The 121896-nt window shown below is 45.6% G+C and overlaps 5 protein-coding genes, 1 long non-coding RNA gene and 2 other non-coding genes across 14 annotated transcripts; 3 read left to right on the forward strand and 5 right to left on the reverse strand.

The window, feature by feature from the left end:
• Positions 1-4049: 4049 nt before the first annotated feature.
• On the reverse strand, positions 4050-18451 carry TMEM127 (transmembrane protein 127). 3 transcript variants are annotated; one of them, XM_045550121.1, is made up of 4 exons: positions 18301-18451; positions 17575-17892; positions 7584-7748; positions 4050-6509 (listed from the first exon to the last, which is right to left on the reverse strand). In XM_045550121.1, the coding sequence occupies exons 2-4, from the start codon at positions 17816-17818 to the stop codon at positions 6202-6204; spliced, it is 717 nt and encodes a 238-aa protein (XP_045406077.1). In that variant the 5' UTR covers positions 17819-17892; positions 18301-18451; the 3' UTR covers positions 4050-6201. The 3 variants fall into 3 exon arrangements, with proteins under 3 accessions (XP_045406077.1, XP_045406078.1, XP_045406076.1); XM_045550122.1 differs by having other exon boundaries at positions 17575-17989; XM_045550120.1 differs by having other exon boundaries at positions 17575-17995.
• Positions 18452-18555: 104 nt separating this feature from the next.
• Positions 18556-24454, forward strand: CIAO1 (cytosolic iron-sulfur assembly component 1). The gene is made up of 7 exons (XM_045550124.1): positions 18556-18926; positions 19505-19653; positions 19809-19920; positions 20017-20105; positions 20341-20542; positions 21479-21566; positions 22420-24454. The coding sequence occupies exons 1-7, from the start codon at positions 18788-18790 to the stop codon at positions 22658-22660; spliced, it is 1020 nt and encodes a 339-aa protein (XP_045406080.1). The 5' UTR covers positions 18556-18787; the 3' UTR covers positions 22661-24454.
• Positions 24455-25210: 756 nt separating this feature from the next.
• Positions 25211-52697, reverse strand: SNRNP200 (small nuclear ribonucleoprotein U5 subunit 200). Its single transcript, XM_045550123.1, has 45 exons — positions 52527-52697; positions 51834-51997; positions 50681-50852; positions 48633-48825; positions 48102-48157; positions 46891-46989; positions 46036-46188; positions 45825-45924; positions 45517-45653; positions 44913-44996; positions 44644-44817; positions 44221-44358; positions 43826-43981; positions 43086-43256; positions 41043-41236; positions 40388-40511; positions 38992-39141; positions 38652-38762; positions 37913-38044; positions 37569-37757; positions 37233-37430; positions 36655-36807; positions 36462-36542; positions 36105-36188; positions 35333-35439; positions 34872-34990; positions 34427-34581; positions 34152-34341; positions 33799-33972; positions 32672-32832; positions 32174-32401; positions 31643-31834; positions 31366-31544; positions 31018-31169; positions 30022-30130; positions 29074-29182; positions 28574-28763; positions 28313-28477; positions 27986-28107; positions 27581-27724; positions 27289-27465; positions 26823-26983; positions 26636-26717; positions 25752-25844; positions 25211-25649 (listed from the first exon to the last, which is right to left on the reverse strand). The coding sequence occupies exons 1-45, from the start codon at positions 52569-52571 to the stop codon at positions 25506-25508; spliced, it is 6411 nt and encodes a 2136-aa protein (XP_045406079.1). The 5' UTR covers positions 52572-52697; the 3' UTR covers positions 25211-25505.
• A 20286-nt stretch (positions 52698-72983) lies between these two features.
• On the forward strand, positions 72984-76003 carry ITPRIPL1 (ITPRIP like 1). Of its 4 annotated transcripts, none has more exons than XM_045550127.1 (3): positions 72984-73234; positions 73413-73504; positions 74292-76003. In XM_045550127.1, the coding sequence occupies exon 3, from the start codon at positions 74306-74308 to the stop codon at positions 75944-75946; it is 1641 nt and encodes a 546-aa protein (XP_045406083.1). In that variant the 5' UTR covers positions 72984-73234; positions 73413-73504; positions 74292-74305; the 3' UTR covers positions 75947-76003. The 4 variants fall into 4 exon arrangements, with proteins under 4 accessions (XP_045406083.1, XP_045406082.1, XP_045406084.1 ...); XM_045550126.1 differs by having other exon boundaries at positions 72988-73234; positions 73410-73504; XM_045550128.1 differs by lacking the exon at positions 73413-73504 and having other exon boundaries at positions 72988-73234.
• Positions 76004-76047: 44 nt separating this feature from the next.
• LOC123637208 lies at positions 76048-81588 on the reverse strand. The gene is made up of 3 exons (XR_006734769.1): positions 81308-81588; positions 79642-79721; positions 76048-76257 (listed from the first exon to the last, which is right to left on the reverse strand). It is a non-coding gene; the product is annotated as an uncharacterized LOC123637208 (long non-coding RNA).
• Positions 81589-81666: 78 nt separating this feature from the next.
• Positions 81667-117337, forward strand: NCAPH (non-SMC condensin I complex subunit H). 2 transcript variants are annotated; one of them, XM_045550131.1, is made up of 18 exons: positions 81667-81767; positions 87273-87492; positions 87656-87746; positions 88425-88517; positions 88824-88962; positions 89443-89567; positions 95733-95922; positions 97749-97840; positions 98637-98842; positions 103141-103289; positions 103911-104017; positions 104706-104828; positions 109072-109182; positions 110248-110430; positions 110908-111024; positions 112234-112325; positions 112729-112804; positions 116794-117337. In XM_045550131.1, exons 1-18 carry the CDS (start codon positions 81749-81751, stop codon positions 116851-116853), a joined length of 2193 nt encoding a protein of 730 aa, XP_045406087.1. In that variant the 5' UTR covers positions 81667-81748; the 3' UTR covers positions 116854-117337. The 2 variants fall into 2 exon arrangements, with proteins under 2 accessions (XP_045406087.1, XP_045406086.1); XM_045550130.1 differs by having other exon boundaries at positions 81744-81767; positions 87243-87492.
• LOC123637659 lies at positions 97275-97378 on the reverse strand. The gene has a single exon (XR_006735007.1). It is a non-coding gene; the product is annotated as a small nucleolar RNA U13 (small nucleolar RNA).
• A 3429-nt stretch (positions 117338-120766) lies between the features above and the next one.
• Positions 120767-120907, reverse strand: LOC123637525. The gene has a single exon (XR_006734898.1). It is a non-coding gene; the product is annotated as a U4 spliceosomal RNA (small nuclear RNA).
• Between the last annotated feature and the right edge of the window lie 989 nt (positions 120908-121896).

The following is a 121896-nucleotide window of genomic DNA, read 5'->3' on the forward strand; positions in this document are numbered from 1 at the left end:
CAACTTGACTGGGTCACAGAGTGCGCAGATATTTGGCCAAATATTCCGGGTATTTCTGTGAGGGTGTTTCTGGATGGGATTAACATTCAAATTGGTGGGCTGAGTTAAGCATATTTCCCTCCCTAACGTACGTGGGCCTCATCCAGCCAGTTAGAGGCTTGAGTAGAACAAAAAAGGCTGAGTAAGAGGCAACTCCTTCTGCATGACTGTCTTCAAGCTGTGACATCAGCTTTCTTCCTGCCTTTGGACTTGAACTGAAACATCAGCTCTTCTTGGTTCTCAAGCCTGCCAGCCTTCAGACTGGAAGTGTACCGTCGGCTCTCCTGGGTCTCCAACTTGCAGACTCTCCCTGCAGATCTTGGGTCTTGTCAGCCTCCCTAATTTCGTGAACCAATTCCTTATAATAAGTTTCTTTCTGTATATATATTTACATCCTATTGGTTCTGTTTCTCTGGAGAACCCTGAATAATACTGCATTATTTCAAAATCAGCAGAAAATTTAACAGTTCTGAGGAACTTCAAAAATGTACCCGAATAGTGGCCAGGGCATCAGCCCCATTGCCTTCTTGCCTTCTGTTGTCTGCTGCAGCCCGCTCGCTCCCCACCCATCAGGCTGACTTCGGGATGGAGATGTGTGGGTGGGACTGGGGTTGGGTGGGTGGTTACCCAGAACAGCCAGGATGAGTGCAAGCTGTGTCTTCAGGAGTGCCAAACACTACTCAAGCAAAGCGCTGAGCTCGGAGTGGAAAAGAAAAACAGTCGGGATGGTCATAAGCTGAGTAGGCACCCGAAGGGAGCAGGAAGAAAGGGGCAAGGGTAGGGGAGAAGAAAAAGAAACAATTCCTGAGGCAGGGCCAGTGGAATCGAGGCTGTTTGCCCGCTGTTTCAGAGTGGGCGAGCCTGACTTCAAAGCCCAGCTCTGTTCAAAGATAGGACACACGAAACAAGTTGTAGAGCTGGTCAGTGGGCTCATGTCTTATTGTCACAGTAAGAGGAGGGCTGAGGGAGAGGCGACGGGAGCCTTATGCCAGCAAGGACCTCTGACTGGAGCAGGCCTCACCCACGTGCTCACACTCCTAACTATCGTCAGTGGTGCCGGTGCCATCTCTGAATCCAAGATGCCACATGAACCATCCTCATCCTGGGCCATGGGATGAAGCTCCAGTCCTTGGCCACAGTTCAGGAAAGGGGTGTGACCTAATTATCTAGTTAAAGAGGTTAGTGTGAGCCTGGGACTGCCAGTGGCCATCTTCACTGCTTTTGGGGAGAGACTGCCTGCGCAAACAGAACAAAGAGAGAGAGAAACCATGTCTTCATGTCATTGTTTGAGCCCCTGGACCTGGCCAAGTCTCCTGGACTACCCTGAACTTTTCAGTTATGGGAACCAATAACTTCCATTTATTAATAATTAAGATAGTTTGAGCTCTGTGTCTTGAAGCTATTAACATAAGTGTTCTGGCAATAACTTTAGTCCCAGGCCCTTGTGGGCTGGATCCACCCACAGTTGCTTGCCAGTCCCCTCCAGTGGGGATCATCACTGCTCAGAATACCAACTCGGCGTTGCCCAAGGCTCCCTTCCCTTCCTGCTTTCACACCATTGATGACATGGTTCTCATGAAAGCTCACCCGTTCTTAAGGCCCACATTAAGTCTTTTCTTCAGGAAGTCTTGCTTAACTGTCTGGTTTCAGCCTTGTCAGAGTTCCTCTGTCCTGGCAGCTGGATTGGAAGGCCCTCGAGGGCAAGGATCACATGGGTTAGTATCTCTGTATCCTCCACAAAGCACATTGTGTTCAGTGTAGTTGGTGAATAAATGTTACATTAAAAAGCATGACCCCCTAGCCTAATGAACTTATAAGGCAAACAAGAAAGACATAGGCTGCCAACATTATAGAAATTGAGTGTGTGTTGTGTGTGTGTGTGCACAAATTGCCCACACCCCTCTGTTACAAGATGAGGAGGCAAACAAGTGGGAAAGAGTGAATAAGGGATACTCTCCCCCTTATTAAAACAAAACTCATGCACCATTCCAAGGTTATTCCAGAGGGAAAGCCTCCACCAATAGTGATAGCACCAGATATCTAGGTGAGAGACCCCCAGACCAAGGGGGGGCATGTGGGCTACATGGTCTGCCTCATCATGAAGGGAAGGTCCTTTACAGGGCTAGTTGCCACTTTCTATACAGACGAAAGTAAGGACAGGAACCTTCCAAACAGGGCTGCCTGCAGGCCCTGCACCCCTCAGGCCCCATCCTCAGAGATCCAGACAAGATAGCACCACAGTATTCTCTTTGAAGGTTCTTTATGACCAGACTCCTTAGACACATAGTTGGCTGAGGGGCTTCTACCTCTCCTAGAATATCTTATGAAGCCCCTCACCATCCATGTGTTGTGTCCGTCTCAGCTGAGTGGGCTGGCCAGTCCAACATAAATCCTTCAGCTCTGAGACCAGTAAAATCTTTCCTGAGGAAACTGTCCCCTTCCCCAGCAACAAAGCCAAGCATTCCACCCAAAGCTTATAGTGAGGAACTGATCTCTTATTTCTCAAACTCATGTCCCTAATAGTGTCTTCATTTCAGGTGGACTCACTCAAGTCATTTTCTCTCCTCCATGTACTTCCCAACCCACAAAGCACTACTGCCCCCAGTAATGCAAAGGAAGAACAAAGATTGTAGGCTATTTGAAATCAGGGGCCATTAAGTTTGTTAGTTTCTTTGTGTCTCTCCACAGAGCCTGTGTCCCATCAGTGTAATGGCTGAGAGCATGGACATCTGTGGGTGAGATGCCAGCAGAAGATTCTATAGTTATCTAGTGAAAACTGCCCTCTCCCAGATACATCACCTCTTCCCGTGCCCCAAGGTCCTCTCCTTGCCCTTCACGTCCCACAGCTGCTCGTGTGTGAGCCTAGCTGGCCCACGCGCTGACTCTACCTTCCAACAGCCGGGAGACAGGCGGGCAGACACTGTGGCTCCTGTCTTCCCTACCCCAGCAGCTGGCTGAGACACTGGGCCCTAGGGGCCAACTGTGACTGCTCTCTTCCCCTTCTGCCAGGCACCAGTCATTAAAAGAAAGCTGTCCCTCCCCTCCCTTCTCAAAATCCTTCTAGGGCTCTCCATGGCTTTTAGTGCCTTAGATGGGCTCCTCTCACCTTTCTAACCTCTGCTGTCACCACACCCTGGCCATCAATGTGCCTTTGCTCTTACCATATCCTCAGCAGGAATGCCTCGCTTCAATACCCTCCCACGGCAAGCCTGGCTCAAGCTGCCTCCTCCGGGAAGACTTTGTAATCATTCAGGTCAGAATCAGCCTCCCCTCTGGGCACAGCACTTTTCCCAGCTGACCACTCACTTCACCCTGCCTTTCTGTGAACGAGTCCATCTCCTGAATGAGAGAGGACTTGGAGAGAGCCCCAATCACTCACTGTATTTCTCTCATGGTGCCTAATAGTGCTTTGAGCACAACCCAAAAGGCCCTTCATAAATGTCTAAATGACATGAAATTGGAAAGATGTGTACTGCTCCCAGAAAAAAAAAGAACCCCTAAATGGGCTGCTCCCCAAAGGGAGCCCTAAGCTCTTTTACCATGACACACACTTGGGGCCTGGTGTGTGGGCTGAATGGAGAGAATGTGGGCAATCATCGAGGACTGGCATTGCCCCTGCGGAGCTTTTCTACGGGTCACACACCCAAACTGCCCTGTTCCCATGCCTCTCCCAGGGTCATTCCCTATGGTTTCAAAGAAAGTGCAGTTTCTTCAGCAAGCCACAATCCAAAGACATCTCTCTTCTGCAGCTAACCAGGTGATGCAACGAGAAGAACTCAGGGTTTGAAGTTGAGGACTTGAGCAGGAGTCATCTGTTGTTTCTAGCTATGGGACCTAGAAATTTCCTGCGTGGAAGTTGGCAGGATTAGGAGGCTCTGGAGGTGAAAATGCCATGCATGGAGCAGGCATGTGCCAAGTCCCTTCTAACTGTCTATTAATTACAGCTTCATCAATGTCTCCTGCTTTTCCAAGAGGAAGAGAACAAACCAAATTAGGCAAATTGCAACAAATGACAGGCATCCATTGGCATTTACATTCTTATTTGTGGTTTCTGGGTTTTTTGTTTTGTTTTGCTTTTTAATTTTTTTCCTAGAAAAAAAAAACACAACCAGGGGAATTTATATGACAAACTATCAGTGGCAGGATGGCAGGGGAAAAGAGAAAGGCCAGAGGCATTGGGAAGCTAATAAAAAGTGGGTTCCGAATCACATGGAACAGTCCACAGGGTCATGTCCAGGTCCGAATGAGATGACCGGCCACTTTGGCATGCGTGTTCAGTGTCCGGTCTTCTGGCCTGCCCACTCAGACGCCCACGGTCAGAGAGAGCTAGCCACACCTCAGAAATCTGCCAATGACAAACTCAGGACTTTACAGAAAGACAGACTTAATGCAGCTCCTTGGCTTTGTGCTCAGGTATCATACAGCAGGCAGCCTTTCTTGCCTAAGAGAAGAGTCTGGAAGAGTGGGAGAGTCGCCTTGGGACACGCTTTGGCATCACAGCAGTGAATTCCAAGCAGCTGCCCCAACTCATGTGCAGACATGGTCTTCACCACTCACACTGGCATCTATCCAGACATCCCCAGCCAATCTGGTTAAAGGACAGGGACATGACAGTCCCCTTCTAGCCACAGCTCAACAGTAGTGTCCATTCTCCAGTCTTCCTGGAACTGTCTATAGCCTTAAGGGTGGGAGGAGATTGGAATCCGTCTCCTTTTCAGCTCAGCACTGGACACTGATTCCAAAGAAGCTAGTAATTTAACGACGAGAGTGGCCATCTGGATCTGCACTGAAGATCTTTCAAGTTTTGCCCACTTTATGCCCCACATCTCAGGGCAGAAAATTCTGCAAGACCCAGAGCAAAAAGGGTAGTCAGGGTGTTGGCTGGGCAAGAAAGAGCCAGTAGCACACTGCAAGATCAGAGTACATTCAAGAAGGGGAGAGGGGCATGCAGCAAGCTGTAGCCCCAATTCACAGTCTAGGGGACATGCTGAGCCTGAAAGATACAGCCAGGCCTGCTAGTGTGGTCTGGCACCTCACACGATGGGGCCCCACTGGTTGTGGTTCCTATGCAATGAGTTCCTGCCCTGTTGTGGCCCCTGTTCCCGAACTGAGGCCAGGTTTCATCTCAGTGCCGCAGTCCTGAGGAGCACCACGCTGGCCGGCCAGCCAGGCCACAGTCCTCAGCGCCTCTGGGTTCCACAGGAAGGCCCCAGGAAGCCACCGTCACTGGGAGGGAAGAGCAAGGGAAGGGAGGCTGCATTCTGCGGGGAGAGACTCAGGGAGGAACTACTCATGGGCTTGGAAGGAGCTTTGGCCCAAAATATTGCAGTGCCAAAAGGAATAGGACATGTTTCTGAAAAACAACAGATTTGTCCCTATTTTAAAAAGAGAATATTGTTGCTGCTGCTTGGTTTTTTCTTTTTAAGACAACTCACATTTAAAAGGTGAAGGGAGTGGGGAGATCTAGTTCCCCTCTGATCCTTGACAGGCACCAGGAGACCAGCTTCTGCTCTCGTGGCCTGGGCTCCAGCCACACAAAGCAAGGGCAGGGCGGGGAGAGCAACTGCTTTGCTTCCCCCACACCGGGTCCTTCTCCCCACAAAACCAGAACACATGTGAAGAGAAGTCCAAAGGCTAAAGTGCAGAGAACTCCACGGAGTGGGCAGCCTGGTATTAGAGCACTCCGAGAAGGAATGAGGGCCGGGGGTGAGGGGCGGCCAGCCCAGAGCTACAGCTGTGGAATCATTGATCCCTGTGAAGTGAGCCCGCAGGGCACAGTCCCCTTCCCCTTGGGCCCTGTTGATACTTCCATCTGGGACTGTCCACTATCAGCAGCTCCCTAAGGAAAAGTCCCAATCCTAAAGATATGGTCCGTGAGGGGAGAAAACTTATATGACATCCCTGGTTGGTAATGACTAGTGAACGTGAAGGGAACAGAAGGTGGCAGGAGGGGAGACAGTGCATTATATAAAATCAATGAACCTCAGGTGTCGACAGCAGGGCTACATGGACAACCCTAAAGGCAGAGTCTCTCTTAGGAAGTTTTGGTGACAATGGTCAGGATCCTACCAGTGAGGCCTGCTGGGAAAAGGGGCTCCTCTGGGTATAAGAGGAGCTGCAGAGTCGGGGAGGACTGCCGAGGAAGAAAGCCCACGGTGGGCACTAGGGTGTGTAGGCTGGGGGCGGCTGGAATTGGTTGATGACCTCATACTCCGCTGGGTAGGGCTCATTCTCCTCCATCTCGGAGAGTAGCTCCAGCGCCTGCTCTTCTTCCTCTGTCGGGTAGTGGCGCAGGAGGTTGGCTGCTGTGGCCAGGATTGAGGCCCCACCGGCTCCTGCCACCAGATAGAAGCTAACGGCAAAGGTGACATAGACCTGGGAGCCATGGTACTTCTTATGTTGCTGCTGCTGGGCCAAGATGAGTTCAGAAGCCCAGTAAGAGAAGCCGATGACGGTGGCACACTGTAGGACTAGGGGACAGAGGACAGCACAGAAAGCAGATTAGCAGGCACCCTGCAGCGAGGATGCTTTAGGAACCAATCATAGCCTCTCTACCCAAAACCCCAGACCCTGCAAGGAGGAGCTCCCTTGGCCAGGGATTCTTGGCCTGGGACCCCATCTAGATCAGATTCTCTTGCAGCTGGGATACTAAAACCACTGGATGTTTTGGGTACTTAAAAGGAATAGATAAGGTCATGCAGTTTGGGAGCTGGAGTTGACACCACCACAAATCAAATCGACACACCAGCCTGGTCATGAGGGAGGCGTGCAGCCATGTACCAGCAGGGAAGGCTGGTCTGCAGGGAGGCAGGAAGGTGGCATGGAGAGAATTCCACCATGAACTATGGGAGACACGGGGAGACAGCCTGGTTCCTTCCTTGCTCATTCCAGGCACTGAGCTCGGCTAAGCTACAAATGCCACTTTTAGAGAGTCTTGAGATTTCTTGCGGAATTCTAAGAACATTCCTTCTCTACAGCTGGGCTCGGTGCGCTTGTGATCCTGGCAAGGGTACACGCAAATGACTGAAGCAAGCTACTAACACACCCTAATGCTCTGTGAAAGGCTAGAGCTTTTCTTTTTTTTTTTTTTTTTTGAGACAGAGTCTCGCTTTGTTGCCCGGGCTAGAGTGAGTGCCATGGCGTCAGCCTAGCTCACAGCAACCTCAGACTCCTGGGCTTAAGTGATCCCACTGCCTCAGCTTCCCGAGTAGCTGGGACTACAGGCATGCGCCACCACGCCTGGCTAATTTTTTCTATATATATTTTAGTTGGCCAGATAATTTCTTTCTATTTTTTTAGTAGAGACGGGGTCTCACTCTTGCTCAGGCTGGTCTCGAACTCCTGACCTTGAGCGATCCACCTGCCTCGGCCTCCCAGAGTGCTAGGATTACAGGCGTGAGCCACCACGCCCGGCCTAGAGCTTTTCACATGAGCACCTGGAACAGTGTCTGCTCATAGAAATCCGAGTCCCCATCTGCAACTCCAGATAGTGTGCACTGCCTGGTGGCAGTTCCTCTGCCACTATGAGCAGGCCCTGGGCTTACCGGTTAGTATGTGGGCAAAGGCGTAGCGACGGGTGATCTTCAGGGCTGGGTGCTTGGGCCCAAAGACATCCAGAAGGAACGCAGAGAGACTACACAGGATGCCGAGGAAGCAGAAGGCAGCGATGACCCGCAGGAGCAGCACTGTCTGGGGATTCATGCAGAAATCTGTGGAGGGAGAAGCAAACTTTCAGGGTCCCAAGTAACACCCTGGTGCACGAAGTCCCCACCCAGGAAGGAGCTCAATCCCCCTCCACCACAGTCCTGGGGAGCCAGGTGAGTACCGGAGGACCCTATCTTAGCTCTTACTCCTAGCTGGTCTGCAAAGGAGCTGGAACAACCTCCACATTAGGAGACAGGAACCCTGGATCAACTGCTCCCCTGTACTTCAAGTCCTTCTCTTTCCAACAAGACTAGTCTAAGTGCAGGATTCCACTTTGTTGTACTTGCCATGCTCTTCTATTTTTAAAGATCCTGACAATTAATCTGTCATGTTAACCCATTCTGCTAAAGGACGCTTTGGGCTGACAGGGAAAGCCTGACTTCTAAGCTGAGACAACCAGAAAGGCTAAGGCCAAAGATCAGTTAATGCTGATTCCCCATTTACTCATTCATTCCCTTTTTGTTCCAAAAAGTAGTTCAACTTGAAGAAGCTAAGCTAAGTGAAATAAGCCAAACACACAAAGACAAATATTGTATGATTACACTCATATAAGATGCCTAGAATAGTCAAATCCATACAGACAGAAAGTAGAGTAGTGGTTGCCAGGGGCTGGGAAGACAATTTTTCCAGGGATGGGGGCACAGAGCTCAGGTGGGGATACGCAGGCCAGTTCCTAACAGGCTGTGGCCCGGAGTTGGAGACCGCAGATTTTATGCGTACAGAGATTCAGTCTGGGATGACGAAAAAGTTCTGGAAATGGACAGCAGTGATGCTTGTACAACATGTGAACAAACTTAACGTCATTGAACAGTACACTTAAAAATGGTTAAAATGCTAATTTTTATGATTTTACCACAATAATAAAATTAAATAAAGAAAAGGGGAAAAAAGAAGTTGAGGCAATTCAGAAAAGTACATAACTACAAGAATGTGTTAAATAAATTAGGAAAGATGGAGCACTGGCACCGTCACATTTATTTTTGCTCCCTCCCTGAACCCTACCAGAACAAAAGAAAACAATTTTTTTAAAAGGCATAAACCCACATAAAAGAAAGGGAGGTGCAAAACAAAATTCTGAAAACTGGAAGGTAAAGAGATTTAGTGCTACCTACGATGACTGCGCAGACTCAACAGAGCTGAAGGTAAGCCAGCAGTGGGAAAAGCTAGGCAGCAACTAGCTGTACACCACAAAATCCCCAAAAGGCTAAGAAATTAACAGCATCAAAGGGTGCACACGCTACCAAAATAAGGGAGTAAATCAAGGAAAAGGAAGACACTGAAACAGGAGACACAACATTCAAGGAGTCCCTAGGGTCACGGTGAAGGGAGATCCCAGGATGACAACCACGCACCAGACACACAGAGCAACTTGTATTTCCTTCCAGTACTTTAATACTGATTTTAAAAAAATTTCAATTAGACAACACTGTCAATCTCCTTTGATAGCTATGCAAACTGCCATAGCTTCCAGAAGGATACAATAGAATAAAGGCTGATCCAGAAAGAAACCAGGCCATGAATAACTATTCCAAGTCTTTTTTTTTTTTTTTTTTTTTTTTTTTTTTGAGACAGAGTCTCACTTTGTTGCCCGGGCTAGAGTGAGTGCCATGGCATCAGCCTAGCTCACAGCAACCTCAAACTCCTGGGCTTAAGCGATCCTACTGCCTCAGCCTCCCGAGTAGCTGGGACTACAGGCATGCGCCACCATGCCTGCCTAATTTTTTCTATATATATTTTTAGTTGGCCAGATAATTTTTATTTCTATTTTTAGTAGAGACGAGGTCTCGCTCAGGCTGGTCTCGAACTCCTGACCTCGAGCGATCCACCCGCCTCGGCCTCCCAGAGTGCTAGGATTACAGGCGTGAGCCACTGCGCCTGGCCTATTCCAAGTCTTAATAAAAGTAGGAAATGGGCCTTAACTTCCTCATCCTCCCCTTTTCTTGCCATTGGCAAGCTCTTCTTTCATTTAGGCTGCGGGTTACCAAGTGATTTAGGAAAATTTGGAAAGGGCTCAGGCTATAGACTCCTTTCCTAAACTTGATCACAGGCTGTGTAAGGTGGTGATCACCAGCCTCTAGCGCACATCCACACCACTGGGGTGCTAGGTGAGAAAGCATGTTCTTAGGCCCCCAGAGAGTCTGAGAGTGCTGAATCCTAACCACTAGACCACCAGGAAGCATAATTTAATTTTTTTATTAGGTTACTAAGTATGAAATGTCCGATTTCCTTAAGTACTAAGTTTGATATCTCTTAACATTTCTCTTTGACACTTCTTGTTTTATTCTTATTGTGAAGGTACATCCTCAGTCTTGCAAATGCACATTTTGGCTTGTGATTATCTTTCAAATTTTTTTTAGAGCAATTTTTGTGAAACCATACATAAGTCAAAAATTCGTGTTATTTTCTTTCTTTTTTTTTTTTTATTATTTTAAGACAGAGTCTCACTTTGTTGCCCAGGCTAGAGTGCCATGGCGTCAGCCTAGCTCACAGCAACCTCAAACTCCTGGGCTTAAGCAATCCTTCTGCCTCAGCCTCCCAAGTAGCTGGAACTACAGGCATGCGCCACCATGTCTGGCTCATTTTTTCTATATATATTTTTAGTTGTCCAGCTAATTTCTTTCTATTTTTAATAGAGATGGGGTCTCACTCTTGCTCAGGCTGGCCTCGCGTGTTATTTTCTAATATGAGTTCCATCACAGAACCAATGCAGACAGCTCAAAATATCAGCAAAGTGTTTGGGAAAGATGTAGCTAATGAACGCACAATATATTGCTGGTTTGAGAAGTTCCATTCTGGTGATTTTAATCTTGAAAATGAGCCACGTGGGCGACCTGAGACCAAGGTGGATAATGATGAGCTGAAAGCTGTAGTGAAAGCGAATCCATCTCAACCTACACATGAATAAGCAGCAAGGTTTGATGTTACTATTCCAACAATATTGGACCATTTGAAACAAATGGACAAGGTAAAGAAGCTGGATGGATAGGTTCTGCGTGAATTAAACGAGTATCTGCAGAGAAATCATCTCGAAGCTTGCCTTTCTTTGTTGTCATGACATAAAGGTGAAACATTTCTATATCGTATTGTTATGTGTGATGAAAAATGGATCCTTTTTGACAATCAAAAGCATTTGGCACAATGGTTGGATAAAGAGGAAGTGCCAAAACTCAGTCCAAACCAAACATTCATCACAAAAAGCCCATGGTGTCTGTTTGGTGGTCCACCGCTGGTATTACCCACTACAGCTTCATGAAATCTAGTCACTCCATTACAGCAGATGTCTACTACAACCAGTTGGATGAAATGATGAGGATGCTTGTGATTAAGCAGCCGAGATTGGTCAATACAGACAGTCCAATCCTCTTGCAAGACCACATGTCACAAAAAACAATGCTGCTCAAACTACAGAAGCTGGACTTGGAAACTCTCTGTCATCCACCATATTCACCAGACCTTGCACCAACTGACTAACCACTTCTTGGAGGCTTTGGACCATTTCTTGCAAGGAAAAATATTCAATTCTCAACAAGCTATGGAAAATGCCTTTGGTGATTTCATTGCCACATGTTCTCTAGGCTTCTTTGCTGCTGGCATAAACTAGCTACTGTTAAGATGGCAAAACTGTGTCGACAGTTTAGGCACATACTTTGATTAATCATACTGCTTCTTGTTTGAGATACAGTAAACTATGCTTTTGATTTAAAATTGGACATTTCATATTTAATGACCTAATTTTTTTTTTCCTTTCTTTCTTTCTTTTTTTTTTTTTTTTAGTACAGATGAGATCTCACTGTGTTGCCCAGGCTAGTATGGAACTCCTGGCCTCAAGCGATCCTCCCGCCTCAGCCTCTCAAAACTCTGGGATTACAGGCAAGCTACCTCGCCTAGTGAGTCTGAGTTCTAGGTCTGGAGCAGAGCCTAGGAATCTTAATTTTTAAAAAACAGCCCAGGTAACCTCCATGCAGGTAGTCCAAGCCCTACACTTCAAGAAACACTGGTCCCAGACCTCAGAGGAAAGTGGACCGAGGAAGGAAAGTCCAAGAACCTGGGGAGGGGACCTAATCTCAACAAAGCTGACTCAAGCCAGCAGATGCTGGCATTATGGGGTCTTGGGCAGAGGGTGGCCCTGGGCCTTTGTGACTGAGCATGCATACCTGTGTCAAGTTCAGAATTCACCAAGCAGATGCTAGCTGGGCCCAGATGGAGGCTCATATGCCCCCGTCTGGGCTTTGGGTCACCCACCAAGCCACCCTCAGAGCTATCTGTCATGATCTCTTATCTGCTGACCATCTGTTTTGGTCCCAAGCATCCAGCCTGGGTAACTGCCTACTGCCAGGAAGCTTGCCTGTGTGTGAGCTCTGCCAGCAACCGGGACCAGCCTTCATTTAATCCAGCCCCGCACAGCCTTAGCCAGCGCACAGGGCCTCACTGAAAGAAAAGCTCTAGGAGAGAGGGGCTATCTCCTGGCTTTATTTTGAATATTGTTAAAAGCTCTCTGAGATAGTCCTTGGGGTCCACGTGGCATGTGGCAGTGATGGAGCAGGACGAAAGTGTTTTTCTAGTGCTTCCAAGAATAACCTGCCAGAGGTCACATGCCGCTCTGCAGCAGGCTGTGTCAGATTCCACTTGCATTACTTAATGCAGCCAGGCTCTCAAAGTGAAAACAGTAATACGTGGGGGCTTCAAAGAGACTATTTTCTTTCTTTGACTGGATGGTGAACACAAGGATGTTCATTTTATTAACCTTAAAAATGTAAATCCATTACATACATTACTATATGTCTTATGTTTCATAATACATTTAATAAGGAAGACATGCACATGATAAAAGGCTTCAGAGAGGATGTCCCTTCCCTTCCAGATGTCCATCTGCCCCTCCTCAGGGGCAAACATTGTTGGAGGTGACTTGTATACCCCTCCGGGAATGGCCTGTGCACACAGATGGGTCAAATGTTATCTCAGTTAATCCTCACTGCCACTGTGGGAGATTCATCACATAGCTCGGATGAGGAATCAGAGGCTCCAGGAGGTAAAGTGACTTCCTTCAGGCCACACAGTGCAGAGCTAGATTCCAAATCCGGGTCAGGCTCCCCTGCATTGTGCTACTTGGAATCACTAAGCACCAGAGTTAGCTACTTTATGTTTTCCTGGAGACAGTCAATCAAATCCTAAAGCCTTGTATGTGAATGAAGGGTTAAAAGCCAATATGAATGCCGTCAGAGCCATCCTTAGAGCCAGCAGCTGCTGAGCTCACTAAAAGAATAGCTCGAAGCACAAAATCTCACAAAAAAGCAAAAAAGGAAAGTCTAAGAACCTGGGGAGAGGTCTCGCTATGTCATTAAGTGATGAAAAGTGCTCATATAAAGAATTATTGAGCAAAACCTGCTTGGTAGGGTATCTAAGCTTCTATAGCATTATAGCCATCAGAGACCAGCTCTTGGAAGTGGTTGGGATACCAGAAAGGCTCTGGACCTAGTGCCAAATCCTAGGTATACTACAGACTATGTGTTACCTTGAGCAAGTCACTTGACTGCCCTAGACCTCTGCTCTCTCATCGATCAAATGAAAGCAGTAATGTCCACCCCTCCCACCACGGGTAGGCTGGGAGCTGACACCATACCTGTGAAAGAGCAGCCACCTATACTGTTACTGGCCCACTAACCAGGGGCCACAGTGGCATCACCCTGGCATGTCTATCTTTCTTATGAAACTTCCTCAACTACACACATCAGTCAATGTGGGCCAGAGAAGGAGCCTACTAAAGCCAGACTAAGGGTCTGCCCCACCGGAGTGACGATGTGGTACAGAGAAGTAGCTTTTGGCCCAAAACTCAAACAGGTTTTCTTTCATCGGAACTACCTTTCTCCACTCCAAAGCCATGAGCAAACCCTCAGGGTGAGTGGGGAAGCCAAATGTGAACTCCCTTTGGCTGATGCTAATGGATACCCTGGGAGCTGGCCCCATATCACAGGTGCCTTTTCATCAGAGGGTCTCAGATCACACAGGAGGAGCAGGTGTAGTTATCCCAGACACACTCAGAACCCAGTTCAGAGACTCTCCTGCGGGTCAGTATCTCAACACCTTTCTGTCCTCCGTTCCTAGACATCATACGGCAGGGAGGGCTACAAACATCTGCTCCCTAGAGGACCGTAGGAGAAACAAAATCCCAAAGGTTATGTGTGTATAATTTTATTTGTGGGAGAGAAAGGGCACATCAGGCAGGGTCCTAACTTTAAGTTCAAGCCAGTGATGCAGTCCATACACCCTGGCCAGACCCAGAACACAGCCTATCCTCCACTTGTGCCCTGGCCTGTTTATTTTGGTAAACATTGCTTGACCGTGCTCTCTAGTCATCAGGGAAGAAGGCAGCTGCTATGTAATAGGATCCCAAGGAACTGACTTTGCTCAAGGTCACTGGTGAGTCACTGGGCTGGATTTGTTTTGAAGGCCCCAGCTCTTCCTGTCTACCTGCCCATTGCTCTAACCTCTCCTGACCCAAACAGGCTGCAGGAAGGAAGGCTAAAGTGGCTTCTGACCAGCTCCCCTATTCTGTCTCATCTTCCTCCCTCCTCACTGGAGTTAGAAGCACTTCCCCAATCTCTCTCTGTATGCATCCATCCTACCTGCTCGGCCTCTCTGCACTATGACGTTTTTAGCTTCCAGATAGGCCCCGACAGGGCCCTCTAGTGCCTGGCCGGGTCATCTCACAGATACTAATGGTCCTAATAGAGCTGCCTCTGAGGAGGACGGGCCCCGCAGGACTTGGCAATGCCAGCTGCATCAGTCACCACCCCTCAGGTGCATGGGCCCTCCCTGGAAGGCCCGTGATCTTCCAGTGGCTGTTGTCAATTGTGATTCATTTTGCTTCTAATCCAAACTTCCTCTTTCTCCAAAGGCGCTTCTTGAGGCTGTTGCCAGTGCTGCCCTTTGCTGGTCACAGCTGGGAGGCAGAAAGGATCTGGGGCTCCCTCCCTGGAGCCACTAAAGGTCTGAGTACACTCTGGATACAAGCCCAGGTTGAACAGCTATGTGAGAAGCAGGCACCCCCTGGGGAGGCTGAGGGGAGAATCCAGAAGGGGATCTTTGGAGCCAGCTGGCATTGGCTAAAGCCTCTGAAGCTCTGTGAATGACAGTGGGAGGGTGAGTGGCTTTGCCTCAGGTTCATCAACTTGAGCCCCAACACCGAGGTGACAAGGTTATAGTAAAAAGCACAGCTTTGGCGGGGCTTGTGATAAAACTCAACTAGAATAGGGAAGTGACAAGCCTTGGGCAACTCAGATGGGAAAAAAAAGAAACTTGGTGTGCACTGAGGCGTTGTGGCAAGAGTATGGACTTTGGAGTTGATGCCACTCAGATTAGCTGTGTGCTCCTGAGCAAATTACCTGAACTCACTGACTGGCGACCTTTGTGAAGTGGGGCTGATGACAGCACCCACCGAATAAAGATGCTGTCTAGAAGAAACTAAAGGCAGGCATAGAGTGTGCTTAGCATAATGCCAACGTGTGGCACTCAGGCAGGGGTGAGACATGGTAAGGCTGCTCTGAGCCTGGGGCCTGCCCACTCCCCTCACCTGCAGAGAACTGGCAAGGGCTGTTCTCCCTCTGGAAGTATCTATGTGCACCATATCTGTGTGCGATTGCTCTGCTCCCTCCTGAAATGGGGAATAAATACTCTATGCTTCCAGGGCCTCTGTGAGGCCCTGAGGATCAGCACAATCACACAAGATACCATGTGTCTGAGGCCCACTGGATACCAAAAAAGCAGCAGGTACAGGGAGAAGGGAGAGGAGACATAGTTAGTGACCTTCTGATTCCTCACCTTGTTCTGTGGTAGCTCATGTGTCCTCAATTCTCCCACTGACAGGCACAAAATATTCCTAGCTTGCAACGGCCAAGGAGATGGCCACAGGCGAGCAGGCAGAAACCATACATGGGTTAAGATCTCTAAACATGCAAACAAATGTACCAATAAAGGTTAAGGAAACACTCTTTGCCAAAGACAAAATTTGGTCTGAATAATTTCTTAGAAAGGGCACATACATATGTGAACAAAGGAAAACCTGCACCAAAAATTTATTTTTATTTTTAACATGCCTTTGACAAGGATGTACACCATGTGGAATGATCATGAGATCGTTCCTTATGACAGCTGAAGTAAAACAAAGGATAAAAACCATAAACGAGACAGCACCATTTTATACTGGCACCAACAGATGTAAGGTACTCTCAGCTATGCCACCCCCAACTGGGTAGCCTTGAGGAGATCATTTCACTTTTCTGGGCCACAGCTTCCTAGACCTCTGAAATAAGAATGTGGGATCACTTAATGGAGAGAGAGACTGCGTCTTCCTCCGTCATGTGAATGTTATGAGCCCCCTTCCCCACTGCCAGGGATGGTCTGCAAAGGTGAGCATTGGGAACTCATGCCTAGTTTGTGAGTAATAGTGAATTCCTGAAACACTGAAACACCACTGAATTCCTGAAACACTGAAACACCACGGGATCAAATGCAAAAGCCTGCACGAAGCGGAGGGAACATGGCAGCTATGCTTCAAAGAAGGCAAGTCTAGGGCGATGCGCTGAGGGGAAAATCATCCTGACTCACTCAAACTTCATGCCCACTGCGCCATCAGTTACATGTTTGAGAAAAGGCTGCATATCACAAGGCCTCCATCATGTGTGTAACTTTGGTTTTAATGAGCCATTCCAGCAAAGGATATCATCACTGTGTAGCCTAGAAACAAACCAGAAGCCCCCAACCTGTTCCCTACAAAATCACTCTAAAGCCTCTAACAGGCAAGAGAGATGCAATACAGTAAGAGAACACAGTAAGAGAAAGAAAGACATTAGGCCACAAGGATGAGGCTTTTCAGCCTAGACCTGCAGAAGCAATATATGATCCAATACACAGGGGGGAACTTGGCTCTTTTCACCAAATCCAGTGTGCACATATCTAACAGGAAGTGTTCTGATATGTGGGCAGTAAACATCTGGAATGTGTCACAGCCAGCAAATAGCAAAGGGAGGAAATAAGAAGACCTTCAAGATGGTTCAAAAGACCTTGGGGGTGATGAACAGTGTTGTTGCTAAGGACTGTTTGGGGCCCACTGACCTTTTTTAGGGTAAAAACCAGGTGGTGCAGTCCTGCCCTCATATCACACAGCCTTTACCTCACTTCTGGAGACAAAACTGGTCAGGATCAACTATGGGACTCCCTGGAACCCTCCTACAGGCTTTAGCTGTCTACCTGGCTGGGAAGCATGACAATGAACAAAGCAACCTTACCTCAGTCAGGCACACTTGTAATGGTTCCAAAAACCAAATTCCAACTGTTTTACTGAGAGTGGCAATGGAACTGATTTCTGATTACCTAAAATGCCACAGACCCCCTTTTTCTCTAAAAAAATACAGTTACCATAGAACATTAAACTATCTTTTAAAACCTAGTAATATTAAAAGTTCCTATTCCTCCACTAACCAGTCTGCAGCAAAGAAACTTTCCCGTATCCCACAGCTTCCTTAGAAGGGGAAAGCTAATTGTGACACCTAGCACCTTTATCTCTTCTCAATGTACAGCGCCCTTCCTCCGGCAGAATCCTAAAATAGCAGCAGTCTGGATTAGCAGGGCTGTGAGGAGTAGGTACTTAGCTGAATAACATCGGAATTAATGAGCGGCCGGACCCCAAACAGAGCCACCTGGTGGGCATGAACACCAGACAGGAATAGGGATGTTTCCTTCAACCAAGTGCCTGCCCCTAGCTATCTTAGCTTCAGCCCACACCACCTTCTGGCCCTCACCGAGACCTGGAGGGGCGGCGCGCAGTGCCCTCACCTTTCAGCAGGTCCGGGTGCACGTACCCCAGCACGTCTGAGACCCCCAGCTCCTGGCGGGAACAGGTGCCTCCGTGGATGTGCAACCAGGCAGGCTCGGCGAGGGCAGTGCACAGCGCCGTGATGGACAGGGCCCCAGGCAGGGCCGAGGCCAGGCTACGCTCCGGCTGCTTGGGCAGAGCGCTGCCTCCCGGGCTCCTCCGCCGGCGCCCGCCGGGCAGCCCTGCGCCTCCGGGGGCGTACATGCCCGGGGCCGCCCGCCGTCGCTCTGCGGTCGCTGCTGGTCGCCGCCGACCTCTGCGGGGCTCGCAGAGCCTGTCTGTCCCGGGGAAAAGAGCGATGCTCTGGGTTCGCGGCAGGTGAGGCAGGCGCGCGGCTGTCAGGCCCGACACCGGAGAACGGGGGGGCGGGGGGACCTAGGACTGAGAGGAGACGGGAGGGCTGCGGCGATTGGGGGGCGGGGGTGGGGGACTTTGGAATGGGGCTGCAGGACGAAAACCCGAAGAGGGCCGCGGGCCAGATGGACAGATCCGGGTGGGGGGCGGAGGTACTGGAGATCGGCTGCTGGTGGCGAAGATACCCGCTCCGGGGTCTCGGCCAGAGGGTGCTGAGGGGCGGAGGACCGGGCTGGGCCGCGGGGACCGGGGACGGGTAATCTGGGACCGGCGCTTTGGGGTGCGACCTGTGAGGAGAAAGGGCTCTCCCCACGTCGCCCACCGTTCCTCACCGGTCAGCAGTCCTCAGGGCTGGGATGGCGCCGCTCTGCCCTGTCACGGGCTTCTCAGCTGCCGGGGGCCGAGCGATTCCAGGCCCCAATCCCGCAACGCCCGGACCGACCCGGACCCTATGCACTTCCGGCTTCCTCCTGCTCTGCCTCCGCCTCCGCCTCCCCGGGTCCCCGCCTCCTCCCCGTCGCGTCACAGCCTGGGCGGTGCCGCCGGCTCTGCGCAGGGCCTCACGGGACTGATAGTTCAAGGCGGTGCCGCTATACTTTCTGCTGGGGGTGGTGAGGGGAGCGACTACAACTCCCAGGGGGCCGCGCGGCTGTAGCCGCGGGCACTTTAGTTCCCAGGACAACCCGGGCCCTCGGGCGGAAGCGGGAGCCTCAGGCGGCCGCGGAGCCCGGAGTGGGCGTCGCGGAGACTTGCGCGGTGAGACCCTCTGTTGGCGCGACTGATCCTGCCCATCTCCTCTTCATCCTGCGCCGGGCCACCATGAAAGACTCGCTGGTGCTTCTGGGCCGTGTCCCGGCGCACCCGGACTCTCGCTGCTGGTTCCTGGCCTGGAACCCCGCGGGGACCCTGCTGGCTTCCTGCGGTGGCGACCGGACAATCCGCATCTGGGGCACCGAGGGTAAGGCCCGGCCTGGCTGCGCGAGCCCCGGCGCTGAGGCCTCCGCCTGCGCATAGTGTGAGTGCGCAGCCTGCCGGGGAGGTCGACTTCGAACAGGGTTACCGGCCAAGGGAGGAGAGGCGACCTTCTAGTCACGTTAGACACTCTGAGAAGGAATTTTCAGGCAAAGAAGTTGGCAAGTACTGGAAGGGAAGCAAAAATGTCAACAGACAGGCTGGAACTGTTGAAATTGTGATGGTTGCTGAGGCAGGAAAATGGGGAGACAAATGTGGTGGGAAAGTAGGCTGCAGAGTAACTTGCAACTGGACTGCCAGGTTCAAATTTTATCCCGATGACATTTTGGGAGTCATTGGTAGTTTAGAAGGATGCCTCCAGAAGTAGAGTTAGTTACATCTTTGTTGTTTAAAAAATATGTGAAATACACCGATTGAGTTTTGGCCCCCAGCTTCGCTCCAATACTACCACCCACCCCCGCCCCAGCCCCAGCCCCAGCCCCACCCCGTTATTGAACGGCTCGTTGGTGCTTTGCACCTTCTTGCACACCCAGCTCCAGAGCTTGGCCTGTCCTCTGCTTTTAGGTGTTAGCTGGATCTGCAAGTCTGTCCTTTCTGAAGGCCACCAGCGCACTGTACGGAAGGTGGCCTGGTCTCCCTGCGGTAATTACCTGGCTTCTGCTAGCTTTGATGCTACCACTTGCATTTGGAAGAAGAACCAGGATGACTTTGAGGTAACCAGGCTGGATGGGACGAGGATTGTTGCCTGTTTGCTTCCCTGGGCTGGTTCAGCAACCTGAGCCATCCGGGGCCAGTTGGGCTATACCCACGAGAAGGACCCCAGGGGTCTTAGCTACCATTAATTCTCATCCCTCTTCCCTTTTCACAGTGTGTAACTACTCTTGAGGGCCATGAAAATGAGGTCAAGTCAGTGGCTTGGGCCCCATCTGGCAACCTCCTGGCCACCTGCAGCCGAGATAAGAGTGTGTGGGTCTGGGAAGGTGAGTCCAGGTGGAATTGGGAACTCCTGACTGACATCCCCCTCTGTGTAGCTAACAGGGTTGGCTCTTGGGTTCCTTTCTTTTCCTCTTCCACAGTTGATGAAGAAGATGAGTATGAATGTGTCAGTGTCCTCAACTCCCATACACAGGATGTCAAGCATGTGGTTTGGCACCCGAGCCAGGAGGTAAGAGTCAGGCAAGATCTCTTAGTAGGAAGGAACTCTGATGTGCAGGCTTGTGCCCGCCTCTGCTTTTCAGCCTTGACCTGACTTTCACAGGGATCTCTATCTGTGACCAAAAAACATTAGTCACTTTGTAAAAACAGATCCCTAGGACTGTCGTATCCTGTCAGGGAGAGGTATTGGAGCCATAGGCACTTCCTGGGCCATATAGGCTGGGTCTCCTTTTCTGTTCCCTTAGCTATTAGCCTCTGCGAGCTATGATGACACAGTGAAGCTCTACCGGGAGGAAGAGGATGATTGGGTATGCTGTGCTACTCTTGAGGGTCATGAATCCACTGTGTGGAGCTTGGCCTTTGACCCCAGTGGCCAGCGCCTGGCATCTTGCAGTGATGACCGGACCGTGCGCATCTGGTGCCAGTATCTACCAGGCAATGAACAAGGTGAGGGTCCAATAGTGGAGCTCCAGAGGTTCACAGTCTGCTAAGGGACATTCATGAATGGTAGCAAATTGGGGTAAAAAATGTGCCACAAGAGGGCACCAGATTGAGTGCTGGAAGAACCAGGAAAGCTTTGTGGACAGAGCCATTTTATCCAATTTAAAACGATATGTAGGGGGGCCGGGCGCAGTGGCTCACGCCTGTAATCCTAGCACTCTGGGAGGCCAAGGCGGGTGGATCATTTGTGTTCAGGAGTTCGTGACCAGCCTGAGCAAGAGCGAGACCCCATCTCTACTAAAAAATAGAAAGAAATTATATGGACATCTAAAAATATATAGAGAAAAAATTAGCCGGGCATGGTGGCTCATGCCTATAGTCCTAGCTACTTGGGAGGCTGAGGCAGGAGGATCACTTGAGCCCAGGAGTTTGAGGTTGCTGTGAGATAGGCTGACGCCATGGCACTTTAGCCCGGGCAGCAAAGTGAGACTCTGTCTCAAAAAAAAAAAAAAAAAAAGGATATGTAGGATTTTAACATGAAATTTTCACACAAGAATTCCAGGTGAAAGTCCAACAGTGAGTAAAGGCATTGGTGGTGAGAATGCCTAGACTTACGGGAGGAATGGTGATTCATTTAGATGGGATGTAGTATATAAAGGGGTTGAGAAGGAATAAAGTGAGTTGGGTTGGCTGATGGGTAGCCTTCAAAGGCAAACTAAGTAGCTAGATACAGTCTGCAGCAGAACAGGAACATTTTCTTCTCAGAATTTTGCTTTAAAAAGGCCAGTCTGGCCAGTGTGTAAGGCACATAAACGAGGATGGGGACAGAGGAATGGAGACACAGAATCATAATTGAAAGTGGGGGTGAGGGAGGTTCAATTACTCCCCTGAGATGCCTGGGACATAGAAACATCTTAAGCTTAAGAGAAGTCTGTCCTGCAGGCGTGGCATGCAGCAGCTCTGACCCCAGCTGGAAATGCATCTGCACTTTGTCTGGCTTCCACTCCAGGACCATTTATGATGTTGCTTGGTAAGATGTCCACCCCTATCCCGCCCCCCACTCCATAGCAGGGATTTCAGAGAAGTCATGACCTATGCTGCACTCTACCACCTTGAAGGAGTGCACAAGAACTAAGAGTAACCACCCCTATTTCTTCAGATCGGGCCTGGCTGTACCGTGCTGGCTTAGAGCTGGCTGGCCTGGGATGCACAGGAGTAGGGAACAGACCTAAGCTTGCACCTGGGTTAAGCTCCCAGGCTGTAAGGGCATCATACTATTCAGAAATGACTGAATTTGTGGATTCGTGGCTGGGGTATTTATGGTTTGCTAACACTGACTCTGCCCTTATGCAGGCCAGAAAAGCTGCACCATTTATATAGGAGAGTATGTCAGAGGGCAGTTCCAGCCCTTAAAATTGATCCCTAGGAAATAATCTGAAACAATGAAAACACTAATGTGCACCCAAGCTTGCTTTACATTAGCAAACACGTGGAAACAACCTATTTACTCAACAAAAGTGAACTTAAATAAATGTGGTAAAGCTCAACAACCTATTAGGTCAGTGTTTGAAGAAAAGCGTTGAGAATACTTCATGACATGGGAAACTGCTTATGCTAAGAGAAAAGTACAGTTCAGAACTGTATGTCATTTTTTAGGGTAAGTATATGAGGGGGTACTAGATGGAAGCACCCAAAGCCTTAGATGGGTGATGTTTGTGGCTCTGTATTAGTCAGGGAAACTCAGTAAGAGACTTTTAGGTGAGGCATGAAGTTTGGGAAGAGAACAGGCTGGGCAATGTAGAACAAATCTTTCCTACCTAATTAGCCAGGTTGGGGAGGGAGGAGCCACCTACATTACCCACTGATGTGCATCTTCCTCGCAGGTGTCAGCTGACAGGGGCCCTGGCTACAGCTTGTGGGGATGATGCCATCCGAGTGTTTGAGGAGGATCCCGGCTCAGATCCACAGCAGCCCACCTTCTCCCTGACAGCCCACTTGCATCAGGCTCATTCCCAGGATGTCAACTGTGTGGCTTGGAACCCCAAGGAGCAGGGGCTCCTGGCCTCCTGCAGTGATGATGGGGAAGTGGCCTTCTGGAAGTATCAGCGGCCTGAAGGCCTCTGAGCTACTTTGACTTTGGACAGAGTATTGGTTCCCCAGAAAATGTCATAAGACCTTTCCAGGCCCTGAGAGGACCTGGAGGAGCATCCTTGACCTTCATTTAACTTGGCTGGCTTCTATTTGGACTTGGGTAGAGGTGTGGACCACAGAACTTTCCCCTCCTTAGACCTGAGGGCCATAGTAAAGGGCTATAGAACATCAGTGCATTGTTACTGTGCCACAGATTTCGCTTTAGGTCACAGTGTTAAACCTGGGGGGAGGGATGAATATACTGTTTGTAATCACTATATATATAAAATGGGGCATATGTGTCTCAGACCTTTCTGAAGTTGTAAGCTTTATAAAAGTAACCCAGCTGAATCTCAAGTCCTACTTTATAAGGCATTCACAATTTAAAATATTTCCATGGTGAATCCTCATCTGAAATAGGTCCTGCCTTCCCAATTTCTGGGTAAGTTCCTGCATTTAAAATATCTAGTCAATATTGAAGGAAATTTTTGTCTTAATGTAGGCTTGTTTAGAGTGAGGGACACCTCTACTTTCTCTTAGAAACTCTCACGTACCTCCTTGTGCCATTATGCTGTGATGGCAGCTGGGGATACGAAAAAAATAAATGGGGAAATCCTGAAGGGAATTATTACTCGACACAAGCTGTACATTTCTCAACAGGGATGCAAACTAGTTCTTCATTGGGGGAGGGGAAAAATATCTTAGAGCCAATAGCTTGTGGCCCTCTAACAGCCCACAGCACATAAACATAGCATATCTGTGGTATTACATTTTTTTGGTGGGGGTGTTTAGGAAAAAGACATTTAATAAGGCTCCTTAGGGGAGTGATAATGAAGAAAAATTGAGAAACACTGCCATAGGCAATCAGTTCTTCAGTCTTAACCTAGGTTGTCTCTGACCATCACTTCTAAATGGGTTTTGATGTGAGGATGGCCCCCAAAGCTATAGCCTTAAGTTTTTACACTATAGAAATCATGTATCTAAAGATTTTAGATTTCAGAATAACTGGGACAGTACCTAGAGCAGTGGTTCTCAAAATGTGGTGTGCATATCCCTGGGAATCCCAAGACCCCTTTTTTTTTTTTTGAAGCAGGGAGGGCCCATGAGTTCACCTGTTGGCACTGTGGCATGAATCGAGCTGGTAGCAACAAACTAGTCCAGTCTTCACTGCCTTGTGCTCGGAGTAAAAATATTGCCACCTTCACTTAGAAATGCCCTTGATAGAACTAGAAAGATGATTAATTGTAGTAAATGTTGACTCTAGAGAATACTTCTAATATTCTGAGAAATAGGAAGCATACATAAAGCACTTCTGCCGCACACTGAAGTATGGCTGCCTCGAGGAAAGCAGTTGTGCAACTGAGCTGCAAGCTGAATTAGCCGTTCTTCATGGCATACTGTTTTTACTTGAAGGAACTAGCAAATTATGGTATTTGGACTTGGCTATTTGGCTGACATTTTGGTAGTGAAATGCATGGACATTTGGAACAATTTTCCAAATGACCAATGCATGTTACAAAATCATTCATGCGTAAGAGATTCATTCAAAGTGTAAGACAGGCCAGTGGGCTTTAAATGTAAGAGTAGAAGAATGCATTGATAAGGTTTCAGATTCCACATTGCCTTTAAGAGACTACCACTTGTAGAGTCTTGGTATAGCATCATAGAACAGCCACAGTTACCTGAAAAGGCTTCAACACAAATGACATAAAATATTGGATGTAGAAACACATAAAAGAATCCAACTGTCTTTTATTAAGCCAGACATTAAAGAGATTTGCAAAATTACAGAATGCTACCCTTCTCCCTGGATTTATTTTGTTTTAGGAGGTATTTTAAAATAAATTTAAAAAATTTTTAATATAGTAAATACCAATGGATATAACCTAGGTAGTAATAGATCTTTGGGCTAGTCTCCAAAACTGAGAAATTCCTGATTAAAAAAAGGACACACAAACTTCTTTTGGGTTCTTAATTTTTTGTAGTGTAAAGGGATCCTGAGATCAAATCATTTGGAAACTGCTGACCTAGGGAAACTGCTCTTCAGAATCATCTTTTGGTTTTGTGCACATCCCTAAAGAACAACAGAAGGCAAGAATTCAAAGAGAAAAATCTGAAGATCGTGATTACAAAATCAGTTTACCAAGACTGGGCCACATCCAGGTGGTACATTTTAACACCCTTGCTGGTGCTGCCTCCTTTTGGGAGGGGACACTGCAGAACTGCAGAATACAGATCCTGAGAAACCTCTAACCTGTGATCTGTCCACCAAGGTTCAGTGTTGGCTCCTGTAGTAGTGCTGGTGTATGGCTAACACTGCGGAGGGGGTCAGGGTCATGCACCTGACTGAAGAGAAGCTGCCCACCAGCATTCCCTCCTCCAGACTGACTGTAATAGCTACAGGTAACAGCACAACTAGAGAGCAGGCTTGTCCTCCAGAAGTAATCATTATAAGTAAATTCAAGCTAAAAAAAAAACCCAAATCTTTCTGGCCAGCCCTTAGATTGGAGAAAACTTTTAATTCAGAATCATTGCAAAGACAAATGGTTTCGCCAACTTATTTTATTAGAAGGTCTGACTCAAAAGTACCAGCAACATGCCTTAAAAATCCTGTATTACGGTTTATGCTTGACATGACACCTGCAGACAATGGATCCAGAGTTTGTCACACAACAAGGGGGCAAAAGGGAAAAGTAAGTGGAGGTGGGCTGGGACAGCACCAGCCCTGACTGGCTAGCCAGGCTGACAGGACTGGTCTCCACAACCAAGATCCCTACAACTGTACATGTTTCTAATTCTGGCTCAACTCTCCTCTATGCAAAAGTAAATGCCTCAGGACTCAATCTGAGTCACTGTCCGTCTCAGCTTCTTTCACATCCACACTGAATTTGTACTCCTGGTCACATCCCATATAAGCGTCACTCATGAAGTACAGAGTATAGTTGTGGGCACCAGTGGCTGGGGCCACAAAGTCCAGTTTCACCTATGGAAAACAGGCAGAAATCAGGACGAGCATGGACACAAGTTGAGTTCTCACCCTGCCCCACCTTCCAGAACAAATGCTAGGGCCAGTGGATACACTCACCTTGGCCTTCTGTTGCAGGGTGAGCCTCTTGATGGAGATGAGGCTATTGGACTTTGCATCTCCAATCACCACCCACCAGCCCTCTTCACGTTTCTGCAGTGACCAAAAACCAATCATTTCAGCACAAAAAAACTTGAGAATGGTTACAAAAAGCAGGGTAACAAAAATCTGAAGGCTTTTCAAAGTTCCTTTCTAAAATATAATTTGATATAACTAAGATTTTGAAACTGTCAAAAGGTGTCTCAAATGGACTTAAGGCTGGAGGCTTACTGTTTAAGTAAGTAGATGAACTCATTTGTTGATCCTGACTCATTCCTTGTACCTTCTCCCACTTAGTGCTTGCCACTGAAGCCAAGATTGGACTACTGGTAGAGATCTAGTCTTTGGGGCCTGGCAGCTTTGAGTTTCTCAGTACCCTTTCTTCAGTACAAAACACATATACTAGCTGAGAAAAATCTTAACATGGAGCTGAACCTGCAGCAGAGAGGATCCAAAGCAGGCCCTGTGGAAGGCCTCTTCTGAAGCCTTGCCTCTTCTATTAAGGCCTCTCTGTTGGCCACTCCACTGTCACAAAGCCCTGGCGTCACAGTTTAAAGCATTCTTTCCTCATAGCCTGCTGAAAAGCTAGTTAACAGAATTAAATATGACAGTTTAATTGAAGGCTGACAGTAGAAACCAGATATTCTCCCATATAAAGAGAATAAGATTTTCTCTCTGTGGGTAAAGAACTGAACAACTAGAAGCACAGTAAGTGGCAACAGAAAAGAGACAAAAGAAATACTAACTAGAAAAGCCCAGTGTCCTGACAATGCACCCTGGTACTCAGGATCTAGCCAGTGAATAAGGTGAGTTGACACCTGGTAAAGGCAGCTACCAGAACGTACCTGTGGGAAGAGAGGTGCAATAACAGGGCCTGTGACTTCCTCCTCTCGCTCCAGCTGCACCAGCACCACAACTGGGCCACCACTGCAGGGGGACAAGCAGAGCAGCACATCAGTAACATCAGTACCATGGCAGTGGGTTCACATTACATTGTCAAGGTACCCCCAGCAGGGACCCTCTCTGGCTCACCTGCGGATGCTGTCCTTATCCACCACTTCGTAAGACAGTTCAATATTAGGGTAGCGGTTACAAAAGCGGGCCACATCCGCGATCTGGCTGTCAGTCAGCTGAAGCAATGCATTCCGTTCCTCATCCTCCATCTCCATGATGTCGAAAACACTCTCCACCCCCTACAGTGGGTATTCAGTGGGAAGTCAGGGAAGAGGGGAGAACACAGATCAACAGCAAATGACACTGGCTCCAAAGAGCTGCTAACTTTTATTTCCTATACTGTCAAATCATCTAAAGACATACCTCCAAAAAGAACATGGCCCACAACTGGCAGCCTCTCTAGCATCTCAATATGGAACAGCTTCAGAGGAACCAGAACTAAAAGTTTCCCCGACTGAGGACTCACCTCCCACAACCCATCCCTGGTCCAGGGTGCTCAGCTCTCAGGCTTAGCCACCTAACACCCCAGGCCGACCCAGCTCACCTTGTCTGTGCAACGTTTGATATGCTCTGAAGTGAAGTGTGGCAGCTGTTTCAGGTATGAATCCTTGGACCACATGGCTTGGGTAACCATCTGGGCCAGTTCCATGGCTGCCAGAGCAGGGCTGAGCCACCCATTGCTGGAGAGGACGTCCACACAGGCCTGGATGAGCCGGATTGCCTGGAAAGGGAAAGGAGTACAAGAGCAGGTGGGGTTAGAACTGAGACTTCCTAGACCACCAGTGGTCCCTCCACCCCATCCCACACCCACACCCACACCCACGCGCACACTCTACCTTACTAAGGATTTCCTCTGTATCTGACTGCAGCTCAGCACTCAGCTGCATGCGGGACAGGTGAGCCTGCAGAAGCAGGTTGGTCTTGACATGCGGATCATTGAACTTAGGGTTATTCAGCTTGTGGGGGACCTTCTGAGCCAACTAGAAAGTGGAAGAAAAATAGCTGGTGACGAACAGGTGACCCTACCTGAGACCAGCTCAGGCCAAAAGCACCAGTGGCCCAGGCTCACAACCCTTCAATACCTAGAGGAGTGGGTGTGGTGGGAGAAAGGAGATGTGTGTGAGGGAGGTATGGAGATTGGGGGATACGTAGGGGATGTTGGTGGCAGAAGTACTACGTGCTCTGGGCACACAGGCCAAGTTTCAACTCCAAGGATGTTCTCCTGAAGCCAACGTCCTCACCTGCCGCAGGAGGTTGTCTTCATGGTGCCGGATGGGAATATTCTCATACTCTGCCGCATTGGAGATGATCTCGATAAGCCCTCGCACCTTGGTCTTGGCATTCAGGGACATGCTGAAGAGCTCTGACAGAAAAAGAGAAAATTTGAAAGGAGCCAAAGGCAGGCAGAAAAGGAGCAGGAGCTACCCTGCTCTCTCCTGTAATGCCATCCCTCTGACAAACACATGGGCACTTGCAGCCCTGTCACCTCTCATCCCAGTAGGTTCCAGACCCCTGCGTGAGAGAAGGCTCCCCACAGACAGAGACACAAGCCGCTGCTAGCCCCTCACCAATGGTGGTGTAGTTGATGTAATAGTAGGCCGCAATCATGCCCAGGTTCAGGGGTGCCACGTCCATCTCATCCTCAATGCTGATACACTTAGACTGCTCCAGGTCACTCAGGGTCTGCTCCACCAGCTCTGACAAGTGGTCGGACAAGTGACGATGGGAAATGCCTATGGAGGTGAGAGGTTAAGTGGGGGGTCAGGGAGATACTCAACAAGGGCTGTGAAAACCATCAAAGGATAATGTGTGCTTCAAAGTCCACTGACCCTGCAGGTTGTAATAATTGGGGTTCTGTGTCATACGGCGGTACAGAAAGGTCCAGGTGAGGTAGTCCACAGCATCCTGCTTGTTCTCAATGGTCTTGGTGACAATCTCAGCATTGAAGTGGTCATGCATACAGTGATCCAGGTGAGATTCTACTGGCAATGGCTCATATAAGAACTTTTTGAAGAAATCCTGTGGATTGAGGGAGGGGCAGTAGCAATAGAGAGTCAATGAAAACATCAAAGGCAGGGCGGTGAGCAGTGCATAAGAAACATGGAACCAAACAGAGGGTGAAGACCTCAATACGTGGAGTCAGCCTGGCAGCAACCAAAACAAAAGGCAGCAAAATTCCATGCAGCTGACAGGCTTATTACAAAAGCCATGTGAAAATAAAAGAAGTTGACAGACTAAAAAAGCTACTAAAGACATCTATCAAAAGAAAGATTAAAGAATCTGTTCTGAGGCTCAGGATCTGAAGATGTTGCACGAGTCCAGGACTTACCTTTTTGGAGCCCTGACACATGATAACACAGCGCCCCTCATCGTCCTGCAGGGGGCGGTTGGCGTGGCCCACCATCTGAAGCACATCATAGATGGGGTAATCCACATAGCTGGTTACAGAAGACAAGAAAGGAGGAAAAGGTGCATCAACACAGAAACCATACTAAGGAGGCCCAACTCCCTGCAATGTCAAAGTAAGAGTAAAATGCAAACATGGGGACATACGGTCAAATTACAGCAAAACTGTGATTATGAACTTTTGCGTTTAGGAACTAATTTCACTCGCATCATCTCACTTCACATCATTTAGTTTTCAAGCGTAAGGGTCACAAATTTGCTGCCCAAGGTCCATGAACCAAAGCTACAAACCCATCTAATGCCAAAAGCCAAATAACTCCCTATTAAAGGATCAAATGTGTAAGTCAAGCTTTCCAAACTTAAAAGCTGTGTATTTCATGGCTTATCAAGTCACCTGACTTTAACTCAAACCTAGAAGCAGTTTCAGATGCTAAAATTAACTCACAAATAAAACTCATTTCAAAATAATTTGCATTTTGGGAAAAAATTGTTGAGTTAAATTATTCAGGTTTTCTGAGAAAGACTGAATGTTCTAACTTCTTGTCACTACATAGGTATGTGACCTTGAACAAGTTACTTTTCCTAATCTATAAGACAAATAGGTTAACAACATAATCTCAAATATTCCTCCTGGATCTAACTTCCTGCTTCTCCAACCTATTAAAATATGGAAGGACGATGACTAAAAGAAAATGTGACCTGAAGTGCTAAGACTACAAACTCTCTCAAACACCTGGCTCTGGTGGAATCCTGGCTGTACGTTTATTTCCCTAACACCTCTTCTTCATAATAGCTTAATTTCTATATTTGCATATTTATGTTCATTTGAGGGGCGAGGTTTGCATTAACGCAGAGCACCAACTATACTCACGCATGGATCTTGCCATTGTAGTACTGGGTGTCCATGATGATCACAAGGTGGGCAGCCACATTCATGCCCCAGCAGAGACTCCGAGAAGCCACCACCACCTGGATAGCACCTGAGCAACAGAGGGGAGACAAGGACTCAGGGCAGAGCTCCCTGAGCGAAGCAGGTTCACTACCTCCTGGGCAGGTAGTGGCTTACTTTGTGCTACATTTCAGAACTCAGAGCAAGGCTGGCTGGGAACAAGGTCTTACATGACTGAGAGAGCTAACACAACCCTGTGAGAGGTAGCTCCATGCTGCTGGTGCCTTGCTCTGGGGACTATCCTAGAGGAAACAAGGTAATCCTGAAACAGAACCCAAAGCCCAGGAAAGCAAGGCTTACACTACTGATGAGGGACTGGGCCTCAGATGGGAAAGTGCTAACATCTGCTCAGCCACAGGCTGGCTCAGCACCTGGCAGCAAAATCAAGATCACTCTGAGCACGGCCCAAACCAAGCAGATCCAAGGGTCCAAGAGTGACAGTATGTGTTCTAGCAAGAGGATCAGCACTGAGGTTCCACTGAGCAGTGTCAAATGGTAAAACTCTGTGAGAAATGCTGTAGGTCAACAAGGGGCAGTGGTCAGCAGGAGACTGCCCAAGGGAGAACAAGAGCTCTGCCGTGTGCTGCATCTCTCAGTCCAACAACCTCGGGGAGCTTGGCATCCCTGGAGAACCAGGTCTAGGGCCGAAGGTCCTGGACTTTAGAAAACCAGGTTCTGAAGTTACACAACCTATGTGCCTGCCTGTTTCCTCATGTGGCAAGTAGGGACAGTGTTTGTCCCACCTACATCACAAGGGTCTTGGGAGGACCAAATGAGATAACAGATAAATAATCCTAATAGTATTTTGAAAATGTCCAGTATGCTGTAGAGAAATATTACCACCCACACCATAAAGTTTAATACGCGCCACTTGGTGTTAGCCCTGGATGTAATCTCTGTGCCATGGGGTTTTCTTACCTGAGCTGAAGAGCTGTTCCACCAGGCGTCGCTCCATGGGGCTGAGCCCTTCATGCAGGTAGCCCACCCCATTTAACAGTGTTTCCTTGAGCGTGCTGTCACTTAGCTTCTCCAGGTATGGGATCAGATCCTTCTCGGTGCAGTGCAAGAACCTGTGCAGCACAAGACTGGTTCAGCTCAGAGTGGTTCCCATCCCTAGCAGACACCTTGCCAGCTGTGCAGACCCTAGCCCCTGGCCAGATGGGGCTAACCCCTACCTCATAAAACCAGAACATCCTCCAGGGTAAGCCAACTTCACTTACCGAACCCTCCAAACCCCCTATCCCCAGAAGCCAAGCCCTGCCCCACCTCTGCCGCTGGATGTCAGCCGCACATGTGGTAAGGATGTCAATGGCAGTGAGGCGGGTCTGCTTGCGAGACGGGACAAAGACAATGACGGGCTTCTTGGGCGAGTGCTTGGTGATAGCATGGTATACAGGCTTAGCCATGGAGAGCAGGCGAGTTTGTGTATGGCTAATGTTGAATCCCTAGAGACCAAGGGAGAAGAAAAGACATGCAGATTACCAGACCTAGGTAACTCAGGATGTATCTGAGGCCACGGAGGGATGGGAAGAGTGGGTCCTACCTGGATGTGCAGCTCCAAAGGAACAGGGCGCACATTAGGGTGGAAGTTGAAAGTGGAGGTAGCACTGCAACCCAGCCAGTGGGCCACGTCCTTAGCATTCGAGAGCGAGGAGCTAAGTGCCACAATGCGGATGGGCCGCTCAATCTGGGAGGAGATGTAGCGCATCCGGGAGCATATCACTTCTAAGACAGGCTGGGAGAGAGGGAGGAGGGAGTCACTGCAGGCCCTCGCTCACCACCCTCTGCCCAGAGGTCCCCTTTGTGAACAGCCCAACAACCTCAAAATGATCTCCTAATTCTTCCTTCTAATTAAGGGCTCTCCCGTCTTTGGTTCCACCTCCTCCACAGCACCCAACTTCTAATAAGCAATGCTAAAAGTACTACATAAAAATCCCACATTGTCCTTTTGGAATGAAGTGGCAGGCAGAATCTCTAGGGAGAAGCCTCAAGTCTCGAGCCTCAGATCCAAACATAAGGCCCGATGCCAAGGTCACTTGGTTAGTCCCAGCCCCTCGTCTGTGTCAAGCCATACCCCATTTTCGCCCCCAATAAGGTGGACCTCATCCACCACAAAGAGGTTGATATTCTGGACATTCTTGCGCTGCTTCCACCGCCGGGAAAGTATGTCCCATTTCTCAGGGGTGCTGATGATGATGTTGCCTTTGCCCAGCAGCTTCAGGTCCGTGCTGGTCTCTCCCGTCAGGAGCACCACCTTCTTGTTGAGCCTGTCCTGGAACTTCTCATACCAGTCCATGTATACCTGGCGGGCAGCAAGACGGAGGGCAGAAGAACATAAGGCCATGCCAGGCACCTTTCACTTATTATGATATACCAGAGAAAGACCTGTTGATCTGCAAATCTCACGCTACTTTCTAATCCCACACCAGCTTGTACATGATGGGGAAGCTTTTCTTTAGTACACAAAACTGAGGAAATGACCCTGCAAATTTCAGGGCTTAAAACCCTTTATCTGGAATCACAGATGAAATGGCTCCCGGGGAAATTCATGTGACACAGCATGACATCACACCTGCTCTGCAAGGGCCTCCATGGGGGTAATGTAGACACAGCGCCCCTCCGAGTTCTGCAGCAGCATCCGCAGGATGGCAAATTCTGCACAGATAGTCTTCCCGCTGCCCGTGGGGGCCCCCACAAACACATTGTCATCACTGTTGTACACGGTGTTAAATACTGGAAACCAATAGAGAAGCAGTGTGACTATCAAGAGCGGAGTAGACAGACTGGGACATAGGCCACTTGTCAAAATAGAGGACAACATAAGAAATGAAGTCAGTTGTGGAGTGCAAACAGGGGTGATGGCATGTGAGCCAGCCTGCTGTATCTCCCCTCAGTTTCTCCTGCCCACCCAACAAGTAAAGGGGGAGAGGCCAAGACCACGAGTTCAGGCCCCCTGGAAATGTCTGGGATGACAACAAAAGCAAAAGAGGCCAAGTATGCTTTGCTTCTCAGGGACTAGGACAAAGAACAAAAGGAAACTGGATCTCCTTCTCTGCCCCTTCAATGCTCTCCTGTATTTTCTAGAAATAGTATAATATAAAAGGTAAGAGCCTAAGCCCTGGCATCAAGACTAGATTAAAATCCAAGTTCTAGTATGTATTAGCTGGTTCAACTGGGCAGGTCTCTATGCCTCAGTTTCCTCATCTATAAAATGTGATACTAATATTAATATCTCAAATAGTAAACTCCTCATGAGATTGGTGGGAGGAATGAGAAAACACTAGTGACGAACTCAGCCAAGGACTTAGTACAAAAAACATCCTCTGTGAAAACAGTCATCATTTATAGTGACGAGGGAAGAGGCCTCAACGCCACATGGTCTGGTTGGACACTTCAGCATCAGGAGCAGGCATCTAGCCTCCTGAGCTTGAGAAATGACAACGCGTCACAGTAAGGCCTTGCTCTGCTGACTCTCCTCAGTGAGACGTGCAGAGTGGCAGAGCAAATCTACCAGTAACTGAGGACTTCTGAGAAAGGAAAATGCCTGGTGGGCCCCGACAGTCACGCCGATGAGCTCCCAGGCACACCAAGCGCCAGAGTGCCCCGACTTCCCTGCCTGCTGCAGAATACATCTGTCTGTCTCCAGGTGACTGAAAAGGCCACTAAGGTAACCAACTTCCTGTGAATGGAAACACCCACCTTGGGTCTGGATAGGATTGAAGAAAGGAAATTTATCTTGGTAAAGGCTCTCAAAGGCACTGTTTCTCAGAGCAGACACAGGCAAGGGCTGCAGGTCCAAAAGTTCAGTTGGAGGTGGGTACTTCTCTGGTAGGATCAGGTGCCGGAAGGAGACAGGCAGCTGGGTCTCACAAGCTGCAGAAAAGGGAAGGGTACTAAGCTTTCCTCTCTTTACCTAACGGCCCCCACAGCCCCTGTATAAACACCAGAAACCTTAGGCAGCACATGTACCACTCTCCCCAACAAAGGCAAGCCTGGGACAAAGTGCAAGACATTCTTCTACTCCTCAGAGACCCTGGAGAGGAGACACTCACAGAGCCAGCGGTCAGACACCACTCGTATGAAGTACTGAGGGGGCAGCGGTTCAAAGACAGGAACGAAGAACGTAATGAGGTGCTCATCCTGGGCGTACTTGGCCTTGAGGAGGAAATACTCATGGTGCAGAATCACCTCACTGTCCACATCCTCCACCAGAATCCAGAATGCCTCAGATGAGCCATGCACCTGCCAACACAAGCACGGGCAAAAGGAGCGTGAGCCAGCATGGGGACCTGGCCCTTCTACCCAGCTGCTCTGCCCAAACCCTTGCCTTTTCATCCCACTGGAAATCCGGCGTGATGGTCAGCTCCACTTTCAGGGTGGAACGCGTGATAGGCTGCAGGTGCACTGACAACTCCAACTTGGGAAACAGGTGGACGTATTTGTGGATGGTCTTCCCCATCTTCGGCATGCGGATAAGCTCCCCTAGGAGGAAATGAGAGGGCACAGGGGCTGCAGCCCAGCCAGCCTGCTGCAGCTATAAACCGGGCCTGAAGGCCACTGTGGGAAAGGGGGGGATTCTACTCCAGAGGGAAGGTTCTTCCCTCTACTCTCAGTGAACCCCAGAGGATTCAAAGTCCCAAGACCATCTGTTCTGCAGGGGGACATGAGAAGTGAACACAGGGTATTAGTGCACAAGGCCTAGGAACTGGAGAGTACGAAAGTCTAGAAAGACACCTGGGCTGTAAGGACAAGGACAGGGGCTTCCCACACACCTATCTCATTATGATTCAGGTCATACAGACGCTCAAACGGGAAGTTTTTCTTTTCAATCTTCTTCACTACTTCCTCAGGGAGTTTGCGGAACTGGCGCAAAGGACACATGGACTGCCACCTATCCAGGAAAGAGACAAAGCTGTTGGTCCCTTCTGTAGGACTGTAACAAACTGCCCTCATCATAGCTTCCAATACTGTAGCCACAACCACAGAAGACAGTCATTAAAGAAAGACGTTTGAAACTGGGCCAGCAGTGAGGCCTGAGTGCTAACAGTGGCTGCCACCCTCCCCTCACTCCTCAAGCCCACAGCAAAAGGTCACCCCTCTTCTCAACTTTCACCCACGTTCATGCCACATTTCAGGCATCAGGACAGAGATCACATGCACCCCAAGGCTTTCCCATCTGGCCTGAGGACCCCCCGACTCATGGTGCCCATCCTCCAGCTCACTGGGGCCTTACATGCGTTTGTCGATCATCTTGCAGAGGTTCAGGGTCTTGTCTGTAAGCTGGGCCCAACCTCGGTTCAGGACAATTTCAAAGATCGCACGCATCAGCCGGCCAGCCGACTGGGGAAAGAAGCAGCATTCCCACTGTTCAAGTCTCAACTATGCCCAGGCCCCATGAAGCCACACACAGTTGCATTAGCTCAAGCTCTGATGCAATCACCCTTGCCCCTCTGTCATCACTCCTTTCTCCCTTCTATAAAGTAGATGCTTGTTGAATGCAGAACAGTTAGAAATGCAAAAACTGCTCAAGGTCACTGTACGACACTTTAACCTAACATTCACTGCATGATTTTTAAAAACCTTTTGACTTCATTTAGTGTTTAGGGTTCTAGGAAGAATGAGGGTACCCGTGACCTGCCCTTAGAGGTAAAAACAAAGAGTAGCTAAGAAATCCCTGTTCCATTTCCAGATTTATTTATGAGCCCTGCAGCCACAGTGGGAAGTCACCCCTCTGTTGGGAAGCAGACATTGTGTCTGTCCAGTGGATCTCCTTGTCTCCCCGAGGGCCTGGGGAGCCTCCCAAAATTCTCTCTTAAGGACTTACCTTGTTCACATACTCAAGATCCAAACAACAGAGTGGCCATATACACACACATCAACCAACTAGCCAACTGGGGCATAACTAGGCATTCTTCCTATATCTCACTAGTGTTCATCCAAGAGCACAAAGCACACAAGGAACTGTTAGGTCTCTTCTCACAGCCATGGTACAGCTCTGCCCTCACCTGTGTAACATACACCATGTCGGCCATCAGTGCAAAGCCCTCCAGTTTCAGCTGCGAGATGAAGGCTTGGAGAAGCACATTGATCTGGAAAGAAACAAGGCCCACCAGCAGGAGGCCAATCACTGAACAGTCCAAGAAAGTGAATTATATTTCTGCTCTGGACATCTATGCCAGGTTAAGATCTACAGCTATTGATTTACAGATATTAAATAATTGTTATTCCATATGAAAAGAACATGTGAGGATACAGAAACTAGGAGAACTGAGCAGGGTACCATACATGAACCCAAATTCAAGGTTCATCTTTTTAGATTATGAAAATGACCTGATCCTTAGCCCAAGCAGAGATGGGCTCACCTTTGCACTGGGTTCCTCAATGCTCTCCTTTACTGGGATGGGCACCCTCTCCAGCAACTTCTGCAGCTCAAGCTTCTCCTCCTGCCACAAGGAGGAAACAGGTCAAGGAAAAGGCAAGTGGCCAAGGAAAGAAATCATCTAGCGACCCAGCAGTGATCACCAACTCCCCATCCCAGCCACTACACAAGCGCACCTCTCTCACAGTGATGTTCTTAAACTCAGAGGACAAAGAGAAGACTCTGAAAAGCTCAATCTCACTCAGGGTGGGCTTCAGCAGCTGGTTGTAGGTCTGCACTGTATCATTGGTGATGTAGTAGTGGCTGGCTATCCGGCCCAGTTCTGTCACCTAGAAAGAAGGCAGACTCAATCCAGTGCTGACCATTAAAGAGCTCTAGCCTCTAACAGTGGACAGTATGTTTCCATCCTCTACGTACTGTCCCAATAGGACAACTAGATGAACTCATAGCAATACAAGTGCCTGTTTCAGGCACATGAAGAAAGATGACATGACAAATTGACCCATAGTAAACTGGGGGTCCACGTATACAAGACAACTGAATTATCCACCTCAACTTAAGTTATAGAAAAAGAAGTGCCATTTTAAAAGTTCCTAAGTTCAAAGGGTGCAGTCCAATCCTACCCGTTTTTCTACCGTTCTAAGCGACAAGCAATTACATAAGCAGTACTTAAATTGGGAGCAATCTGAAAAATGTTCTCCTGGGCCTACAACTTTTGCTGAGAACTTTACCTCAAAACTCTCACCCCACTCACCTGGAAGTTGCCCGTCTTCTTGTCATACTTGACCAGATTGTTTTTGTCCAGCATCAAGGCAGCAGTGTGAACCAGATCTAGTCGGCGCTGGTCCAGCAGGGGATCTCCCTTGAGGTCATCGTGAGAGATGCCATAGAGGGTTGGAGATCGGAGCATTCGGATGTACAGGTAGGCATAGCCCAGCCAGTTCACTGCATCCTACAAGAGACAGCTTTTGGTTCTTAGCATGGAGAACTCCTGATGTCCAAATAAAAGGCTTCCATGGATTGCTTAGAAATTAATTCTCAACTACAAGGATGTATATTATACCATTTCTAATAATTAAACATTGTCTACCTTTGCATTCTGGACATTCCCCAGCACGATTTCTGCATTGAGCATGTCGGGAAGCTTTGACACCATCTGGCTCTCAATAGGAAGTTGCTGATTGAGGAGGGACAGGTAGTACTGTAGTTCCCCATGAGATGTGATGAGTATGCCTTCACCCTTGGTGTCATACTGGGGTCGTCCAGCACGTCCCAGCATCTAGATCAGAGACAGTGAACCAAGAATGCTATAGCAAGAGAGCTTCTGGTTTTGATCTAGGGATTCTACATTTTAGAATCTGGCCTTTGCAGCGTCGTTGCATTTCAGGCACAGGATACTCATCCTCACTGAGAATAAACCTGAAGGCTCTTTACCTGCAGAATGTCCAGGGCTCCCAGTTCTGTCCAGCGCCCCTTCTCTGGACTGTACACCTGGGTGCCTTTGATGATGACAGTGTGTGCAGGAAGATTTACACCCCAAGCCAGAGTTGCTGTGGAAACTAAAACCTACAGAGGCAAGGTAAGGTAATGAGGAGAACAGTGGTCAGCACCAGAGAGTTAATAATCCCTGACTTCTCTGGGCAACAGGCCTCAGAGCTTCTAATAGAACTGGTGAGGGGGACAGAACGGGGAGTCAAGGGGTGTCCTAGTACTTGTCAATGTGACACTAGAATAAAGAGGAAAGGGTTCCTTGGACTGCTCATCTATTCAAGAATATTTCAAGGTTCCGGAAACACCTAAGAGTCATAAGTATAGACCTATATTAATTAACTTAACGTTATTAGAAAATTTAAAATACAGGCTACCCTGAAAGAGGGAATGAACAAGGTCCTGACCTCATGAGGCACTGTTTGGAGTTATCTGGTGTCACCAAAGTGCTTGCTTTGCTATGCTCCTTAGACACTTTGCTAGACTCACTCATCTTCCCTCACACAGGGTATGAAGACATGGCACAGGTTGTATTTATTGTATCCACCACAACCCTCTGACCTGGGATAGCTGGGCCAGAAACAATAAAGTACCAAGAGCAAACATATGGTACAACCTTTGACATTTCAGGTCTTCTGAAAGGTGTATCACCTGCTCCCCCACCAAAAGCTTTGCCCACCCTCACCTGAATATGTTTATCAGCAAAAAGATCCTCCACAAGTGTTCGGTCAACTCTGGTCATGCCTGCGTGATGAATGGCGAAGCCGTATGGCAGAAGATCCTTCAGCTCCAGGTTCTATGGAACAAAGGAGAGGATGAGGCAAGCCCTCCTGCAGGAGTCTTCCAGGTCTAAGGAAATCTACTCCCAGGAGACCCGTCCTTTACCTATTCCACAAGACCACATATAATCAACCTTAACCCATGTGAAACAACAGCATCATGGTGCAGTCCTAAGAGTTGTCTGGGATCTTGGATGGAGACAGTTGCCAGGTAGGAATGATGGAACTAGGCTGGCCCCTCCTCACCTTGCATTGCTCAGCTTCCGTCCGCAGGACTTCCGTGGAGGCTGAGCCCTCTCTCAGAAACAGACCCAGAGTGTCCTTCTCTAGGCACATGTCCCGGATGGCCCTGGCTGTCTTCCCAGTCTCCTTCCGGGAGTGGACAAACACAAGCACCTAAGGAGAGGCCACAGTTCATCACAACCACGAGACATAGCTCTAGCAGCCACTGGTGCAGCCTTAAGATACCTACAGCAGGAAACACAGGCTGTACCATCATCACCAAAAGCTAATGTCTTGGAGAGAAGAGCAATGGCAGGAATGCGTGCTGGCTCAGAGAAAGCCTAAACAGGGCTGGAAAGACCAAGACCCTAAGGGAATGAATCAGCCAAGTACAGAGTCCTAGAGCTGAAAAATTCAACTAACTCTGGCACCTTATCTTGAAAAGCAAGTTTAAATATGCCACGAATGCAAATTCAGAAATGTCAATTAAGAATTTGTGTTCAGGCACCTTACAGTCAAAGCCACAAGAAGATGTAACAGTTAAAAATACTGTATTATTTATAAAAGGACTTAGGAAGTAAGTCTGAGACTAGTATGATGTTGTAGGAAATAAAGACCTCCTAGTATTTAGCGCCAACAAAAGATTTGTCTCTTCATATAAATTCATACACTTCTTTTTATCAGACAACCAATCACTTTTCCTTGTTCTTTGTCTTGGTTAACATTGTTAGACTTTAGAATTCAACTTAAAAACTCTATCATACTTTCTATTATAGTAAGATGCCCTCTTAGTTTTTAATTTTCATCTTTATTTTTACTGTCTTGCACTTTCAGAGTAAGCCTTCCCAAATCTTTTATGTAAAGACCCATGACAGTGTGAATAGACAGACTGATTATCTGGGCTGATTTCTTTTTGGGGAGCATTTTAAGTACAAATCCAATTTCTTTAATGGTTATAGGACTATTCAGGTTATCTAATTCATCTATGCTGAGGTTTTTGTTTTTTGAGACAGGGTCTTGCTCTGTTGTCTGGGCTGGAGTGCAGTGGCGTCATCACAGCTCACTGCAACTTCAATATCCTGGGCTTAAGTGATCCTCCTGCCTCAGCCTCCTGAGTAGCTGGGACCATACAGGCACCCGCCACCACACCCAGCTAAGCTTATCTAGGCTGAGTTTTGATAGTAGTTGTCAGAGAATTAGTCCATTTCTTCTAGGTTTTCAAATTTATAAACATAAAATTGATCATTGTATTCCTTTATCCTTTTAATGTCTACAGGTTCTGTAGTAATATCCCATTTCGTCCTGATATTGGTGATTTGTGTTGTGTTGTCTTCTTATCTTTGTCAGTTTTGCCTAATGACTGGTAAGGCAACAATTCAAAAGAACAAGGTTCAAGAATAACAACAAACCATGGACAGACCTGATTTTTTCCAGCATGTTCCATGATTTTCTCATAGACTATTTCATTCATGATCTGGAAACGCTTGATAGCTTTCTTCTCTGTGATGCCCACATAAGTCTGTTCCAGAGGCACTGGGCGGAAGCTAGAAATTCAACAGACAAATGAGGCTTTTGGCAGAGAACATTGAGGGAATAAACAGTCCTTTTCACTGCCCCGAGGGCAATATTCCTCTTTTTGGATTCACACATCAGAAGCCAAAGGCCCTTCTTTTCTTTCTTTCTTTTTTTTTTTGAGACAGAGTCTCGTTCTGTTGCCCTGGGTAGAGTGCAGTGGCATCATTGTACCTCACTACAACCTCAAACTCCAGGACTCAAGTGATCCTCTTAACTCAGCCTCCTGAGTAGCTGGGACTACAGCTGCATGCCATGACACCCGGCTAATTTTTTTATTTTTAGTAGAGACAGGGTCTCACTCTTGCTCAGGCTGGTCCTGAACTCCTGAGCTCAAGCGATCCTCCCACCTCAGCCTTCCAGAGTGCTAGGATTACAGGTGTGAACCACCACACCCAGTCCTAAAAGCCCTTCTAAAACCCAATCCAGTAGCGCTCCTTTGAAAGGGAGAAGGACAGCAAGAAGGTCACCTTGGATAAACTTCTCCCAGTCTTTTCTTATACCTATTGTCAAAGTAGAAGAGGCCCTTGGCAGGGTCAACACGCAGAAAGGTAGCCACATCTTCATAGTTGGGGAGGGTGGCACTGAGACCAATGAGTCGGACATCCTCTTGGGTCATCTCAATGTTTCGGATGGCCCTGGCCACCAAAGCTTCTAAGACAGGCCCTCTGTCATCGTGAAGAAGATGGATTTCATCCTAAGGAGTAGAAAAGCAACAGTTACCTCTAGGAGTGGAAAAATGTAGCCCCCTTTCCTGAGACTAGTCCCATTTTGTAGGCATATAACCTAATATGCTTAACAAAGAAGACAAGAAAGGGAATTCCAAGCCAGAGAAACCCAAAGGATAAAGACATTATTCACAGCCGGACATGGTGGCTCACACCTGTAACCCTAGCACTCTGGGAGGCCAAGGATTGTTTGAGCTCAGCCTGAGCAAGAGCAAGAGCCCATGTCTACTAAAAATACAAAGAAATTAGCTGGAAAACTAAAAATATATAGAAAAAATTAGCCAGGCATTGTGGTGCATGCCTATAGTCCCAGCTACTCAGGAGGCTGAGGCAAAAGGACTGCTTGAGCCCAGGAGTCTGAGGTTGCTGTGAGCTAAGGTGACGCCACAGCACGCTAGCCCAGGCAACAGAGTGAGACTCTGTCTCAAAACAAAACAAAACAAAAAGACATTATTCACCATGGAATACTTCAGGAAATAATATACTCTAATCATGAGTTGCTTTGCTCCAGTTTGGTAAAATAATATTTTATATCAAGAAATTTTAATACCTCAGGTAAATGAGTTTATAACTTTAGTCAAAGATATATTTCTTTATGAAAAATGATATATGGTCTGATCAGAAGCTTCATCTCTGGGCAGTTATCTCTACCAAGAACAAAAGCTATTATGCATCAAATGATAAGTTCACATAGTCTAAAGCAGTGCTTCTCAAATTTCAGCAAGCTAGTTAAAATGCAGATTGAATTCAGTAGGTGTAGGGTGGGGCCAGGAATTCTGTATTTCTAACAAGCTCCTATTCCAAGCTGCTGCTGCTCTCCCATGGATCAGACTTTGAATAGCAAGGCTCTAAAGCAGGGGTTGGCAAATGTTTTTTTAAGGGACCAGATAATCAATATTTTAGGCTATGGGCCATGTAGTCCCTGTTGCAAATACTCAACTCTGCCACTGCAGCACAAAAACAGCCATAAATAATACGTAAACATGCTGGGCATGGTGGCTTATACCTGCAATCCTAGCACTTTGGGAGGCCGAGGCAGGAGGACTGCTTGAGCCCAGGAGTTTGTGACCAGCCTGGACAATGGCAAGACCCCAACTTTACCAAAAAAAAAAAAAAAAAAAAAAAATTGGCTGGGCAGGCACGGTGGCATACACCTGTAGTCCCAGCTACCTGGGAGGCTGGGGCAGGAGGATCACTTTAAGCCCAGGAGTTTGAGGTTGTGGTAAGCCATGATGATGACACCACATTCTACTCTAGGCAAAAAATGAGATCCAGTCTCAAAATAAACAAACAAACAAAAAAAACCCAATATGTATACATATACGTAGCCATCTTCCAATAAATAAAAATCAGTAGCCAGAGATTGCCAACCTCTGCTCTAGAATACTGAAAACCAACATGTGAGGTCCCCTTTCTTGTTTTCCCAGACAACTTACACTACAATCAGACTCAGTCATTGCTCTGTCAGTGCTTGTGCATATTTGGAACAAAACATGCTGATTCCTTACTCATTCCCTTGGAAAATGTAGTATTTGTCGAGCTCATCAATGTTCTGGGAGAAAATAATTAGCTTTTTTGTCCGTTTGCATTTATTTGAAAATGCTTCAGACAAAAAAAAAAGATAAAGAATAACATGGCAAACACATGCACCTACTGGGGAATTTTCTGTTAAGTGCAGATTCTCATTTAATGGTAACAGCAAAGCTGACGATGGCTGTCATCAGAAAGGCTAGGACCTACAGAAAAGGCACTGAAGAAACATCTAGTGTTCAAACCCAGCAAACCCTTTTGAGCCACAAGTGGGCTCTCCCTGCTCACCAGAATGATGAGCCGCACTAGCTGAGTGTAGGTGCGTTCGCCACCCTTGCGGGTAATGATATCCCACTTCTCAGGGGTGCAGACGATGATCTGAGTGGCGCTGATCTCTTCCTTGCACAGCTGGTGGTCTCCAGTCAGTTCAGCAACAGTGATGCCGTAAGTGGCCAGGCGCTAGGCGGAGGAGAGCTATGTCAGGCAAGAATGCTTGAAGGGGCTGGGATCTCACACTTTCTGTCTGTGCAGTCTGAGTGTAGGGTATTGGGAGGAGACTATCAACCCATCAGGCAAATATCAGGTAAGTCAAATCATATATTCCCAAAACAAATCCCAGTTTCACTCAGGCAAACGAAGCAGACAAAGGAGCTCTAGGAGCTCTGCACACATGGGGAGAAATGGAAACTTATAAACAAGACGTGGAGTAACACCACTAGGTCTATTTATTACCCATATTCACGTGATGTTTCATAAATACTTCAACAATACAAAGGATACCAACTGTCAAAAACTGCTATGGAGAGGATAAAAGAAAGATGGCAAACCCTTGTAAAAGATGGTTCAAGACATTCTCGCTTCAGAAACCCACTGTATCTGGGTCAAGTTCCATCCTTGAAGTGGAAAAAATATAGCACAGGAGGCATTCCAGAGATGCCCTAATACAGGAAGCAGTGAGGTCCTGGCCTATTCCCAATGCTTTGGCAGTTGCACCCAGTATCTTCTGGAGGAAATTTCTATCCCTTTACCTTTCCAAAACTGCCCACCATCTCCTGCACCAAGGACCGCATGGGAGCAATGTAGATAATCTTGAAGTCATCCACATTGATTGTGCCATCCATGTTTATGTGTTTCCCTATTTCACGAAGCATACACATCAGAGCCACGTTGGTCTTCCCAGCACCCTAAGAGAGAAGTCAGGGACAAGAAGGCCTGTTTACCTGGTTAGGTTCACTGCCTTAACTTCCACGGGCTTATCTCCCAAATAGAGAACAGAGCTTGTCCCGGGTATTTCATCCTACCATTTAACATCTCTTTCATAAATGGACAATGAATTGGGGGTGGGGATGGAGGTGAAGAACAATCTCACCACAAAACTCTAGACCACATTCCACATGGAAACAGCAGGCAGGGCAGCACTTACGGTAGGAGCACACAGCAGCAGGTTCTCATCTGTCTCCAAGGCAGCGCGGTAGAGTTTACTCTGGATCCGATTCAGTGTTTTGAAGCCCTCAAATCCAGCCTGGGCATACTTCGGCAGCTTTTCTACCGGAAGCAGTTGCTAGAAGGAAGAAATACCATACATCATGTTGGCAGCATCCTCGAGTTAGACTATCCATTTTTGTAAGATCGCCAAGATGCAATCTCGTTGCATAACTCTCCATTCAAGGCCAGTCCAGAGAGATCAATACTGTTCCCTGGGCTCAAAATCAGAATGGGAAAACTGTGAAGCAGCTTCCATTTCTGTAATAATCTATGAGAGAAGGCTACATTTTGATCAATGGTTGAAATCCAAATTGGAAGGAAAGTGAAGTGAACAGAGAGTTAAGAAAAGCAATTCACTCACTTCTTCTGAGCCAAAGGGCTTGGGCTTCAGAGCAGGAACATGCACCTCTTCATAGCCCTTACGCTGGCGACGGAAGGACCCATCAGGAAGCTGACAGCGTTTATTGGCCATGAAGTGGCTCCCTTGGGTAAAAACCAGATCCTCTAAGTCCAGAACCTGCCGTGGAGCCAGTGCCTGGGAATGTGAAAAAAACACAAAGGAAGTGAGAAGCTGAGCAAATGAGCTTTCCATCCATCACAGTCTGGGAAACAAAGGGCCCTGGTACCTACCTCTCCACCCTGGTCCAAATCCATGGTTTCCAGATCTGTGTCCATTCGGGACTGACGCACTCGCTCTCTCCGGGACCTTTCCTCCTATAGTAGGGAAAGATAAAAAGCACAAAAATGCATCACCATCCTAGGATCTTGTCCTTTTCTGTCCCTGTTTATCTGCACTTGACTCATAGGTGCCGATTAATAAGCCCCGAACAGAAAGACAACACTTTACATTCAGACACCTGCCACGGGGACCACCAGAATGATTAAAGCAAACACACACCTTTAGAGAGAAGGTACAGTACAGGAATGTCAGAAGTTGCTATTCTACAATCAAGTATCAAGGGCTATAAGGGGTAGAAATGTGGGTTCTGTTACTGTATTTTAGTAAATACCAGGTAAAGGTCTCCATGATGCTGGTGAAGACAGAAGCAGGTCAGTGGTCTCTCGACCACACCAATGTGAATGTGTTGGTTCTAATTTTTACCTACTGACAAATCCCAAAGAATTCAGGGAAATACTTTACTTCAACTTCTTCTTTTAACAGGAACTTTAATAGGCTGCAATCTTCTAGCCACTATCCCTTTCAGCTTGGGAATCATTGAGATAAACCACTTACTCGAATCAGATCCTCTTTCTCTGTCTCGTGGAGCTGGTAGAGAAACTTGGATAGCTCTGGATCGGCTTCCATCTTTCCCATGATCCTTTCCTTTTCAGCTACACTCTGTGCACTGGCCAGCAAGGTACAGTATAAAACTGCCAACAACAAAAGAAAGAGAAGGTGAGAAGGAGGAAATAAAATAAAAATCAACCTTCAACCTTAGGGTAGAAAGAAGGAAAATTAATGAAGTGTTGAAGCTATGAAAGCAGCACAATCTCTATCACACACACCATACATGCTGGAAAAAGAGCCCACTATATACTCACTCATCATCCTGTGCTGCCGCAACACTTTAATAAAATCGAAAGTGTTGAAACCAAGGAGCAGAACCAGCTGGTTCTCACATTCCCGATCATCACTGGCCGTCTGCAGAGAGAAGGTAACACCACCACTAAGGACATAGCCATCTGCTGCTTCATACGATGTCCCCATGTGCTAAGATAAACTCAACACAGAACTACTGTTATCCTGGCTTACCTTCAAAATCTCTAACACTTCATCTGCCTTCTTCTGTGACACGATGGCATCATCATAGAAACGGCTGAGCTGCCGCTGCAGCCAAAATGCATCAATATCCCGAGGGTGCAAATCCTTCTTCTTGGAACTCATCAGTTCACCTGAGGCTACAAGCTACAAAAGTAAGCAGGCACTTAGCCCACCAGGTCCGTTTGCTCTAATCGCTTTCTCAACACCTTGCAACCAAGTTCTATGTGCCACCCACAGCCCATCTTCTTGTAAGGACCTTCCAGAGGAAAAAAACTCTGCTATATTTTGAGTTCAGAAGTGCACCAGACTAAGATTTTATCAACACATACGTCTGGGAAGGAGAACAATCAACCGAAGTCTTAAGAAAATCTAGACACTGGGCTGGGTGCAGTGGTTCACACCTGTAATCCTAGCATTCTGGGAGGCTGAGGTTGGTGGATCGTTTGAGCTCAGGAGTTCGAGACCAGCCTGAGCAAAAGCAAGACCCCGTCTCTACTAAAAATACAAAGAAATTAGCTGGAAAACTAAAAGTATATAGAAAAAATTAGCCGGCCATGGTGGCGCATGCCTGTAGTCCCAGCTACTCGGGAGGCTGAGGCAGTAGGATTGCTTGAGCCCAGGAGTTTGAGGTTGCTATGAGCTAGGCTGACACCATGGCACTCTAGCCTGGGCAACAGAGTGAGACCCTGTCTCAAAAAAAAGAAAGAAAATCTAGACACTGAATGTTTATTGTGGCTCACCTATCAAAAGGTGGCTCAACAAATAATACATAACAGAGGCGTGGGGAAGAAGTACACCCAGAAGTAACCTGGCCTTGTGGCAATGGGAAAGACAAACTCTACTTACATTAGCTGAGAGGGTGCAGCGCACAACAGCCTCGTCCCCTTCCATGTCATCATCAGATGCCTCTTCCCGAACTTCCCCATACACATCTTCATCACCTTCCTGTGGAAACACCCCCAGGCTCAATCATGATCTGGAGCTGATCCAGCATCACCACAGAATCACTCTCTCGAGTCACCCTAAATTAGCTCCATGGTTAGAGCAATGGCTTTGCGGTGAAACCAAGAGCCTACTGGAACCAGGCTCAGACACTTTCCAGAGTACATTTAATGGAATAACCACTTGGCACAGATTCATGAGATGCTTCTACCCCTTTTTTGCTTCTTACCTTAGGCTGTCACAATGGCAACCAACTAGATTGCAGTCTTTCTCTGATATACACACACAATCAATACTTGAAAACAAGAGCTACTAGCTAACAGGAGAGAAGAACTATACAGAAGCAGACAGCAATCCAGAAATGTAGAGACCACACCACTGTACTTACACACTAAACATCATGTGCACTTGGCACAGTGCCACAATACTTAATAAACATTGTTAGACGAATAAACTGCTATGATCAAAATACTGTTAGTTTATTGCTACTTAAAAATCATAAAATCCAATTAACTAAACTTTAAGAAGAGGTTTGGCAATCATCTAACTCAATCGCCTTATTTTTTAGAAGGAGAAACTGAGGCAAGATGACTTGTCCCAGACACAGGACCAAAATTCAAAAGTCTCAGCTTTAGTGTTCTTTCTTCTGACTCTCCTATGCTACCCCTTCTTCCTGTCCTGGTATACATTCCAGGGCTGCATTTTCCCTTTCAGGAGCCAAATCCACACACTGAGGACTCCAAGCCAATTTTGCAATTTTTTAGGTGCCCCACTCATTCCTATTTAGTTATATTCAAGAAATTCTGATTAGATGGCAAAACATTAACCCCAGTGTACAAACAACGTCCATGTCCTTAGGTAAATGTGCAAACTTTTGACATAGGCAGTGGGACACAGTACTGAAAAATGAAAAATTATTCCACTAAGATTAAACTGTAGTAAAATATGGCAGGATACATTCTCAATGAAAGCATTCACTATACTTTATCTCTTGCCTTTCTTTTTGCTGATCCACTTGGTTTATTTTAAATTATGATATTAATTTATATTTATTAGTTTAAATGTCCTATACAAAATTTAAAGAATGGACTAGATCCATTTGCTTTATCACTCACCTCCTCATCAGACTCAAACTGCACATTCACACCATACGTCTCATCAATGTTGTCATCTGAAAGGATGAGGGATTAGAAAAAGGTAGTGAATGGCTAGTGAAAGAAGGGACTCTGGAGCCAATGTCCTCCCCAACTGCCTGGCTTGCCTCTCCTCAGAATAGATCTAGGCTCTAAGGATACACACAGACACTCAGATGATCGACCTAAAGAGCCACCCGTGCTGCCACTGCCAAGGCCTTCTCAACCTGCCAACCTTGGCTTCAGCCCTCCTCTGCTTGCTCAACCACTTGAACCCCCAGGCTCTGCCACACTTTCTCCCCTACTCTACACTTAAGAAAAAGGTTTTCAAAGAAAGAAATGGCTGTCAGAATCTAGACATTCCAGTGTCCATCAATAACTCCTCAAAAATCAAAAAACAGGTTATAGGAACTCACTGACATTCAGATTTTTTAAATGCTCATGCTGGAAGACTCACATTTATGGGTCAAGAAGAACCAGTTAATATGATCAGGAAATAAAGAGCTCAGTTACCCATATTTTGGATTTCCTTGTCTCCACCATAGTCTGTGATCTTCTTCCCCAAGTTCACTAGCACATGGTATCTGGTATCATCTGTTTGACCCAGCAGCAGGTCAATCTCCTTTCGCCTTTCCTTGTCCCGCAGCTTTTCATTCTTTAGGACAGCCAGAACTTCATCAGCTGCCCCACAAAGGATATCACGTGGCTGGTGGCAAGAAACAACACTTAAAACCATAACACACAGGACACCACCAACCAGCTTTACATGATGGCAGGATGTGAAGAGCCATACATCTTCAAAACCTGCATCATCACAGGCTCTGACCCTTTTCATTAATGTTGATTTAAATATGCCACCCAGAGTCACACAATTGAAGGAGACGCATCTGTTTTTAAAAAGATTAGCTAGGTGGCCTTAGGAAGCAGGACACAGTTTCCACAATGGTTTGCCACATATCTTCACGTGATAGAAGCACTTGGCAGTCCTCTAGCCAGCCACACTTTTATACTTCTTTGTCCTCACTTCCTCTAGCACCTGTCTCACCAGAGCTTCTCAGAGGTCCTCAATCTAATTACACTTGTATAATGATTAGGAGCATAAATTCCAGAGGTAGACTATCTCAGCTCTGCCAAATACTACCCCTGTGCCTTGGGAAATTTTCTTTCTTTTTTTTTTTTTTGAGACAGAGTCTCGCTCTGTTGCCCGGGCTAGAGTGAGTGCCGTGGCGTCAGCCTAGCTCACAGCAACCTCAAACTCCTGGGCTTAGGCGATCCTACTGCCTCAGCCTCCCGAGTAGCTGGGACTACAGGCATGCGCCACCATGCCCGGCTAATTTTTTCTATATATATTTTTAGTTGGCCAGATAATTTCTTTCTATTTTTAGTAGAGACGGGGTCTCGCTCTTGCTCAGGATGGTCTCGAACTCCTGAGCTCCAGCGATCCGCCCGCCTCGGCCTCCCAGAGTGCTAGGATTACAGGCGTGGGCCACCGCGCCCGGCCTAGAAATTTTCTTAACTATTATTTTTTCTGTGGCTCACATCTCTCTTCTGTAAAACAGAAAATGAATATTAATAGCACCTATTCATATAGTTAACGTGAGAAGAAAGTAGACATGTAAAGTGCTGCTCCACATAAACTAAGTGCTCAGCAAATACTAGCCACTTCTGCAAATTGGTATGGCCCACACAGGGATCCAGAGACAAGGTTCTTCTGGTCTCCCAGCTGTGACCCTCTCCCTTTCCAAACACATGGCCTCACCCTCTGGCTGGCTCACTCTGAGAATGTAAAAATAAAACAAACTCAGCTTTTTCTATACACTCACAACCATCAACACAAAAGATTCCTGTGACCTCTGGTCACCAAGAAGCACATGGGGATTTCTCCCCACCAGCAACCAATCCTGCAGTAGACACCAGCTGGGTGTCCTCTAATTAAATTCAATTCCAACACCACCTACCTGGCGATAGCATCAGATCCCACAGGTTGAGGGCTCCGTCCCATAAGACTGCCTGCCCCCAACTTTAAGATGACAATCTCAATTCCCAGACCAGCTCTAAATTGGGATTCCACAACTCCCTCCTTGGGTTTGATTTATTTGCCAGAGCAGATCACAGAACTTAGGGAAACACACTATTATTAGAGATATTGCAAAGAATAAGAGATACATAGGCAAAGCGCATGGAAGCTCCATGCCCTCTTCAGCCTCACCACCCTCCACATGTTCGGCTATGTGAAAGCTCTCTGAACACAGTCCTTTGGTTTTTATGGAAGTTTCATTATGTAGGCATGATCAATTAAATCACTGGCCATTGATCAACCTAACCTTCAGCACATCTTCCCTCCCTGAGGGTGGGGAGGTTGAAAGTCCCAGCCTTGCAATCTGGCTGCCTAGGTCTTTCTGGTGACCAGCCCCCATTCTGAAGCTACCTAAGGACTGCCAGCTATCAGTCAACTAATCAGAACACAAAAAGACACATCACTTTGAAGATTCTAAGGATTTCAGGAGTGTATACCAAGAAACAGGATAAAGACCAAATATATACATCATAGTGTCACTCACCTGGTCCCCAAGAGCAGCCTGGATGAAGCTGAGCAGCACTTCATAGGTCTCCCGAGTCTCCTTAGTTTTGGGCTTATAGATGATACCGACCATCTCATCAATGCCCTCCGACAGCAGAGTATAACCCTTCATCTTGTTGATGTCGTGCCGGTCTTCGTCACGCTTTCTTCGCCTAACAGGCACATAATGTGATGTTGAACCTTCCTCTCCAAAGCAAGACTAGATCAAGCCCACCCTCCTCTCCTCAGCTTTATGGCACATAACCTAATATTTGAAAACAGGAACCTGAGCCTCAGCAAATGTCATCCTCTCACTAGATGCATTAAGTGTTATGAGACATGCTCCTCATTTGTTTAAAAAATACAACATTTTACACATTGTATGACAATATTATATAATAGGATTTTGACTAGTTTTCCAGCTCTCGGATGCATTTTCTTTTCCTAGCCAGAGAAACAAGCTCCAATGGAATTGACTGCCATTGACTCCCCAAAAATTAAAACAAAACCAGAAAAGAAGTTATACTCTGCAAAGTGGAAAACGAATGCTGTATTAACTCATTTCAAATATAACTACTTTAATCAAACCCAGGCCTAGAAATTTTAGAGAGTTCATCATAGGAGAAAGGGGAGGACACCAAGATATTCAAGGTCAAAAGATAAAAGTGAGATAAAAGTGAATGATTAAGTTTTGAGAAATATTCCCCAAGAATTAAAAAAAAAAAGAAAGAAAGAAGGAAAAAAATAACAAACAATAAAAAATCTGTTTTTCATACTGTAGATGCTTAAGTTAGTTTACAAGAACAAAATAAGTGACTAGGCAACAGTAAACAAAAAAAGTAGGGATGAGAAGTTAGTAAGGGGGGAAAAAAAGAGAATTACTGAGACACGGATGGGAATAACAAGGGTCTTGAAAATAACCTGAAAAAAATTAAGACCTGTCTATGGACCAGAAACACACATGTTATTTTCCACTTTAGGTGCACTTGTTAAGGTTAAAGAATCTTTAAACTCTCATATTCTGTTTTCACTGTCACTAAGTTGTTTTAATGCCACTGATGTCTGATTTTGCACCACATGTTTCAGTAAAAATGCTGCTCAAATGCTGAGGGAGAGATGGACTTTGGAACTGAAAAAAAAAAAGTACTACTCACTTGGCTCGTCTTTCCTCCTGCATCTGTGGTTTGGTTCGTTGGGCCTTATCTCCCATACGGGTGCCCTCCAGCTTCCCAACCAGGGACAATACCTCTCCTGTGGGTTCATCCCGGCGGGTGCGGTCAATGAGAGATCGGTCAGCTTGGAGTACAAGATTGGAGTTCTGAAAAGATCATGACATACTGAAGCTCTGACACGAATAGGGTCAACTCCTATATGTCACAGTGGCACCAACTGATGGAAGAATCATAGTAACTAATAATCACCAATTGGATTAAAAAGATATTTTCCTTAAGAAGAAATAGCATCGTATAACACCGTGCATAAACATAGAGCTGATTAAGTTCTATGGCCGGTCTAATCAGTTGAACAATCCTTCCTCCTAACAGTGTCCCTAATAACTCACACCCCGGAAAAGTGTTGGACGGGTTGGGAGTGACATGTGGAAGGGGGAGGGTTTAGGGTCCAAGGGACTGGAAAAACCCCTCGTAGAGAGCCCTTAGCCCGTCCCGCCGGCCCTGGACCACAATGGGGTTATTCTCGTCATTTTGTAATCCCACCTGCGCCCCGACCCGATTTCCCCTACGCTTTTGTGGCTCTACGATAGGCCTTCAGACTGAAACTCCATTCCTCAGCCAACCCCACTCCCCTGCACTCCCACGCCCGGCGTCCTCCCCTGATCCCATACGCACCGCCTTGTACTCGTACTGCAGGCTACGGGCGGTCACGTCCGCCATGGCGGCGGTCGCACCGGGACCTCAAAGCTCTACTCCTTCTCACTTCAAGGTGCGAACTGCCTCAGATCTCCGTTCCCGCCTGGCCGGAACGACGCAGGAGAGACGCACTGAAAAGCAAAAGAGACCAGTTCCCTTCCGCTTCCGGGTCGCTCGCCGGAAGTGCGTGAGAGCGCGCCGCTTCCCCTTGGCTTTCTCGCGGAGTGGGCGGGGCTGGAGCTTCTAGGTCCCCCGGATCCCTGGACCCCGGAACTCTGGTTCCGGGAGCCAGCTGGTCCTTCGGACCCACGACCAGTACTTTGCCTCGACCTCAGGCCCTGGCCTTTGGTCCGAGAACCTCTCACATCGTAACGAAACCTACGCCTGCTGAGTCCCAGTCCTGTCACAAGCTCTATTCTACTTTCTTTTTCCTCTAACTTTGGCAACAGTCCAATAAGTAGGCATGCAAGGAGGGTCTGATTAGCCCCATCTCCAGATGAGATGACTCAAGCACCAAGCAAGCAAGTTAAACGTGTGTGTGTGTGTGTGTGTGTGTTAATGACTGGTGTCTTCCTTTGAGTTTCTCTTCTGTATAGAGCAATTGAAAAAAAGCTTCTGTTCTCCACGTGTCCCACCTAAATCCATGCTCTGAAGACCCTCATTCTCACCCAGCTAAGTGAACAGGGCCCGGGGCCCCATTTGCTCCCAGTTGTCTGTCACATTCCATGGCAGGGCCCTGTGAACATTGGTGAAGGCATCTCCGTCCTGGCAGGGTCAAATCCTTGAAGGCAGTGACTTAAATTTCTTCCCCAGCTACAAAGTCCAGGGCTGGTGGGCACTCCCTCCCTACTCTACCCCATCAACCATTTCTCACCAATGGAATGGTAACTTACCGCTGAATGGTTCCCTCACTCAGAGCATGATTGCTTTTGAGAAGATGAATGAATAGAAGGATGGGTATTAAGCCAAAGGAATGCATCCTCAATAGTAGTCTCCTGGGCCAAATTTGACCTGTGGTGGTATTGTATTTGGCTCACTGTTGGCTCCTTATTTAAAAGTTAGGGTAATTCACACAAATTCTGAATTTCCCCCATCAGTTGAGAAATCAGAAAATTGACCACATTGACCCACATATCTAGATGGCATACTTGCTCAGTGCTAATCAGCAGCTGCCAAGGTTAGAAGGTACACATGTTTCTCTCAGTGCTCTTGTGTTCTCATACCTGTCCACCTTACTCCTTATTTTTACCTGCCTGGCCACTGTAGCTGTGGAGTTTGCTGCCTTGAGCTGTGTGTGTGTTTTAAATATCTAACTAGACCTGCCAAGGGACAGTAAAGTCCTTGTAGCTCCACTCCTCAGTGGCTACAAGACTTTGAAGTAGCTTCCTGGTGTCTCTGGGTAAGCATCATTTCCTCATCCTTGAAATTGAGGCAATACAACCTTATTGTGATTAAGTGAGGTTGTATGTTTAAAAGCACCTAGCAAAGTGCCTGATTCAAGGTGGGGGTTCACTAAAGGTTATTTAAATCTGAATCCTTAAGGCTGACTTTTATTTCATGATCATGCTGTGGTTTTCCCACATGTTACAAAAGGTCTGAAAGGTATTTCAGGGGGCTTCCACTCTGATTTGGTAGGAGTAGTATTCGTGTTCATAGACAAGGCCAGGCTGTGGGCAAATCTGTGAAGCAAGAAAAGAAGGAAAATTTCTCCATCTTCTCCTTTCCCCTCTAAGCAGGCTCTACCAAATGTAAATCCTCCATTTAGTCATTTAGATGAATTTGTAAGTTTCCATAGGATTTTAGAACTGGAAGGGGCCTTAGAGATGGAGTAGTTCGGTTTTCTCATTTCCCACATGAGGAGGCTATAGCCCAGGAAGGATCATCACACTGAATCATATGTACAGGAAGAAAATACTTGTGATTTAGGAAATAAAATGACAATGTTTTCTTATTCTAGGTAGGGGGCAGCATTTACCTGAGAGATGGGGTTCTTCAGTTGGGGGAAAGGCTCAAGGAAACTTCCTGGGCCATCTTGTTGAAAATGGGAAGAAGGGGTTATAGCGAAGGCAAGTCAAGGAGAGCACTCAGAGCCCCACATAAAAAAGGAAAGAGGGACAGCCACGGTGGCTTGTGCCTCTAATCCTAGTACTTTGGGAGGCCAAGGTAGGAGGATCCCTTCAGGCCAGAAGTTCAAGAACAGCCTGAGCAACATAGCATCACCTCATCTCTACAAAAAATGGAAAACTTAGCCAGGTGTGGTAGCGCATGTCTTTGGTCCCAGCTACTTGGGAGGCTATGAAAGGCAGGTTGCTTGAGCCCAGGAGTTTGAGGTTGCCATGAGCTATGATGACACCACTGCACTCTAGCCCAGGCAGCTACAGCTAAGATGTAAAGAGAGAAAAAGAAAGGTGCCAGGAAGCAAGAAAGGCCTAGGAATATGACAATTAGCCAGAACCTAAAGGAGCCATAGCATAGTAAAATTTCCCATCACAAAGATCAGCTTGATGCACTTTTAGGCAGTGAATTTTTTTTTTAAGTTGCTGTCCATACAATCTTTGCAGAGTTTTCCATCCATTTCCTCGAATCCTGAGTAAGAGTTTGTCACACACTGGTGTGTTTATGTTACTTTAGGGAATGAAGGAATGGAGGTGGTGTCCAGGGAAAGTTGAAATGAAGTGAGAGGGCTAGGTTATAGAGGATAAGACTCAGAGCTAGGAGACAAAATTCAATGAAAGCAAAGAATTTGTATAAGACGTAACTGGGAAGAAAATGTGTCCCTGAGAATTCTGAGGCTTCTGGCAGTGGGGAGATGCTGTTGTCCCCATAACATGTAGGATGAAGCATGAGCCTATTTATTGTAAGATTAAAAGAGAAATAAACATATAGATCAATATTCCAGAATTCAGAGCCTGAAAATAAACCCATACATTTAGGAACAATTGACTTTTGACAAGGGTACCAAGATAATCCAATGAGGAAAGAAGCAGCTTTTCCCCAAACCATGCTGGGACAATTGGATATCCACATGCAAAAGGATGAATTTGCTCCCCTACCACATACCATACACAAAAGCTAACTCAAAATGGATCATAAACCTAAATGTTAGGGCTAAAACTATAAAAGTCTTGCAAGAAGACAGAGAGATAAAACTTCATGACCTTGGGTTAGGCAATGCTTTCTTAGATGTGACACCAAAAGTATGAACAAGAAGAAAGAATAGATAAATTAGATTTCATCAAGATTAAAAACATTTGTATTTTAAAGTACATCATCAAGAAAGTGAAAAGACAACCCATAGAATGCAAGACAATATTTGCAAATTCATATATATGATAAAGAACTAATATCTAGAATATATAAAGAACTCTTACAACTAAATAATAATAAGACAACCCAATCATAAAATTGGGAAAGGATTTGAACAGACATTTCTTTAAAGAAAATATACATGTGGCCAGTAAGCACATGAAAAGATGCTCAACATTATTATTCATGAGGGAAATGCAAATCAAAACTATGAGATACCACTTCAAACCAATTCGATGGCTAGAATTAAAAAGATGGACAGGCCAGGCATGGTGGTTTACACCTGTAATCCTAGCACTCTGGGAGGCCAAGGCAGGAGGATCACTTGAGGTCAGGAGTTCAACACCAGCCTGAGCAACAGCGAGACCCCATCTCTACTAAAAATAGAAAAATTAGCCAGGCGTGGTTGCGTGCACCTGTAATGTCAGCTACTCGGGAGGCTGAGGCAGGAGAATTGCTTGAGCCTAGGACTTTGAGGTTGCTGTAAGTTAGGCTGGCACCATGGCACTCTAGCCCAGGTGACAGAGTGAGACTCTATCTCAAAAAAAAAAAAAAGATGGATAATAACAAGTGCTGGCAGAGATGTGGAGAAACTGAAACCCTCTTATACCACTGGTAGGAATGTAAAATGGTGTGGCCACTTTGGAAAACAGTTTGGCAGTTCCTTAAAAAGTTAAACATAAGGTAACCATATGACCCAGCAATTCTACTCCTAGGAATCTATTCAATAGAATTGAAAACGTATGTCTACACAAAAATCTGTACACAAATTTCCAAAGCAGCACTATTCACAAAAACCAAAAACTGGAAACAATCCAGTTGTTCGTCAACTAATGAACAAAATGTGGTATAGCCATACAATGCAATATTATTCAGCCTCAAAAAGCAATGAAGTATTGATGAATGCTACAGCATGGATGAATCTCAAAAACATATTAAATGAAAGACGCCAGTCACAAAAGTCCACATATTGTATGATTCCATGTATATGAAATGTCCAAGGTAGGCAAATCTGTAGAGACAGAAAGTAGATTAGTGGTTGCCTAGGGTGGGAGGCAGGGCAGGAAAGAGAGGGAGTGACTCCTAATGGAAAGTTTTTTTATTGGAGTGATGAAATGTTCTAAAATTAGATGATGGTAATTGGTGGACAACTTGGAATATATATTTAAAAACATTGAACTATACATTTTAAATGAAAGAATTTTATGGTATATAAATTATACCTCAATAAAGTTGTCTTAAACAAATTTTAATAGAGGATTATCTTCAGGAAGCTGATGATTGGGGGCACCCTGGCAGGCACAGACCCCTAGGGTGACATTAGTTACCAAGGTAGGCTCAGAGCAAGGGCCTTTAGCTTCATTCTGGCCCATATGTGTTCCACTGTACTGCCTCTCTCCAAAGATGACCATCAGAATTCACAGTGTAACCACATCAGATCAATGTGGTTCAACTTTTATGTAACAAAGTTGTGAGTTGTTTTTCAGTTGCCATGGACCTCTAGATTGAAGGCCACATAACCTGAGCAAGCCCAAATGACCCAAGTGTGCAACCATGGGCAGAACCCAAGTGCTTGGAAGAAGGAGTGGGAACTGAATTAAGCAGACACCACATGGCTGGATCCAGGATCCAATCAGATTGGCTTCTGGTCTAACCCCAGGGCATGGTCCAATCAGAAGATGTCTCCTGACATCACCAAATTGCAAGATCCAATCAGATCACACGTCATTACCCTCACTTCTATGCACATTAGGCAGCAAGCCCATGGTTTGCTCAGTAACAACTACTCCCCAGCCCCAAGCCTGAACAGATTACCCAGACTTCTGCCTGGGCCCTGAATTTCTATACCTTAAAACCTGTCACTTCATTTAGTTAATTCTCAAATATTTATGTGTGCACTACTCCGTGAACACTTTTAGGGACTCAGAAAAACAAGACACAATTAGGACCCTTGAGGAGTTACAGTTTTGCAGAAGTAAAACATAAACAACTGCAATTAAAAAGCAGACTGTGGGCCAGGCGCGGTGGCTCACGCCTGTAATCCTAGCACTCTGGGAGGCCAAGGCGGGAGGATCGCTCGAGGTCAGAAGCAAGAGCGAGAGCCTGAGCAAGAGCGAGACCCCATCTCTACTAAAAAGTAGAAAGAAATTACCTGGACAGCTAAAAATATATATGGAAAAAAATTAGCCGGGCATGGTGGCGCATGCCTGTAGTTCCAGCTACTCGGGAGGCTGAGGCAGGAGGATTGCTTGAGCCCAGGAGTTTGAGGTTGCTGTGAGCTAGGCTGACGCCACTGCACTCTACCCAGGGCAACAGAGCAAAACTCTGTCTCATAAAAAAAAAAAAAAAGCAGAATGCAAGTTGGGCGCAGTGGTGAATGCCTATAGTCCCAGCTACTCAGGAAGCTGAAGCAAAAGGATTGTTTGAGCCCAGGAATTCAAGGCTTTAGTGCCTGACGATTGCACTACTGCACTCCCTCCAGTCTGGACAACAGAGTGTCTCTAGAAAGAAAAAAAAAAAAAGCAGAATGCAGTCAGTGCCACAAGGGGGCACTGTGGAAGAGCTAAGAAATGACTTCTGACTTAGGAGACTAGGTGAGGCTTTGCAGCTACGATGTAAAAGCTGGCTAGGATTTCAGTAGAGGCGGGAAGTGGGGGATTTCAAAGGGATACAGAAAAAGCAAAAGCATGAAGTCACACATGAAGGTGTGTCTTGGGAACTGTTAAAAGCTCAATTCAGCTGAGTGCAGGGTAAATGTAAGAAATGGAACGATGTGGCCTGCACAGGTGGCTCACACCTGTAATCCTAGCACTCTGGGCGGCCAAGACGAGAGGATTACTTGACGTCAGGAGTTTGAGTCTCTACTAAAAATAGAAAGAAAATTAGCTGGTCAACTAAAAATAGAAGCAAAAAATTAGCCAGGCGTGGTGGCGAGCACCTATAGTCCCAGCTATTGGGGAGGCTGAGGCAGGAGCATCGCTTGAGCCCAGGAGTTTGAGGTTGCTGTGAGCTTGAGCTGGTCTGATGCCACAGTGCTTACTCTAGCCCTGGCAACAAAGCCAGACTGTGTCTCAAAAAAGAAAGAAAGAAAGAAAAAGGAAGGAAGGAAGGAAGGAAGGAAGGAAGGAAGGAAGGAAGGAAGGAAGAAGGAAAGAAAGAAAGAAATGGAACAATGTGATAGAGATAGAGTGCATAATCTCTTTATTTAAAAAAGAATGCCATTGTAAAGAGCTTTTGCTTTGTTCGGCAGACAGTAGGAAGCTATAGCAGGTTACTTGTTTGGGGGGTTTCATTTGTTTTTACAGCTTCATAGCAGGTATTTGATTAGAGGGACCTTTTGGATTAAGCAAAAACTTAGAGTATTTATTAATATCACGTGACAAGCATTTGCAAAGTTCCACTTTAACCTACATTATCTCACTGACTCCCCATCAAGCCCTATGAAATATATTGATGTCCTTCACTTCACCAATGAAGAACTCAAAGCCCCAGGAAGGTATTTGACTTGCCTGGCTTCATCTGCCTCAAAGCCAGGCATTCTCATTCCAGACCCTATGCAAGGGGACTTCTCACAGATCTGAGCTTCAAAAAGGTGATTCTCAACTGCTAGGTAAGATGGATGGTGGGGGAGTGGGGTGGCCAGAGACAGGGAGTAGAGCTGAGAGGCTATCGCAGGGGAAGTGAGAGATTAGGTGTGCCTGGCAGAGGTAGCATGGGCAGGGGATATGGAATGCTAGAAATGTAAATGAAACGCAAAGGGACTTGGTGATTGTTTTTGGTGAGTTCAGGAAGACCTCAGGTTGCCTGAACTCTTGGGGCTGGGAAGGAGGAGTGCTGGGTCATCCAAAAGCCTGATATGAGCTCATAACTTGCATATTGGATGGTGAAATGCCTCCTGACCCAGGATAAAATATACACATTATAGGGTGAGACTGAGGCTAAATCAAATGACTCCAGTAAGCGTAATTTGGTGTCCTAACTGGAGAAAGGTAAGTTCCTTCTCTAGTTGCCTAGGCCATTGATTCACTCTGTAACGCACACTTTTGAACTACTTTATTCATTCATTCCTTTCTTCATTTAGCAAATTTTATTGTCTCCTGTGAGTCAGACACTATAATAGGTTCTAGGGCTGCACCAACTTACATTTTATATGTGAGTATATGTAAGATTTAACTGTGTGGTGACAAAATTGGTTTTCTAATTGATTCATCTGGTGTATGTTTCTAAACAGGCTTGTTCCCTTCCAGGTCTTTACCTTAGAAGGCAATGGTGTTGTTTCGACCAAGAGGCAGTTTGACGTAGTGATTAAAAGCAGGGACTCTTATGCCAGACTGCCTGGATTCAAATCCCAGCTTTACCCCTTACTAGCTGTGTAATCTTAGGTCAGTTCTTAGCTACTCTCTGCCTAATGGGGATAGTTTTATCTACTCCACAGGGTTGCCTGGCACCTAGAACTATGCCAGGAAACAGTAGGTGTTAGGTATTGTCTGGCAGTGCTGCATTTCTTAAAAGCATCTGAAACACTCTGTCTGGAGGCAGTTTCTGACTCACATAGAAAAACTGCCTCATTCTTTTTTGTATCCATCCTTTCTTTTCCCTATGGTCTTACCCAACCTTGTGGCCCTTCCACCCAGCAAACTTGGTTCTGAATGCCTGTTGCCTGTTCCCCAAACCCCAGGCCTCACTCAGAAGATAACAGGTTGCCAGACTGGGTCTATTCAGAGGCATGACTATAGGTTGTGCGGCTGTTCCCAGAATGCTGTCAGCTGTGGCTGTGTTATTAGTTGCTTCACCAGGTGAATAATTTGCAGAGGCTAAGAACTCATTTTGGTGTACAAATTGCCATATACTTGTTTAAAAATAAATGTAAACTTCCTACAAAGGCAGTCATGTGTCAAGATGTGGCTCATGTTTCCAAGATGGATCCATTTGTAGCCAGGCAGCAGGTGGCTTGCAGAGTTGTGAGAAGTGGTTTCTGCCACAGATGGAAGACAGTCTCTTGTGACAAGCTGAGTCTCCTACTTGTACCGGGCAGCTCCTCTGATAGGCTTCTCTGTCCCTACCATCTCATTCCTTCCAATTTCTCTTGCAGAGTGGAGCCTTTAAAAACCCAGATCAGGGCCGGACACAGTGGCTCATGCTTGTAATTCTAGCACTCTGGGAGGCCGAGGGAGGAGGATTGCTTGAGCTCAGGAGTTCGAGACAAGCCTGAGCAAGAGTAAGACCCCACCTCTGCCAAAAATAGAAAAAATCAGCTGGCCGTGTTGGTGGCACCTGTAGTCCCAGCTACTTGGGAGGCTTAGACAGGAGGCTGGGCTCGATCCCAGGAGTTTGAGGTTGGTGTGAGCTATAATGATACCACTGCACTCTACCTAGGGTTACGGAGTAAGACTGTCTAAAAAATAAAAAAAATAAATAAATAAAGGATGGGCAATCTCTGCGCTACCTGTGTTATTCTTAGTTCTCCACGCATTGTGCCTGGCACTCTGGCACTCCACAGCTGCCTCTCCTAATGGACCTCTACATTCTTCTCACAGGTGACAAGCGACCTGCCCTTCAGCCAGCAGTGTAGTCTAGTGTTTCCGTCCCCAACCCCCCATGCTGTAGACCAGTACCCATCCATGGCCTATTAGGTACCGGGCCGCACAGCAGGAGGCGAGCAGCCCCAAGCAAAGCTTCTTGTGTATTTACAGCCACTCTCCGTTGCTGGCATCACCACATAAGCTCCGCTTCCTGTCAGATCAGCAGAGGCATTAGATTCTCATAGGAGCACAAACTCTACTGTAGCCTGCACGTGTAAGGGATCTAGGTTGAGCGCTCCTTAGGTGAATCTAAAGCCTGATGATCTGGGGTGGAGCTAAAGCAGTGATGCTAGCGCTGGGAAGTGGCTGCAAATACAGATTATCATTATCACAGAGAGGTTTGACTGCACAATAAATGTAATGTGTTTGAATCATCCCGACACCATCCCTTCCACCATGGAAAAATTATCTTCCATGAAATCGGTCCCTGGTGCCAAAAAGGTGGGGGACCACTGGTCTAGTGGCATTGCTGCTGCCTCAGCCAGTGCTGCAGCATTGAAGGAGTTAATATTTTCATGCATTTCACTCTGATTATTAAAATGAGTGGGAATTTTTTAAAAATTAAAATTGGTGATACTAGTAAAAAGCAAAGATTTTGTAACTTACTATAGTTGGAAGTCAACAAGCAGGTGAAAGTAGTAAATTTTTTACTGCAAATGCTTGGGGGCTCATTGGACTTAAGCCAATGCCTATGTTCAACTGGAAAATAAAATAAAAGAATATGGACAAATAATTTGGAAATGTCATTGAAGAAAATATCTAAAAGGTATAATAATAATTAGATATTCTATACATATTTTTTTCCTTTTTTTCCCTGGAAATGGGATCTCTTCTCCCTAATAGTGTTTGAGTTATTATTCACCTAGTACATATTCACCTTTTGTACATGTTCAGGAGTATATTATAGTCAGAACTGCCTTAATTTCATTGAAAAACTAGAATGATAATATAATATTAATAATTGACTTTTTTTTAGTTTATTATGTGCTACGCATTCATCTCATTTCATCCTCAACAACCAACTTCAGAGGTAGGTGTCGGGAGAGGCGATTTGCCATGGTCCAGAGCATCCCTGAACGTTCTTGTTGGGTATGCCAGAAATGCAAGGCTGTAGCAATGCTTTACTAGGGCCCTTTCTGAGAATCATGCTTTTAGTGATCAGCCTTTAGTGATGAAGTAATGCCTTCCCCCAGGACATAGAGAAGAATGTCCATGAAAGAGGTAGTTTCCCTGAGATCGGAATTCCTTGTCTGCAATGCAAAGCATTCCATGCAGAGCATCCACCTGTGCCCCTCCTTGTTGCCCCGTGGGACTTGGGAGAGCAAGGAGAATTGACACAATCAGGAAGTTCATGCTGCTTGCTATGCCGTAATAAAGCCTTTTATCTCTGACCCAGAAGTCTTGTGTCTTCTGCCAGCATCCATGACACAGTAAATATAATAGCTTGTAAAGCAGGGTAAAATTCCAGACTTTGACAGTTTGGATGGAAAGGATTTAATGTTGTTATGACTATGGGGCAGCAAGCCCTGCAGCTACAGCCAAAATGCAACATGATTGCGGCAGCTGAGTCAATGGGTCCCTAAAACTGAGATAAATGGCATCAGCAATGAGGATACAGAGCTTCAAGTGGACTGAAAGCATTAGAACGTGCAAAGCCTTATTTACTGGAACAGAGCTGCTCTCTCCCTCTCCCCAGCCTCAGCTGCTTTAAGGAAAAAGTTGAGTATGTTGGGGAACTTCAGGGGAAGGGGCTCTGTTACAGGAGCCCAAGTCAGCATCCTTCCAGGTCCTGTGGCAAGAATCGGCACTGGGCTCATCCTGAGCAGGCTCGGAGCAGCCTGAAATAAAAGATGCTCAGTCCTTCAGGGCCAGGGTCAGAGAAGGCTGTGGCCAGTAGAGTCCTAGATACTGGATGAGCCTGAGGGCAAACCCTAGGCAGGGTCAGAGACTACAACCAGCAGCTACAAGGGCAAAACAAAGCGGAAATCTGATGCCAGTAACACAAAGGAGTTGCCACCTGGGTAGAAGCAAGGACTAGAATCCCTGAAGAGTAAACAGATGAACACATGGACCTTCCACCCCTTCCGCAGCCCTTCACCCCCTCAATAATTCAGGGCCCCAAGTTTTATGTGGTTTTGCTGGAAGCAAGTCCTGATGTAACCAGCTTTAGCCCCTGGGGACCTGGTCTCTGGAGCACCAGGATATGGTGAAAAGGCACCAGAAGGGACTGCCCTTCCCTTGTTCCCCGTTTTCTGTCCTTCCCATCCCCACTTAGTTCCTTTGTCTTTTCTCCATCCTGTATGTTCCACCTCAACGTGGAACTAAAATTTATAGTGTTATTAGTTACAGGGTTATAGATTAAGTTTGATTTCTAAACTTTTTTTTCCTACATAAGTGCTTTGGATCTATAAACCTGTTTTTAAAAGGCAGTTGAACACTTGATCTGTCTTCCTTTAGAAAATGCTGAATTGGGTTGTTTGGTACTCTCTGGGCCTCCAGGTCTTTTGTCTGTAAATAGAGATGATGTTGAAAAGACTAAATTAGTTAATACACATAAAACACCTACAATGGTAATTATTGTTGCTATTCATTGAGGTGTGATCTGTGATATATTTTGCCCAGTGGCTCAAGGGCCTTGATTGAACAAAGCTTCTCCACTCACCCCACTGCCATCCTAGACCATCCCCAGCCCAGATCACCCTCAGTCAGTCGGGGGGCAACGTCCCATGGGAAAGCCAAGGAAATAGGAAGCAATACCAATGTGCCAAAGAAATAAGAAAAGAAACCAAACACCAATGCACCTACCACCCTAGGACCTCAGAAACCCCTTGGGGCCCCTCCCCCCACCAGAGGTAACCACTTTTCCTGACTTTTATGTTAGCCATTCTCTTGCTTTTCTTTACAGTTTTGATATCAATATATGGTTTCTGAACAATATATTGCTCAGTTTTGAAAAAGTTAGTAGCAAGCACAAGCCCAGCAAAGAAAGGGTAACACAGCCCCATCAGATGGAGGCTCAAGAGAAGAGAGGATGACACAGAGTGTCAGCAGCAGAGGCTGGCCTGGCTTTCCTGAGAGTCCACATAGGCCACTCTGAGCTAAGAGGCTGAGGCCACAAAGCAGCCCCTGGAAGCACAAGGGTCATGGCAGCCTAGCATCAGCATGGTAGTGGTATAAACCAACACAACTTTTTGAGAAGGGGCACAAGCAACATATTTGTTTTTAAACCTTGCATGGTCAAAACTGTCTTTATTCTACTGTCATACTTGTTTGGTAGTTTGACTGAGTATAAAATTCTGGACTGGAAATCATTTTCCTTCAGAATTTTGAAGGCGTTTCTCTTTCATCTTCTTGCCTGTAGTGCTATTGAGAAGTCTGATACCATTCTTTCTGATCCCATGTATGTGATGTTTGTTGTTGTTTTTCTTCCCTTCCAGAAACTTATAGAATCCTCTGTTTGACCTGAGTGTCCTAAAATTTCATAATGGAGTGATTTAGTGTGGGTTTACTTTCCTCTACGTGGTGGGCACTCAGTTTCAGCCTGGAAGCTCATGCCTTCCAGTTATGTGTGGGATGTTTCTTTTATTATTTCTTTGATAAGATCTCCTCCTCTCCATCTCTTTCTGGGGCCCTCTAATCATCATACATTGGACCTACTGGGGTGACTCTTGCAATTTTTCTCTCCTCTTTCCAGCTCTTTGTATTTTTACTCTAATTTTGGGAAATTTCCTCAATTTTATCTTTCAGGCTCTCTATGGAGTTCTTTGTATCTATTATTAAAGTTTTTAATTTCCAAGAACTCTTTATGGACACTCATTGTATCTGGTCCAAATATATCTTTCATAGTTATAAAAAAAATTCAAATAAATATTTATTGAATGAATGAACAAGTAATTGGGACAGATGTTAGACAAAATCTACTCATATCTTTTCTTTTTATAGGAGATGGGTTCTTGCTCTGTTGCCCAGGCTGGAGTGCAGTGACTTTTCACAGCCATGATCACAGCTTGCTGCAGCCTGTAACTCCTAACCTCAAGTGATCTTCCTGCCTCAGCCTCCCAAGTAGCTGAGACTACAGGCACACACCATGCCCAGCTTGCTCAAATCTTTCAAATCCCTATTCAATCAAGAGCATCTATTTATTGTTCTCCCAACAGTACAAGTGCTACATCTGAGAAGAGAAAGACTGCTGTTTTTGTAAAGAAATATATGAGAAGTAAATAATACGCATTGATATGCTATTCAGATTTATTAAGCAATAGTGGTACATTTTATACATAGGTAGCAGCTAGTCTATTAATAATCCTCCTCCTCCACAAAGCATTAAAATCAGGCAGCAATTTTCTAGTTTACCTTTATGTTCAGAAGCATCAGCAATATACAAGTCAGTGTCCATATAGATCTTTGTTACACGGCAATCATCACAAAATGGTTGTCACCAGAGCAGGGAAAGTTTTGGAGCTTGTGATAACAAGAAATTTTGCAGTTGTAAAAACATTTTTTTTGTAATTCGTTGTTGAGAGAAATGGCTTGTCACATAGTTATTGTATCAGTTATTGTATCTGATTATCCTGAGCTTCCACCCTTAACCTCAAAATCAAATATTTTATTTAAGGTCTGTTGATTTGCTTTTCTTATTCTTGGCCATAGACCCAATTTCTGAATCCTTGGTCAAGATTCTGTGGATCTGTGGATCTGTCAGTTATCCCCAACTTCCAAACATCCTACATAAAAAAAAGGAAGTTACAGCTCCTACCCCAAGCCAAACACACTCCTATTTCTCATGGCTGGAATATCCTGTGTCATTCAGTCATTCAAACACACTTAGTAGTTGCAAACCAGGAATTGACCTAGGTCTCATTTTGGTTTTTGTCCTTAAGGATCTTAGCATTTCATTAGAGAAACCAATAGATAATCAAATAACCAGGATGCAGTGTGATGCAGTAAGGGCCATATTTAGTAATGTGAACACCGATGAGCCCAGGACGGGTGGATGACTAATCCAAGAGCCAGGTGCTCTAAATATATAGCATAGGGCCATTTAATCTGCTGCACCAACCTTAAAAGGGAAGGACTTTCATCGTTGCGTTTATCAGACGAGAAAGCTGAGGCCCAGGGAGTTTGGAACTTTGCCAGGCCCCAGACAGCAGGTGTTGAGACGACTCTGACTGAGTCCAGGCTCCCGGACCTCTTTCTTCCCCATACCAAACTGCATCCGCACGGGAAGGAAGCATCGCGCTGGGCTCAGGGGATGGATGGCAAAGGGGTTTTCCCGTCCCGTCAAGGAAGGGCAGGGGATATGCTGCTCCAGGCAGAGGCTGCGCGGTGAAGCCCCTGCACGCCGCGAGGGGCCGGGGTGCCGGCAGAGGGACCCGCCAGAGGGCTCCTGATCCCCGCCAGGCCCTTCCTCCGCTCTGCCCACAGGCTTCCGCTGCCCTAGATTTGCGGCCTGAGACTCATTTCCAGATCCGGCCAAACGAAGGTCTTGCTTTTGGGGGCAGGTCGTCTGGAGGGAGGACCGGCCCTGGTTGCTACGGCTGCCGCTTCAGAAACCACGTCTCCTTTTTCATCCTGAAATGAAACTCGTTGGTTAAAACGATCCTCACCGACATGATTTACAAGTAAGCTGATGCGCTAACTGTAATCCAGTGAGAAGGAAAGGACTCATTCATAACATGCTGAGAGGTTCCGTGTGTCCTGGCCCAGGGCCAACCACCGGGTTGCATCCCCTGGAAAGTCTGCAAATGTGCCAACCGGGCAAAAGGAATCTGCGTAAGTGTGCTATGGAGTCGAGGGCTGGCTCACATCTTCATGCACCGGCTTGCCCCTTTCAGGAAGGTCGCCAAGCGCCTCGCAAGCGTGCTTCCTGGTCACTGCGACCGCCCCCCCCCAAACTCTCCCGCTGTGACCAATGCGTCCAGTCCTGGGGGGCTATCCAGCGGCGGAAAAGGCGTGTGCGAGGGCGGAGGCGCGTCCACAGCTGGGAGGGACAGAGATGGCGGGTCGTAGGCCAAGGGAGGAGGCTCATGCTCCTGGGCCCAGAAACCTGGCCGGGAGGAGGAAGGTCTTCCCCACCCCCAGCCCCTCTTCTGAACCTCGAGGATTCCGCCCCCGCCCCCTGCACAGAGTGTGCCCTGCAGTCTTGGGTTAATTAAACACGCCATCGTGGGCGCACCTGTTTCTGAAGAAAACGCGTTTTGTGCTTCGGTCCATTAAGGCTCACAAGTACACATCCCATTCATGCGCTGGACACTGAATGTCTATTTTTGTATGTTAAAAGAGTACCTGTTCATTGTTAAATACACATCTGCAATCAATCCTTCCACCCTCATGTCTCTACCTACATTATTAATGGAAGATGAAAAAATATAAATAATAAATAAAAAGAAAAAATCCTTCCACCCTCAGAAGATCACTGTAAACATTTTGGGATCCACCCTTTGAAACTTTTTTCCTAGGCATATAACACACACACACAGATACACACACTAGGATTAAGCTATAGCATGCTCTTGTAACCTGCTTTTTTTCACTTAATAGTTTACGGCCTATTTTCCATCTTAACAAATGTAGATCTGCATAATCTATTTTTATATATGAGCATATTTCTATATTTTTATAGGAATATTATACAATGACCAAAACATGAGTGTGAGATTTATGCAGTCGTTTACTTTTGGTAAAAATATTGGAAACCCATGGGTGTGCCACAGGAATCTTTTACAAAAACTTTGTGGTTTGTGAATCATTTTAAAAAATACCTTCATAGCTCTTTTTGTGCCCTTAATTTTGCTCTCCCTTTGCTGCAACAATGGGTCCAATCATCATCTGTGGCATATGTATCATGCTCTGTAAACCTATAGCTTGCTCTTGCCCTCTAATTCTTTCTCTCCTCAATAAACCTCATTTTCATGCTTGCAAAAAATAAAAAAAAGATAAAAAAATAAAAATACCTTCACAGACCCATGACTCAGCTTATACCAATGATTATAATTATTTTCCACTCATAGTCTGCCATTCACTAGCAGTGGGAGTCTTCTCTCTATGTGGCCTCTTTGCATCCTTTTCCAACATCACCTGAGACAGGTCTGATAGCTCCCTATATTCTAACATCAGCAAGACATTCCAGGCTCTCCTTACTTCCTGGACATCTTGACATGTTGTACTGTCACTCGATTCCTTTTAGAGGAGACTAGCACAGTGGGACCAAATCTGGTCTTAAGAGTGCTGATCTGAATGGTTTGTATATAGCTGAAGCAGCACTGTCTTAGAGTGTAAACTCACAGACTGGCGCAAAGCCAACCTTTGGCAGTGACTGTGCTGCATCTCCTGTGTTTGGCCCCTGCAGATCCTCTCTCCCCCTTCTCCTTCCTGCTCTGTGCCCTGGCGTGCTGGACCGTAAGGCCTGCATCCAGAGACTCCCTTGTGATCTGGCTTCAGGTTGGTTTTGGCCAGTAGGAAGCATTGTTAGAAGGTGGGAGGGAGGTAGGAGAGAACTTAGCTCTCTTCCTGTGGGGTACCTGTGTTCTTCCAACTGAAGATCACCTTTTCTTATTAGACATCCTCTCCATGTGGCCGCCCTCTTCAAGTTCTGGGAACAAAATTTCCTCCCCTTTACACTCAAGCAGAGGTGGGCTCCCAGTTGTACCTACTCCAGGAATATCCATCTATCCCTTGTGGTTTTCCCTAAACCTTGAAACTCTTTTGTCCCTAGTTAAAATTGCTTCAATTACCCAGCTTGAATATGCCCATCACATCCTGCCAGTGATCCTAACTGATACCACAGGATTAAGGGTGATTTTTAAAAAAACCAATTTTTTATACTTTTCTTACTTTCCAAACTTTTTACAATGATGATTTTTTTTCCTTTCCTTTTCTTTTCTTTCTTTCTTTCTTTTGTTTTTTTTGGAGACAGAGTCTCACTCTGTTGCCCAGGCTAGAGTGCCATGGCATCAGCCCAGCTCACAGCAACCTCAAACTCCTGGGTTCAAGCAATCCTCCTGCCTCAGCCTCCCAAGTAGCTGGGACCACAGGCATGCGCCATCATGCCCGGCTAATTTTTTCTGTATGTATTTTTAGTTGTCCATACAATTTCTTTCTAGTAGAGATGGGGTTTCGCTCTTGCTCAGGCTGGTCTCGAACTCCTGAGCTCAAGCGATCCACCTGCCTCGGCCTCCCAGAGTGCTAGGATTACAAGTGTGAGCCACAGCACCCAGCCAGTGATGATTTTTTCGTTTTTGAATTTTTAAAATGTCATCAAGAAATATTATGCAGATCCTTTTGTTGAGACTCATCTGAGCAACTAGTGTTCTAAGGGGCACATTTCTGGAAATATGGCACATCACATCTAGAAGATGCTCCTCAAATTTATAACATATCTCTGAGTGGTGGGATGTGAAGGTAGCTTCTTTCTTTTATTCCTCCTATATAGTATGTATTTTTACAATATGCATATCATTTTTACAAAAAGATAAACTTTAAAAATAATATTCTGGGCTGAGCATGGTGGCTCATGCCTGTAATCCCAGGGCTTTGGGAGGCCGAGGCAGGAGGATCACTTGAGGCCAGGAGTTTGAGACCAGCCTGGGCAACATAGTGAGACCCCTGTCTCTACAAAAAAATTGAAAAATTACCCGGGCTTGGTGGCATGTGTCTGTAATCCCAGCTACTCAGTAGGTTGAGGTGGGAGGATTTCTTGAGCCCAGGAGTTTGAGGTTACAGTGAGCTATGATTGCACTACTGCACTCTAGCATAGGCAACAGAGCAAAACCCTGTTTCAAAAATAAATAAATTGAGAGAGGAAATTTCTGGGGGAAATGTGCACATTTTGATGCTTAAAAGCAGAGGTCAATGAACTTTTTCTATAAATCGCAAGATAATAAATGTTTTAGTGTTGGCAGACCAAGAGGCACAATCACGATATTATGTAGGTACTTACATAACAAGAGAGAAAACACATTTCCACAAAATTTGTATTGACAAAATTCAAAATATAATAAATTGAGTGCAGTATTTTTATATGGGTCTACTAATAAGAATAATGGAATTCTGTTTTTGGAAATAACATGCCACTTAATTGGGGTTCAATGTTAGTGTTTCCTATCATCCAAACAGATTGCAAATGTTCATCTGTTAATGCTGATCCATAATGAAATTTTAAATATTTCTTCTTTGAAAATGTCTTTTTATACAGATAGGTACTGCCAAATACTGACATTAATCCACAAGCATGTGATTTCAATTGAGCTTGGAAGGCATTTATTTATATAATTAGATTTTTCTCTTGATATTTGCCTTCTAGTATGTCATTACATTTCAGATTAATCACTTCTAATTGAAGTTTCGAGGGAAGCTCTTCAATTGCAAAGTTAAATGAATTTTGAAATATGGAACTGTCCTTTCTACTTGCACTGATGTCTGACAAACTGCTAGAACTATAGTTTGAGCTCAGAAAATATCTACTGCAAATTTACGTGAGAATGGAGATCTTGCTTTTGTTTTGACAGCATGGGAAGTGTATTAAGGAGCTTCATATTGTGAATCAAATAAAGTTAGTTGTTGAAATGACTTCATCACAGTGTAAGTTTCACATATAAGCGCCTTTTTGCCTTGTAATATTAGGTAGAATTCATTAACAGTATCAAGCAACCAACTTCATTTCTGTGCAGACCACGAATTAACAAACATCTTCTAACTGACCAGTTACTTTTAAAACAAACCCTTAACCATGGACACATGTTTTTAAACATATGGTTTTTAAATACCATTGTTTTTGCACACTCTGAATGTATTTTTTCATCCCAGCACCATGTCATAAATGAAAAGATAATAGAGAATTTCTTATAATTGGACAAATACACTAATGTTCAGTAATAACTTATAATCTATTTTTCATAATCCAAGTTTTATTTATTTATTTATTTATTTATTTCTTGAGACAGAGTCTCACTCTGTTGCCCAGGCTAGAGTGAGTGCCGTGGCGTCAGCCTAGCTCACAGCAACCTCAAATTCCTGGGCTCAAGCGATCCTCCTGCCTCAGCCTCCCGAGTAGCTGGGACTACAGGCATGTGCCACCATGCCCAGCTAATTTTTTCTATATATATTTTTAGTTGGCCAGATAATTTCTTTCTATTTTTTAGTAGAGACGGAGTCTCGCTCAGGCTGGTCTCGAACTCCTGACCTCGAGCGATCCACCCGCCTCGGCCTCCCAGAGGGCTAGGATTACAGGCGTGAGCCACCTCGCCCAGCTATTTTTCATAATCCAAGTTTATAAAAAGTAACTTTGGAACTTCAGTTATTGTTAGCCAGCAGACAGTCTTTTCCTGTCCACAATTAAAGAAGTCAGTATTTTTTTTATTTTTATTTTATTTATTTTTTTGAGACAGAGTCTCACTCTGTTGCCTGGGCTAGAGTGCGGTGGTGTCACCCTACCTCACAGCAACCTCAAACTCCTGGGCTTAGCCAATCCTCCTGCCCCGGCCTCCCAAGCGCACCCCTGGCTAATTTTTTTCTATTTTTAGTTGCTCAGCTAATTTTGTTTTTCTATTTTTTATTTTTTTTTCTTTATAGTTTTCCTATTGTTCCAGCTCGATGTTTTTCTATTTTTTTAGAGACAGGGTCTCCCTCTTGCTCAGGCTGGTCTTGAACCCCTGAGCTCAAGCAATCCTCCTGCCTCGAAGAAATCAGTATTTTTGGAAGTACTGTCCAACCTGTTTGGGGGCTCCTTCTGCATTGCTACTAGATAAGATCTGAAACTTGGTTTGTCCTTCAGCAGCGAGATTTTAGCTGGTATCAAGTGGTCATCACTTCCTTTTTCTCCTTGGATAGCTGACACAGGACAGGAAGACAGAGGGCTTTCTGATACTCTGAAGATCCATTTCAGGAGATCCATTCTGTTGGTATTTCTTAATGTGTGATAAGGCTTGTCCAGCCTCCACACTTTGTTAGAGTTCTCCTTCATACACACCTACCATTAGCAAAGCGGCCCTGTAGACTGAGGATTCTTACTCCCACGTGGCTAGAGAATAGCAAGCAAGGCCCCAAGCCAGGTCTTTGGGTGCTGTCTAGTCCTTTCATGAGAGTCACTTTGATAGGAGAAAGGGGTTGGGGAAAGACAGCTGAGTCTGGGTGGGGGCTGGGAGTGAGGCACATTTAAGGTGCTGAAAACACACCTCATCTTTGTGCCATTTTGCTCAGGGCCAGCCCTAAGTGAGAATGGTCAATTCCTAGTTTTGCCACCATCATCCTCACACCTAAATTCCCCGTAAGTATATTTTCTACCGAACTGAGCTGAGTGAAGCTGATAGCAGGCAGTGCAGTGCCCCCTTTTGCCACCCTAGGGAGGCCAAGCAGCTGCGAGAGTGTGCCCACCGCCACACCACTCTCCCAGCAAACTCCCGGGAGCCGGGGCTGCGGACACAGGACGTGTTCGCGGGAAGGGTCACCCGGCGGGGCGGCGCTCCCCTAGCACACGGGGCCGCCAGGGTGTGGGCGGGGAGGAGCTTGTACCCGCGGGGCGGGGCAGGGCGCGGCGGGGCGGGGAGGACCCGGACGGCGGGAGCTGCAGTTGTGGGCTGGCGACCTCGGAGCCGCGCACCGCATGGCGGGGGTCGCAGGGGCCCACCGCGCGCGGACGTTCGGACGCTCGGACAAACATGGTCTATACTTCCGAGAGGGGAGCGGGGTCACTCCTGCGTGCGGCCCCAGCGGTGAATCGGGAGATCCCACCCCGCGGGGAAGAAGGCAGGGATGGTCAGGCCGCGCTGTCTCTTTAAGACTGTGTTCCTGCTAACATCGACGGTGAGTAACCTGGCCCTGGTCCCGGGGGAAACCCTGAGGCGGGACGGGTCCTTGGTTTGATATGGATAGGTGGGTGAAAGTACAAATCTCTGGGCGTGGAATTTGGGAAAGTTATGAATGGGGTGGGGGAAACTCTGCTCTGAGCCAAAGCCCCCAGGTACCTTGTACATTTTAGCAGGGCTCCTGGAGAGAGCCGTGAGACTAGGCAAGGCCAAGTTCCAAAGGGAGGAGAGGAGAGCCGCCCACCTGGCTTCAGCGTCCACACCGCAGGTACAGTCCTTCATGAATCTTGGTAAGAGCAGCAGCTTGTGAGTTATTGAGGTGAATGCCAGAAGCTTCAGGCTTCAGTGGTGGGTGGGATGGCAGAGGAACAGACCACTGCCAGGTGGGCCATGGTTCTGCAAGCAGTTTTCTGGGCTGAGAAGTGGAGCTAGCCTGGCCACCCATAGGGCATCCAGCAGCTCCCTTAGGACCTCAAAAGGCACAGAAGGAAGCAGATGGCAGCACTGTGCCTCCCTGGCGCCCACTGGGCAGAGGGGGAGAGGCTGGGTGGTCTGATGACACTAGGTGAACAGAATGAAGATTGTGAAGTCATAGAGGAAGTGGGATGCTACAGCTGGGGCCTGGGGCTGGCTGCCTAGAGAGAGGAACGGTGCTGCCCAGGGAGACTCAGTGCTTTCTGCCTGTGGAAGGGACCCTCTGGGATCAGTGCACTGATGAGTCGGGTGAGGCCACCCTACAAGGGTCCCCTTCCCCATCCTACACAGGAATAAAAACAGCCCCATGTCCACCCTCTGGAAACCTAAATACCACCCACACCATGTGGAAGGAAAACAGTAGAGAAATTGAGTGGTACATCCTGCTGCTCCCCCCCTTCTCCCAAACCACCTCCCAGTTAGACTATTCTTGCTGTGTCCAAGCCCAGCTCTGTGAGCTTTCCGTTCCTCCTGAGTAGTTGACGTCTAGGATTTGGAGTATCAGGGCTCTGGGGAATATGCACTGGAGAGCAGATGAGTCTGGAAGATCACCACTGACTCCCACCCTCCTACTTCTCCAGATGCAGAGGCCTCCATGGCTGTGATAAGCCTGCTGTTCTTGGCAGTAATGTATGTTGTTCACCACCCCTTGATGGTCAGTGACCGGATGGACCTGGACACACTAGCCAGAAGTCGGCAGCTGGAGAAGCGAATGAGCGAGGAGATGCGCCAGTTAGAGAGAGAGTTTGAAGAGAGAAAGCGAGCAGCTGAACAGAGGCAGAAGGCAGAGAACTTCTGGAGAGGAGACACATCTGATGACGAGTTAGTGCTGGGGAAGAAGGACATGGGGTGGCCATTTCAGACCGACAGCCAGGAGGGGCCTCTGGGCTGGATACTGGGAAACCTGTGGCACGCTGGCCTCATTTGCGTTTTTCTCATCTTTGAGCTCCTACGACAGAACTTGCAGCATGAGCCAGCCTTTGATTCCAGCAGTGAGGAGGAGGAGGAAGTCCGTGTTGTGCCCATCACCTCTTACAACTGGCTCACTGACTTCCCCACCTGGGAGGCTCTGGACTCCTTTTACAAACATTATGTCCAAAATGCCATCCGTGACCTGCCCAGCACCTGTGAGTTCGTGGAGAGCTTTGTGGATGATCTCATTGAGGCCTGTCGGGTGCTCAGCCGCCGGGAGGCTCACCCACAGTTGGAGGACTGCTTGGGCATCGGGGCTGCCTTTGAGAAATGGGGAACCCTCCACGAGACTCAGAAATTTGATATCCTGGTGCCCATTGTCCCTCCTCAGGGCACTATGTTTGTCCTGGAGATGAGGGATGTGGCCCTAGGCCGCCGCTGTGGCCATGTGCTGGTGGAATCAGAATGTATGTGCAAGCGCGAGAAACTCCTAGGGGATGTACTATGCCTGGTGCACCACCACAGGGACCAGTTGGTGGTCTCAGGGAAGTGTGGCAGCTCCATCAAGGCAGCTCTCTGCACCGGCCTCCACCTGGATGTGTGCAAGACCATTCAGTGGTTCCGGACAATGGTGGGCAATGCCTGGGCCCTGGTGGCCCACAAATATGACTTTAAACTCAGTCTCCCACCTTCTACCACCTCCTGCAAGCTCAGGCTGGACTATCGCTCAGGCCGCTTTCTTTCAATCCACTTGGTCCTGGGGGTGCAACGGGAAGATACCTTGGTCTACCTCTTGAGTCAGGCTCCTGACCAGGAACAGCTCACCAGTGTAGACTGGCCTGAGTCCTTTGCAGCCTGTGAACACTTGTTCCTGAAGATGGTAGGGCGTTTTGCCCCTGAGAACACCTGTCACCTCAAGTGCTTCCAGATCATTTTAAGTCTCCGGGACCATCAGAGCTTACCCCACGGAGCGTCCCGCCCCATCCTCACCTCTTACCACTTCAAAACAGCCCTCATGCACCTGTTGCTACGGCTGCCCCTAACAGACTGGCAGCACAACATGCTCTCTCAGCGGCTCCAGGACATTCTCTGGTTCTTGGGCCGTGGCCTCCAGCAAAGGACCCTCCATCATTTCTTCATTGGTAACACTGTCCTGCCCCTGACCATCCCAATCCCTAAGGCATTTCGGAATGCTGAGCCTGTCAATCTCTTCCAACACCTGGTGCTAAACCCCATGGCACATTCACAGGCAGTGGAAGAGTTTCATAACCTTCTGACCCAGGTAAAAACTCTGCCCTGTGCCCCACTGGCTGCGGCACCTTAATGTAAAAGCCATTAAAAAAAAAAAAAACGGGAGCAGGTATTTCTGATTCCTCAGGCTGCGAAAGAGTTTATTTTTCAGATATATTAACAATGTATGTGACCTTCACCTTGCTGGTAGGGGCTATGATAGATTAAGACACTTCAAGGAGTGCGTGAAATGGTCATGAGGATGGATGCAGCCTGCAGGGCCTAATCTAGGGTGAGTCTTCTGAGCCTTTCTTCTTTTGACTTTCATCTCGATCCAAAGAAGGTCCAGGGAAATGGATGTTATTGTAGGATCTTGATGCTAAGAAGTTTAAATCCAGAGGGGGCCTGTGAAGTTATGTTTTTCTGTTAACACTGGAAGCAAAAGAGAACTGGAGAATACCTCCATTCCAGCTTATTCCTTTTTGTGAATGACTCTCAACATGTTCCTTATGAATTGGTTTACTCTGAACTGTTAGCTTAATTCCCATCCAAGCTGAGTGACACTCCATTTTATTGCAAATACTGTGATGGGCAACTTCTCATATTTTAGGTTCTAATTTTTCAGGCCATCTCTATTTCGAAAATATAATCAAGATGTTTATTTTCCATTTTCTTAATTTAGTCCCTTTTTTTTTTTTTTTTGTGAGATAGGGTCTCTCTCTGTTGCCCTGGGTAGAGTACAGTGGCATCATCATAGCTAACTATAGGCTCACACTGCTGGGCTCAAGCGATCCTCCTGCCTCATCCTTTCCAGTAGCTGGGACTATAATTTTAGCCCATTTTCATATGACAATATAGCTGTTTTTATGCATCTGGAAAAACTCCAGTATTACCTAAATAATAAGCATTCATTCACAAACAAATTGTAAGTCAATAGTGACCTGTCTCATAATTGAGATAATCTGTTTACTATAATTAATGAAATAGCCAACATATAATGAACTTTTTAGTGCATGGAAACAACATTATTAAAAAAGGACATTGTTTTTGAGGGTTCTGAGATCAACAATTACCAATTACTTTGTTTCTGAGGAGGAGCCACTTGTTTGTCAAATGGAAAGAATGTTTAGCTACTATGTATAGCTGTGCTTTTTCTCAGTCTGGTCATGCCTTTGTATTCTCTTTTCAAAGATGACAAAGGGATTATTTCAACTATGTTTGCGGTTTTGAAAAGAAGGGTCATCACAATCTAGGCCCACTGCCAGGGTTGGACAGGAAGGGATTATGAAGCAGTCCAATTCTAACAAAATCGTGCTTCTTGAGATACGACTGGTGTATTTTTCCCTTCTTTCAAAACCTTGGGCATGCTGAGGAGGAGTGTTAAGAAATGCAGCTATAGTTATGGGTGTGGTTGTTTTGGAAATACCAATGCTGTTCTACCTAGCACTGCCAGGGAGATCTACTGGGGAGGAAAGTCTGTCCTCATTTAACTTGATCTCAAAGGGGATCAGATGGCTGGCCTTTATGGGCTTCAGCTGTAGAATCCACAGCCTACCCGCTTCCACACATACACACAAAGCAAAAATAAATTAAAAGTGCCCCAGAAGCTGATGCCAGGCAGTATTTGAGGCTCTTGCTGCATAATGGCTACTGTGTTCCCCTGTCGCCTTATGGCATCCATCAGGTACTACTTTCAAGGTAAGATGCAATGATGGTTGGCTCTATGCTAGTGGGATTTTGGTGTTTTAAAAACATCCATATACTTCTTGTTTAGAAAATCATTTGCTGGTGTTTTAGTTACAATTCAATAAAGGAGGCTATTTTCTGTATATATTGGAATCTGTGCAATAACACACTCAGCAGATCAACATTCTCACATGCCTGTTCCCAAGAAGTTCATGTTACCCTGGGATAGCTCCATCCAGTACCTCCTGGTATTTCTCAATACACCTTGAACCAGTCTGCCTTGTGGTTTCCCAGTGGCATGGCCAGTGGCCAGGAAAGAATAATTCAAGATGTTAACGAACACCTAGGTTATTAATTTTCATAGTGCCCAAACCAAAATATCAGCCAAATTAAAAGATCTTTGTGACTACAAACAACATGCATAAACTGTAGAAGTCTGCTCCAGTACAAATGTGATATGATTTCTAGTTTCTAGTCTAGCTTCTAGCCTATTGGACTAGTTTCTAGTCTAATGGAAGACAAGAAAGAAAATGTCAAGTTATGAGTGGGTAGAAGATTACAAAGGGAACAGTCAGCAAAGCTTGGGTGGGGCAGAGGGTACAAAAAAGAGCATAGGAAAAAAAAACAAATAGTAATGGAAAGAACAGACCTGTAGTGCTCTGGGAATTACTCTTACAATTAAAGGGGAAACCTCTCCAGATAGGAAACTAAGCTTTATTCTAAAACAAAACCTGGCTAGCCCCCAGGATACAACAGCAGTTATAGTAATGAGAATACATAGTGTTCACTGAGCATTGCCAATGGTCCAGGCACCGTTCTGACTGCATTACATCTGGTAACTCACTTAATCCTCATACTATAACCCCATGAAGCAGGTCCTTTATCCCCTCCATTTTACATATGAGGATACTGAGGCACAGAAAGAATATACAACTTCCCCAAGGTCACATAGCTAGTAAGTGACAGAGCCTAGAGGAAAGTACCTGCGCTAGCAACCTTTCAGTGTGGTCTTTGAAATAAAACAAGATGTAGTTAAGCTTTGAAAAGCAAAAAGCACTATATTAATTTTAAAGGGTGGGATGTTATTGTTTGGAATTCTAGAAGACAGAAATTGTTGGTTCTTAGCCCAGTCTTTAGGAGGTTAGGAATTTCCTATCACATACAAAAACTAAAGGCATTTGTGTAGGGGCCAAATCGAATGCAAAGCTGTTTCATCTAAGTGCCCATTGAGTTCCAGTGACCTGATGGTTTATATCAGGAACTGCATTATGACATAAGCTAGCTGTAGGTTGGAAGGTCATGGCAAATTTACAGCCCATAGGTGGCTTGTTCAGGTAGCCAATGGCTAATACTATTGTTCCTCATGTAAACTAAGGCTGTTTCCCACTTATTTGGGGGAATTAGAATCCCGTGAGGGTGACTCCAGTAACTCCAAGTAGTGCTTTTCTGGCAGCCTGGGAGTTGGGGAGGGGCCCCACTACTTTACATTTGTACAAACCGAGGAATTGAGTTTGCATATCACTGATATCACTGATAAATCATTCACTCTGTAGATCTAATCCCCAAAACAAAGATGACATTCAGGGCAGGAGGTGAAAGACCTGTCCATACTGGGCCACTAGGAAGGCCTGGCCCACAGAGACACTGGGGATGGAGGAAGCTCTAAGCAGTCAGCTTAGGTGGCTCCATTATCCCCACAGCCTCAGGCCTCACCTAGTGGGTCACCTAGCAGCCTTCCTCTGCCAGGGTTCCAAGCTAGTTCTTCAGAGGCTCCCAATTCAGTGCCACTTACCACCCTCCCAACCCTTGCTGTTGTAAGCACAAACAAGGAATCCAGAGGATCACACTTGTTCCCACTCTCCTCCTCAAATGCACTCAGCTGAGAACAAGTGAGGGAGATGACCCTAGCATATACTGAGTCCACCTGCTTGCAGGGAGTTTAACCTATTATTAATTCTTCATAATAGTGAAATGGGTATTGTCATCCCCCCTTAAATGAGATAGATGGGGAAGAAAATGAGGCCCAGAGATGTTAACAAGCCCAACCCAGGATTTAAACTTACCTTCCAACTGTACTCATTCAGTACACATTTAAGTACTTACTTGCTGTGTCCAGGGCCTGCATCAGGCACTGGGAAAAGAATGCTGAGCAAACACAACTTCATCCTCATGGAGCTGACAGTCTATGGAGGAAAGAGACATGAAACAGTCACCCCACTGCATGTAAAACTGCAACCGAAGCCTCCAGTAAGACTTGTGCACATATCAGGGAAGGTCTCCCTGAGGATAGGGGAGCTGAAACCTAACTGGAGCTAAGGGAATAACAATTGGGAAGAGGATCCTAGGTGGAGGATTGCCCATGTGCAGAGGCCCTGGGGTGGGAGCAGGCCTGGTGAGGGGTCTGAAAGAAGGCCCAAGTGGCTGGAAGGTGGGGAGCAAGGAGAGGCAAGGTTCAAGAGGCTGCAGGGGAGTGAGGGGTGGGGGCAGGCGGACTCTGCAGGACCTTATAGGACATTTAGAACTTCACAGTGGAACCTCTGAAGGGTTTTAGACTTCCAGGAGAAATATGGTGGGGGACAAAGTGGGAGTGACAGCTCAGATTTGTACTTGGCAAACACCACTCTGGACCCAATGAGATGGGGGTCAGAGCAGGGCAGCGGGAAGGTAATGTGGATGAAAAGGAGGCAAGATTGAAGAGATTTTTAGGAGGTAAAAAGAGTTGATACTGGATTGTGTGTGGAGAGAGGCGAGGAGGGAGCCATCCAGGATGACTCCTAGTGCTGATTTGGGTTCTTGGGTGGCTAGTGGTATCATCTGCTGAGATGAAGAACACTGTAAACTCCTTTTCTTTCCTCTATCCTACACTGCCTTACACTAAAGATTTGAAGGTGATCACTGGAATAACAAGTTCACACGAACAACAAATAGGTTTGTGACCTAAAAATGAAATCCTAAACACCTCCCCCCGCCAGCTTAATGGACCCCTCTTGACCCAGGGGAGCCCAGAAAAAAAACCTTAAAACTGAGTTGCCAGCCATGACGGGATGGGAGGGGTAAAGCACAATTACATGTGTGTTTTCTCTTCATAAATATTCATGACTCCTATAGCTTGTTAAATATGTATATTTAGCCACCCTGCCTAGTATAAAACCTTGTTCCCTTTTATCTCTCCCTTGAAACGCGTGTTCCTGGGTTGTGGCTGGGACAGTGTTTTCCAGCTTGCCAGAATGGCCACTGCGAGCTGAGAAACTTTCACGAGAAATAAAGCTCTCCTTTTTCCAAAGTATAAACCTAGTGGTTTTTGGTGGTGTTTTTGTTTTTTTAGTTAATAGGTTTAAAAAGTGGTTTCAACAGAGGGCAGTACTTTTTGGTTGCCAAAATAACTGAGGGGCACTGATGGCATTTAGTGGGCAAAGGTGTCAAGGATGCTAAACAGTCCTACTAAGAGGGCAAGAGTCCCTATGTCAAGATTGTTTCACCTGACTGCCAATAAGCACCTTCGAGGACAAACACTACAAAAGAGGTCAGATGTGTGACTTATAAGAAATTATAGGATGTGCTTGGGAATATTTGAGGGAATTGCCCTGGCCTTTCTTCCCATAATTCAATTTTGAGTCAGATGAAGCTGGATGGACAGGCAGCATTTTACACTTCTAACTCTTCCGACCTTTTTTGGGAAGGGGCTGTGGTTTCTAGGAAGCTTTTCACAAATTCACAAAAATCTGAATAAAAACGATGGCCTTCATTTAAAAAAAAAAAATGTACATACATTGTGCACCCGTCTTCCCCGCCTAGAAAGCTTCTCACTCCCGTGTCGGCGCCCTCCCACGTTTTTAGCGTTTTGCTACCCTCATAGCAGAAGATTCTAGGAGAAATGAACGTCGTTTTCTCGGTAATCTGGCTCCCCATTAGAAAGTAAATTCCACGAAAGAAGGGCCCCTTCCCGCTCTGCTCAACGCTGAGTCCCTAGGGTCCAATTCCGCGCCTACGGCTTGGAACGAGGGAGTTTTCACACTACGGGCCAGAAGCCCTCTGCCCAAGACGTCTCACTTCCGCGCTGCCCGCGGGTACCCTGGCCCGAGGCGGACCGAGGTGGTCCGCGCAGGCGCGGCGCTGGACCCGCCCTCCGGTGACGTCACACGGCCGTTACGGCGCTCGGGCGTCTTGGCGCGCGCGGTTTAAAACCAGATCCGGAGACGCTGAAGGCAAGATGGGACCTCCCTGCCCAGGTGAGGCCAGGCCGGCCGGAGGCAAGGCGGGAAGGGTCCAGAGCAAAGCAGTACTTCGAGCGGGCCGGGCCGGCGGGCAGGCCTGAGCGGGAAGAGCAGGTCTGCTCAGCCCGGTTCTCGGCCCGCCATCTGAGGCCAGAGGCAGGCGCGAGGGGAAGGGAGGGGAGCGGAGCGGAGGGCAGGGCCTGCGCGGGGTTGGTAGGCGGGACGGGCAGTGGGGTGCTCGGCCAATCAGGACGCGTCTTCGGGTGCGCTCGCGGTGCTGGCGCCACTGCTCAGTCCCTGGGGGGGCAATGGGGCAGCTTGTACCCAGGGCTCCTACACCATGCTTGGTGTCTCTTCATTAAAAAGGTGGTTTTCCTGGAATAGACGTTAGTTTCAGGGCCATGGAACCGTTGTGGTTACCGATATATGATTAGTATGCATGCTTTTGTTTTTACATTCAAAGGTATTGCGCCTTTGGCCCAGACCCTCTATCAGGTGCAGAGATATAATAAAGAACAAAACAGATAAGATCTCTGTACTCTTGGAGCTTGGAGTTGAGGAAACAGACGATAAACAAACGAAGTAACAGATGAAGTTTAGTGTTATGATAACAGATAATAGCAGAGTGGGGGGTGGCTTCTTTAGGGATTCAGGGAAGATCTTTAAACAGAGACTGGAACATGTTTTCAGGCACAAGAAGCAAGTGCAAAAATGAGGCAAGAAAGAGCCTGGCCTGGGCTAGGACCTGACCAAAACATTGTGATCAAGCGTAGCGAGTGAGATCTGACAGGGCAAGGCCTGGTATTCCTTGGTAAGAGGTTTGGGAATTGAGTTGCATTTGGACATGGTTAAGTGTGATTTACCTGATAGACAAGTGAAGAGGCCAATAATCACTTGGATAAGAGTTTGGCCACTCAGGGAAGTGACCCATGGACTGAGAAATAAATTTGGACATCGTTTATCATATAGATCATAAAACCATGGAAATGAGTGAGAACACCAGGAAAACCTTGTAGAGAGTACACACCTAGGACCAACATTTAGAAGCTGGATAGAAAAGGAAAAGCTGGAAAAACTCAAAAGAGAGTGGTATCATAGAAGCTAAGAGTGTTTCAAGGAGGGATTGTCAACTGTTTCAAATGCTGCTGAATCTCAAGAGAAATGAGGCCTGAAAAGTGACCATAGACACCGTGCTTGGCCTGTGGTCTATATTCTTATTACCATTTGGGGGGATGAAGAAAATGCTTAGAGCATTTACTTAAAATTTTACCAGTTAATAATTGATGGAGCTGTTATTATTTTTTGTTTGTGTTTTTTTTAAGAGACAGTGGTCTCATTGTGTTTTCCAGATGGGAGTACAGTGGCACAGTCATAGCTCACTGCAGCCACGAACTCCTGGGCTCAAGCAATCCTCCAGCTTCAGCCTCTCGAGTAGTGGCACTACAGACACATGCCATCATGCCCAACTAATATTTAAAAATTTTTTGTGGATGGCCAGGCATGATGCCTCACGCCTGTAATCCTAGCACTTTGAGAGGCCAAGGCAGGAGGATCGCTTGAGTTCAGGAGTTTGAGATCAGCCTGAGCAAGAGTGAGACCCTGTCTCTACAAAACATAGAAAAATTAGCCCGGCATGGTGGCAGGCACCTGTAGTCCTAGCTCAGGGGGCTGAGGCAGGAGGATCACTTGAGCCCAGGAGTTGGAGGCTGCAGTGAGCTATGATGACACCACTGCACTCTAGCCCCGGGGGACAAAGAGAAGCCCTGTCTCGGAAGAAAAAGCTAATTTTTTTTTTGTAGAGACAAGGTCTCACCATGTTGCCCAGTCTGGTCTCAAACTCCTGGCCTCAAGCGATATTCCTACCCTGGCCTGCCAAAGTGTGTGAGCCACTGCACCCAGCCAGACCTGAGTTTTGAAGCCAGGCCTTCTGATTCTTAAATCTAGAAACTTTTCCTGAGCTCTCTGAGTTCCTTCATCTCTATCTTCCAGTGATCTTGCTTCTTGCCCTGCCATAGTAGGCCATAGCCACTCATTACCATAGACCTTGTCATTAAGCATCACTGTACCACTGTCATCTCAATTTTAAGTACCTCACTTCTCAATACCACCAATATCTTTCCATCTCGCTCTCTCTTCTTCCCTGACTCTTGACAATCTTTTGACCCAGCAGACCTATATTCTACTACTTTTCACCACCTCTCACCTGAGGCTCTCACGTCCTTGTTCCCCTTTTTTTTTAAGTTTTTAAAAAATGTTCTACATGTTCAGAGAAACTTCTCTAGTAATGAACCATAGAAATGATTCCTGAAAGTATAGTTTTCCCCTCTTAGCTTACATTCTTCTATGATCCACCAGTATAATCACTTTCTCTCCTTTCTTTTACAGTGGAAGTCCTTGAAAACCTTGTTTCCATTTGCTGCCTCCAATTTCTCTTTTCCTATCCTCTCTCAAATCTATTGCGGTTCAGCTTTCTCCCTTGCTACTCTGGGAAAACTGCTCTTGTCATGATCACCAGTCATCTCTAGATTGCTAAATCCAATGTTCAGTTGCCAGTTCTCCGCTAATCTGACCTGTCAGTTGCATTTGACATAGTTTGTCATATCTTCCTCCCCTGAAATACTTTCTTCACCTGGCTTTTAGAATACTATATTCTGGTTTTTTCCCTACTTCACTAGTTGCACATTCTGCATCTCTTTTGCTGGTTCTTCCTTCTTTCCTGCTCTTTAAACTTTTTTTTTTTTTTTTTTTTTTTTTGAGACTGGGTCTTAATCTGCTGCCCAGTCTGGATTGTAGTGATGTCATCAGAGCTCACTGCAGCCTCAAACTCCTGGCCTCAAGCGATCCTCCTGCCTTGGCCTCCCAAAGTGCTGGGATTACAGGTGTGAGCCACTGTGCCTGGCCTGCTCTTTACACTTTTGAAGGTTCTAAGAGTCAGTCTCAGAATCTGCTCTTCTCTCTCTCTACTCATTTATTTAGTGATCTCATCTAGTATTAGGGCTTTGAATATCCTCTATATGCCGATGACTTCCAAATGTGTATATCTAGCCCAACACTTTTCCGTAAATTCCAGGATTAGATATCCAGCTGTCTACCCTAGTTGGATGACTAATAGGCATCTCAAGCCTAGCATGTCCCAAGACTGAGCCCTGACCTCCCTTGCCTCCTTTCCTTGTAAATGTGCTTCTCCTATATCTTCATCTCTCAGATCATAGCAACTCCATTTCATCAATTATTCAGGATAACGTTGCAGTTATTCTTGAGTTTCCTGTTTTTCCTCATGCCTCACATTTGATCCATCAGGAAATCATGTTGGCTCTATCTTGAGACTATCCAGTGGCTGACCACTTAACGTCCTTCACTGCCACCTCTCTGGTCTGAGTCACTGTCATCTCTTGTCCTACCTATTGGCACTTGCCTTCTAACTGGTCTTACTGTTTGTCTAGCTCCCTTTTCAGTCTGTTCTCAGCATAATTGCCAGAGAGATCCTCTTGAAGCTTAAGTTAGGTCCCTATATTCCTCTTCTCATCATTACCCAATCACTTCCCTTCTCACTTAGTATAAAACCAAGTCTTTACAATGGCCCATTAAGTGTGGCTCATGTGCCCCTACCAGTTGTCCTTCCCTTGTTCTGACTAATTGGTGTTCCTGCTCTGCTAGGCCCTGGGGAATGTGACATACCTCAGATTGCTGTGCCACTCCCTCTGGCTTACTTCACTTCAGTCACACGGGCCCCCTCAAACATGCCAGCATGCTCCCACCTTTGTACTTGCTGTTCCCTCTGCTTTGATGTAACTTCCCCCACATCTGCATGGTCTTTATTCTAATGTTGCCTTCCTGGTGAAGCGTTTCTTGACCACTGTATTTAAAAAGACGTCCCACCTCTGTTCCCCAATCCTTCTTATTCCCCTTCCATGCTTTACTTTTCTCCATAGCATTTATCTCCAGCTCAATGTGCCATATGTTTTCTAACTTGTTATTCTGAAAATGTTCAAACATACAGGAAAATTGAAAGACTAACACAATAAACACCCTTATATCCACCACCTAGATCCAACAATTGCTAACATTTTGCCGTCTTTGCTTTATATTTATTTTTGACTGATCTAGTTGGAAGTAAGTTGTACACATCATGTCATTTCACCCTTAAATTGCATCTCCTACAAAGTGACATAATCATAATATGGCATAATACAGTAACACTTAAGACAATACAAATTAATTCCCTGATGTTGTCTGGTATCTAGGCTATATTCCAGTTTCCCTAATTATCCCGAAAATGTTGCTTACAGCTGATTTGATTTTTTTTTTTTTTTTTGACAAAGTAGGGGCCAAAAGCTCATATATTGCTTTAGATTTGTATGACTCTTTGGTTTCTCTTAATCCAGAAGAGTTCCCCCTGCTTTTGTCTTGTCATTAACTTTTTTTAAATTTATTTTTTCTTTTTTTTAGAGATGGGATCTCCCTCTGTCACCCAGGCAGGAGTACAGTGATGCAATAATAGCTCACTGTAGTCTCAAACTCATGAGCTCAAATGATCCTCCTGCCTCAGCCTCCTGATAGCTGGGACTACAGGCGTGTGCCACCATGCCTGGCTAATTTTTTTTTTATTTTTTGTAGAGATGGGGTCTCACTATGTTGCCCAAGCTGGTATCATTAACTTTAAAATTAAGAGACTAAGCTAGTTGTCTTGTAAACTGTCCTGCATTCTAGATTTGTCTGAATTTTTCTTTGTGATATCATTTAACTTGTTCCTTGACTCCTTGTGTTTCTTACAAACTGGTAGTTAAAGATCTGAAGTCTTTACTTAAATTTAGGTTAAACATTTTTGGTCAGAATATCTCCTGGGTGATGTTATGAATTTCATGTTGTATCACATCAGGAGATAAGTTTCAAGTTGTCTTATTTTTTGTGAGGCTACATTTGACTGGGTAATATGGTGACTGGTAGATCTTTCATTGTAAAAGACATTTTTCTGTTTGCAGTTAGCAAGTAATCTGGTGGATGATTCTTTGGAACATTTCATTTATCTTGCATGTTTATGTTGTTTGTTCTATCTCCTTGCCAAGACATAGAGGAGCTGGGTTTAGAACCCATCCTATCTGACTCTGTGGCCAATACCTCCCCCTTGTCTCAGCATCTGTCTCTGCCTTGCCTGGCATTATGGGTTGTATATGTCTTTTGAGCTATTTGTGAGCTTATCAGAGGCAGCAACGTTATCTATCTTTATATCCGTGTGGTGCTTAGATTCACAATAGCTACAGAGTAGATATTTTTCCCAGATTAGCAAGGAAGTGTCAGAAACCTATCACCTCTCTTCTACCTCCAAGAAACTCAAACTCTAGAGGTTCTAGCCATCAAGTATTAGAATTGGAGAAGATCTTAATGGGGAATGTGTGGCAAACCACCACCCCTGTGACAGGACTCAAATTCCCTTTAGATAGAGGAAATGTTGTGTTGAAGTTTCCTTGAGCCAATGTTTTGTTCTACCAGTGCCAGCCCCAATGCATAATTCTTCTTCAGAGACCCGTGGACACCCTCACAGTGCCTCCTCACCTTCGGAACGGGTGTTCTCAATGCCTCTGCCCAAGAAGGCCCCTCTCAATACTCCTGGCACCCCAGTCCTTGAAGACTTTCCTCAGAATGACGACGAAAAGGAGAGATTGCAGCGGAGGCGCTCCAAGGTCTTTGACCTGCAGTTCAGCGCAGACTCGCCTCATTTGTTAGCCTCCCCCTCCAGTAGGTGAGTGTATTTCTGGGCTGGCTCTCCTCGAGGCAGACACCTTGACATGGGTTGCAGGGGTTTAGGCATCTCCACAAAACCTCATGGATTCTGGGTCTGGGTTTTGAAAAGTTACAGTATCATGGATCCTTGTGAGAATTTTTTTTGTTTGTTTTCCATATAGAAGTATTGATGTTTCAGCTACTATCCCTAAGTTTACGAACACACAGATTACAGAACATTACTCCACCTGTATCAAACTATCCACTGAAAATGTGAGTATCTGCTGGTTTCTCATTGAAGATTTTGCATCTTGATCACAGGGGTTATCTATTTATCTTGATTTTGTAGAGAATGCACAATCAATGATAATTATTTTATTCTCCAGTGAATCTTCTTATTGTTGGTGTTTCTCACTATGGTTTTACTTTTTCTTATGGATTTTTATTGCTCCTCCTAACAGTTGCCTGTTACCTGCAGCATATCTAGAGAGGCAGTATGGGTGAATGGTGTGAATTCTGGAGCTAGACAATAGATAGACAGTAGAGTTCTGGAGCTAACAGTATATGCTGGAGCTAGCCAGAGTTAGAGACTACATACTTACAAGTTGTGTGTGAGTCACCCAACCACTCTGCTGCAAGATTCTTCTCTGGAGAATGAGAGTAGTGCCTGCCTCATACAGTTCTGAGGATGCCCAAGGCCCTTCGTATACAATGCTTTGAGCAGGGACTGCACACAGCAAACACTCAGGACTTGTGTGCTGCCAATCTAGGCCTTGACAATGAAGACATGCACGTGGTGGATCTGGCTCTTGCCAAGTGTTTGTGGGAAGTGAGATCAGTGTCGAGATGTGGGTATTCCTATATGAAGTCTTAGCTTCCTCTGTTCAGAGTAGCATTATTTACATGAGCATAGGCTATAAATAACAAACCTTTCTGCAATTTTGTTTTCAGAAAATCACAACCAAGAATGCTTTTGGTTTGCACTTGATTGATTTTATGTCAGAGATTCTTAAACAGAAGGACACAGAACCAACCAACTTTAAAGTAAGAAGGATGTCCACTTTCTCTTGCATCTGAATTGAATGATGATTATTTCTAATACTTAGCATAACATAATTCTGCAAATACATGAGAGATTTCCTTGTTTAGGTATTAACTACTTTACTTTCTTTCCTAAACTGGCAAAATGCAGAAAAAATATATGTTCTGTTTATTTCCTAGCAGTCTTAGGGGAAGTTTTGTCATTGTTTCCTTGGGGCAAGTAAATATTTTCTGAAGCTTTCTGTGTTTGTCTGTTCAGAAGTTCTTTTCTGTGCATCTTCATGAGTATAGCTCTGCTTGTTTGATCAGGTGGCTGCTGGTACTCTGGATGCCAGCACCAAGATCTATGCTGTGCGTGTAGATGCCGTCCATGCTGACGTATACAGAGTCCTTGGAGGGCTAGGCAAAGATGCACCATCTCCGGAAGAAGTAGAGGGCTATGATGCAGGTACGTGGATTAGGATTTGGATTTAAGGGGATTTCTTTTAGGGCATACCAGGTAGTTATTTCAGTGATATATTGGAATGAGGTCACAAGAAATCAATTACCTCATTTTATTGAAGACATGGACATTTTTAGAATTATACATGGTCTTACATGAGAAGATACTCAAACACTAGAGTTATTTTTCTTTGAAAAAGAGAAGGGCCTCATAAATGCTTTTAGATTTTATTTAGGCAAGTTTGAGTGAACATCACCAACCAGGAAACTCATGATTTGGGGGTCTTTGGAAATGAAATTATATTAGAAGCCAAATCTAGTAGTTTGATTTCTGCATAAGCTGCAGATTACGTAATCTAAGGCCTGTTGCTTTGACAGAATTGCACATGTTTAAACTATGACCACTCTTTGAAGAACTTGAATTAATAATTTCAATCACATGCTTCAAAGCAGCCCTTGCAGTACACAATCTTATTTCTCCTTTTAGAGGGAAGTGCTACTGAAACAGGAACAACCAAAAAGCCTCCAAAGCCAAAGAAGAAGCATTTATACAAAACCATTGAGCAGAATATAAACAACCTCAATGTCTCTGAAGCAGATCGAAAGTGTGAGGTGAGGAACTATGTATACAGTGTGGTCTCTGACTAATTCAGAACCTCAGGAGCTGAAACTTGGCAGGGCCTGAGTATGTGCTTATTTGCTCATGTATGCTTGTTTAAGCCTCAGGGGGAGTAAAATATTCAACTGGTGTCTCTGCATTATCACGCCTTAGCTTTATAGTGAAGAATGAAAGTAAGTCTCTCAGTATTGTGCAATGACTGAATAGAATGAGATTGCAAATTACTGAGAAATCAGATTGATAAAAAAGTGTATATCCTAGTAAATGTAACAATGGTGACATTAGCTAATATTTGTTGTACACATACTGGGTGCCATGCTTCCCTAAGCTTGTAACCTGTGTTAACTTACGTAATCCTCACAACATCCTTGTGACATTTTATGGAGAAAAACTGAGGCACAGTAACTTGCCCAAGGTGACACATCTAGGAGTGAGCTAGGATTTGAAGCTAACTTGGCTGGCTCCAGATTCCTGGCTAGGACCTTACTGTGTAGGAAATCCTAAGGAATTTGCTTAAGTGTTGCTGGAGGCGTCGTTTATAATTAGCACAGTTAATTTAAAGCAAACAGGTGTTGCTACAAATTTTTTAATTTTGCTATTAAAAGCATTGTTTCAGTGAACATTCTTATATTATCTTTGTACTCTTCTGGGAGCATATCTATAAGACTGGGAGTATATCTATTACTATAACAGAATTCTGAGACATGGAATTTCAGAAAAGATTGTATCAATTTACTCTCCCATTAGCAATAGAGTAGATTACTTTCTCTTACCTCGACAACATTCATAACTGGTAATTAAGGTCATAAGACTGGAATTGATTACCAAGGGAATGAATGCATGTTGAAAAAGGACTGAGCTCTGGGCTGCCTGGATCTTAGGAGTTCAGAGAACTGAAGAAACATTCATTAGATAAGAGGAAAACTAGAAGAGTGTGGTATCCAAATGAGAAAGTGTTTCAGGGAGCGGGGAATGATCAGCCATGTTAAATGTGGCAACCTAAGGTCACTGGTGAGCTTGGAGAAGCGGTCCTTTGGAGCTGAAATTCAGACCTCCACAGAAAGGGTGTTGCTTGGCTGGTGCTGGTGTCCCTGAGTTTGGAGGAGGGCTTTATGGGCCCAGGACCCAGACCTCTGAGGAGGGCATGCTGGCTGGTGCTGTATCTCTGAGGGACACAGCCAAGAGGCTGGTTCTGTGAGCGTGAGAAAACTACAAATGGGATTCAGCTGCTGCTATAGGTAGGCCCTGCTGCAGCTGGGGTGAAGCACTGCTGGGCAACACTCACATGAACAGGAAGGAACACGTCCCTCCTCCCTCCTGGAGCCCTGCCGTCTCCCTCTAGTGCCTCCGATTGGTAAAGCCTAACAAGGAGCAGCTGGCAAAGCCAAATGTCCCAGATCTAGCATCACAGCAGAGGAGAGAAGGTAGATTTGGAGCTGAGAGGCACACAGGTAAAGTGTCAGGAGATCTAGTTTCAAAAGGCACTGGAGTGGGGAGATACATAATGTGTGGAGAGAGAGAGAGAAAGCAAATGTGCAAAATGTTACCCATTGGGGAGTCTAGGTGGAAGTTATACAGAGATTCATATTGGTCTTACAACATTCTTGTAGGTTTGAAATTGTTCATGATAAATGGGGGAAAACAAATACGAGAAGAGAACTAAAGACACTGAACACAGGTGGTTGTTTTGAAGAGTTTTGCTATAAATTGGAGCAGGGTAATGGAATAGCAAATGGCGGGGAAAGTAAGGTCGAGAGTTTTATTTTTAAATGAGAATTAACAGCATATTTTGTTGATGGCAACAATCTATTAGAAAAGGAATTATTGATGATGCAGCAAAGAAAGGAGAATTGCTAGGTTGGTGTCCTTGAGCAGGTGAGAAGGGAAAGGAATGGAGAACAGGGATGGGGCTTGACTGCCAGGGATGGGGTTTGAGTGCATGCACAGAGGAGCCTTCTGGATATTGTCTTCTGGTGGTGTCTCTCTCTCTTTTTTCCTCTCCAGTCAAATAGGAAGCCAGGTCATTGGCTGACAGTATAGAGAAGGAAAGTGTTGGAGGTGTGAGGAGAGAAAAAACTAGGAAAGAGTCATCTGGGAGGCTGGATGAGTGAAGAACTAGGGAGATGTGGTTTGATTGCTAGACAACTCAGGATCTACTTGAGGTGGTGGCTGATGGATTTAAGGTGAGATCTTGACTTTGGGACTTTTCCCAGTCATGCTTAGCTGCATGGATGCAAGCACAGCATAGGCAGAAAGTTAGATTTAACAAGGGATTGTGTTGAGCTGAGTGAATGGACACAGGTAGAAAGGGGCACTGGAGTTGAGAGCATGTGCAAGAGAGTGATTCCAGACATTGCTTATGGAATTTTAGCTGAAAGAGAGGGGAATGAATGTCGGTTGAAGGTAATATGATCAGATTATAGGGCTGGCCTGGTGGGGTCAAAGACTTCTGAAGTGTTGAGGACAAGAAGGTGTAAGCTGGAAAGATAGGAGGGGTTATCAGAGAGGGGCACTTAGAATTGAACATATGGAGAGGTTGCAGTCATGGTTAATGATTCAACTCAGAGAACGGGCAAGGGAGTAAAGGGCAGAGGTGCTGTGGGGGTCTTAGTAGGACCTCTCAGAATCCTGGGCTTCTTAGGATGAAGGACAAGACCACTGAAGGAGAGGATATCAAGTAAAGGAGAGGCCAGAGTACTGGGTGGGTCAATATACAGATACTGAAATCACTAAGAACTAGACTGGGAGTAAAGTTTGAGAACATTAATGAGCCAGGAGCTAATATTAAGATCTTCCAAGAAGGGCTCAGGTTGTGGCCTGGGATTAGAAGATGACTGCAGCATAGGTGGGCAGAGGGTGGGAAAGGCTGGGATCGGGTTAGGAATTGGGAGGGAGGGTAGTTGAAAGCTGCAGTGAGAGAGTGAGGAGATCACCCAGCTCACGTCAAGGCTGGTTGTCCTAGTCCATTTGCATTGTCATAAAGGAGTACCTGAGGCTGGGTACTTTATAAAGAAAAGAGGTTTATTTGGCTCATGGTTTTGCAAGCTGTACAAGAAGCATGGTGTTAGCATTAGCATCTGCTTCTGGTAAGGGCTTCAGGAAGCTTCCAGTCATGGCTGAAGGCAAAGGTGAGCTGATGTGTAGAGATCACATGATGAGAAGTGAGAAGAGGGAGTGAGAAAGGGGAGGAGGGTGCAAAGCTCTGTTTAACAGCCAGCTCTGGGGGAACTAACAAAGCAAGAACTCGCTTGGCTAGAAGGCACAGCAGAAAGCCATTCAGAAGGGATCCGCCCCTCATGATACAAACACCTCCCCTCAGGCCACACCTCTAACATTAGGGATCATATTTCAACATGGAGAGGACAGATATCCAAACTATATCACCAGAGGCTTGAGAGCTTTGGAAAGAAAGCAGCCCCCACAGAGGCCTGCAGGGGAAGCATGTCCTCAGGAGACCACTGTGTCTCAATTAGTGCCTCTCAGCCTGTTTTTCACTGTCATTCTTGCTTTTGCTTTTGGTTCTATAGTGAAATGTTCAAATTAGGGATTATTAAGTACAAGATGGTTGGAAATTCTATTTTCCACCCATCTTCTTTCTTGCCAGGTAGACCCAGTTCTGGAACTAAGGAAAACAGAATACTTCCCAGACCTGTACTAGCCTTTCTCATAGTTATAAAAAAAAAACAAGAGAGCAGACAAGCAGTGCTGCTTCCTCTAAGCCTGCAACTGTTGGGCTGTGGTTTATTTGTGCCAAGTGAAATCAATAATGTCATAAAGAAATGCCAAGTACCCCAGTCTCGGAAAGCTTTTCTTGCTCTATAATCTGCTGTAAACTTGTAATAGTCTATATGCCCATGCTACCCTGAACGTGCCTGACCTTGTCTGCTCTCGTAATAATCAAGAGTATGGAAGATAAAAAAGAGGGAGAGATTGTCACAAACTTAGATTTTGAAACTCCAACTGTTTATTAAACTGTTTTCTCGGAGCTCAGAAAGCAAATGTTATGTGGGTTTGTCTAGACCAGTTGAGAGCACTTGTTTATACATGAGCTGATCTTTTTTGGACACAGCTCTCTACTATGTACAAAATGCTTGCTGTCATGGAGGATTCAAATATTATTATGCTCCAGTTCTTTACACCACTAGAGCACAAATAGATACAATGTGGCTGGGCACAGTGGGTCACGCCTGTAATCCTAGCACTCTGGGAGGCAGGTGGATCGTTTGAGCTCAGGCGTTCAAGACCAGCCTGAGCAAGAGTGAGACCCCAGTCTCTACTAAAAATAGAAAGAAATTAGCTGGACAACTAAAATACATATATAGAAAAAATTAGCTGGACATGGAGGTGCATGCCTGTAGTCCCACCTACTCGGGAGGCTGAGGCAGAAGGATCGCTTGAGCCCAGGAGTTTGAGGTTGCTGTGAGCTAGGCTGACACCATGGCACTCTAGCCCAGGCAACAGAGCAAGACTCGGTCTCAAAAAAAAAAAAAAAAAAAGAATGTAAGGAAGGTCAAGGCATATACTACAGGAGACCAGAATTGATAGGGCTCAGACTTTGTAGAAGAGGCAAGATTTGAACTGGGCCTTTAAGGAAGGCTAGATATTTGTCAGGTGGGCATTGTCAGGGAGGTGATTCTAAGAGGCAGTAGAAAAGGCCATGGCCCAGGAAAGTTTTGGTTCTTAAGGGAGCAGGATAATGTACAAGTTTGACTAGAGCTGAGGATTTACTTGTAAGTAATCACCTAAAGCGACCCTGGACTTTTACCATACAGTGTGTTACCTACCACGGCCCCCTTTTACTGTGACTTACTGTGGACCCTTGTTTCAGAAGGTTTTATCTTCCCAAACTGTGCAGTCATCAGTGATTCATTTTCCCATGGATACTCAGGGATGTAAATCAGATCTAATTTACATGAAAGAACTGCTGTTCTCATACTGGCATGATATAATTCTAGACACAAGTAAGGCAAGTTATGTTAGTGTTTTCAGCTTTAGTGTGGGTCAATGTACAATTTTCATGTTGACTCTGAAATGCTGAGTATAGTTCCATTAACTACCTACACAAGACTTCTAGGGGTGTGAGGCTCTAGGTGGGAAACCATTGCTCTGGTTAGCATTTGAGGAAGGGAATAGGAGCAACAACACTGGCATTTTTAGAATAGGAATTGGGAGAGACCAGAGATAAGGATTGTATTGGTGGCAGTGGGGATGGAGAGACACACTGGGAGGAAAACCCACCAGGCTGTGTGGCTGCCTGTGTGAGGGAGCTAGGAGAACACAGAGGTGACAGATGTGCTACTCTGGTACTAAGGATGATGAGAGAACCCATCAGTTCTGGTGAAGTTAGTTTCAGAGCTAAGGGGGCCAGGAAAGAGTCAGAGAACCACATCTGTGTTGTCATATTCAAGCCCCTCCCTCTCCATATAGTAGCCACGTTGTGAGGCATCAGGAAGACCTGTGAACCCAATACCCAACTGTATCTCCTATCTCAGGATCATCTTTGGCTTCTACCCCCTTGCCACATATGCATGTGCCTTGCCCTGTCCCTGTTCTGCTTTTGGGCTTGGTGTCATGTGGCTATGCCACTCCTGCTCCTGACCCAGCCTTAGGGACCTTCTTACATCCTCTGTCAGGTTTTACCCAGCCATCTAGCCCTATTGACTGTGCCTGTCATTTGCCTGAATGTCTTGAGTGTGTTCTTCCAAATCCTAGGAAATATTTCTATTCAGAGGAACAGTAGAACCTTGTGACTAGCTTCATCACACAGACTTTTTAAGCCAACAGAATTCGTTGTGATAGCATTTTCTGACACTGGCATTTTAGAGGTAGCCATTTAAAAACAGTGACTCATGAAAGGAGACTAGCAGAAGGATTCATGGCCAGGTGTATTGTAAATAGATTGACACAGTGTGTGCTTGTCACCACATACTGTCTTCTGGAACAGTATGCATTTATGCATCTGACCACATACAGCCTTTCTTTTGAACTGGGATTTTACCTGATCAATTAGAAAGCCCCTCCCTGCTTTTGCTCATGTGCAGGGACATTTCAATCTAGTACATACATCAGTGAAGGAGCAGGGTCCAACGCATGAGAGTTTGTATTTCCTTTGGCTACATACCATAATTCTTTGGTTCCCTCTCTTCTTTTTTATTCAGATTGATCCCATGTTTCAGAAGACTGCAGCTTCATTTGATGAGTGTAGCACAGCAGGGGTATTTCTCTCTACCCTCCACTGCCATGACTATACAAGTGAACTGCTTTTTCCTTCTGATGTCAAGACTCTCCCCGCTGGAGAACCTCTTGAGGTGCCAGATTTAGGTTGGGTAGAAATGACAGATTTAAAAGGTAAGTACAGCCTGGGCATGGTGGCTCATGCCTGTAATCCTAGCCCTTTGGGAGTCCAAGGCGGGAGGATTGCTTGAGCCCAGGAGTTCGAGACCATCCTGGGCAATAGTGAGACTTGGTCTCTACAAAAAATAAAAAAATTAGTTGAGTGCAGTGGCATGTACCTGCAGTCCCAGCTACTTGGGGGGCTGAGGCAGGAGGATCACTTAAGTTTGAGTTTGCAGTGAGCTGTGATTATTCCACTGCACTGTAGCCCTGGCAACAGAGCAAGACCCTGTCTCCAAAAAATATATAAATAAATAAAAAGTAAGTACAAATAATGCCTTTCACCAGAGCATTTCAGTCATTGGAGAAGTTTATAGAACCAGGGTGTATAATAAGCCCATCATGCTCTTGTGTTGCTTAAATCAGTGGTCCCCAAACTTTTTGGCACCAGGGACCAGTTTCATGGAAGATAATTTTTCCACAGACTGGCGATGGGGTCAGGGGTGTCATGGTAGTGGGGAGATGTGATCAGAGCTCAGGCAGTGATGCGTGGCCATTTCCTAACAGGCCACAGACTAGTAATGGGCCACGGCCTGGGGGTTGGGGACTGCAGGCTTAAATTACTTAGAAGGTTCCTCTGGAATGCCAAATTGGGTATCCTTTCAGGAGTGCCTAGCAACCCACTAACTTTTGTCATCTCCACAGCATGAAGTCTAAAACAGCAAACCATTGCCTCTTAGTCTATATGTGCCACATACTTTAGGTACTCAGTGTTTGCAGCCAGCTGTCACTGTCAGGGCTCATCCTGGAGTGTCAGAGTTTGAACTTGGGAAGGGGGATAAAGAGACCTTTAGCTATTCTTTGTTACCAATCCAGGGGTCCTGAGAAGAAGAGGGCATTATGAATTGTTTTGAGAATCCTCTGTGACAGTCTCAGAACTGACTTGTCCTATTACCAGTCCCCTGTACTGGCTTGGCAAAGATTCTAACATCCCTCCCATTCTCCCCATCCATCCCCTGCCTGGGGGATCTTCTCAGGATGTTGTGACAAGGTGAGGGCAGGTGTGAAGGCCAGGTCAATGTAGTGTAATAGCTACACTTGTGTGTAATGATTTTTACATGCTGAATGAAATTGATCTTTCCCCTCCAGGGCTATACAAGTATGACCATACCAATTCTTGTCCTTTCTATTCTTGCCTAAATTTTGCTTAGTGTAACTGTTTTATGCTAATGTTCTATTTTCCAAGTTTATGCCCTCTGCTGGGGCTCTAGTCCTCTGTGGTACATAATCTTTAGTTAGTTTAGTTTGGGACTAAAAATAAGTACCATTTCATGATTGCTTATGTACTTAGTGTATTTTTTTTTTCACATCAGATGGGTAATGTGCCAACATCGGAGCAAGGTTTGAGGGAAGTGCAACTCAAAACAGTGTGTGAAAACCCAGTCGTCACGCTTATGAACTACAAAAGGATCTACTTAGCGTACTTTTAAGAAGGGTTTTTGATTTCCCAACTATAGCACAGGGCACAGAGTTCATTTCACAATCAAATGTCTGTGCTTCAGGTTTCTCCCTCTAGTATTTTACTAATTTGTGGAATGACAGTGCGTTAGCCTAACCCCAATGTGGCTGTTGCCTGTGTACCTCCTCGCTCCCTGGGGAGTCCAACACATAGAGGTTGGCTGCCAGCCAGCCAGCCACTGTTGATACTCGAGCCTCTGCCGGAGAACAGTGAGGTGACTGTGTGCCTCTCCTCTCTATTGTGCCCTTTGGTGTCATTTTGCAGGGAATGAGGAACGTATTTGACCCACCTCTAATCTCCGTGTTCTTGCTGTCCTTTCCAGTGCCCTTGCAGCAGTGTGCGGAAGATCGCCAGATCTGCCCTTCCCTGGCCGGATTCCAGTTTACTAAATGGGATAGTGAGACACATAATGAGGTGTGGTCAACTTTTGGACTTATAAGGGCTCTGGGCACTTCTCCAGCAGCTTGTGGTTTCAATTAGATGGCCCAGGATTAGTTCTGCCCAATGGGAACCAAAACTGTGGCATCATTTTTTATTTAGTCAAGAGTACAGAAAATATTTCCTTTGGCACTTCTGTAGGGACATAAAACCTAGGGGGTGGTCATGACCCCCAGCAGGACTATTATATAGCTAAATGAGTTCTGGGATCAGCTTCGTGTTCTCTCTTCTGCTTCCCTAGGGTGAGATGGCCCTGCCATTAATGGGTGAACCTTTTTTGTCAGATTTACTCTCGAATGTGGTTATCCTAGTGGCCTTTGGTTTCTGAGGCTGCTCTCAAGCTTGAGGAATTTCCTGCTCTTTGGAGTTGAATCCCTTGGCACAGAGTTTCCTGAGAATTGTCATGTGTAGAGCTTTCCTCTGTGTATTTTTAGCATGGCCCCCTTTAGCCTACTTATTACAACTTCCAAAATAAATGGTCTCCATGGAAAACTGTTTTCTCTAAACATGCAGTTAATGGATGAAGATTCCTGTTTCACGTTTTACAAAGTGTACTTGACAACAATACAGCTTCATCCTGTGCTGCACAATATAAACTTCCTCAGCACTATAATGAGACTCTGGGTCCAGCAGTTGGGGGATGGGGAAGGGTGGTGCAGGGCAAGGAGAAGGCTGGAAACTGGAGTTTAAGGTTAAGAAGGCTGTCCCTCCAATGGCGAACTGGTGTGGTTATAGGAAGCAGAACTTGAAAACCCTTGTTTTGTTCCTCTAGTCTGTGTCGGCCCTGGTAGACAAGTTTAAGAAGAATGACCAGGTATTTGACATCAATGCCGAGGTTGAGGAGAGTGACTGTGGGGACTTCCCCAATGGGCCCCTGGAGGACGACTTTGATGCCAACGATGAACCTGACCACCCTGCAGCTGGGGATCACGAGGAGTTCAGGAGCTGGAAGGAGCCCTCCCAGGTTCAAAGCTGCCAGTAAGGCTCTCAGGGTCACAGAAAACGTTTCCATAGAAGTTTTCTATCCATTCTTAACAGATTTTTCTGCTGGGGGTAATCTAATTTCATTTCTGATTGGCTAGGCCCGTGTGACCTGTTCTACACATCAGCTGAGCCCTTCTGACTCACAGAGGAATCACACCTGGCATTGAATCTTGGCTCAGTCACTTTGGTTATAAAACTGACATGGTAGGAGTTTGTAAGGATTAGAACACTAAAGTGCTAGAACAAAATACCTGGGATCTAGCAGGCAATTTAGTCTGGCTGTTGTTACCACATGCATTTTCGTGCTCCTTTCCTACACACTGTGTATAGTCTAGCTTTTGGTGATATCACTGCATATCGGTTGCAGACAGAAACAGGCTTATGTGTTGCTCACAGAAAAAAGTGGCCTGAAGGGTAAGCAAAGACGGGTATTAGGCAGTGTTAGGTTACCAGATAGGCAGACTGGGCACAAGCAAGGCAAGGAAAACTAAATCAACCAATAAAATTGAGCATATTTGGAGGAGGGCTAGGACTCGAGTTGGTCTTTAGTAATTTAAATGTTTGATTACTCTAGTAAGCATCATTTAAAAAAAATCAGAACTTGGTTGGCCTTTATTATTTGTAGTTTATAGATTAATATTGTTTTAATTCTGGATATGATTTAGAAGCAGAATCCCACAAACCTTTACTGTGTAGGACCTCTAAAGGCCTTGAATGGGCCTGGGAGTGGGAGATTCCATGGGATTAGAGTAAACAGTACCTCTGTTAACTGTTAGGTCTATAACAGAGCTTTGCAAGCCTGGGATTGGAGACAGCCGAGCTGGTTTAGTTTGAGTAAAACCTTAGAAGTTATAGAGTATAATTTCCCACTATGACAAAAATCCCTTCAAAAACATTGCTTTGAATGTCTCCAGGATAAGAGATTTCTTTTTTGAGCACAGTTCACCCGTGTGGGAAATGATTAGGCTAATAATGTCTCTCAGAATCCAAGTAGAAATTTGGGGGGCTGAACATTTGGCACCTCAAGGTGAAATTACCCATCCAGGCCCATTAGCCCCCTCCTCTCCTGATTTGTACATAGCTGTGGTTTTGTCCTGTTCCCATTCTGTCTTCTAAGAAGTGAGAAATGGCAGGCAGGTGAGTAGGATAAACTCTTCTAATGTCATTTTCAAATGTCAGAGTAGAGTTGTTACTTTTCTTAAAACAGGTGACATCTGAGGGACTCACAGTAACAAAGGGCTTCAGTTGGCCTGGCGCGGTGGCTCACGCCTGTAATCCTAGCACTCTGGGAGGCCCAGGTGGGCGGATCGTTTGAGCTCAGGACTTCGAGACCAGACTGAGCAAGAGCGAGACCCCGTCTCTACTAAAAATAGAAAGAAATTATCTGGCCAACTAAAATATATATAGAAAAAATTAGCGGGGCATGGTGGCACATGCCTGTAGTCCCAGCTACCTGGGAGGCTGAGGCAGTAGGATCACTTAAGCCCAGGAGTTTGAGGTTGCTGTGAGCTAGGCGGATGCCATGGCACTCACTCTAGCCCGACAACAAAGCGAGACTCTGTCTCAAAAAAAAAACCAAAGAGCTTCAGTGACTTCCATTTTGTTTTGGAAGATGTTTTCTGCTGGTTATTTTGAACAAATGTCTCCATTTCTCTCCCCAGTTCCAAGCAACACAAAATCTTAGACTCTGTCCTACTGAGTGCACTAGGGGTAATAGGCCGTGGTTCTAGTCTCAGGTTTTGTTCCTCCTGTCTCAGCCTCCTGAGTAGCTTGGACTACAGGCATGTGCCACAACAGCCTGTTAATTCTTCTGTTTTTAAGTAGAGATGAGGTCTCACTCTTGCTCAGGCTGGTCTTGAACTCCTGACTTCAAGCAAGCCTCCCGCCTCTGCTGCCCGAGTGCTAGGATTATAGGCCTGAGCCTCTGTGCCTGGTCATCATAGCCTTTTGGGGTCTTTGTTTTCTCATCCATAAAATGAAGGGTTGGGACTAGATGATAATAGGAATATCTGATGTTTATTGAGCTCCTTATTATTCTGACTTTGTGCCAGACATGAAAAGAAATGCCTTACATGTGTTATTCACATAATTTGTATAACATATAAAATGTAATTATTTAATCCTTGCAACAACTCTGTAATTAGGTCCTGTTATCCACATTTTTCAGATGATGAAACAGGCTCAGAGGGGTTAAGTAACGGGGTGGAGCTGGTTGTCACCCAGTTCCTTTGACCAGTCCTGGCTGTATATTGTGACCTTTGGATGGCAGGCTTCAGTCCAGACCACCTAACTGAGAATCTCAGTGGGTAGAAGTGGGTAGGCATTGATCACCATCCTCAGGTGATTGCATTGTGTGTCCAGGATTGAAAACCACTGTACTCTACTGAAAGGTCTTCAAGGGCCTCTAGCTCAATGTGGGGTGAGGGCAATGCTGAATAATAAATACCAGTGTTATATAGGATGCCCCATGTTATTGGTTCCTGAATGGCAACACTTTGGACAACTGTGCATAGTGTAAAAGTGGAGCTCTTTATGCACATATACTAATAAGGACTCATCTGCCAAAGTGCTTGATGTCTAAGAGCAGCTCAGGTAACTCCCCTCTCCCTGCAGCGGTGGGGCCAAGTGTTCTCTAGCTGACCCATCTGCAGTACAGGTGTGCTTTTATAGTGTGCTCACTGTGTTTAAAGACCTAGTCAGGGCCCAGAGTACAGCCTCCTTTGTTCATGTGAGGATGAAGCATTCTGCTGCATGCTGGTTGGTGTGCTAGGAGCCGGCTGGGAGGAGACCTCTAACTTGCCGGTATTAGGGCAACAGGACTGAACCAGGACTAAGTGGAAGGAGAAGCCTTGTGATATTAAGGGCAGGGGGTGGGGGGAGGACAGAAGAAATAAAGAGTTCCACTGGAGAGGATAGGAAAAGTTTGATGGAGGGGGCAGGCCTTGAAAAATGGATAAACTGTGGGTTAGTTTAGTCACTGAGTGGTGAAGTTGGGACTGGTTGGGTGCCTGCCACACAGCATTATGTGTTGAAACAATTATTGAATGACTGGTGTTCAAGAAGGCCACAGAGCTTCTGTCCAGCCCTGGTCCACAGACTCTTGGGAATGGGAGCCAAGCTCTTCATACCTTTGCCTATAAATTCCCAGCCCAACTGCCAAAATTTTAACAAAAGAATAACCATGAGAATTGAGTGGGGATGCATTGAAACCATCTTCTTTCTCCCTCTGGAGTTCACAGTGCAGTACATTTGTTACTTAATAACATAGGCTAGGTGTCAGGTTCTATTATAGCACTAGGGCTTACAGACGAGAAATGTGATTTTTTTTTTAATGTATTTTAGTTTTTTAAGTTAAGTTTTAATAGCAATAAATGTATAAATAGCATTTCCTACTTCTGTTTTTTAAAGATTCTGTAGATAAAGCCAAAGTCCTCTTTTCAAAGCTTTTTTAGCTTATTCTATAGGGCTTGATGTAAGCGGATTTATAGATATGGCTCAATACAAATATAAAGCCACTCTTCAGTTTCCTTGTTACCTTTACCTTTAGAGGGCAGTACAGCAGCACTAACATGCTTTCTCTCATATCGGAGCCCTTTAGGAGAGAGCTACCTCATGGATTTTAGTACCTCGTAGAAAAGGTGAAAAGCCAAAGCAAACCCACCACGCTGGACTGGCCACTTAGATACTTTACAAACAGCAAAGAATAAAGCTGATGACTTAACAGATTATATGGGGGCCTCCAAAGTGGTTGAGGGACTAAAAATGTAAATTAGAAAAACATCTTGTTTTACCTTTAGTAGGAATTACAGTGGTGTCTCTTGGAGCCCTTATTTATGGAAATATGGTGAGGAAAGAATGAGGGACTGTCATCTTGTGTAGCAAGAAGCCTTGTGTATGGAAAGACCCTGAGGCTGGGATTCAGGGAATTATGTGTAATTCCTAGCTCTGGCATTTTGCTAGCTGTGTAATCTTATGTAAAAACTTAATTTCTCTGTACCTCTGTCTTCCTATCAAATGGGTAGACTAGCATTTTTTGAAGCACTTTGAAACTTCCAAAGTACTTATGTAAATATGATCATATTATAAAGCTAAGAGAAGGAAAAGCACTTGAGAAGTAAAAACGAAGGGATTGTTAATAATGAAGTATTTATATTGGACCTCCTCTTAGAAATGCTGCTCATTTGTGGAAAAGTGGGTAGGTAGAGTCTTTAATGACATCATATGACATTTACATGTAAATACTATATACATTATATAGTGCATGTACAAACATGATTTCATGTGTGTTACAGGGAAGAAACGATTTCTCTTGGAGATGGAGATATTAGGACCATGTGCCCTCTTCTCTCCATGAAACCTGGAGAATATTCCTATTTCAGTCCCCGGACCATGTCGATGTGGGCTGGCCCGGATCACTGGCGCTTCAGGCCTCGACGCAAACGTACGTACTTCTAGATGGAACTTTGAGGAAAGAATAATGTAGATGACCAGCCAGTTAGCAGTTGAGCAAGGAAGGGAAATGCCGGCTGTGGCTCTGTTGCACCTCCTGATAAGCTAAAGAAGCATACACATGAGCCAGCCTCCTGGTTGGACAATCGCTTGGCCTGACCTGGAATGAAGGGTCAGTTAAAATCTAGGCCTCTGAATGGGAAGAGTAAGTATCTGGAGTGAGGAGAAATGGGCTCACAACCTCACATTGCTCGCTAGTATCCGCATGACTTTACACAGCGGCGCTAGGTGGGAATGACGACTGAGCTTTAGGGGGCACAAAGCAGTTATTGCAGAAGCCAGCACTCTGCAGAGTGCAGAAGGGCTGTGCCAGCATTACGTGTTTTGCATTCTCTCTTTGAAAGGAAGGAATTAGCATGTTTTTTATGTGTTTTGTTAGCCAAAATATAAATTATAAGTTTAGGACAAAAATGAGGTGTATGATTTAGCATTCCTACCACTGTTGTGATGCTCAGACACAAATTCCATCTTGTTGATAGGGATGTCAATAGATAAGTAAATAATTTAGGCAACAGAGGTAAAACAGTGTTGACATCTATGTTCATTTCTGCAGAAGATGCTCCCTCCCAATCGGAGAACAGAAAAAGGAGTACAAAGAAAGATTTTGAAATTGACTTTGAAGATGATATTGACTTTGATGTATATTTTCGAAAAACAAAGGTTTGTGTTGGATTTATTCGTATTTGTGCTTTCTTAAATTAGTTACTTAAATTACTCTTTGCACTTCTCTTTCTCTTTCACCTGTGATTTTTTTTTTTTTTTTTAAGAGACAGTGTCTAGCTCTGTCACCCAGGCTGGAGTGCCATGGTGTCATCATAGCTCACTGCAACTTCAGTACTCCTAGACTCAAATGATCCTCCTACCTCAGCCTCTCAAGAAGCTGGGACAACAGGTGTAGCATACCTGGCTAATTTTTCTATATTTTGTACAGTTGGGTTCTCACTGTGTTGCTCAGGTTGGTCTCAAACTCCTGTGCTCAAGCAATCCTCCCACCTCAGCCTCCCAAAATGCTAGGATTACATGTGTGAGCCACCACACTGGCCTCATTTTAAAAAATGCATTATAAATTTAACTCTTAGAGTAAATGGATGGTTTCATTTTTCCTCTTTCCCTAAAGGCACTTTCAAAAAATAGTCCCAAACTCAGCTGCAGAAAGAATCAAATTTAGAATAAGGAGAATAATATCTATAATAACAAAATCAATTTTTTAGACAGAACTGTGGAACTTTGATGGTAGACTAATTGTCCAGACCCAAACTCCTTTAAAAAACAAACAAAAAAACATGTTTTGACCATTGTTATTAAAGATACCAAAAACACACATATTTTTTTATTTTTTAATTAATAGGCTGCTATTATTCTGGCCAAGTCCACCTTGGAGAACCAGAATTGGAAGGCCACCACTCTTCCTACAGATTTCCACTATGATGTCGATACTCTTGTCCAGCTTCATCTCAAACCAGGCACAAGGGTAAGGCTGTTTCTTGGTTCCTTTGAGCTGCGTTGTTGCCAAGCCTGCTGACAGCATGCAAGGAATCAAGGGGCTGGTAGTGTGACTGTTTGGTATTGCATGCCACAGGAAAGGAGAGTGTGTGAGGAGGGGTATGTGTTAGCTAAGGGGAATTGTCAGGAGATCAAATTAAGCTACAGGGAAAAGCTTATAGGATAGATGCACACGAAAGGCGCGGAAATATCTTACCTGACTAGAATGCTAGACACTGAAGACCCCATGCTGAAACGCAATAAGGGTGAGTGTAAAGTCTTTTGATAAAGTTTACAAAAATTTTAGTTATTTCTTGATTCTCTCACTTTCTCATTGAAGTTGTGGATTTACTCCCCAGGAGATGCTTTACATGGTCCACATTGCCTTGTTCATGATGCAAGTATAGAAGTGAGCCCACGATGACACATGGGTTCACATCCTCAGAGAGTCCCTAGTGCTGCACAACCTTCCTAGGGTCCTTCTAAGACTGTTAAATAGAGTGCTTAGTGTAGACGACCTAGTGTTGTGCCCTGATTACCATCTACTTCATTTGCCTGGGGCTCTTCTTGTGGTGCTGCTAGCAAGTGTATGCCCCTGTTACCAGGGCAACCAGACACTACTGGTTCATACTAAGTTCCATTTCATGTAGATCCTCTGCTCACTTGCATTCCTGGTTATCCTACTCTTGGTGTCAAGTATATGAACAGTTCATAGTTTCCCCTTCTTTATTTTGCCTATTTTTCCACAAAAGCTTAATGATATGTATGTATTTCCCTGAATTCACTGATATCTCACATTCTCTTTTTTTTTTTTTTTTTTTTGAGACAGAGTCTCGCTCTGTTGCCCGGGCTAGAGTGAGTACCGTGGCGTCAGCCTAGCTCACAGCAACCTCAAACTCCTGGGCTTAAGCTGATCCTACTGCCTCAGCCTCCCAAGTAGCTGGGACTACAGGCATGCGCCACCATGCCCGGCTAATTTTTTCTATATATATTTTTAGTTGGCCAGATAATTTCTTTGTATTTTTAGTAGAGACGGGGTCTCGCTCTTGCTCAGGCTGGTCTCGAACTCCTGACCTCGAGCGATCCACCCACCTCGGCCTCCCAGAGTGCTAGGATTACAGGCGTGAGCCACCGCGCCCGGCTTCACATTCTATTTTTATAAACCAATCCGGATATATTTTTCTTTCTGGTCAATATTGTCCACTTAATGGAAATACCCTTACAAACACGGGAGATGCAAAGTTGCAACACTTGTGGAAACTATGGCTGTGGTCAGTATTGATTAGATCCCAGCAGCAATAGTCATAGCACAGATAGGGCCCTGAGGTAGAAGAGTAGGGGAAGGCCGAGTGAAGGCAAGTGGTAGAACATTTCCACCAAGCCTCACTCAGCCCCAGGATGAAGCCACTTGATAGGAACTTGTGCAGGAACTGCTGTCTCAGGTCACAAGCCACACTCCTTTCCCTCCAGCCCTTAGGAACCTTTCAGTAATGTGGCATAATTTGCATATGTGAGGTGGTACTTTCTGTAAGGTGGTGATTTGCATATTCAGATATGAAGATGGTAGAAGAAAGTCATTTAGCTCATTGCATTCCAGAGCCTGGTTTTTTGTTTTTTTTTTCCTTTAAAATTGTTTCTTATAGGGGAAAGAACTTGTGCTTCTTGTCTATAGGAATAAATTTTCCTGTGTGTAGTAGGGCAGCCAGGCAGCAGGAGCTGGAGATCCCTTATTCTTCCAGCGGAGCTGCATGGGGAAAATGACTAGAGACATATCTTGTTTTATTGTGCTTCACTGTACTGTGCTTCACAGATACCGTGTTTTTTTTGCAAATTGAAGGTTTGTGGCAACCCTGCATCAAACAAGTCTATTGGTGTGCCATTTTTCCAACAGCATGTACCTACTTCATGTCTGTGGCACATTTTGGTAATTCTTGCAATATTTCAAACATTTTCATTTATATTATATCTGTTATGGTGATCAATGATATTTGATGTTATCATTATAATTGATTTGGGGCACCACAAACTGTGCCTATATAAGAATGTGAACTTAATATTTTATGTTCTGACTATTCCACCAACTGGCCTTTCCCCTGTTTCTCTCTTCTTGGGGCTCCCTATTCCCTGAGAGACAATATAGAAATTAGGCCAATTAATAATCCTACATTGGCCTCTAAGTGGATCTGGGCAAAGTCAGTTGAAAACCTGTGGAAAGGATTCACCATTCTAGAGGCCAATAAGAACACTGATGATTCATGGGAGGAAGTCAAAATACCAACATTAACAGGAGTTTGGAAGAAGTTGATTCCAGTCCTCCTGGGTGACTTTGAGGGGTTTAAGACTTCAGTGGAGGAAGTGACTGCAGATGTAGTGGAAACAGCAAGAGAACTAGAATGAGAAGTAGAGCCTGAAGATGGGACTGAATTGCTATAATCTCATGATAAAACTTGAACAGATAAGGAGTTGCTTATGAATGTACAAAGAAAGTGGTTTCTTGAGATGGAATCTACTGGTGAAGATACTGTGAACATTGTTGAAATGACAACAAAGGATTTATAATATTACTTAAACTTAATTGATTAAGCAGCAGTTTGAGAGGATTAACTTCAATTTTGAAAGTAGTTCAAAACAAACTATCAAATACCATCATAGGCTACCAAGAAATCTTTTGTGAAAAGAAAAATCAATCAGTGCAGCAAACTTCATTGTCATCTTGTTTTAAGAAATTGTCACAGCCACCCCAACCTTCAGCACCCCATCAGTCAACATCCTGACAAGACCCTCCATTAGCAAAAAGATTATGACTCGCTGAAGGCTCAGATGATTGTTAGTATTTTTAGCAACAAAGTATTTTTAATTAAAGTATGTACATTGTTTTTTAGACATAGTGCTATTGTATATTTAATAGACAACAACATAGTTGTAAGCATAACTTTTTTAAGCACTAGGAAATCAAAAAATTCCTGTGACTCGCTTTATTGCAATATTTGCTTTATTCTGGTGGTCTGGAACCAAATTCTCAATATCCCTGAGGTATGCCTGTATTAAGCACTGGACATTTGGCTAGGGACTATTGAAAATGTGCCCAGAGGACAATATTCTAAATGGAGAGGGATTTAGAAGTTGTGTCACATTAGGAACAGTAGAAAAAATGGGGCATTTCTTACTAAATATTTGTTGTTAAATATTATTTTTGAATTTGTATTACAAACACATGGTGAGTTTATTTCGGTTTTTGAAATGCAGAATTATATTAAAACATTTAGTGTACTCTTGTACACACCTCCAACCACATTTCCGCCACTTCAGAGACACAGATGTCAGGTAAATCACTGATCTAAGGACCTGCAAGTATTTGAAAGGCTGTGTTCAACAGGCACCCAAAAGAGGAGGCAGGGTTGTTCTGTGAGGCTCTGGAAGCAGGACAATGACCTATGAATGTAATTAGAGGGAAAGAACTAAACATTTCTCCTTTTGCTTTGTAGGGAACAGTGGCTGCCTTCCAGGAATGGGACAAACTGAGTGTTAATTAAGGTCATGGGCTTTCTGTCAGAATTGTTTAAGTGCAGCAAGTTGATTTCCTTTTAGAGAGCTGTAGGTTTCCAACTTTTGGTTTTAGTGAAGGAAGTTTCTTTCAGATAAAACTGTGTAGAAGACCTAATTGCAAATCAGACAGAAATGGAGCTCCTCTGGTTTATTTGGGATGGGTGGAGGCTCTGAGCCCTGCTACATCAGGCTTGCTGTGTGCAGTTGAAAAGTTCGTTGGACTTAGGTGGCTTGTCAGGGGCCTTCTTACTCCAAAATCATGTGATTCTAGCAGAATATTGGCATAGGAACTAAGATTTCTTTCCCAAACCTAGTTTAGTAGCTGTTTTTGTTTTTGTTTCTGTTTCTGTTTACCAGAATCTCATTTTGTTACCTGGGCTAGAGTGCAATGTTGTCATCATAGCTCACTGCAACCTCAAACTGCTGGGCTCAAGTGATCCTCCTATCTCAGTCTCCCTACTAGCTGGAACTACAGGTGTGCACCACCATGCCTGGCTAATTTATTGTATTTTTTGGTAGAGATGGGGTCTCACTCTTGCTCAGGCTGGTTTCAAACTCCTGACCTTAAGTGATCCTCCCGCCTCGGTCTCCCAGAGTGCTAGACTCACAGGTGTGAGCCACCTTGCGCGGCCAGTAGCTGCTTTTCTAACAATTGCTTTCTGCATTTATTCTTTCCTTTATTCTAGTTACTTAAGATGGCTCAGGGCCAGAAGACAGAGACTGAGCATTATGAAGAAATTGAAGACTATAATTACAACAACCCTAATGACACCTCCAACTTTTGCCCTGGATTACAGGTAAAGGGGGGAGAAAAACTCAGTCCTCTCTTCTAAGCTGTGGAATCTTTCTTTCCTGCTTCCCATCTCCCCCTTCCATATCGCAAGAGACTATAGAAAATTCCAAATCCACTGAAGATTTTCTGGGTGCAGGGTCTGACTTCAGTGCAGAGAACTGAGCAGAGCTGAGGAAACAGCCTCAACCTTGGCCTGCCTTACCTCAAACCCTACACACAGGAAGCAAATAGCCACACTCTAATGAATGAGTTTGACATACAGATGGGTCTTTAGCCTGTGCTACAAAGCACTAATCTTGATGCTTTGAGGATTTCAAAGGAACGTAAACACTTTCTGTGCTTAGGAGCTAACGTTTTGGCTGAGTAGACAAAACATAGACATGAGGTGAAAAAATAAGTGTTTGGGATATATCTTAGGAGACCAGGCTTCTAGCTCTAATTTTAGTCCTCTCATTTGTGAACTTGTACGAGTCACTCCCCATCTTTATGTTCCATATCCCTTCTGTGAATCTATTTATGAGACAGCTAATATAGGTAACAGAAATGGGAAAAATATTAGATCTCATCTGTGTTCCTGTACATGGGGAGGGTGAAAAGAACTGGAAGAATAATTTATTCACCTTATTTTCTTACTTGGAGGAGAATTAGGTGGTTATATTTTAGTGAAGATCCAGACTGAACTCTTGACCAGTGTTTCTCAAACTTTTACCTTTTTAATAAGAATCACCCAGGGAGCCTATTAAATGACCAATTCCTGACCACCACGTTGCCCCCACCCCAGAGATTCTGATCCACTCTGGGCACGGTCCCAAGAATGACTTTTCACTGGCTCCCAAGTGGTCCCTCTGCTACTGACTAGATGACACCCAAAATCTCCTGTGATGTTTCTGGTATTTGGAGAATCCTTTCAGTAAAATGAAATCCTAAATTGATTAGAAGAGGACACCTGGCAGTTATGATTACTAAATTTCTTTTAACTCCTGCTCAAAGGGTCTATTTTATTATTATTTATTATTCTAAGCTCCTCTGACAGCTTCTATCAAAATTGAAGAGCTATTTCTTTCCCCAGGCTGCTGACAGTGATTATGAAGAGTCAGATAACTTATTTGTGGGACCAGCTGGGACCTTCGACATCACATCTTATCCTTGTCATCCATCTAAGACAACACAAGAGAACAATGACAATCCTGAAGTCCAAGGATTAGATATCACAACATATGGGGAGTCAAATCTTGTAGCTAAGCCTCAGAAGGTAAGAATAAAACAGCTGAGAATTATATTGTTTGCCTGAAATCTATTTAATTTGCCTCCTCTATGAGAGTCACATCAGTAATAGGTTTATATGCTAATTCAATGAGGCTAGCTAGCTACATGGCTCTGAATTATCTTGGCCAGATTTAGTTTGTATTAAATTATGATGCATTAACCATTTATCTATTCCATACCAGGTGGCAGACTTGGTGCTTTCATTAATATTTGATTCACTTATCTCTTTTACACTGGAATTCAAGGTTAGCCTTAATGTGACTTGTATTAATACTTGATCAAAAAGAAATGAGATCTGACATGAGGTACTCTATTTTAGTGTGTCCCAAGAGAGCTCTGTAATTCTGTGGTTGAAACTGAATTCCTTCTTTATTGGAACTCCAGACTTTTGTTTTTATAGTGAATTGATGGTAAATGCTCTTTTTCTTTTGCTTAGTTTTAATTTGTCATATATGTATTTCAGGTGAATAAAATTGAAATTCAGTATGCCAAGACTGCCAAAAAGATGGACATGAAGAAGTTGAAGAAGAGCATGTGGAGTTTGCTGACAGAGTTCTCCAGAAAGGAAACAGATACAGAGGTAAATGTACCTTCCTGGTTCTCTAGGTGCCCAGAATGTGGGAGTGGAGTGGCTGATTTCTACAGCTGGAAGATGCTTCCATTTGGTCAATGGCTCCAACACAGAAAAATTTATTCAAAAATATAAGGATGAAATCATGCCTCTAAGACATAAATGAACCAAGTACACAAACAGGAAGGTCACATGAAAGGTGATACAAATGGCAAACTAGTGCATAGGATGTGATTCAGTCTTGCTGGTAATCAAAAAATACAAATGAAGGCATCTTTATGCTGCTTTAAAACAGCAGCAGTTTCAGCAATTAAGTAGTGTTTTCCAGCACTGAGTTGAGGAAAATGTGGAGTACTTATTCACTGCTGGTAGCAATTTAAGTTAATGCATGTCCCTATGACCCTTTTGGAAAGTAAATTACAACTACATCTTAGGTGACATGAAATGTTTACACCCTTTGATCTAATAATTCTGATTTGAGAATGTATTCTCTGTAGGAAAGTAGTGGGAAAATAATTATTATGCTATAAGATTCTCTTTCTCCTTCAGAACAAGGTGAGACCTTGATTAACTAGGTCCAATTCAGTGAAGTCTCAGCTAGAATCCTTCCCTCTTTTTTCTGACTCCTTCCGGTCAAGGAATGTTCTGAGCTTTGCAAACTCAACCCATTCTCTTCCACTTCTGCTGGCTAAGAAGTGAAAACTCATGATTTGATTGAGGACCCTAAGCTGTGTAGTCTTGAATATTAGAGAAAGCTTGAGTCATATTCATGAGGTTTTATCAACTAAAACAGAATGGGATGCAAGTGGAAAAGTTTAAGTGGGAAGCTTGAGTTTATTTTTAAATATGGATTTTGTGCTGCCGTTAGCTGTGTAGTCTAGTTGAAACTATAAATCATCATGGCTTTTTGTTACTGTTTGTTTGGTTTTTTTCCCAGAAAGATCTACAAGCCTCTTTGCAATGTCCCCTTTACCAGTATTATACTGGCTATTGACATGCCTGTTTACCGTAACTCAATAAATGTCAGTGTCATGATCTCAGGCTGAGGCACTGGTTCCCTTCATAGATCCTTTTCCTTAAAAAATAACTAAGAAATTATTTTCATTTCATTTAGATATAAAACTTTTCTTTTTTGGTGATACAACTTTGTAAGTTTCTGTCACACTTTCATAAGTAAACTAGCCCCAAATATCTGACCTGTAAATGTGATTCTGTTAGGCAAACCACAGTGGAGCTGGAAAAGAAGGGGCCCCAGTGGAGGTGGCTGGCGAGAAGATGCTCAGTGGGCTCACAAAGGACCTGCAGAAGAGGTGCATGCTGGGAGACATGGGGTGGGAGAGGTTGGGGTGTTCATCATCTCTCCTGTGTGTCCCAGCTGAGCTCGGCTGGGTCTGTTAGTGTGATGGACCCCTCCATGCACAACCTGTTTAATATAACAATTGTTGCAGCTTTTCTGTTTCTTCACTGCATTGATAAGTTAAAGTAGAACAGATTTAAAAAAGCATTTTTCTGTGCTTGATGGCTGGAGTGCAACATGAGATTTTTTTTTTCTGAATAAGAAACTAGAAAAACCTGCTTATATTCATCTGAAGTATTTCTTTGTTTCTCATTCATGTGAGAATGGGAAACGTATGTATTATTCATACTTGATGAATAAGCCTTTGTTCTTAGATTTGCAGTGACCTAGCTAAACACTTGCCCCTTTGTTTCCAGCCTGCCCCCTGTTATGGCTCAGAACCTCTCCATACCTCTGGCTTTTGCCTGTCTCCTGCATTTAGCCAATGAAAAGGTAGGTAATTATGGTAAGCATTGGAGTATTTGAGGGTTCCCTATTTGTGTCAACTCATTTGAACATTTTATTAGATCCTTCATGGGCTGCTGTAGGATATCTTAAATACAGTAATTTAGGCAGTACCTTCAACCTAAAGGATTAACCGGGCACCTAGAAGTAACTTAGAAAAAGGCCATCAGGTTTGATTAGCAATGAAAATAGTGAAGAGGACCCAAACAGGAAAATTTTAGATGATAGAATTATTATCAGTTAGTTCCCCAACCTGAGAACATAAAGTGCTTTTACTTCATTGGGTGTTAAAGACTTTAAAGGCCAACGCTTGCCAAAGTCAAGACACATGGGGGAGACGGCAGAAAAAAGAGGAGAGAGATGAGGATGAAAGGAAGAGAGAGTAGTAATATATGGGGGCAATGGCCAGGAAAGTAGAGCTGCCAAGGGCAGTGAAGAAAGTCTTAGGAATAGAGCTGTCTGTCCAAGGAAGGAGAGTCCCACAGTGCCAGCTGGGTCGGTGTGGCAGGCTCCTCCTTGTGCCACGCCAGCCCACAGCTGTGTTGCTATGGGACAGCTACTGAAAGAGCAGAGGGAGACCCATCTTCTCAGGAGGTTGGTAGTGCTACCCGGGGTCACCGCAATGAGGGCAGCCAGCAGCAAGTCCATGTATTTGGACACTGCCGGACACTTAGTGTCCTTTAGCATCCCCAGCCACCTGGTCCACAATGAAGACCTTGGTACCTGCAGTGGAAGGAAGGCTGCGGGCTGGGGCACTGTGGCTGCTCTGTGCACCACTGCTGTAGACTCTAAGCCTGCTCTCGGACAGGCACCCTGCCCGGAAGCAGGGGTGGCACTGGAGTGCGGTACCTGTCTGAACGCTGAAGTGCCATGTGAGAGTCTAATTAGATAGGATTTCAGTGGAATGGTAGCCAAAGCAGGATGCTGGTAGAAGTGCTCAGGATTTCGTACATGCCAGCATGTGACCTCTGGCCTCATAATGAAGTCAGAAGCAGTGAGAATTGGCTGGCTCCATTTCTCAGGTCTGCCTCTGCTTAGGAGAGAGGCTCCCCTATAGGATTAGGATGACCTGTGCAGCACAGCTACCAGCCAGTCCAAATGACCCACCACTGGGAGTCAGGGACCAGTTTTTCTCTTGCCCATGGCTTAGCTCATGACCTCACTGAAGAAGAAAAAGATACTGTCCAGTTGGCAGAAGCTAGTTTTTATTTGAGTGGGAAGCAGGTATAGAAGAGCCACTGAGCCAGGACCAAGCACAGTGTGTCTCCAACTGCTGTGCTGACCAAAGGGCCTGTAACCACCAGTTTGGGTATTCAAAAGTAAGGCCTGAACAAAAGAGCCCAGTTTAGCTCCCGAGAGGGAATGATTGTGCTTCAGAACCACTGCGGATGGTTGTCAACCCAAGAATGCTCGACCTACATGGCTTGTGATTGGAAGGAAGGCAGGCAGCAGCTGATTCTGGAGAGACGACCTGTCTTCTTCAGAAGCCCGTGAAGGCGATGGTGGGACGCATGCAGCACCTGTCTGTGGTTATGGAGATGGTAGTTCCCATACCTGACACATCCTAAGGTGCCTGATGTCAGACGCAAACTACATGATGAAAGAATGACTAAGGAAAAAATAAAATAAAAATATATATTGCCCTGTGGATCCACAGGTAGCTCTGCTGAGGATTCTCCATCTGAGGTAGATGGCACTCAGGCCATCCGTCTCTGTGACTTCAGGAGTGTTGCTGCTAAGCTGTTGGGGGGAGGCCTGGAATCTCATTCTCACACCATTTTTGTGGATATAGGTGCTGCTCTCCTAGCACACCAGGCTCCTAAAGCGTAGGGTGCTTGCAAAGCTCAGAAACCCCGCCCTGGGCTGTGCCTCCACAGAAACCTGCCTTTTGCCCGTGAGAGAGCAGCTTTGTGTCCCTCACTTGGTTCCCAGTTAGTCTGGCTGAGTCAACACTGCTAAGAAACATTGGTGATTCTGTGGCATCACTGAGGTTTGTGCTACTCTGACTCTATCTAGCTCTGCTTTCCTGCCCCCAGTGACAGGCTTGTTCGCTTTGCTGTGATCAAGGCTCTTTTTAAGGGCCCCAGAGGGCTCAGCATTTGAAGAATGGGGGATGGCCATAGCCCATGACTTATTGGGCTGAGCACTGAGGCCATTACTGGGGCTTGGCTTTGAGCTATTTGAGAAGATTGGACTGGTAACATTGGCCATGATATTTATTGTGATAATCTACAAGGATCTATGGTAACTCAGAGCTTAGAACCACCAAGAGAAATATTCTCAGCGCTTCATATAAGAACTTGATGTTTTCTCAGCCTTCCTTCTCTCAGTCTTGTACTCCCATGTAGACTCTTCCTCTACCACTCTGGTAACACTCTCAGAGTTAGAATCCAGTAATAGACATGGGCCCTCTGCCCCATGGGCTCTGCATGCTAGCAGCATGTGACTGATTAGCCAAACCTAAGCAACTTCGGGAACCTGAGCTGCAGAAAATGTGCAAGGTGTGATTTGAGCTCTCCACCTTTAGCAGCACAGGAAGGTGCTCCAGGGAGAGGGCAAGTGGATGTTGTGCAGCGACCCATCCCATCTGCTTCCGGTACAGAGTGAGGGGCGGGGGTGGTGGTGAGGTTAGTCAGGAAAGGCTTCTGAGGGCTGCTTAGTCCTGAGGGAAACCATCTAGGACTGAGGAAGAGAACTCCTGAGTTGGGGAAGAGCTGGGAGGTGGGGAAGAGGCCAGCACAGAGACTGGGGAGAGAGGGCAGCTGCAGGGACATAATGAGGGATGGGGCCCTGGGGCAGTGGGGGATGGGAGGGGTGCCTGGAGGAGGGCACATGGATGGGGTTAATACAGTATCCCCCCTTATCCCTGGTTTCAGTTACCTATAGTAAACTGTGGCCTGAAAATATTAAGTGGAAAATTCTAGAAATTAACAATTCATGTTTTAAATTGCTTGCCATTCTGAGTAACATGGGGAAATCTCCCTATCCCGTCCAGGACATGAATCATTCCTTTGTCCAGCATGCCCACACTGTCAGATCTCCCTGCCCATTAGTTACTTAGTAGCTTCTTGGTTATCAGATCAACTGTCACAGCATCTCAATGCTTGTGTTCAAGTCATCCTTATTGACTTCATTGTTCCATTTTATTAGTTGTTAATTTCTTACTGTGCCTAATTTATAAACTTTATCATAGGTGTGTATGTATAGGAAAAAATATAGTATGCATGGAGTTCAGTACTATCCATGGATTCAGACACCCACTGGGAGTCTTGGAATAGCCCCCAAGGATAAGGGGGGGACTATGATACCTATGTGTTGTGGTTCCTGATGGCCTCCCCATCCACTTCCCTTAGCCACTTAGGGGCAGATAGCTCAGCTGTTAGGCCCTTCACAGGTAGAGTTTTGCAGGAACCAGAGCCAGAGAAGGCTTGCTTTTTGCTTTTTCTCCTGCTATCGGCAAGGATTGGGAACCAGCTTTATCATGCAGATTACACATGCTATGATATAATTTTCTTTATAATCAGGACAAACCTCATTCTTTGTAGTCACTGCCTTATTACCTCAACTAGAATTTTTTTTTTTTTTTTTTTTTTTTTTTGAGACTGAGTCTCACTCTGTTGCCCGGGCTAGAGTGCTGTGGCGTCAGCCTAGCTCACAGCAACCTCAAATTCCTGGGCTCAAGCAATCCTACTGCCTCAGCCTCCCGAGTAGCTGGGACTACAGGCATGCACCACCATGCCCGGCTAATTTTTTCTATATATATTTTTAGCTGTTCATATAATTTCTTTCTATTTTTAGTAGAGACAGGGTCTCACTCTTGCTCAGGCTGGTCTCAAACTCCTAAGCTCAAACAATCCACCCGCCTCGGCCTCCCAGAATGCTAGGATTACAGACATGAGCCACCTCGCCCGGCCTAGAATTTGTTTTAGGATTCATTCTCATTATACCAAAGTCCATGTGTTTTGGTCTTCCCTCAGAATCTAAAGCTGGAAGGAACAGAGGACCTTTCTGATGTTCTTGTGAGGCAAGGAGATTGAGTTCACTGCAGAGAAGTCAGCAGCAGCAGGCCCATCACTTGCAGTGGCCAGGACATCCCTGCTCCGGGTGAAGGAAGATGCGGTGGGCTTGTGGCAAGGCCGTGGCCGGCTACCAAAGTGCCAGTTTGTCTGTTTCTCTTCCCGGTCTCCATTACTGTCTGGGTACCGCACTCTGAAGTCTATCCTTGACTGATTAGTTTCTGCCCTATGGTGACCACCTAGGAGGGAAGCGGGTGGAGGGCAGAGTGGGTAAAGGTTCTGTTCTGGATTATGAAAACCTATATCCATTCTCTATATTGATGTATAGTTTTAGTCTCCTAAATTGATGTTTGTTTTTCAAACTTTACTCTTGTATAAAATAATTTTTCAGTAGGCACTTAATGCTGTCCTTAAAGAGCAACCTAACCCATGTACATAAAATACATCACTTGTACACTTGTAAATGTATATATGATGCTTAAAAATAAAATCATTCTCAATAATATGCCTGGCAAAACATTTCAGTGTCCACTAGATAAGTATTAGATCTGATCTTTATCCTGAAGGGGGATGTGTCCTGTTAGCAATCCAGGACACCCACGTGACAGTGTAAGGCAGGAAATGCTTAAGGGCCAAGATGATTTGCCTCGGAGGAGGGTGGAGGAGAGAGAAATCACTGGTTGGACATTCAGGTCTCAAGATTGGGTCCATGTTTAAATACCTATCAATTCTGCTGGAGGGCAATGGGGGCAGTAATTACTAACACTTGTTAAGTGTTTACTGCGTCCCTTTTGTGGGTTACTTCATTCAGCCTTCTCAGCATCCCTATGAGGAATGTACTATTATTACTCCCAGGTTACAGAGGAGGAAACAGGTACGCAAAGGTGAAGTAATTTGCATAAGGACAGGCAAGCTGGGGCTTGGCCTTGAACCAGGTAATCTGCCTCTAGAGTCTTTGCTCTTAGTCACTGCTGTATATGCTGCTCTAACCATCCAGGCTCCACAGTGGACGGAGAGCAATGCCCAGTGAGGTTTGTCCAGCTCCACAGAATTCAGCACACTCATGAATGTAAAATTTCTTCCCTTAACCTCAAGGAAATAGGGGAATTATAATAACTTAGCTTGCATTTTGGAACAATATTATAGGTGTTGATCCAAGTAATTCTGTTACTGGCTGGTCCTAGATCTCTGCCAGAGTACCTGTCACCATTCACTGGCTAAATAGAAATGTTGGATGATAGAGCGGGGAAGGATAGAACTGGCAATTACTGCTGATAATAACTTGCTCCTAAGCTAAAAATCACACAAAAAATCCCCTTCCCCCAGGAATGTGCTTTTCAAATTGTATCCAAAATATTGCCCACTGTGCTCTATTGAGAGGGTAAGAGACTTGAGAACATGCTTTGGTTAAAAAAAAACAGTGGTGCCACAGGGCGAGAATCCATACCCTGTCTTGCTGGCGCTGAAGCCCCCAGAATTCTTTCCCAGGCCAGATAAGTGCTGGACCTCTTGGTCTCCTTTTATTCCTGGGAGTAGAACTGGCCAAGCCCACTCCCTCAATCAGTCAGTAACACTTTATAGTGGGATCTTAGCTTGGTCTGAGTGGCCAGTAAAACCGGGGGGCGGGGGGGGGTGGTACCAGCATAAATTTCCTCTCCCCTCTGCCCTGCTTCTCCCCGTAGTTACATGGTTGCTGTGGGCTATGTGTACTATTGTCTGAATGTTTGTGTCCTTCTAAAATTCATATGTTGAAATCTAATCCCCATGTGATAGCATTAAGAGGTGAAGCCTTTAGGAGGTGATTAGGTCATGAGGGTGTAGCCCATGTGAATGGGATTAGTGCCCTTATAAAAAAGCCTAGGGGAGCTTATTTGCCTCCTTTGCCCTTCCATGGTATGTGCATTCAATGAGAAGCTGCCATCTATGAGGGATGAGCCCTCACCAGACACCAAATCTGCTGGTGGCCTGGTCTTGGACTTCCCAGCCTCTAGAGCTGTGAGCAATAAATTTGTTGTTTATGAATTACCCAGTCTAAGGTATTTTGTTATAGCAGTTTAAACTAAGACAATGGGTGTGCAAGACAAGTTTATTTTATATAAAATACATTGGGAGATAGGTAGTCCAGGGATAGTATGACAGTTCCATGAAATCATGAGACCAAGGATCCTTCCAGCTCTCTTGTCTGCCATTCTAGTATGTAACACTTACCTTGTGTTTCAGTGTGGCTGCTGGAATTAAGCATAGTCTAAGCAGCAGGATGAGGGTTTTGGGGGAGAAGTGAACTGTTCCTCTCTGTTGAATTGGCTTCCTGGTGGGTCAATATGAAGTATTCTTACATCCAATTAGCCAGAATAATCACATGGCCACATCTGGCTATAACATAGTCCTAGTCAGATGGTGCTGTGCTTTGAATGTGTCCCCCAAATTTCCTGTGTTGGAAACTTAATCCCCAATGTGGCAGTATTGAGAGGTGGGGCCTTTAACAATGATTGAATCATGAAGACTTTGCCCTCCTGACTGGGTTAGTCCATTCATGGATTCATGGATTAATGGGTTATCTTGGGAGTGGAACTGGTGGATTTGTAAGACGAAGAGACCTGAACAAGTATTTTAGCACTCTCAGCCCTCTCCCCATGTGCTGCCTCACGACACTGCAGAGTCCTCCAGCAAGAAGGCCCTCACTAGATGGGGCTCCTCAACCTGGGATTACTCAGCCTTCATAACTGTAAGGAATTAATTCCATTTCTTTATAAATTGCCCAGTTTGGGGTATTCTGTTATAAGCAGCAGAAAATAGATAAATACAGGTACAATGAGGTGATGCCAGGAGGCATGATCTGACTGGATCCTGCCATGGGGTGATGCCAGGGTTCGATCTGATTGGATCCTGGATCCTGCCATGGGGTGTCCACTTATTTTTCTTTTCTTTCTCTTCTTTTTTTTCTTTTTTGACATAGGGTCTCACTTTGTTGCCCAGGCTAGAATACAGTGGCTTCATCATAGCTCACTGCAACTTCAAACTCCTGGGCTCAAGTGATCCTCCTGCCTCAGCCACCCAAGTAGCTGGGACTACAGGTACATGCCACCATGCCTGGCTAAAAGTTTTCTACTTTTTGTAGAGACAGGGTCTTGCTATGTTGCTTAAGCTGGTCTCAAACTCCTGGCCTCATGCGATCCTCCTGCCTCAGCCTCCCAAAGTGCTGGGATTACAGGTGTGAGCCACTGAGTCCGGCTGATTTATGATTTTTTTTTTTTTTTAGATAGAGTCTGCTCTGTCAATGAGGCTAGAGTGCCGTGGTGTCAGCCTAGCTCACAGCAACCTCAAACTCCTGGGCTCAAACAATCCTGCCTCAGCGTACTGAGTAGTAGCTGGGACTACAGGCACACACCACCATGCCTGGCTAATTTTTTTCTGTTTTTAGTAGAGATGGGATCTTGCTCAGGCTGGTCTCGAACTGCTGACCTCAAGCAATCCTCTCGCCTTGGCCTCCCAGAGTGCCAGGATTACAGTCATGAGCCACCACACCCAGCCTGATTTATGATTTTTTTTTTTTTTTTTTGAGACAGAGTCTCGCTCTGTTGCCCAGGCTAGAGTGAGTGCCGTGGCGTCAGCCTAGCTCACAGCAACCTCAAACTCCTGGGCTCAAGCGATCCTCCTGCCTCAGCCTCCCGAGTAGCTGGGACTACAGACATGCGTCACCATGCCCGGCTAATTTTTTCTATATATATTTTTAGCTGTCCATATAATTTCTTTCTATTTCTAGTAGAGACGGGGTCTTGCTCTTGCTCAGGCTGGTCTCGAACTCCTGAGCTCAAACGATCTGTTTGCCCCGGCCTCCCAGAGTGCTAGGATTACAGGCGTGAGCCACCACACCCGGCCAAATTTAAAAAAAAATCAAAGGTAAATCCTCTTCTTTAACAACCGCATTATTCAGTCCCCGTGGGGACCGTCAAAAATTGCCAGTGCCGACTATATTGCAAGTCATCATGGCGGGGTATTGGGAAAAGTTTTCAATTAGCAATAATCGTGCCTCGGATAAACCTCATTGGCTACGATACTGCCACTGCGCAAAGCTGATTTATGATTCTTGATGGTACCAAATTGAGCTGCTGAAGTAGCCATCGCTGGAGTTGCCCTGCCTCAGGACCACCTATGATGTGGGATGATAAAGCTTCCTTGTTTAGACTGTTCGAATCTGGTTTCCTATTGCCCATGGCTGCGAACATCCTAACAGATACAGGAGGAGACCATCCCCAGCTACTAAATTCAAATCAGAAAATCCCTTAATTTTCTTTTCAATAATCGACGTATATTGGTCAGAAAGGGATTGCTAAAAATAAATAAATAAATTTTCAAATAAATAAATAATCATGTATATTTGCAATTTTGTGCATTACTGTGTTCCCTTAGCCCCACCTTGCTCTTGCAGGGGTATGTGTTGAGCCTCTCCAGCCAATTACTGAAAATCTCAGCTGAGAAGAGTCTGGGAGCCTCTCACCTCAGTTCTCACCGAACATGGATGCTTCCTCTGAGAGGAGCACAGAGGGCATAGGTTTAGATTTTGCCTTCCCCTCAATGAGGCAAGTCAATATGTAGTTCCAAACTATAAGTCAACAGCAGGAACAAGGCAGACACACCGGAAATGCTGAGCCCCTGGCAAGCCACTTCCCGTCGCATTGGCCCTCAGCTCCTCATGAATGGGCCTCTTCCAGCTGGCGTGGTTTCATCCATCCCACTGAAAACAGGGGCCCCAGAGTGCTGGCCAGGCAAGAGCAAGCCTTTCGCACCCCAGCCTCATTCAGACTCCTCAGCCTCCCCCATTGTGGCCTAGGGACACTAACGTCAGCCCTGTGACATCAGTAGCCACATGCTGGCTGAAAGGACCCATGCCTCCCAGTCTCTCTCAAGCTGTAATCAACGGTCATTTGAAAGGACACATGAGGCTAGGGTGAGAGTCTCTTCTCTGATTACTTACCCAGCACCTACTAAGCAGGCTCTGCCCTCAGGGATCCTGCCCACACACCTCCCAGGTGTGCTGTCCACTCAGCTAACCCAGACAAGCCC

The sequence above is a fragment of the Lemur catta genome, chromosome 4 (genome assembly GCF_020740605.2).
Source record: "Lemur catta isolate mLemCat1 chromosome 4, mLemCat1.pri, whole genome shotgun sequence".
NCBI classification, from domain to species: domain Eukaryota; kingdom Metazoa; phylum Chordata; class Mammalia; order Primates; family Lemuridae; genus Lemur; species Lemur catta.

Coding starts and splice junctions, on each gene's coding strand:
- TMEM127 (XM_045550121.1), bottom strand. CDS start 17,818: ATGTACGCCCCCGGAGGCGCAGGGCTGCCCGGCGGGCGCCGGCGGAGG. Junction 7,749..17,574: donor GCACCCGGACCTGCTGAAAG/GTGAGGGCACTG, acceptor CTCCCTCCACAG/ATTTCTGCATGAATCCCCAG. Junction 6,510..7,583: donor CTTTGCCCACATACTAACCG/GTAAGCCCAGGG, acceptor TCTGTCCCCTAG/TCCTACAGTGTGCCACCGTC.
- CIAO1 (XM_045550124.1), top strand. CDS start 18,788: ATGAAAGACTCGCTGGTGCTTCTGGGCCGTGTCCCGGCGCACCCGGAC. Junction 18,927..19,504: donor CCGCATCTGGGGCACCGAGG/GTAAGGCCCGGC, acceptor CTCTGCTTTTAG/GTGTTAGCTGGATCTGCAAG. Junction 19,921..20,016: donor GAGTGTGTGGGTCTGGGAAG/GTGAGTCCAGGT, acceptor CCTCTTCCACAG/TTGATGAAGAAGATGAGTAT.
- SNRNP200 (XM_045550123.1), bottom strand. CDS start 52,571: ATGGCGGACGTGACCGCCCGTAGCCTGCAGTACGAGTACAAGGCG. Junction 51,998..52,526: donor TGCAGTACGAGTACAAGGCG/GTGCGTATGGGA, acceptor TGATCTTTTCAG/AACTCCAATCTTGTACTCCA. Junction 32,402..32,671: donor TGGAGGCCCTTGCAGAGCAG/GTGTGATGTCAT, acceptor GCTGCCCGCCAG/GTATACATGGACTGGTATGA.
- ITPRIPL1 (XM_045550127.1), top strand. CDS start 74,306: ATGGCTGTGATAAGCCTGCTGTTCTTGGCAGTAATGTATGTTGTTCAC.
- NCAPH (XM_045550130.1), top strand. Junction 89,568..95,732: donor AAGCAGATCGAAAGTGTGAG/GTGAGGAACTAT, acceptor TTTTTTATTCAG/ATTGATCCCATGTTTCAGAA. Junction 112,805..116,793: donor TGCATTTAGCCAATGAAAAG/GTAGGTAATTAT, acceptor GTCTTCCCTCAG/AATCTAAAGCTGGAAGGAAC.